Source organism: Scatophagus argus, chromosome 15 (genome assembly GCF_020382885.2).
Source record: "Scatophagus argus isolate fScaArg1 chromosome 15, fScaArg1.pri, whole genome shotgun sequence".
NCBI lineage: Eukaryota > Metazoa > Chordata > Actinopteri > Scatophagidae > Scatophagus > Scatophagus argus.
The window spans coordinates 3,388,298-3,528,783 of NC_058507.1; the positions used below are offsets into that span (position 1 = coordinate 3,388,298).

Below are 140,486 nucleotides of genomic sequence, written 5' to 3' on the forward strand. Positions count from 1 at the left end.
TGCCTGGGCAGGCTTAATTCCCATGAGGACCTTCTCCCAGTGTTTTTATAAAGTCAGGATTTGTAAAGCTGCTCTCGTTGACCCCCTGCAGGTCGTGAGGGCAGAAGAGCAGCGTGACCCTCATCAGGACTGAGTACGAGTGTGTGTGTGTGTGTGAGTGTGTGTGTGTGTGTGATAAACGCCTGCAGAAAGAGGACGATTGTTGGAAACTCTTCACACACAAGGGAAACCAAAAGCAATTTAAGGAACAGTCTGTGAGGTTTTCCAGAATAAAAACACAAACTCATGAATAAAACACAAACTCATGCTGAAGTCACGGACAGCAACAGCAGGAAGACGGAGGAGGACGAGTAGTCACTGTAGCTCAACAGGCAAAGCTTAGAGCGCCACCTACAGAACCTTTAACTCCTAAGAAAAACCCTGCCATTTAAATAGAAGAGCGGAGAGTTCAGAGAGAACAAACATGTCATTCGCGTAGTTTCCCAGCTGGAATCAAACTGGGGACACTGCAGGTACATGGGATTCATTTCAACCAAAAATCCACTGATCCTGAACCAGCTGAGCAGTATCATATTGTCTGAAGCTGCTTGGGTTGTTGTCCCTGAAACACACCCAGAGAAGCAGACAGATCAGGGGAGCTGCTTCCTTGGTCTCAGATCACACCCGGGGCCCTCGAATCATTCCAAGCCTCCCCATCCACCTCTATGAAAGTTAAACAAAGCAGGACAAGCTGTCAGCCTACCACAAATCCCTGCGTGTTTGTTGCTTCCGAGCGACAAACCCTGGGCCTGAGCACCACCATGATCCGTCGAGGCAGGCCCGTCTGCCTCTGTCCCGTCCCCTCTGCTCCGAGGACACCCAGACGTGCCCGACGGTTCACGGCGGTTCTTAACTGTCACGGTCAACTCCCGCCTGCAGGAGAAAGGGGAGGTCGGGATTATGAGGAGCTGTTTGCTCTCCGAGGCCCTCGCTAACCTTCAACCTGCCCTCCAAAGTGACACACTGACCGCTGCTATTGACGCAGCCGCGAGAACAACAGCACTCAGAGCAATGTCAGACCTCCCTCTTTCCATTCACTGTGGGAGAGTTATGATCTCCCTCGTTCATCGCTGCAGAGGAGAGAAGTTCATTGGTAACATTAGCATCAGCAAACAGCAGCATTTGGTCGAATTAATCCTCATCAGCTGCCCGTTTTGTTGTGTTGTGTTTGCAGACACACGTGGCGTAAAATTCATGACACGCATCTGATGTTCGCATGTACTTCATGAATGTAACGGAGCAATCAAAATGACCTAATCTATGTTGTGATTTCTAAAAGGGATAACAGAGTTTAAACTGCTCTTTCCTGTAATGAATCTGGTTTTTGTTTTATCTCCTGAATTGATGATTTATTGTTTTTGCAGTGCATTTTTATTAAAAGGGAAGATAGCATCAAAGATATCAAAGACAAGCAATACGGACTCATAACATGCTATAGTAATCCACACAGTATCATACGACACAATCCTGCTGATTCATACTTCATGAAGGACCTGAGAAGCTCCAAAATTAACTTACTTTCCATTTGTATTTTCATATCAAAGAGTCTGTCTGTGTAGCTGCAAATCAATATGAATTTATAGCTGCCAAAAATCATCCTCCAGTGGTTTAGTCATCCGTTAAGAGCTTCTTCACTGTCATTGTCTGATTAATTCAAACTGATTCCAGATGATTTGTAATTCCTGGCCTGTAGAGAGTCAGTCTCTGTATAGCTGCACCTGTAGCTCATTATGTGATTACAGGTGCGCGTTTAAGACATGAAAACACTCATGCACGATAAAGTGTAATCCTCCCAACATTTATTTTCTAAGTGAGATTATTTTCTTTATGCCAAGCACACTTACGACATTAGAAAACATACAAATGTATCAAGTGCTTTTGTGCGAAAATGTGAATTGTTGACAAAGTGAAAGCAACCCGTAAGCTTACAAGGACGTAATTGGCCATGCAGGAGCCCGTCAGGAGTTTAATGCAGCTGAAATGAAGACAGAAATGATGTGCGATGACTGAGCAGACATAAACAGCACTAATCTGCTGGGGAGATGGACTCTAATCTGAATTTCAGCAGTGGCCAGTGTCAAAGCCAAAGGCGTTTGTCCGTGTGCATTCATTGACAGGATCTCGGAGGTTATTTGTCAACACGACTCATATAGCTTTGGTAATCTTCAATCCTCGCCTATAGACTGATTGATAATTGATCCCTGTTCAAACAGGCTCTCTGTGGGCCACAGTTGCCTTTGAATGCCAAACGAGTCATTCTGCCTCGTCCTCTCGCAGCAGCCTAATCCCGTAAACGAATGGGAATGAGTGTCGTCCTCTGCTGATGTCAACCGTTCACTCTGCCATTTATCTCACGTTGTTTACTGATGAGGCCTTCAAAGTGGACAGGGTCACTCACGGGAGCTGCTTTTGTCAAGGAAAGTCTCATTTAAAAGCACAAACTCAGCTGATAGCTAAGAAATGTTACTGTTGCACACTCACAATACAAAGAAGTGATTCATGAACGACACTGAGGGTTACAAGCTTTTTTAACCACTTTTCCACAAGTCCTGCAGACTCAATACTCATGTTGGTCAAACACTTTGATTCAGGCTGAAAAATCTCAACTACTGTTTGGTGGATTGTTGTAAAATTTTTTCACAGACTTTCATGTTGTCCAGAGGATGAACTCCGCTGACTTTGATGATTTTCTTTTCCCTCTTGCACAACCATGAAGTTCATATTTATGGATTTGAGTGAAACATTTCAACAGCTGTCACACATTTTCAAACATCATTATGTTCATTTCCCTCTCAGGACAAATCGTTTTAACTTCGGTCAACCCTTAACTTTAATGCCACCATCAGGTCAATATTTCAAATTTACTAAACTAACACTAATGTTCCTAATATATGACCTGTTCAGACTGAGGTGTTGGAGACAGTCGACACATCTGCTGTGGTAATTCAATGTTATATTGTTCAACAATACAAAATGCTTTGCAAATATTATGCCAACAATGTCGGGATTTCCCGCTTGTAAATGTCAACTGTAACGCCCCTTGAAATCGGAGTTGGGGCTCAGAAACTTAGAAGATTCTCACCAACGTCAACATCAAAATCCAAGATGGCTGCTTCACTTGTCAATCGTAGGGAAAGCTGTAGAATACAGTAGCCCTTCTGTTTCGTTAGTCTCTCAATAAACCACAGTACTCTCCCGCCTCTATCTGTGGATGTTGCTATATCTGCAAAATCCTACATAATACATTATTATTAACTGGTCTTGATGATAAAGTATTACGCCGAAGCCATCCATCTTGGTTTTCTGACTTGTTGTACTTTAAGCTAGTGGAACGCAGCACTACAGGCTAAACTGGGTTATGTCTTTGTTAAAAAGCTTCCCATTCTAAATTCTTTGAGTATTACCAACTGTGAAACACATATTTCTCCATGTGTAAGGGTAAACAGAACAAAGCTGTACGCAAAGGATTGGCAGGTACATTTAATGTGTAATTTTCCCGCCAAAACTGAAACTGCTAGCAGTTATGCTCCAGCTGCTAGCTAGCTGCTACAGTGAATTCCTGTTAGCTGCTTAACAAGCTAAGACACTCGCTAACAAATTCAGTGGAACCAAAAAGCTGCCTGAATGACAGAAAAATATTTAACAGCTTCTCTTGCTTAAATCGCAGCAGGAGAAGGAATAAGAAATACACAGGAAAATGTTGTTTGTGTCATACTTAGGCATTGCAGAGGATTTATGTTCATGTTTTCTGGTCCAACCTGCCGTCGCCCTGCTCGCAGTGTTGGATTTCTCCTCTACCTTCACAGTGAAGAGGATAGGTCAGTCAGTGATCAGCCCAGGCCCAGAGCAACACAATTTTATTTGTAAGGCACGACAAGGGGAATGACATTTAACTTGTTATTATTTCCCAGAGAAGATTAATGATAAATTGTCCATTATTTTTCCTTAAAAGTGAAAGATAAGACCACAGTCATTTGCCCCAAAGCCAGAGTGCCACCACTATGCAAAATGACAGCCAATTATCGGGGCCTAGTTTGGGATAATGACTTTACAATGAATCTTTTGATTGAAATGTAACTCTGCTGGCCCTGGGCAAAGTGCAAAGAGAAAAAAATGAATAGAAAAGTTACAGAAACAATAAGCACTATATGACTGTGTTCATCTCTTCCTCTGGGTCTCTCAGCCTCTCTCTCTCTCTCTCTCTCTTTCCACTCCTCTTTAGAAATAGCTATAGGAGAAAGCCAGAGATATGCATATATTGATGGAAAAATTATTAAGTCGCAGAGGGCTTGCAGCAAACATAAATTAGCATATTCAGGGTAAATATGCAGACTATTTACGATAATAAGACCGGATTATTCAATTCAATGAATGTTAAATAGATGAGGAAATGGTATGTGTCTTATCTAGTCAAAGCTTCTATTCATTTTAATCGCTTCCCAATTGAACTCTTCATTTTATTCTCTCTCAGTTATTGTCCCCATTCCAGCCCGCGATGGCACCTATGGGTCCTGGGAGATTTCCACCGGTCACGTGGTTTAAGTGGCATTCACCTTATTCTCAGCGGAAATGGAGAAAGTCGACGTCACCCCGAGGCCAACATCACGATAAGCCCCTTTTCATTATGCACAGGGGCCGATGGAGAACAAGATTAGCGGGGCCTTGTGTGCATAAAGGCAGGAACATACAAGTCATCTAGATTAAATAAAAACAGCTCTCTTTTTCTTCCCAGAGCACAAGTCCATAAACAAAACGCATTTGGTTTGTGTGCATTAAAACTTTAATCAGTTTCACTGTGTATGTGTGTGCATTGATATGTCACAGTCTTTCTGACATGCGTGCGCTGCTGCAGGCTTCTCTTCTCTTCACCGGTTTTGTGAGACACCATGAAAGACACATTTGAACTAATTACCAACGTGCCCACACGTGGAACTGATTGGATAAAAGCCCTTTCAGGTCTTGGAGGGATTTCGTAAAGTCCTTTTGTGCCAAAATGAAGTGTAATTTGGTTGTTGTTGTTTTGCACTCACTGCACAAACAAGTGATTTTTTTGAACATGGACTCCTGAGAAGGCCAGATGAGATATGGACAACAAATCCCACGAAAGACCAAAACCAGCATTGTGTTCTTTAAAACAAAGTGACCTAAAATGTAAAGTCTAATTTTTTAAATTTTTTTTTGAAGAGGGGTTCAGTAATTTCCTATAACAGCTGATGGTTTAAGGCAAAGATACTCAAACTGGAGTAAATAGTGGATTTTTGGAGGGACTATTTTCAGCTGCGGATTAATACAAATTTGGTTCACTTTTGTGCATTTTAGCAGCAGGATGCATGTCAAAGTAGATGAATAAATGACAGAAGTTGTCAGTGTGGCTCACTGACGTGTGTTTAATAGTTTCCAGACAACAAAGGAGCTTAGCTGCTGAGGAAGAAGATATTCAAGACTTTGGATCAGTCGAGCTTTTAGGTTTCTGAACGAGTGCCAACTGATTTCCATTTATATGACAACAGCACGGACCATGCAGAGACATGCGGAGTCACATTATTGTCAGGTACTAAAGCAAGTGTAAGCGATGTTGAAGGTGCAGATCAATCAACGTTAATAATTGATATTTAAATAACCGACATCCCACGACATTCAAATGTTTATGATTCTATATTATATCAACGCTTTATTTTCAACTGAATAGCAACAGCAAATTCATTCAAAAATGAATCATTGAATGTTCCAAGCTGCAAAAATGCAGTAAAATATTTTTCTGCACTTTGGATGCCCACCATAAATGTGGTCAAACAAACATTTTTCTCTTAACGTAATCCAAGCTGCGATTATGTTGACTTGATGAACATATTTACGTTTTCAGATTACTTGTTTACTGACATCATATCTAGCAGACACGATGCTGTGATGGATTATATATTAGGTCTTTCCTTCGTACAGAAACACCTGACAACATATGAACAACAGCACGTTTGTCCAGGGAGGAGAGACTCGTTTCTTTCACTTTTCTGTTTCAGGCTAAAACAAAACAAAACAAAAAAATAAAAATAGAAGTCATTTATCTTTTTGTAGATGAAGTTCAAGCCTGCACCCGCTGAAGGCAGAGGATGTGATGACTTTCACTGTCCATTATTTTTTTTCATTGTAATAATTAACAGCCTGCCTTGATGTTCTTACGCCAGTAAATGAATAAATAAATGTTAGGATCATCAGCCTGTTTGGAATCAAATCAGCCATAACAGTTAAACTGGTCTGTACGTTGTTTTTTGCTGCTTTTAGTTTCTCTGACTGGAGTAAATCCTCTCACTGTGGCATCTATTTCATACAAGGCAGAGAGATAAAGTCAAACACAACCCGGCAAAAGATTTTTCCTGACTCAGGTTGATGAGACAACTCGTGTGTCAGAGTCTCCATCTAGTGGCCGAGAGGCCAAATGACCTCAGGATTTTTTACACAAACGGTCACCTGCTGCCATCTACTGTTGGTGTCATGGAGACGGAAGGAAAAGCCATTTTCTTTAAATATTAAATGTGTTACACATTAAAAGATGGTGAAGTGCAATTACCCCCATCTTTTGTGGTAAATGATTATTCTAATGTTTATATAATGCAAATATTCAGAGAAAATGCCTTATCGAAGATGATTACCAACATAAATATTTTAAGAGAAGAAGAAGAAGAATCAACTTTATTGGCAGTATATATATTTTTACATACATGCAACACCTGGCAAATTACATGCAGTGAAACACACACAGGAGCAGTGGGCAGCATCAAGCTTTATTTCCCCATCATCTACTGCATGTTAGCAGCTCGCGGTTCCAAGATACATTCCTAATATACCAAATATTTGCAGTTGCTTCCTCTGTCACATGGTGGCGCTCTTCTCTCATAATTTTAGAAATGAAGCCCAGACAATATTACAGTATATTAACTGCAGACTGTCGGGATTCACAGCCTTTCAATCCTTTCATTCTGAAATAGTCAACAGCCTAAAGCTCTCTGATGTTATTCTCTGGCTTTTATTTTGGAAATCAAATTTTGCTTCCAGTCAGTGTTGTAAAAAGTATCTCCATGTCATACTAGAGTAAAAATATATTGTGGTAAACTATAACTTCAGTAATAGTCACCAATGTGAATAGTACTTGAGTAGCAATCTTAAAGTATCTGTTATTAAATGTACTTAAAAGTAAATTATAAATACATTCACATGTACTCTAAAGTAAAGGTACAATATTTGCCTCCAAAATTTGGAGGAGTTGATGAAAATGGAAATACCCAAGTGAAGTACAAGTACCTAAAAGCAGTACTTAAGTACAGTACTTGAGTAAATGTACTCAAAGTAGGTACATTCCATCACTGCTTCCAAGAGTATTTGAACTGCTTCCTTCAAGGTGTTATGCTATCACTGCACCTTCATTCTGTAATGTACAATTACTGCATTCGGATTTTATCTACTTTGGTAAAAGTACAGAAGTATTATCAACAAAAGTATGCTAAAGATCAAAGGTAAAAGTAGTCAGTGTGCAGTTTACCGTCCATAAACGTTACATGTGATCAGTGGTTGAATGCAGCGAAGCACAAATTTGAGGTTCTTGTACTTTGAACAGTACTTGTACTTAACATGAGTATTTTCTTCTCATGTCACTTTATACCTCTAAACTTCTCAGTTAATTTACAAATTCACAAACAATATGAAAATGTACAAGCAGAGCTGAAACGATTCATCAGTTAATACACTGACAGAAAATATCAGCAACTTTTCTCATATTCACTTAAATCACTTGTCGTGTAAAATTTCACTTTCTCAACTGTGAAGATTTTCTTTTTTTTTTCATCTTAATAATTTTACATTATTTTTAAAATTATTTTTAAGGTTTGGACTGTTGGGGTGGACAAAACAAGCATTATGAAGGCAAACCTGCTTTTACATACGCAATAATAATCTAAAGCTACAATACATCACAGCATAATGGCCACGCATGACTGTTTATTTTAATACTTTTAAGCACTTTAAATGCATTTTCCTGATTAATATTTTCAATGCCAGACTTTGGCTTGTAACAGAGTATATTTTTGACAGCGTTGTATTAGTAGCACATTTAAGTAAAGGATCTGAATATAATAAACTGTCAGTGTCATGACAGCAGACAGCAGGAAGGCACAGCAGGCAGCTGCACACAGGTGACATTCATCTGCATAAAGACAGGAAGAAAGAAAAACATGAATCATTAAAAAGCAGGCGATGGGAGTAATATTCACTAAGCCCATCATACACACACACACACACACACACACACACACACACACACACACACACACGTACCTGCTAATATCGTGTTTAAAGTTGTGTATATGTCTTTGGTTTTCATACATTTAAGATTAAAGAAGAAAAAAGATAAAGCTTATGTCTCCATCCGCTGCCCCTCCCATACGCACCACAAAAACAACCCCTGACATTAATTATTTGCTATTTTGCAGGCGGGAGTCTGCCCTTTTGCTAAAGGGAGTCATTTATCCCTTTGCATGATGCCTGAAACAAATGAACGCAGAACAAGATAATGATCGTCATGACCTCCTGCCACACATCACACATCTTAAGCAGCTTTTATTCACACGAGCGGCGGAATTAAAACAGTTTCAGAGGGGAAATCGATCTGCCGTCTGAAGCACGAAGGCTCTGCGAGTCAAGTGGTTTCCGTCCACAGGTTGTCGTAGTAACCGTCAGTCCTGCCACCTGTAGGAGCAACTCGACGTCAGTGTCCAACAGCCTCCATCTTGAGCTCCGTTTGATGGCGGGGGGAGCGACTTGAAAGCAGTTGTGTAAAGCAGGGCCGCAACATCAACAACAAATCGCTAATCTCTCCTCCACTTCTGAGCACTAACATCAATAAGATGAGGCTCCGATAACAACTCGGTTTATGAGAGCGGTTACCTCAGCGGACCCTTTGATCTCTCTGAATGACGTTAATGACAAAAACCTGCATTTGTTTTCTTTGATACTGTAAAAGCTTTTCTGCATCAAGGCACTTGGGACAAAAATGTATCATGGCAAGGTCTGCTTTTTATGCTAGACATCCCTGTGGTGGAAAAAGTACTTCATCTTTGTTCCTACTCTGGACCGTCTCCAAAGGGAACATTACAGGAGTTCATTTAGACTCTTACGAGCTCTGGGTTTTTGTTCATGTTCTCCCCCCCTTCTCTCTGTCATTTTCTTTGACTGTTATTTTGTCCTTGTCTGACTAAAAGCCTTGAGGGAATGTGAGGGATCCAGCTCTCACACAATACTGATTCAGTCTAGGTTTGAGAGGAGGACACAGAGACAAATAAAAGAAAAAAGAAAAACAGTCACAGACATTTGCTCTCGTATCTCAGCTGGTCTGGTTTGCTTCTCAAGAAAAAGACCCGCAATTACAGTCTGAGTACCAGACGCCACACGAAGGCCCACGTACGATTAAACAATAAGCCTTTCAACCTTGTAAGAACCCGCTGAGAAACTGTCGCACATTAGAAAATGACAGCACATTAATGCACCTTTTAAAGGATAATAGCAACCATGACTGACAGGCGGATAACACCAAGAGTCCACAGCCATGCTAACAGCTCTGTGAAGCTGGATTTGCACAGCACTACTTTGAGCTGAATGCTAGCATGTGATGCTAACACTCCAGGTCTGGAGTTTTCCATGCTCACAGTCTCAGTTTAACATGTTAGAGAATGTCATTGGCTTGCTAAGGAGGGACAAAATGGAGGACCAACAGTGCAGACACTGAAGCAAGGGAGAATTTGCACAAAAGAAACTAGAATTAATAAGCTAAAGTAGCACACGACAGGCAGCTGGGAATCCAGGTGAAAAGACTCCAAACAAAGAAGAATCCAAAAGGCAAAGCAAATGCAGAACAAACACAGACAAACTGACAACACAAACAAGGAGAGCACAGGTGTATAAAGACAAAGTGGACTAGACAGGTGAAAACAATCAGGGAAAAGGAAGGGAAAACAGACAAAGATGGGAAATGAAAAGTTGAACAGGAGGACACAAGAGGAGGAAAAACTACAAAATAAAACAGGAAGCTAACTAAACAGAAACTTCAAACCTTGACAGAGTTAATGCAGTTCATCCTGAACAGGACATGATGTAATCACTTTATGTGTCAAATATCACAGTTATACAGATGATATACTATTTTACTATGCTACTATATTTAAATTCTTATTTGCTTTAAAACATACACTGGATACCACTTACCGGTACTACGTTAATTTCAAAATAACATAAAAAACATAGCCTAGCATCTTGGTTCATCAATTCATTGATTAGTTTTTTGTTTGTTTGTTTATTCATTTATTGCTTTTTTGTTAGCGTGCTAATAAGCTAAAATAAAAGCATGAACATTATCTACATTTTACCTGGTTAACTGCCTATTATTTTCACAATTGTTTTTGTCTGAATTGCCTTGTTAAGTGATGTGGCTATTGATGTGCATTGGGGTATTTATTATTTGTATTTTCATTATTAATCCTACGCTCATGAAAATACGTCACAGGTCCGGTCATGTGGGGAAAATGTAAGAGCATCTCTGTGTGGACAGATGCAGATTTGAGTGTTTCATTCATGTTACACTGATATTTTTTCCAGAAGAAAAGTCCGTGGGAGCTGAAACCTACTCGTATTCTTAGCCCGGCACACTCCATAACATATCAATTATCCCTGATTAATGCACACCACGGAGGCAGCACTCCTGCTTGTGCCATTAGATCACCCTTCTAAATAACATCAGAGCCTTGTTTGTCTCCTCTACAATCACACTATGCGTCGATTCATTCATTAGATCTGAAGCTCCTGCGCTTCTTGCTCTCCATCCACATCTCACACTACTTGACGATGCCTCACATCTTCCTAACCCCATACTGTGACGGTGGCTCCGGTCTCCTAGCAACCAGCCCTCTTATAGGAGGTGACAGCATTTGAGTGGGCACCCTCATCTCTCCACATACGACCCCCCACCAACACCACCACCACCACCACCACCTCCCACACCCTCACCTTCACCCTCCCCTCCATCATCCGGATGCTCTTCAAGTCAAGTAAACACACCTCACCGTGTTGTGCAGTCTGCTTTGTGCACTTATGCATTGGGGTCACCACATCAGACCGATAATGAACCCGAGTTGTCATTTTGCTTCACTTCATTCCGAGTCTGCGAACAGTAAAACATGTGAATCCACTAACAGCAAACTGCTATGTCAGATTTTAGTGCCCCAACAATCCTATTACTTCAAATGAGGATTAATCCAATGAGGTACGTGCAGTGAGACAAATCTGGGAAAAAGAGAGAACTGATATCAGATCTGTTTCAGGAGCTACTCTTAAGTTTCTCATTTTGCATATTGGGAGGGAATTTATTGCATTAAGTTTGGTGATAACACAGTTATAAATGCTTGGATTCATCTGACAAATGCTTCACTATGAGGGTTTTAAAAATCAACGAAATACATCCTCTGGTAACATAAAAACATCGTAATCTTAAAACCCCATTAAAATGTCTTTTGCGTTGACATTAAAGGGACAGAAACACCAAATTTGATCCTCAGTAGACAAAAGTTTAGCAAACATGTTTATTCTTCTCGGTTTGAACTAAGATGCACGGTTATTAATGAGTTAGTTTACAAAGGATGTTTCTGCTCGTTTGCAAAGTTACTGGAATTTAGGACAATCTGTGTTTTGTGTGGGGAGTGTGCGTACATTAAGACGAGCTTAAAGCATTTGAAAACATATTGATTGGTCGTTAATCCCCGTCGTGCTTGTCTTTCACCCAACATATGATATGATTAGTCTGATAAGATCACACTTCACCTGGCTGCACAGTGAAAGTCCCAACTCTCACGTTTGACTTAGAAATCCAAAGAGCTGACGAACGGACATCCAGAAGATAATGTGCGACATGTTTCTGCCACGCCACGCCACGCCAGCCCTGATCCCTCTGAGGTTTTTAAATGTAAATCACATCACGCTGCGCTCACATGTGGGCTGCCTGCAGCCCGGAGCCACACTGACGACATGACGTGAGTGCTTGACGATGCTAAATGGCAGCACTTGAAATAGCCTACCTGCCAGCCTGCTCACCCACTTGCTGATGCGATCACGACCCCGTTCAGAGCGTTTCAGCACCGCGTCGCGCCGGTCAGCTCCTCCGCCTTGTGGTTATTGATTTCCCCTCCAGGACGTTCAATCTGCGGAGAAAAGCGGAAGTCGGCGCACAAGAAAACAACTTCACTTTGAGGAGCTCGAACTTGAAAGTCACAGGGGAAGAGATGGATACCGATCGACCGACAAATGTCTCCTTTTTCGATTTTGTCGGAGGAGTTCAACTTCTCCAGCGGGATGAGACCAGGACCGCCATGCCTGTCATCCTGATCGGGATCTGCGTGTCCGGAGCGGTCGGGAATTTGCTCGTTTTGCTGATTTTCATCCGTGACTTTAGAAACGGGAAGGGCTCTGAGGTGAAAGCGCTCCTCGCCTCTCTGGCCTCCACGGACTTGGTGATCCTGCTGCTGTGCGCCCCCGTGCGCGCCGTCACCTACTACAAGCAGACCTGGACCCTGGGGAGTTTTGTCTGCAGCACCACGGACTGGTTCCAGCACTCGTGTGTGGTAGCAAAAACTTTAATTCTTGCAGTCACCACCAGAGCCAAACACACGTTGGTTCCCAGCACCGCCACGGGGCCCCTCTACAGCCCGACGTGGATTCACGGGGCCCTGGCGTTCATTTGGATTGTGTCCATGATGTTTCCGATTCCCCAGATGCTTTTTGCCTCTTTGATGCAGCAGGGCCCCGACACCATTTGCGTCTCTCAGATGCCAGCGTGCGCGTCTGACTTCATGAGTTTGTTCTACAAGATTTATCCAACTGCAACCTTCGTGGCGCCGGTCATCTTCACACTTGGCTACTACACGAAAACGCTGCACTCTGCGGTGAATCACGCGCCCAGCCCGCAGCACCAGAGCAAAGTTACCCTGGTTTTACTGTGTCTGAGCGGCGCCCTCGGGCTCATGCTGCTGCCAGAGTGGGGCACATTCACCTGGGTCAGGCTCGGGTACAACAAACCTCCTGTGGGTTTCACCATCTTCGCGCAGGTGCTCCTTTACGCGTGCAGCTCGCTCTCTCCGGTGATCCTGATGACCATGTACGACGACGTGCGCCAGGGGTTGATCACCATCTGGTTCATCGCGACCTGCAGAGGCTCGAAGCAGCTCCCCAGCAACAAGTGTCCGAAAACGGAGGGAAACGGAGCAGAAGTCGGAGCCAACGCCGTGGCCAACGCGGTCTCACCGGAGAAGGAGAAGACCTTCCCGGACGTGGAGCACTTTTGGACAGGGCGCAGGAATACGCACGTCGAGGAAGAGCAGGATCCGGTTCCGTGGGAGAGAGAGGAGAAAATGTTGTAGTGAATCAGATGTTTTTGTTTTGTTTTGGGTTTGTTTTTTAGCAGAAGCTTTCAACGTGTTCTCAGCTGGTTTCTAGCTTGTTTGACCCACAGTGCAGACCCTCGTTGAACGGCTGTAGCGGCCTGTTTGCTGTCGTGAGCTTGAGTAGACGTAAAACCAACTTGTACACTATCACGTTTCGATGTTACAACATGTTTCTACTGTATATTTTGAATATTTAGTTCTCGTCCGCAGTTTTGCTGCGCTGTCATGTAGGACGACACGTCCATCACAGGAGGTTTGTACAAATCTGTGGCCAATGTAAATATCCAGGACGCTGGAGCTTCAGACAGGTTTGTTGTGATTGTGTACACGTGGATAATAAAACATTCTCAGATATGGACTGTGTGTGTGTGTGTGTGTGTGTGTGTGTGTTCCCAGTCCACCTTAATCACGGATAAAATACAATTCGACCATCAAATCTCTCCATTTAATTCAGCCACAGATCATTTCTCCATATTAAATTCACAACTAATCCAGCTGCATGTTTCGGGTCATGTCAGGTCAGTCATGATGCTTCAGTGAAAGCTGCACTTTTGGCAGTGTGAGCCAGAAGAAGTGCAGCATGATGAGCACCAGGAACAGCCCGGTTCAGTAAGTGGACTTTATGGAGCAGGAGGTGGTTTGACTTTCAAACACATGACACAAGTCACAGAGTTCCTGCTAGCTTTTTAATATTTACCCCTGCAGTATTCAAGACGCTTTCAGGGTATTTCTACACTGTGGAGGTACAACTAAGAGATGTAAGAGGAAGTACAAAAGCAATAGCATCAAAATCTACTTCACTCACACTGAATGTTCCATTTCAGAGCAACATTTGAATGAAATCAGTGATGCTTTGACATCAACGTACTTAAATCTTGCAGCTGGTTAATCTGACGTGCTGCTGGGTTTTGTGTCATCTTTCCTGAAGGGATCAATAAAATCTTAATAATAAAACATCCTAATTCACTGTGCTTATTATGCTTAGTGTGATTAAACTTTAACACACAAAGAAACTATAAGTGCAGTTTTTAAATAAAATGTTGTGGAGTACAAAGCACAACGTTTGACTGTGAAAGGTAAGGGGGACCTCAGCACCGTACTGAAGTGCAGTACTTGAGTACATGTACTCAGTTACTGTCCACCGCCTGTGTCAGCAGACATGGGGTCTTTTTAGGTGCTTATTGATGAAGCTGCCAGCAGTTTCAACAGCTGGACGCTCCGTAAACAGATGATTAAATTATAACTAAATAACAAAAACATAATGTGCTTTAAACGATTTATTATAGGTTTTATATGCTGCTGAAGCTTTAGATGCTCATGTTAAAGGCAAATAAAAGTCAATAAAAGTTCAAGCAGAGCAACATAAATGTCATCATATAAATATCATCAAGGCACCGTGAAAACTTAAATGCACAACATGGGTTTGTTGTGTGAGCTAATTTTGATTTCTGGCACAGTAAAAACACTTAAATCACATTTTGTGTGATTAAAATGAGAAATCAAGACTTGTTAGATGCGTCCTCCCCTTCCTCCTCCCCTTCCTCCTCCTCCTCCTCCTCCTCACACGACCTGCGTTAACAGTCTAACCTTTCAGCAGCCGTTGAAAGAAACCTGCTTTTAGTCGTCTGTGTGTTTACCAGTAAAGCAGCGGCCGCCTGTGGCTCCGACGCCCCAGCAGATTTGACATTTTAGTCTGCCTGAGTGAAAAGAAAGGTTACAGGTTGAAGGGGGGAAAAACAAGCCTCTAAAGCTCTTCAGCGTGATTGTGCTCCTGCACATAATTTATTCATTGACAATAGACTGTGTCTCCAAATGTCTGCCCTTGGGTCACTTGGTTTTTCATTTCATGAGTCACAGTATTTTTAGAGTTCTCCATCACCAGAGGATGCTGTACCGCATAAGACACATCATTCCCCCCCCCCCCCCCCCCCCCCGCCCCGGCCAGACAATCAAGGAGTCCATTCAGTGGGCAAATCTGCCAAATTAATTCCCCCCACATTTCTGTCCCGTATTTTTTTTTCTCTCCTACATCAATTAAACATTAAGACAATGTCCTGCTGACATCAATCCCCTCATAACCTTTCAGGGAATAAGAAATGTTGAATGTAAAAGTCAAGTCAATTTTAAGCATGGACTCGATATCACAAATGAGCCTCCAGGAACTTCTGCACAACTTACAACAGCCTCCGCACTGAACTGATGGAGATAGATGGATAGATAGATGGACAGATAGATAGATAGATAGATAGATAGATAGATACTTGATCCATAGGGAAATTCAAGCATCCAGTAGCACAATACTGCAGTGTAGGTTAGTCAAAAAGTAAACAAACAAGGCGTAACTGTTAGTAGGAGAGATTTAGATGATAAAGCTATACTAATCATAAATAGACTAAACATATACTAAATAAACTAACATATGCTACATAGTAAAGTGCAAAGAAAGCAGGTCGACCAGACTGACTGTGTGTAATTAAAACAAGAGACTAAAAACCACAGTGTAAACAGGCACCCAAAACATGAGTTATAAAGTGTGGTTGATTGTGCAAAACATATAAGATAAGGTGCAAAGTGGAATAAATGTCCTCAGGTTTTACACCTGATGTGACTCGGGCACAGACCGTCGCTGGGATCACGACCCCTTAATGGCCAGGGGGACAAACGAGTTCCTGAGTCTGTATGTGGAGCAGGTCAGAGACAGCAGCCTGGTGCTGAACACACTCCTCTGGACAGGATCTTATCCAGGGTGTGAGTCCAGCTCTGTGCCCACCACAGATCCTGCCCTCCGCACCAGTCTGTCCAGCCATGTTGCGTCCCTCTTCTTGATGCTGCCTCCCCAGCTCACCACAGCATACAAGAGGACACTGGCCTTCACAGTCTGCTAGAACATCAGCAGCAGTTTTTTGCAGATGTTAAAGGACTCCAGCTTCCTCAGGAAATACAGACGACTCTGTGTTTTCCTGTGGATGGTGTCCGTGTTCACTGACCAGTCCAGTCTGTCGTCCAGCTGCAGACCCAGGTACTTGTAGGTCTTGACCAAGTCAACCACCGTCTCCTTGGTTTTGGAATTAAATGCAATGTAGAGCAGCCAGTTAGCAGCCACCTAATGTGCATTTTGGGATTGTGGGAGGAAGCCGGAGAAACCGGAGAAAACTCATGCAGACACAGAATAAAAATAAATAAATAAATTTATAATAATAATGATAATGATAATAAATAAACAAATTTTTAAAAAATTCGTCCAGCGGACCCAGGCCGGGACCCTGCCCGCTGCTCCGATGTGCTCTTGATTTAAATTAAGACTCAGTGAAAATATGCTGCCGTGTGTGTGACTGAAACGCATTTATCTTTGCTTTCTCCACTGCTGCTTGTGTCCTGCCTGTAACCCCCGATGGTGTCGTATATGCCTGAACGATCCAGGACCTGGATCAGAGGCGCTTACAGTTCAGGCAGACATAACCTTCATGCACTTAGCAGAGGATCGGGGGTGGGGGGGGTCGGGACACTTTGTCATGACCCAGAAGTGGCTCCTGGCTGACTCGTCATCCCTCGGTGTTTGAATGAAAAGAAAGCAGCCGCCACACCCCCTCCACTATCTCTGTTAAAGGAACAGTCTGCAGTGATAATGTTCTCAGACATACAGAATGGGGGTAAAATCCATCATCTCGGTGTCACAGTAGTGAAGCCTGTTATGCAATGTTGCCTAATGCAGTCACAATTCTCTGTCACTTTAATGTAACGCTGGCATAAAAGAACTCAAACTGCCTTCAGGGGGATTTAGTCCCATTTGTAGCGCTGAGTCCATGGTTACGGCCTTGACGTACCCATGGTGAACAGGGTTGGGTTCTCAGAGTTAAACTTTCTCAGCTACACCAAACTATAATGGTGGACTGCAACTACTGTAAGTACATTTACTCAAGTACTGGACTGAAGTATGAATTTGTGGTACTTCACTTGAGTATTTTCTTTTCCAACGGCTCTCTAAGTCACCACACTTATTTTGACAGCTTTAGTTTCCTTGCAGTTTGAATTTTTTTGCAGACAAAACATCTGGAGAGCTCATAAACTATGATCACAGAGGACATTTTACTGGGCAGGACTTTTACTCGACGCACAGTGAGTATTAGTACTTCTGCTTAGGAGCTGAATATTTCCACCAAATTGAAGCTGAAACATTTGTGTTGCCCTACATGAGATTGTTGCTTGTCGGTGGGCTGTGGATTTAACGCTAAAGGCTTCTGAAAAGAGTGCAGTCCCGCTCTTTTATTGAGATGTACATGGTGTTTCTCCTCGTCACTCAGCCGTGATGGATGCTTCCTGCCGCCTCAGGCTCTCGCTGTGACTTCATTTGTATCCTGCTTCCTACTAAGGAGGCTTTGCCCTGCGAGATATGGAGGGTTTGAAGCAGACTCGAGTCAGTCAGGACCCACTATTAGATTTAGCAGTTGTTCTGAGCTGCGTGGAGGGTGACAGGGTTGGGATCTGGTTTGGTGTGTGGTTCATCCGCTGTGCTCACTGTGTCGCTGTAAAAGCCCGGCCCCATCTGCTGTTTTATCAGGCCAAATCCAATCATTTAAGGTTTCTACTCGGCGTCAGGTGTGGATTAGTGTGTCAGGTGATTCGGCAGCCTTTTTAGGTGTTTTTAATCACAGACAGGTTTCCTGCTCCACGCAGCCGACTCAGCACAATAGAGATTCAGCTTGTATGCAGTTTGCTTTTCTAAACTGGCCTCCATTTGCTACATTTGCCTCCCGGGAAAAGTCCTGTTGCAGTGGCATGCTTTATATTTCGAGTTCAGTTGAGCAGTAATGGCCTGAACAGAATAGGACAAGAGCGCCACCTACATGCAGAAACAACGAAATAAAGATGACACAAACTGGTTCAACCCACGAGGTCTGACTGACACTCTGGGACATCACCTGAAATTATTTGGAGATGTGAAGTTGAAAACAAAGACATCGTACTCCAATAATTTAGTTGTTAAAAGTTAAAAGAACGATTTACCTGACAAAACTGGCGCATCAGACTCAAAAGCCTCTCAGTCCAGCATCTTTTTGTTTGACCCTCCCTGCCTGCTAAACACAGAAACTCAAAACTTCAAATCCCCGTTTTGTAATGCAGTGGACACAAAACAAAGAGAGTAATTTCTCCAGACTGGACAAGTCTGCTGCAGGTGGGACACTCAACAGTTATGTTGAGTTAAAATAATCTGATTCATGAAAAAACAATAACCAAAAAGAGTGTTTCCCATTGGTCACTTTGGCCCCAAACTGTTCAAACAGTCAAACAGCAGCTGGCAGCATTTGAACTCATCAGCTGACGAGTTTTAATTCCCTCTTTCGATCATAAATCCATGAGAAACGTGGTTTTACTTGAGGCAGTGCATTTAATAATGTAATCAAATATTAAGCGATTACAGACATGTTTACAGGATAAACCGCATATAATCAGACAATATCTTTACATTCAAACAGTGCAGTCAAACATCTTTAATCCCCGTTTACTGAAATATAATGAACCAGCATCCCGCCTGATGCCATTAACCTTCCCATAATCCCCCAGATAATGTTGTTAACTTACATCACCGGATGCATGCTCATTTCATTTTCAGTGTTTTGTTCTGTTATTTTTAAATGCGTGCCGTGTACGGCCGCACAGTCACGTCCAGTCGACTCCCTCTGAGTGAGTGAGTGAGTGGCGCCCCCTTCTGGTCTGACTTGACTCAGTCCTCCTCTGCTGCTGTCAAATTCTGTGACACCCATAATTTAAAGTCATGTAACTGTTGTGTTCTTATTACTCAGCTACAGCTAATGACCTGTTGTGCTATGCTTTTATACATCTTCCCTTGTTACTATTGGAAGGTCTTCAAAAATACGTCAGTAACTGGGCTCATACTGGGACCGGGGAAACTAATTTCGTTCCACTCATGTTTTACGTGTGTGAAATGACAATAAAGCTCCTTGAATCCTTGAATCCTTAATAATGGTCAAGCAAAACAAAATAACATTTAGAGAAACAAAACAAGCGATTCAGAGATCTGGAATAAGGTTGGTAATTTAGCAGACTTCAGCACCATGCAATCTAATCCAGTACAACAATGAACCGCAAACAGGGGCAGGAAACATTATCATTCAGTCAAGGCTGGATTATCAGGCCTTCAAAGCAGGCTACTGAGGGCCACTTAGTTTGTTTAATGTGATTTACTACAAATTTGTTTGCACCCTTACAGGTGAATACACTGAAAGTAGGTCATCCATTTTTACTGAGTCTTGAGTCTCTGTCTTCTGCAGCTCAGGGCCCTGTGTCGAAACATCCCTGTAAAAACCTTTTGTCAGTTTATACTGTGCCTGCTGTGGGAGGTGAGTACACCTGGAACACCACAGTGACACAGCTCCATGTCTTAAACTTCCCGAGGCTTGTGCTGAAGGACTATTACATTGGATTGCAGAATAATTCACAAGAGTTGATGCTGTTGTGTGGCAGTTTTCACGGCTTAAAAAGGCAGCTCTGGCGGGTTGTGTGCAGATGGAAGTATGGATTAAGGATGAGGTTAAGTATAAACTTAAAGAAAAATATCACAGCTGCAGTTGCTTATAGTTGTTGCACACAGATTAGCGATGATTAAATGCAGATTAGTATGTTTGAAATCTGTGCTGCTTTCTAAAATACACAATATACAGCCTATAAACAGGGCATTAAATATATTTACTAAAGCACCGTACATAAGTAAAAGTCTGAGATACTTGTACTTGAGTATTTTGTTGTCATGCTACTTTATACAGCTGCTCCACTACATTTCTCCAGTTACTAGTTGTAATTTTAGCTCATCAGTTTATAAAATTTGATAGATTCTCAACCACCCAAAAAAGTAATCAGAGTAAAGGCCTCTGAGAGCGTTTTCCCTGACTGCTGGATAACATTGAACTATTAGTGCTGATGTGTCAGTGTGTAAACAGCATTTTACTCATACAGTGGGTCAGCGGGGAGCTATTTTTTTTACTGCTTTGTATACTGTAAGGTATTTTTAATACATAAAAATGAAGTGACATGAAAATGACATTTTGTATATAAAAGTGTTAAATTTGTACAGTAGACTGCTTGAGTAATTATAGGCCTACTTGTTTATTTCACGCATAAAGAGTACAGTTAGTCCCCTCCCCTCTCTGTCTCTGTCCATGTGAAGGGATTAGGATCAGGGATTAGAGACAGATGTAAACCAGAAGTCGAGATCCAATCCAATTCCGTTGCCATCACAGCAGAGGAAATGTCACGGTGAGGGTCAAGATTAAGAATGTCCCGCCTTCTTTAAGAGCCTAGGATCGTTCCTATTGGTTCTCTGTTTGAATGACGGCGCTGCCGTCCAATGGGAACAGAGAACGGGGACCTCCGAGGGCACAGCTGCGCAGATGTGTGTGAAGAAGATAGCGCAGGTTTTAGTGAGAGCAGGAGTAGCGTTTCAGAGGGAGGCACGAACTGCTGAGGCACCAAATCACGAAAGGTGAGCCCTGCGTTAAGTGACCGGACGTTAAACAAACCTAAAATATCTGTACACAGAATTGGTGTTTCATCGAATAGTTTAGTCTCCGGTAGCCTGTCAACTTCGGAAACAGCGGTGACATTAGCTTGTCGTTTACAGAGTGCCGCTAACACAACTTTTACCTGCTAATTTCCGTCCGTTGAGCTAATGGGATTATTTTCACGGCATATTTCAGTAATTTACAGGCGGGTGTCAGCCTCCTTAATCAGCTGTTTTACTCACAAAAAGACATTAAATTCAATAAATCGTAGGCAGGTATCATTATTTATCCTTGTTTTTGCTTGTATGTACGATATGTATTTCAATATCGCACAGGTTTCCGTTGGTACTTTTTGCATATGAGCAGCTTTTGTCAATTAATTCCAACCTTATTAGTCAGCAGTTTTTTCTTTTAAATGGCACATGATAAAGTATTTCCTCATGCCTGCGTGTAAGTCTGTCTACCTGTACTCTCTCTTGTTGTCAGCGCTTACAAACTTGTCATTGCCAAGTCTTAGTTGTGAGACTTGCTGTGCTTGAAATCCTGGACGGTCAAGGAGACCGGCGAGAAAAGGACAGTCACGACCTGGCGGTTTAGAGGTCATTCATTTGGCTCACTTCTGCATAATCCAACCTTGACTCAAGGTCCTTTATTCCTCTCTCTCACACCACCTTCCTTGTCTTGTTAATCTGCGATCTGTCGTCACTTTACACTTACATGCATGCTTGAAAATCATAAACACAAACTTCCTTTATTCCTATTAAGGCCTGAACACGACGCTTTATGTCTTCCTGACACTGTGTGTGTGTGTGTGTGTGTGTGTGAGGTAAACCATGGCCCCCGATTGCTGATCATACAAGGAGGAAGACTTTGCTCTTTGGTTGCTGCCTGACATTTAATCCACCGTCAGACGTTTACACTGAACTTTAACGTGCTGCTCCATTTGACGTCAGGTTATCTTGTTTAAATGTCCCACCTGACTGAACCTGACAACAGATTACTCCAGCTGACTGTTTAGGTACAAACAAAGTGAAGGTTTTAAGGTGTATAAAAATAAATAAATGTGCTCATGTTTTCTGTTTGACCCTGAAAAGCCGCAGGAGTGCGTGGGTGTGTTTTTGGTGTAGGACGTCTGAGGTTTTCATGCTGCACATTTCACAGGTTCAGATATTAACCCGGAGTCTGGAGGCGATTAATCAGTGACCAGTCGGTGCCTTTCAACTCTCTTCGTGCTCCAAACAGCTGAAACCGTGAAATGTTGGAACGTCGTCCTCCTCCTTGAAAAAGGAAAGAGCAGTTAGGGAGTTTCACAGAGCTGCAGGCAGTTCGAGCTTCACTTTCACTTTCAGTTTCATTGAACAAAAAGCCCCAAAACGTGTTTCCGATAACTGCAGACAGCAAAGATCAGATTTCTTGATTGTGCTTTCGGGTACTTTCACATTTCACATGTAGTGAAAGGAAGGCGTTAGAAGTTGGTAATGTGACCAGAGAATCTTGCCAACCAACTACTGAAGGCTGTGAAATTACGCAGAACAAATCTGGCATGGATATCAAGAGTAAAAAATATTGCATTTTGGACTTACTGTGCATATCTCTGTCTTATCATCTGAATCTTATCAGCATGTCAGTAATGTGGACATAACCCAACAAAAACATTTAAAGATTGGATTGACAGGATTTTGCCTGTTGAGAAATGAATGACTGTACCTCTGTGCGGAATGTTTAATATTTATTAAAGTGCACTTTTTGTTAAAGGTGCACAGGATTTGCTCGTGTTTTATTTATGTAAGATACTTTATTATTTCTTTTGGTGTTCCAATTCCAGTGTCTAAATATTAAGAGTAAAAGGTTTATCGCTGTTAGAAAGCTTGTTCTTCTGTTGTTACGCTGCTATGTTACCAGCTCAGTGGCATAAAATGGTAATAATATCGCTCAGCTGTGTCTCCTGGAGAATATTTCGCCTCGTCTTTACTTTTGTCCACTTTCTCGCTTCACAGATGTCGTTTGCCAGTGACAAACTGTACAAAGAGTACTTGCTCCGCAAAATGCCGACCATAGTGTCCAAGGTGAAAGTGAGAGAGATTGTGCCCCACCTGCCGTGCTTGACGGATCACGACAGGGTAGGTTTCTATAGGTACAAGGATCCTGAACTGGGGTGGAGGATTGTTTGATTAGTGATGGAGTCATATAATGTGTTGGCTTCAAAGTTTTGGTACAGATACCACAACATAAACTTTGCCTGACACTTTTCTGACCTTAAACAAAAGCTCTCAAATATTAAATTGTCTCAAACTGGATGTTCATTCATTGAAATCATCTGATGAAAGAATAACTAAATAAGATAACCGATCTGACTGAACATCTTTCAGTGACAGTTTTAAATACTTTCACAAAAATTGTTTTGATACCCAGTCCTAATGAAAACCTTAAGTTACTTGATTACTCATTGCTCTGTTTTGATCCAGTTTGGGTTTTTGAGGCCAGTGTGTATATTAACAACTGGGAGTTTTATTATTTCTGTTTTTTTAGAAGACATAACATCAGATCATGAACATTTCTGGATGAGGATTCTCATATTTAATCATAGGTTGGCAGGATATTGACAGTTGAGTCACTAAAAATGATCACTTTATGCTAACAATAAATTAATGTATGTGTTTTTTTCCCCTGTGCTTTCTTTTTTAAAATCAATCCTAACTGTAGGAAAACATAGAGGCAAAAAGAGAGACTTACGGGAACTACGACAGCATGGTGCTTCTCCTGGACTGTCTAAAGAGAAGAGAAAACTGGCCGGAGCAGTTCATCGATGCGCTTGAGGCGTGTGATCATGTGACTATAGCAGCTGAAGTCAGAGAAAAATACAACACTCTGAGAGGCACCAACAGTAAGTCAGCAGGTACCTGCTGTGGTGTATTACAGAGTAGAACTCAACTCATTTTGCCTTTTAAAAAATTTAGTGTATGCAAAAAGACCAGAAAATATTTAGCACTGCACTGCTAATTCATATTTGTCGGGTTTGCCCGTGATCCGAGTAGTGTGTTGTGAGACATTCATGAAATATTTTACCCTTAAATGAAATCAAGTCTTATCTAAGTTTGTGTAATTAACCAGGTTACTTTAACAGACGTAGATGGTTAGTGCAGTGTCTGTGCCAGGTTTCAGGTTAGCCTTCTGCCAAAGAAGTGTTGAACAGGACCACACTGATGCGGCCAACCCCCCCAAAAATATCAATATGATTTCATGAACAGCCTTTAAAATGTCAAGTGTGGATCTAAAAGTTTAATATTATCATTATTATCTCATATGCTGTGCTTTATAATTGACCGTGTGATCACTTGAGTTCTGTTTTTTTGACCCAGCAGTCATTTGGAAACAAAATCTTTGCATAAAGTTGATGGAAGAAATGTTATGTTTTTAGTTTATTTTTTGGTCCCAACGTGATTGCTGACAGTTCAGTCATCTCTGTTCGTACATGCACGAAGTGTTCACTGGCGAGCGAGTGTGTACTGTGTCTCCGTACTGTCTGACCTTCAGAGACATCTCAGGACTCTGCACTGAGTTGTGAGATATCTCTGAAGGCGTGTGGGAGAATCATCGTCCTTTTGGCTTCAGTAGCTGAGGACGAGGCTCCAAATTCCAAAATCATCAACATATACATTTTCAGGCTATGATGCACTGTTAAGCCTTGACAGCAAAGAGTGAATAAGATCATTTACATTCTGAAAGGCCTTACTCTTTATATTGAGTTTATGTTTCTGTTGCATATTTGGCTCCCCTTTAATGTTTGATTTTTCTGTTCTCTGAATATTCACTAATGTGTATCATTATAAACTATTTTATTATAATCTTAAATCCACCTGGAGGTTTTGTGGTGTATTTCCCCAAAATGCTGCGGGGAATAACTTTATGTTTTTAAGGTCCAGTAGATATAAGTGCTGTTTTGTCTGGTAATAACAGCTCCGGTCAATGGGTAAATGATAAATGATTTACTGTGTAGTTTCAGGGTCGGTCAGTCCTTCTGGAGCTTTGGTCATATGCATTCAAAACATCGTTTGCTTTGTCCTAGATTCCAACCCCAGCTCCCCTCCAACGACTGTCATCCAGGCACACATCCATCCAGCACCATCTGCCGGTCGTCTGTCCGTCCCAGAGAGTGCTGGGAACAGTCATGCTGGTGTTGCTCCGCCAGCTGACGCATCAGCTCCTCTGGAGCCAGCTGCCCAGGCCTCGGCCCCTCTGGAAATCCCTGTGCAGCCACAAGCCTCCCCGAGCTCAGCAGCCCAAGTTTCTGAGGCGGTTTCCCCACCTGAGCCTGTCGCTGAGCCTCCACAATCAGCTCGGATTAAAGTGGCACCTGCTCCATCAACACCACCTCCTTCCCCCGAAACCACACACATTCAGGCGGCTACAACAACCCCACCGCCTCAGAGGGAGATTCTTTCTCACCAGGAGCCTGAGGAAAACTCTGAATCAGACGTCCAGGATCTATCGGGTGATAATGCTGTGATCCCCGATCAGCTGGACACAGGAAATGGCAATGTATCCATCAGCGGTGTGAACACTCCTCAGCCGTCCGGTCTTGTTGAACAGCGTGAAACAGATACTCCAGCCCACCCAGATCCTCTCCAAAAAACAACCACCTCAGACCCCGAGGTCAGGCCACCGCGGAGTCACTCTCCAGCTCAGGTGAACTCTGATGTGATGTCTTTCCGCATCATGACCCCAGAGAAGCCTCCAGTCCAGGACACCACCCCTCCGGTTTACGTAAATCCTACTCCTGTCCTGCAGCCAGAAGAGACTTCTGAACCTCCTGCCACGCAGGTGAATACCAAAATATTTTCTAATTTAAAACTATTTATTAAAGACTGATTAATGAGACGTGTTTTGAGCCTCATCAGGTGCTATGATTGGTTTGTGTTTATCTTCTGAAATTGACTTACAAGCCTCCCTTTAGCTAAAGAAGATACACAACTAAGCGACAAACCACAAGTTGGAGATCTTTTAATATCAGATTAGTCACTTTTTCATATCCTCAGTTAAAGGTGTCCTGTCCTGCTCTGTTTACATTCAGTGTCTGACAAAACTGTTTGTATCCCTGAGTTCAACTCATGCATTCAGTGGATTTCATTCCTCGTAAAACCTCAACAAAACTGACTTTTAAAGATTATTTCGATTTTAAATATTAAAAATAGCTAATATTTAAAATACAAATGGTGCACTGTTTGATGGCTTTCAGACTCCTGCTTTCTTACCTTTTGCTGGCATGTTACAGCCGCCAGCTGTCGATTGCTGGATTAGTGTGAAACCTTCACACGTTCATTACGTAGTCACATGAACTTGTACATCGCACCAGCGTTTGGCTGCCACTACACAGGGTGCCTTCAGTGAAACCTTTTACATGTATTCAGGTGTAAAACCTGAATCGTAGAACAGTTTTGACAGCTGTCTTCAACCCAACGGCACAACATTTCTGAGCTGAAACTTGTAGTGTTCTTTGCATTGCATTTACAGGTCAAGTCACATTCACACACATGACAGGTAGTCAGGATCTACACCAGCTTACCTGACTTGTATTATCACCTGCAGGTTGTTGAAAGCAGCCCACAGACAGAAGCTGCAGCCTCCCCACTGCCAGATGCTGCCACAGTGTTTCTCAGCAAGCCTGGACAACTCATGAGCACCCAACCCCAAAATCATGACAGCCCTATTGTCCCTGCACCCCACCTGCCTGTGGAGCCCTACTCGGGTAACAGCGAGCGGCTGGAAATAAGCGAAGCTGCCGTGACCTCAGCCCACATTCCCGCATGCTCTGCTGTCAGCTCCACCACCATGAATACTGTTACTGCACTGCCGTGCCAGGAGAACGGCATTGCTGTTAACCACAACGAACCGGAGGAAAACCACTACGAGTCTCCTTGTCAGAGTTTGGAAACGCAGGATGTGCGGGTCAACGTGGTGCAAATTTCCGAGGAGCCGTCTATCCTCAATCTGGAGGGTCAGAGCTCAACACCACAAGGTCAAATCGTCAACGGCGAAGCAGCCAAAGAGATCACCTCTGCACCACCACCACCACCACCACCATGCACCACCAACGCTGCTGATACTGTATTGAGTGTAAAGATCCCCGCCGTTGAGAACTACCACCCCTCTCAGCCTGCACCACCTGATTTTAACCCAGAGCTGAAAACGCTGCAGGGTTCAGAGGACCACACTTCCTCTCGCACCACGCCAATTAATACAAAGTACATTCTGACCGCTGCGGGAGTGGGCGCCTGTGCGCTGCTGATGGCGTGGAAGTTTAAGAATTAAGGGGCTTTAATACCTTTTAAAGGAAGAGAAGATTAGGCTTTAAGGCTTTGGAAAGAGGATCTTCAGGGTATGGTGCCTTATTGTAGTCACTTGCTTGCCGTGGCTTGAGGCAGCTGATCAATAATTACCTAGAGAAATAACATCTGATTTGCCAGACCTTTGATCATGCCATTAATTACAAGTCAGTTATTGAGTTGCACTGAGTTTTATCATTTTCACATCGAATCTAGGTGAAAAAAAAACAAATCTACCCTTCTTATTCTGCTTGTGGACCTTGGTTAAGATCTCAGGTTATTTATGCACTTGCTGCAAATCTGTGGTGTGTGGGTGAAGGTAAACTGATGCTGTTTATTAAGCATGGAAATGTTTGTATGTTCACCTGTCTGATAAGCACTTTCTAGATAAGACTGTTGGCTGCCGTCCCTTAAGGACTGGTCTGCTGAGAACCTGACTTTTTCTGGATGTGAACTGTGAGAAAATGATGATGGCGCTGTAAACGATGGCTAGTGCACTCTCTGTATTTATTTGTACATTTATATGTAGATTATATGTAATATAAAGGTATAAAATTTGATATTTTAAGAAACACCAAGGTGTCAGAAACATTCCCAAGCAGTTATGATGTCTCAGCACCGTTTAATCAAGTGGACGGTTTGTTTCTTTCTGAGCTGCAAAGCAGCAGGAAGGAGCTGCCAGCACATCAGCTGCACACTCAATTGGATTTTTTAACGGTCATTTTGGCTAATTTCTTCCTCTTTGATGTTTGAAGAGATGTAGTAAATGTTGTCTGTTTTAATGCCTAAAAGTGTACAATCAGAATTGTAAATGAGCAGATCTTGCTGTGCTCTGGCAGCCGCTGGTCCAGACAAGCGATGATGTTCTTTCTGACTGTTAGCAGCTTAAAATGTTGAGGCCACATTTTATTTTTTCATGTTTCTCCTTCTCCTTCTCTTTTAACGTTTTGACTGTTATGTTCTTTGAGATAAGATTTTATTGTAAATAGTACTGTCAATACATGAAATATCACATTAAAAAAAATAAAAAAAATTTAGAAGGTTTTGCACAATTTAGGTGGATTTTTGAGCTTCAGGGATGCTTTTTCGATGAAATGTGTCATTATTATGATGCACATGTAATTTGTAATCTTAGTTTAATTTTTAGCCCAGTTCTCATGCACGCGTCTCTCTGGCTGTGCACTTGGAAATAACATCAATAAACCTGAAATCATAGGAAAAAGTGTTGCGTGTGAATGTTGAATTTCCTTCAGTGAAACCACACATTTGTCAACTCAGAACACAGAACAGTGCTGACAGAAAACTTAATCAAGTCTAAACTGAAAAAGACAAATGAACGACACCTTTTGCACTTCAATTACCTCACTAATTTATGAACTGAGTACATTTTTATGACGAGCAGAACAATAAAACTTCTTCTATGTTGTTGGAGCTGGTCGGGTGCATGATGTCGGGTTTTGCACATGTACTCTTCATGATTTGTTTGGGGTTAAAAAATACTGCGTGTTTCACCTTTACATTTATGCATACATGATGTACTTTTAGTGTGACCTATAGAAAAATGTAACATCATCTTCCTTTTAAAATTCTTCTCGGGGCTGACGTATTCGCAATCTGATTGGTTCTCGAGTCCGTCAATCAGCTACTGGCCCCGCCCACCTCACTCTGACAGCGAACATGAAAAGGACATGTAGCCGGGCGCTGTAACGACACGGCTACTGAGCTAGCCAATTAGCTAGCTTCTAAAGCTTTGGGCTTCTTAGTCCACAGAAATCATTGACGTGTGGTGGTTTAATCTATCATAAACTACAAGCTTATGTGTAGCTAATTTGTCATTTCAATGGCGTTCAATGGCCACCAACGCGACGATGAAAGTATCGACGAAGACGAAACGCCCACGAAGCATCCGCGGTCCAACAAGGAGATGCCCGGTTATTTCAGCAACGAGCCCAACAATGAGGCAGCCGCGTCCGCACCAAGAGCCACATCCGACCGGACGTCCAACCCGACGGCGAGGCAGAGGGTCGACTCGGTGAAGAAAACAAGGCCGCGTAGGTGTTAATGTTGCTATCGTGGGCTCTGTGTATTTACTGGCAAAGGCACCGTTGCATGTTTACAAAAATCAGAGGCGTTCCCCGCAAAAGACAGTCAGTGAAAATGCACATTTGGAAAGAAAATTGTCCAATTGGCCCCATGTATACTTCACAATAAATCAAAAATTGCTGCATAATGTGTTGTGATAACGCTATAGCTGAGAAAATCGTTTTGGCATTGGTGTTACAATGTAATATCGCTGAGGTGTAGTGGCAGCAAATAGCCAGGATCTGTTTTGCAACAAGATGGCGTTCACGGTACACACTGTACTGCTGCTTCAGTGGATGAAGCTGCTTGTCATTATGTCGGCCAGCAATGAGACATCAGCTCTGTCTGTCCTCAGTGTCTCTGATCATTTAAACATTAAACGATACCATATGATATTGTCATTCAGTGCAAAAGAGAAAGCAAAACGTTGGTTGCTGAACATTTTTTTTTTTTTGCTTATATGTTATCTCACATATTGCAGCCTTCCCCTGGTTTGGGATGGACATTGGAGGCACTCTGGTCAAGCTGGTGTACTTTGAGCCCAAAGACATCACAGCAGAGGAGGAGCAGGAAGAGGTGGAGAACCTCAAGAGCATCCGGCGCTACCTGACCTCCAACACCGCTTATGGTAAAACGGGCATCAGGGACGTGCATCTGGAGCTGCAGGACCTGACGCTGTGCGGCAGGACAGGCAACTTGCACTTCATCCGCTTCCCCACGCATGACCTGCCGGTCTTTCTGCAGATGGGCCGCAACAAGCACTTCTCCAGCCTCCACACCACCCTCTGCGCCACAGGAGGTGGGGCGTACAAGTTTGAGTCTGATTTCCGCACGGTGGGTCTGCAGTTGCTCTGTTTTGGTTGGTTTTACAGGCTGGAAAATACGGAGAGAATTATTAAGTCATAACATATTTATGGCTTGTGTGTGTTTGAAATTCGTGTAATCATAGCAGAACTGCCGTTGATGGCGAGCACCTGAAATCCACGTTCGCTGAATACCACGACAGAAAAGGCAACTTATGGTTTCCTGATTGTAAAGGTCTTGGCAAGAAATTAAAGTACATTTTCTGACACGTCTTCAAATTTTGTATTTTGGAGCACAAGAAAGCATGAATTATTTAAACAGCTGTCACAAAGAGATAAATCATGACTGTTGCTTTGTTGGTCCCTTCAGAAGCAAAGATTTTTATGATACTGTGGGATGTACAGTTGCACATGTTACCTACTAATTTAAGCAAGAAAGAATGTGTGTTAGTGGGTGTAAACTTATGTCACAAAAGCAATTTGTTAACTTTTCTTGGTGAGATGTATTCCAGTTGAATTCTAATAAAGTTCCTGTTTTCTTACCCCCTGCCTTCCCTCCTAACCCAGTTTCCTGCCTGCGTGTCCTGACCACATCCCCTTACTGATGCAATCCGTGTTCTCTTTCCTCTCACCAAAAACAAAAAGATGGCGGACCTGCAGCTTCACAAGCTGGATGAGCTGGACTGTTTGATTCGGGGTGTGTTGTACATCGACTCTGTGGTGTCCAGCGGGCCCTCCGAGTGCTACTACTTTGAAAACCCCACGGACCCAGATCATTGTGTCCAGAAGCCCTACGCTTTGGAGAACCCCTACCCTCTGCTGCTGGTCAACATAGGGTCTGGGGTCAGCATCTTGGCCGTCTACTCTGAGAGCAGCTACAAACGAGTTACAGGGACCAGGTAATTATCAGTGGTGGAGATTTGGACTTTGATTTTTAGTCATTGGCTGCTGTCTTCTGATGTTGTATGAACCAAACAATAAATAGATGAATTGAGAAGACAAGCAGCAATGTTAGTAGTTGGTAAAGAAACTGATGATAAACATCATTTGCCATAAATTTGCAAATTGTTCATTTAAATCTTAGCAAAGAAGGTAAACAGTGTGCAGCCTCATTTGGGTTGCGGTGCAGGCAAGCAGGAGGTCGTCTGCACACTGAAACTTTCAAGTCCCCAATAGATGTATTGATGCAAAAGGTCTTTATTGAGCCATTTTTTGTTATTATATATTTAACCTGCTTATTGTTGGCATGGATGCTTGCCTGTTTTCTTTGCTTCAAAATCCGACCATCTAACGTCTGTATTGATGATCTGGGGATAGACTGTGGAGGGCAGCATTACACATGTAAAGACATATTGGTTTGGATCGGATTGGTGTGCTTTGCTTTGCTTGTCACTGACCCCGATTGTAAACAGGAAACCATAACAGACCAGAAAGAGAAAACCTGAAACGTGACACCTGTAAACCGCACAGAAGCTGATAGCAGGAGGGTGCACTCCAGTCAAGTGGGTGGCCTGTTTGCTGATGTCTGCCCTCCGTGTCTCCCTCACGCCTTGGTGTGAAACATGGCAGCATATTTTTTTAGTTGCTGGTTACCAAACCACTTCCTTTACCAACTGTTTGGTCGTGAGCTGAGGCAACGTGGTTCTTTGTTCGTCTGCTTGGAGTTTAGTTTGAAAGTTTTCCCTCCTCCTGCTGTCCCCACTGGTTTATTTTTACGTGTGGTTTCTCTGTCTGGTGGATCTGAAAAGGACTCATGAATGCGTAGTTCTTCTACAACATAATGGCCATTTGTGCTCAGAAGGAGACAGCAGATTGGTGTATTTGAAGTGGGAGTCTGTAATGGCAGAGACGTTCCTTTTTGTCCTCAAGTTTAGACTCCAGTTAAAGATGTCGCAATCCCCACTCAGCCAGACGGTTAGATTATAACGCAGACTGTTGTATTTTGGGTTCTTAGGATATTAAGAGTTAATGTATCATCTCTGTTGATCCGTGTGTGTCTGCAGCCTCGGTGGTGGGACCTTCCTGGGCCTTTGTTGCCTGCTGACTGGCTGCTCTACTTTCGAGGAGGCTCTAGAAATGGCTTCTCAAGGGGAAAGCACCCGCGTGGACAAACTGGTTCGGGACATCTATGGAGGAGACTACGAGAGGTTTGGGCTGCCAGGCTGGGCTGTAGCCTCAAGGTGCGGCTTTACACCAGCTTTTTCTTTTTTTTACTGTAGATCATGAGCCTGGGCCCTGTATTTTTATACAGGAAAAAGTGAAACATAATTCTGTCCCAGGGAGACGTCTTGCTCTAAAGTCTAGCGAGAGATGAGTTGTCGCAGTTTGTTTCTTTATCTGATTGTTGAAATCAGTGAAATGTTCAGCTATGACCTTGGAAATAAATTCTTGCTGACATTTCCTCTTGGTAAGCTGTGACTCGCATGTCCACCGTCGTCTTCCTGCAACAGCTCACCTCTCATGAGATTTCTGAGCGAGACTCGTGTTTGTGGTTAAACAAAAATGATTTCAGTGTTGAACTAAAGGGTCTCACTCTGTAGGGATCCTTCTGCACAGTTCTCAGACACACAGTGATAATCTCAGCCTGTAAGTGGTTGAACAAAAGCACTTAAGCACCAGTAATGCATAACATTTCTGAGTCTTTGCTCGTCTGATTTGTCTCGTGTTTTGATTTGGTAGTTTTGGCAACATGATGTCCAAAGAGAAGAGGGAGTCTGTGTCCAAAGAGGACCTGGCCAGGGCAACCCTGGTCACCATTACCAATAACATCGGCTCCATCACCAGGATGTGTGCTCTCAATGAGGTCAGTGACAAGGGAGAGAGTGTTTTATTGTCTGTTTTATTGGCCAAACGAGTCCAAGATGGATGGATGTCAGGGGACTGTGCAAAGCGTGTAAGAGGTGATCATTTCTTTTGTTTGCCGAGGGTTTGGATCGTAGCCCGATTTTTGGGATGATCGAAATGACTTGCTTTAGATCGACCAGTCTGTGGAAAAGTCTGTTCGTCGGCGGTGTTCCTGCCGACCGTTTCCTCTTTGCGTTCAGCCTCTTTACGGTGCTGCCTTGTGGCGTCTTGATCAAGCAGCATTGTACAGGGCTATGAGTGCATAGAGGAGCACGTCTTTTGACAGCCCGAAGCAGGCAGCGTCTGACGCAAAAACCAATTAAAGCTACGAGGAGCCAACAGTAATAAATGAGATGTGTTTTCTAATTTAGCAAAGGACCAATCTCTCAAACACACAGCCAGAACAATGAATGTTCAGCGGTTGTTTACAGATAAGTTAGAAAGCAACAACATAAATCAGTTTTTTTCCTGCTTTATTTGAGTAAAACGCTGATGTGTCCAAGTATGTCTCAACTTCATTTTTATGCCTTCTACTATTGTTATTTCCTCTGCAGTAAGTAATGTCATATGCCAATAAATAAATGCTATCTTCACTGCGTTTGCAGGTTACACAGATGTGAAAAGGACAGTTTGACACATGGATAACATTTGTCAGTTGTGTGTTTGTACTGTTGTGAGGTGAGCTCACGTGTCACCCTATTTATTTTATGGCTGTTCTCTTTCATTACTCAGAACATAGAGAGAGTGGTGTTTGTGGGCAACTTCCTCAGAGTGAACACCCTCTCCATGAAGCTGCTGGCCTACGCCATGGACTACTGGTCTAAAGGACAGCTCAAGGCGCTCTTCCTACGGCATGAGGTAAGTAACTCTGCCACTTACTGACCTTAGTGTAGTTTCGTGGTTTGATGGGCTCAACTCAAAAAGTTCTTTTCTGCTCGTTTTTAGGGTTACTTCGGAGCGGTTGGAGCCCTCTTAGAGCTTCTGCATCCGTCCTAAACCGTCCAAACTACATCCAAAGAGCAACTTGTCAATCTGCTGCAGAGACCATGAGCACTTTAAACTGTTCAGAAGTAATTCCACAGTGGGATGTTCTGCCAGCCACCGGCCAGTTACTGGACAGTTTCGGGTGTGGCAGGCAAACTCTCACGCATTTAGAGGGCCTGTTACGTTGTCAGAAATCAAGCTGTGTTGTCTAATGTTGATTCATATCTGCTGTTGTGGTCAGCGGATAAACGTTCTGACCAAAGTCACCGTCTGCAGAACCTTTCACAAACAAGCCAAGTTCACTCTGAAACATCTCAAGGAAATTTCACCGCGGCTGCCTGAAATACTGCTAGTCAAAAAGGTCTCCTCGTCACGTTGTCCTGTTTGTGGACTGAACTCCCCCTCGGGGGGTGTCAAGTCCCGGGCCAAATATTTACAAGTAGTTTTTGTGGTTTATTTTACTCTACTGAGGTACCAGGTGGATGGGAGTTTGTTTAATTGGACTGTGCTGTATGAGGTTATAAAATACAGTACATAAAAACAATCAACTCAAATCAAAACAAAAATGAACGATTTTAACTGCAGAATATGTTGTTGATTGGTCTCTAAACAACACAGTCTGAACACAGATGTTAGATTTACTCTCATAAAAGACAATTTTTTATTTGAGAAGTTGGAAGCAGCAATTTTTATTTCATTTTATCTTATTTTATTTTTGACATTTTTTGTGATTATGTTGCAGATTATCTGTCTCGATATCCACTGACCCTTTCATCTCCACATACCTGCAGCTCTGAATGAAGTCAAACAACACTTCTCCATGTTGGAAAAGTCATGGATGATCTCTCTAGAGCAGACGCGATTAAACTGTAATACTGTGAAGTATTCACTACCTGTTCAGTGTACTAGAGCTCGGCTCAGCTGAGATGTTGCTGTAGTGCTTCTGTGTAGGGCTGCAACTAATGATTGTCTTCATTGTCAATTAATCTGCCAATATTTTCATGATTATTTGATTAATCTTTCAGTCTAAAAAATGTCAAAAAAAAGAGGATAAAAAAGAAAAATGCCCAATTTCTGAAGTGAAATCTTCAAAGTGTTTCTTTTTGTGCAGCCAACATGCAAACCTTTCATTCGCAGTCATAAATGACAAAGAAAAGGAGCAAATCCTCACATTTAAAGAGGTGGAACCACCGAATGTTTGACATTTTTAGCTTGAAAATGACTGAGGACTGAGACGATTAATCGATTAGGAAAATTGTGTGTCTAATTGATCGTTTTTGGCTATTTGTTGCAGCTCTACTCCGATCCATCTGGTACTCTTCATAAGCTGAAAGAAAACACTGTGAGTCATTCACAACCATTTATTGACTCGCATTTAACACTCATTTGACACCAGAATTAAGATATCAGCAGTTCATAAGTCGTATTCTTTAATGGAGGTACTCACGATAGAATGTAGATTCATTCTGACACTATAGATGTTAAAGGTTTACTATAAACGCTTCTTAGCTTGCCTCAGGAGATCTAGATGATCTGTCAGTGTTGGCGTTAGTTGGATTTTACTGTAAAGTGTGAGTGATTTAAGTCCCTTCCTGACCCCAAACGTCTGCCCTGCTGAAGTGCCCTTGAGCCACTGCGTCCCCTTCCTCATGAAGCGACATCAGCGCAAGTGGAAACATACTGATAAGTATGAAACTAGAAAATGGAGGTTAAAGTTACAGCGTTATATCAGTGGTTTACTCCCATGTTCAAGAATTTAAAAAAAGGGGGACTTTTAATCCAGAAACTTGCTGCAGGCCTCCAGTGGAGGGTTTCAGAGCCCAAAGCATTTCTGTCTGCTTGAACAGGCTCAGTATGCACTTAAATGTTAATGTATGGATTCTGTTGTTCATCTTGGTCAGTGTCCCTGAGGCTTTTGTTCTTCCAGAGCAATTAAGCAAGGTGGACATTTTTTTTAACCTTGTACCTCTGATGTTTGTGTGTTTATCAGAGTCGCTGTTTGTCCCATCATTACATTTAATGCTTTTTCTGTCCCATTTTAATGTCATCTGTTTGGTAATCAGTCCATTGATTGATTACAGGGACCATAATGAACCCTTAGCTACCTATAAGAGATTTGACCCCAAACCAGTTGGAAGTGAAGTGGGCTGTTACAGCTTGTATATACACTGTGAGTTAAGTGCCTGTGATTTAAAATGAGAAGAGCTGATGTGTGATTCTCAGGTTATCCTTCTGTCGTTTGCTTCCACATTTTAAAGGAAACTTACTTTGTTGTAACGGAGTGATCACAAATTTCTTATCACATTGTCCCTATAAAATACTTTTTTTTCATATCTCTGACTGTTCTGTGTGTTTTTGTGGGATAATTTTAAGATAAACATCTGACATTTTTTTGAAATAAGTTTATTTCTGTACTGCTGCTTATGCAATGTTTGCTCACGAGGAAGCGGGCGATAATTCGACGCGACGATCGAAATAAGTCGCAGGCGATGTCGTGCGATGTGTTCGTTCGACGCAGACGAACATGGGAAACCTTCCCAAAAAACACACTAATTATTCAATCAGAATCAGAATCAGAATTCCTTTATTAATCCCTGGAGGGAAATTCTTGTTTCTACAGACAATTGCACATGCAGTATTCCCGACCAAGAAAGGAGAAAAGTGCAGAGTATAAAAATAGGATAAACCAAAGGTTCATTTAAAAGGCATACTATCTTTTCTGAGGCCACAGTTTGCTTTTTAATTTCTAAAGATAAGAGTTAAATGTCAAATCACCGCTTCAGCTTCCTATGGAGAAGTTTAGGACTGCAGGTTTTAATATTTTACTGACTTTACAGTCAAGACATTTTTACAAGAGTTTTATTTGCAGGGGTTTTTTCCCTTCCGTCGGACACGTTGCGCCTCGTCGGGCACGTAGCCTGCGTGTGAAAATAAGTGAAATTCCCGGGGTTTTTTGGCAGCAGGAGAAGACGGGCTGTTACGGAACAATCCATGAAAGAGTTAGTGTCCTTCCAGGGAATAAATCCAGCCCACTTCGGCCTCGCAGCCTCCTCCTCTTCCTCCCCCGCTCAGTGAGGGCTGCACAGCTGGCAATTTACAGACAATAACGCCGTAAGGAGTAATTGGCTGCTGGGTGCACCGCTGCCCCGCAAACTGGACCCGCGTTTGATTGATGGGGGAGATGAATTAGAAGAAGAACTGGGATATTAATTAAGGATTTGGGGTTTGTTTTTTTGGAGCTGGTGGGGAGTTTAGTTTATGAACCTCTGAGATCACCAGCACTGAAGACCCAGCTGCCTTCTCTCCACTGGAGCCGTTATAACCTCCTCATACCGGGAACGTAAGGTAACATTTGTAACATTTGTGAACAGTCCTCAGTGGTTTAACTGCGAGAATCAGATTATTCCGCACTTTCACCCGAACAACAAACTAAATGTAACACTTCCAGGCTGTTATATTTCGTCACTGCTTTAATAACCGCGAGGCAGCACAAAGTCGCCTCACGCAACGTCAAGTCCAGCCTGCAGCAGCCAGCAGCACATCTGGTCATAATATCTACGCCAGTAAAACAAAACCCTTCACTTGTAGGAGATGAAGACAAACTGAAGAAAGCTTCAAGGGGAAATCTCTCTCCAGAACCAAACTTGGTAAACCAGTCTGAGGTGTATTCACAGAGATCCCTGCTGCCAAACATCATCTCTGAGCTGCGGCTGTGTGTGTTAGTGCTTTATAGGTCAGTTATACACAATACAACAGCATTCTTTGTGCTCACAAGGTGTTAATCAGCCATCAAACCTGCCTGTTCATCAATTGATTCTGGTCCAAATGTTCTGCAGCTGACCCTCTGTGGGAGTTTTCTGGTTTCTTAAAGAGCTCATGTGTCACGCTGGAGGAGGACAAACAGCAGCTAAATGTGTTCTTATGCACAGCTCTCTTATCAAAAAGTGGTTCAATTCCTCTGTTGAGTTTGGAAAAGGTTTCATCCGTGCGTTTGCATCTGGACTCATTTTACCAAACAGTTAGGTGGAGAAAGCCAACAAAACCCTAATTGCACTTTCTGAGAACTTCTAGGAAACGCTTGACCACCACGTGTTTCTATTTTGAGCTGCTGCACTTATCTTTCTTTCCTCCTATATATTTGCTTCTATGTTTGAAACACGTCTCACCCCTCGGTGTTCAGTTTGTTTCATCACTGTTGCTATCCCTTTGATGCAGTTTTAAGTAGAACATCTCACAAAGTTCCTCTGAGGTCAACAACATGCTGCAGCGCGACAGGAAAATCGTGTGTGTGTGTGTGTGTTTTGGTGGGTTAAGTGTGCACTGCAGTGTCTCAGGATAAGACTTTGTGATGACCAAAGTGTTTGGTATGTCGACGCAAAGAGCCGTGCTGATCCGGAGAGCAGCTGCCTTTCACGAGACCTGATCCATGAGCACATTGGTATGGAGGGTGCCTGCTGGAAAAGGAGAGTCGGGCTTGGTTTGAATCAGGACTGGACTGACAGAGAAGCGTTGGCCTTTTTATTTAAACTCTGCTGCGTGATGTGATGGATCTTACATTTGTAAATAATGAAATAATCTTTTATAATCATGTTTTTTAATTAACGATCCAGTCGTTATTTCTGTTAAATAGTTCTTTGAAGGCCCAAGCTGTTCCAGGCTCCATTTCCTCTGAATGGCTGCAGTAGGTCAGCCTCCCTCACAAGATCTTCTTTTTTTGCCATCATCTCTATCAGTTTTCTGATAGAGATGATCAAAGTAACTGATCAGAAACATGGTGCCTTTGCTGTAATGAAGCCACACAAGAGCTGAGTTTGAGATTGTCTTGGCACTTGATTTGGCAGCAGGAAAGCTGCATGTGAATGACATGGTGAGCAGCTACTGTATCAGTAAACTGTGTGGATGGATGTTTACATCGACCTTCGTTGATTTCTCAGAGTTTCATCGAGTTGCATAGATATCTATATATAGATATCTGTCAGAAATGCTCCAACATTATGGGAACTACACCTTGTTGCTCTCCTATCAGGAGAATTAAGAGATCTAGTGTAAATCACTTTCATCTGTGTGTTTAGTAGAAATCTGGACAGGATGTGTTTAGCCTAGCTTAGCACAAATTGGCAGCAGGCCATTTTTTCATATAACTCCAGGTGAATAAGTAACCGATAGTATTCCTGTGTATCTGTGGTGCATAGTGTGGGTAGCTTCAGCAACATGATGAAGAATTTTCTTTAAGATCCAGAGTGTGTGCACAAAATGTGGCACCACGTGTCTTTAGTTCGGACGGTGGCTACGCCTGCTGACCAAAGGTTAGCGTGTTCGTACACTTTGTGAAATCGGACTCAGACGTCGCAGTCAGTCTCAGACATGTTTTGGAAAGCGCAACTTAAGGTTGCGGTTTCTGTACAAACACATCACACTACTGTATTTGTGTCTCTGGAGGAACAACCCCCCCACACTCGCTAAAAGCTAAGAGGGAGTGTAGCTGCCAAGTTATCAATAGCAGGCTTGTGTTAGCATTCAGTACCCACCAGAGCCTTACAGGAGGGTTTAAGAGAGCCAAGTGGACATTTGTAGGGAAAAGGTGGCTTGTTGTACCCAGTGGAAAATGAATGTTCTGGATAATAATGATGCCTGCTCAATTAAAGCTGAACAGCAAGACACCAACATGGACAGAAAATCTTGTGATAAACAGGCTGTAAAAGTGCAGCTGTTCATTTCATAAACGTTCATATCACTGAGGCTCACACATTTTCGAATGTCCAGTGTTATTCTTCCTCTTGTCAGTGTCCAGATGCTTTGAGTCAAACTGCTGGAGCAACTTGACCCTTTAACACCAATCATACTTCCACATGCTGCACATATTTCCAGCTCTTCTGTGTGAGCCCTCTTGATGTTTTTTTTAGTATGTTGTGAATCATACACTCCTGCTGTGGTTGGTGAGAATCCATTTCCACAAGGGCCTTTTGGTTACTAATTCCAACCCATAAAATATGTATTTTTCTGATCAAAAAGAAAAGTAATATTATAAATGATATTGTAATATACAGTAGTGCATTCCCTGTGTGTATACAAGGGTGTGTCTGAATCGTTGTGAAGGAGTAACTTTATATTTTGGGAAATATTATATTTCTGCTCTCTTTCCAAGAGTTAGCTGAGCACATCAATGTCACACTAATATCTGTATGCATACAAAGCTGGGCCCAGAAGCTGTTTAGCTTAGCCTAGCATAAAGGTTGGAAACAGCTAGCCTGGCATTGTCTCCTGCCAATACCCTTAAAGCTCATCAGCTCACTATGTACTGATTTATGATTCCGTACAAAAACAGATGTATTAAAACAATATGTTGTGTATTTCTGCAAATATCACACTAGTTCATTCTGTTTTCTGTAAGTGTCTGGTGCACAGCTCATATAAGAAACAATTGGGTGTGCACATAAGTTATTATCATTTAGTTTTTTGATAATCTACAGTAGAATCAGGTCTGTTGCCATTCTGAAGAATTAGAAAGCCTTAACGAGGTTTTGGTTTGTCTTTTCATTTTCTTCACCTGCAGACAAAATAATGGAGAAGTCATTAAAGCAGCAGCTAGCTTTCGGCCTTCTGTTTGGGTTGTGGTTCCCTTGTTGTTTGGGCCAGACCACGCGGTCGAACACAGCTACACCAGCAGCTACACCAGCAGCCACGCCATCGCCGTCGCCCCAGTCCCAGACCGAACGGCTAAGAGTCAGACTGGCTGGATACCCACGAAAACACAACGAGGGTCGGATAGAGCTCTTCTACAAGGGAGAATGGGGAACCATCTGTGATGACGACTTCTCCATAGCTAACGCCAACGTCCTCTGTCGCCAACTGGGCTTTGTCTCAGCCACCGGATGGACCCACAGTGCCAAATATGGAAAGGGCCAAGGTAAGAGTGACCTCAGCCCCTTCCTGAGATTCAGTTTAATGTGTAACGATTTTCTGAAATAAATTGTCAACCACAGGATTTTGTGTATCAAAGTAAAATTTAAACTTTCTAAACCTTTGCAGTTGTATGTGGCAAACACCATTGATCGTGTAATCCAAGTTAAAACATATTCTTATGTGAATATTCTCGGCTATGCTAGCAGCATTGCTCCAAGGATGACAATGTCAGTCTTTCGGTTAGTTTGTTACTTTGGTTCAGACTGAGAGTTATCAGCATATAGGCCTATTGTATGGACTGGCACCCAAAAAAATAAACTGAATCTGGATAACTTTCCTCTAGTGCCACCAGCAGGTTTGGAGAGAAATGACTCGACAGCTATCAAATGGATTTCAAAGAAATTTGGTACAGACATTCATTGTAACGAATGATTATTTAGGTTACCATCAGGTCTAAATGTTGCTAATCCATTAGCTTGGACTGTGACAAAGTACCTGCAAAGAAAAGGACTTTCCCATCAGCTTCAGCTGTACCTTTTTAGCTTTGTGGGCTGGTTAGCAACTCTTAGCATGTTAAGTTGGTGGTTGGTGAACATGGTAAACATTATACCAGCTAAACATTAACATGCTGATTTAAGGTCCGAGAGCACCAATGGTAGAAAAAAGGCAAGTGTCACTTCCAGGCCTGGATCGATTACTTTCTGTAGGCCTGGGAGTGTCCTGGAGCCACACTGACAGTCTGCTGCCTGTCCAGGGAAAATCTGGCTGGACAACGTGCTGTGTAACGGAGGTGAGAAGAGCATTGAATCCTGCAAGTCTCGCGGCTGGGGCAGCAGCGACTGTACTCACGATGAGGATGCTGGAGTTGTGTGCAAAGACGAGAGGATCCCTGGCTTTGTGGACTCGAATGTTATTGACGTAAGTTGCCAAATTCCTTTTAAGAGATTGTGTAATTTTGTCGCCTTAGAAATGATGTTCAGCATTCATTAAAAAAAGCTGTTAAACCTTTATGTTAACTGCTCCACAGCCTATAGACTGTATGGTTTAATCCACATGGAAGGCATTCAGCACCTCAGTGTGACGCCACCTGTAGCTGCCACACACACATGGTGTCGATTAGCTCTGTTCTGCACCACGTGTCTGAATCTGTTGAAAACAGCAGCTTCACCAAGCGTATTGTCCTGAGGTGATGCACGGCGTGGAGAGCTTTCTCAGCAAGCCTGACAGATTTTCCCTTTGAGACTGCAGGATCAGGGGTTGAGGAGAAGAGCAGGGTCATGACCTCAGGGTCGCTGGCATTTCAGATGTGAAATTCTGCTGTTGTAATCTTGTCCCCTCCTTTGACAGCAGCTCTCAGGATTTAGGAGTCTGACTTTTGGAATAAGGCTCGCCCCTGTTTTGCAATGGCACCGTGACTGCGTCCTGGGCCTTAGCATGGCCCAGTTAGTTAGCTCAGACAGAATGAGTGTCTGATGCAGTCAGATCTTTCTCCAGCTCCGACACAATGATGTGGTCTGGCTATGCAAGACTGGGGTTTAGTGATACGAACAAATCGTAATGGATTAACTCACCCTAAGCTAATAAACAAGCGTGTGTTTCTTCCCAAAGTGTTTTATATCCGTCCTAATCTTTCCTGAGATGTTTCCCTTTTAACAGCTGTCTAGAGAGCTGTAGACTAGAGAGTCCAGTTTTCTGACACTGTTCAGTTCAGTTCAAGAGTTTTGTGTTTGATTAGTAAACATTGCCATTGCCTTTGTGTGCTAAAATGCTCAGTTGGAATCATATGTACGAAGCTCTAATACTCCAAGACAATCTGGATGGTCTTGGTAACTGATCACTGATCGCTTTATATTGAATTGCACTGAGGTGTGAATGGAGGAATACAACACTTCAGCTGGGATCAGACTACAGTACCTGATATCAGCCCAACGGTGGCCCAACCTAACAGATACGGGCTTTAATGGGGCTTTGATGTGCATAGTCGCAAATAGTAGAATAATAGAAACACTTTGACACAAGTCAGGTGGAAATGATGGCTGAATGAATGTGAAGCAGAGAGTTTCTAAAGAAAAAAAAGGTCACTCAGCAGACCCTCCCTGGAGAAATAAAGATTTAATCTGTTTCCAGCTGATCATCAGTTTCCATTTGTGTTCTTAGATGTCCGTTTGTATACGTGACTGGTCTGAGGTGAACAAGGTTAGACCGGCAACTCGCCTCCACAGGCCACTGGAAACAGCTTGAATGACTGAATGAGGTGTCTCTGTTACATAGTAGGATCTTCTGAAAAACCTTTCAGAAGAGTTTAGTGGGCAAACTTTCACATGCACAGCTGCTCTCCCGGCCAGATGTGGCGTCCAGACTTCAGTGGTCACAGGCAGTTTTTTTCTTTTCCAAATAAACCACAGCAGAATTGAGTCATAATGAAAGGCAGTCACGTTTACCTCTTCTGAGCTGTTAGTGAGAAGATTAGACCTAAATTACTCTTCGTCATAGCTGTGACTCACTGTTTAGTCTGTATGCATCCAATATCAGTGTGTTAGATGATGAAATGATCTGTAGAAAGATTTTAAAGGAGTCAAAATAAAGGCAGATGATGACACATTTTCTCTATGTAATCAATTCATTCTTCACAGATTCTGCATTTGCATTTTATTGTCAGATATTCAGAAATTTTTATTTATTGTCTTCCGGTGCAGGCTCACGTCGATGAGAACAAAATAGAGGAGGTGCGACTCCGACCGGTGTTGGCCATAGCCAAAAAGAGGCTGCCCATCACGGAGGGTGTAGTGGAGGTGAAATACAAAGACGGCTGGGCGCAGATCTGCGACCTGGGATGGACAATCAAAAACACACGCGTGGTCTGCGGCATGCTGGGATTCCCGCATGAGAAGAAAGTCAACAAGAACTTCTACAAGTAAGTGAACTGCTCGACTTCAGCCAATACGATGCGATTCTGGTGTTCATGAGGTTTGTACTCAGAACTCAAAATCTGACCTGTAGGACAGCTGCTGAGCTGCTGCTAATGGGATGTTTGCTGCAGATTGTTTGACATTCCCGTGGCTTTAGTCTGAATGGCAAAGTGGCGACACCTTGACAAAACCGCCAGCAGGATCTTCGTCTTTGTCCGGTAACGATTGGACATTGTAGTTACTGCTGTGTGCTGTGGATATGAGAGTCTGTCGACTTTGTCTTCCATCTGCCACAACTGCAGCTTGACAACAAAGCACACGAGCTGCTGATTGTTCTGTTCCGGTTCTCATTTCTTCTCTCGGAGGATGTTTTTGTTTTTGCTTCGGATGGACAGAAAAGCCCTCACTTTCTGTGTGTGTGTGTGTGTGTGAGACACAGTAGGGTCACATATTTCTGTCTCTGTTCATTACTTTGCAGAGGAAGCTGAAGAGTGATTATTATAGCTGCCTGCAGAGATGGAAGTGTGGAAGAGTATGAACCCGTGTGTGTTTTGTCTCATATGTTTTCACATCTGCAGGGCTCTGTAGTAATGCAGTGATATCAAAAAGAGAAAATCACCAAATCATCACAGTTGACAAGCTTTAACAAGAAATTGCTCCCAGTGACATTTTTGCTTCATACATGTCATGATAAACGATTAGATTTTTCATAATCGTGGTTGGTTATGTCTCTGTTGATCAAGTAACTGGAAAAAAATGTTTCAGTCCTGAATAAGGATAATTGGTAGTTAGCTGTCCTAAAAACAGGACAGGACAGAATCAAAAGACTAATGGCCCCATTATGACACTTAAGACCTAATCCCACTGTTTTCCTCACAAATTAAATACATCTGAGCTCTAGACTGAACAGAGTCTTCTGTGGGACAAGAGGACAGTGACTGTGCAGTCTCTGACTGTTTTTGTGGACTCTGAAAATTTCCCAGTTTGCTCCTCCAGTATGACTGCATGCATTCCTGGCTTCTCTCCAGCTGAAGGCGTCTTAGTCGTCCCCTGCAGATGGTTCACAGTAGTCCGAGGGGAAATGTGTGTTTTCTCTCAGGCTCGTGTGAAGGCTGAGGTTCAGGGGATTCGTCAGGGAGGTTGGCTGGTCACATAATACACAGACAATAAGGACTGGACTGGAAACAACCTGCATAGAGTCAAATTGTTCTGTGTTGTGAGCCCCTTTGTCCTTTTTTTAGTCTTTTCACTAATATTGTGTGAGTGAAGAAGGAGAAGTATGGACAAGCATGAGTTTGAGAGTCATAAGAGCAGATACATACAAATAGGTCCGTACTGACACTATTTGCCAATAGTTGAATTTGTGACAATAGAAGTCATTGTCTTCAATTTTCATCATTTTCATGCAACAATGTGTGTGTCTGTTAGGGTGGAACAGCTTTTAAAACTATTACGGAACACAGAAACCCTGGCCTGTGACATAAATATGTTACCAGCTGTTATTACAGGCAGAATTTTTTTTTATTATCTGCGTTCAAAAGAGTTCTCCACCAGCTAACACCATCTCAACATGGACAATTAACTTGGCGATCGTTGCTTAATCTAGTTACTTATCTTTCCTCTCTGAACCTGGCTCCTACATTACCCACAATGCAACTTAACTACTAACAGATGTGTCCGAGATTCGGGAGTTTTATGCAAGTCGTGGCTAATGTAGCATCAAGTCTCTAGCTTATAGAGCTTATACTGTCATGCATGCTGATTTTCATGTATCAGACTAAAATGAAGAATTAAAATAATTTGGGGTTGGGGACATTCATGTTTTGGACACTGAGTGTGTGCTTTTATCAATTCAAGTCTATGATGACATGAAAACACTGAACAAGCTTCAGGGAGATTTCTAAGGTAAAAATAAGGTTATTTGAGATCAGCTTTAAAGAGAACTTCTATGATATCACCAGCTAACGACAGGTAGATGCTATGATGTTTCAGCGGCTAAATGAGACTCAAATGGCCACCATAGCGCTGAGTTCTGAATACTCGGAATACTTCTGTGATTGTGATCGTACATCGGTGACCTGAAGTCTGTATCATAATGTACTGGAGACTTGTGGAATCTCAAAAATGTTATTCACCACTGACCCTGAAGTATTTTACCTTAATGACGTGTGTGTGTGTGTGTGTGTGTGTGTGCAGCCCAGAGACAGTGAGTGTGTTGCATATATCAGCAGCCTGTGCGTGAGTGTGTTTGCATGAAGTCTCTCTCCTGTATGTGATGGAATTTGGATGTCTCACTGTTACAGACGTCTGAGAAAGCGAGCGGCTGAGAAGGTCCCCAGGCCAAAGGTTAATGTTTCAGTCGGCGGAAGGTACACTGTCGCTGGGAAAACCCACCGTCCACCTCCGTCTGAACGTACTGTAGTTTTGACAGTGGGTTTCCTGTCAGAGTAGACAATAACAATTCAGCTCCTGTTTCCAGCTCGTCGACCGCTTTCTTTCAATCTGATATTATATTGTTATGATGTGCGGCATGTGAATGGGTTGCGGATTTTAATTTTGTTCCGTTAAGACTCACGATTGCCTTGTGTGGAGGTTTAGTCCTCTTCTCCTTTCTGTTTTGTCTTGCTTTAACATTTTTACTGACATGGCAGAGATTGTAAAAACTGACCTAATCAAGGGAGTGTTTCAACATCTGGTGCACAAATAATTCCTGTTGATAAGTACGGTAAATGTATATGCATGAAGTACATGAACTTAATCATTTAGACCTTTTTGAAGCCCCTTTTGATGGGACAGTTGTCATCAGTCTGTGCTGTGTCAGTGATGGGGGCTTAATATTTTCACGGATTAGTCCTTTTTAATCCAATACAACAGCTGGAATTCCCATTCCTCACTATGATTGCTATGCTTTTTTTTAGGAGGCCAGTAACTTTTCATCCTGGGTTCTTCAACTGAAACCATATTAGTCCACATGACCAAAACACATCTGTGTTTGCAAATAATTTACAGCATTTGTTTTAATCTTACATTTAATATTATTCAACAGGAGCACAGCTTTGCTCCTGATTTGTTAAAACATGATAACAATCACTTTCAGATTTTACATGACTTGGGTGTGGACCAGAATAACAAAATGAATAACGAAATAACAAAATGAAATTACATTTATTTTAAACCCAGTACTAAAAAAGTTGAAGAACCCACTAACATGGACTATGTGGTTTATGTAACATCATGTTTTATTGATTCACTGACCTCTGTAATTTAAAAGCATTGCCATACATCAAACAAAATCAATGTGGTAACTTGAGGTTCACATTGCCTACAGTCACAATAACATAGTTTGTACTAACAAACATGTCAGTGATCATGTTTTTCATATTGTACACCATGTAGCCAGAGGTATATGGACACCCAGAGAGCACACCTGTTTATTCCACCTCCAGTTCATCTTGAAGTTGTCAGATTGGGTCGATGGCCTGCTCGGTGCACGCCAGTCACGTTCTTCGACATTGAACATCATATCGTTATGAGCCTGGCTTTCGTGCTTAGAGGCATTTCTTGTTTAAACAAGAAAGAGCTTTCCACAAACTAATGCATACATTAGTTATGGCATAACAGTAAGATTTCCCTTAATGTGAACTGTGATTCTTTGCTGAAACTACCAAAAGTAGGCAAGCGTGCAGAAAAGAGTTTGTCCACATACTTTTGGCTATGCAGTGTATATCAGCCTGTGCTGATGAAACGTGTCAAAATAATTGTAAACCAAATTTTGTGTGATTTAATTCTCTGTTGCATTTCTGTTTGTGTAAAAGAATGTGTCACTTTCAACAAATCTTTGAAAATAAAAGTATACTGGGAATTTGACGTGTGAAAACTGTGTTTTAACAGCTTTGTTGAAGGAGACACATCCTTTTGAATAATCTGACAGCAGTTTTTAACATGATTGTGTGTCATGTCTTTGTTACTTTGATGTTTCACTTTGTCACCTCATGTTCTTCTCCTAACTGTGCGGTCTAACCACGTGTTTACCTTGCAGGCCGACATCCAAAGCTAAAGCTAACTCTAAGTCTAAACAGAGCAGCCCTGGCAAAAGGTAATCTGAGGATAAACATTTCAGTGGGTAAATTTAAGACCCACACTCATGCTGCTTCCACAAGCCTTAACAAATGACAACTTCAGGGGCGGATTTGACAAAAAACGTTGGATGTTCTCAAGAATAGAAATAAAATTGCTGTGGAAAAGTTAAAGGAAATTTTGGTAAATATGCTTGTTCACTTTCTTGACATAAGTTGAAGGAGGAGGAGGAGGACTGACACCACCGTCGTGTCTGTAGGCTAAATGGTTGGTTAGCTTTGCTCAGCATGAAGACTGGAAACACAAAGCCTGTCTAAAGCATCAAACTTTGCCCACCAGTAGTTCAATACTAAGATTAGTTTAATACCAGAATTGATAAAACTAATGAAATATAGGACGTTAATTGTGCAGGTTTTATGACTTTCGTAGAGAGCCCGGCTAGCTAATTCTTCCTGTTTCCGGTCATAGCTAGCTTGCGACTCCCTGTAAAACACTAACTTTATATTTCTCTGTGGATTAAATAAAGATATGTGTGTTAATTAGTATGCTTTTGAGATGTTGTGAGACATTTGTCAACTCTGGCAGAACCCCAGGATAGCCCCCTGGCCCGTTCTGGTCTTTATGCTAATTTAAACTAAATAGCTGCTGACTACAGCTAGATGTTGAGGTGAGAAAATGGTTTCAATCTTCTCCTCTAACTCTTGGCAAGAAGGTAATTTGGCATATTAACTGAAATGTCAAACAATACCCCTAATTTTTAGGTTTGCAAATTAAATTTATACAGTAAATCTAATTTAATGTTCTGTTTTACTAAACACAAATTAACTGTTGGTACAGCTATGAATATTTCCTTTCTGTCCAACATGTTTTTACATTTTTTTTTTACATATAATTTAAGATAATATTTGTGCCAGTTTGTGTGAGCCTGAAATGATTTTATTTTGACTGTAGTGTAACATGAATTGATGTATGTGCATGTTGTAATGACCTGCAGCAAACCCACAGCACTTTAAAGAAGAGTTATGAAGCCCCACATGTAGTCATTTATGCATTTCTGTGCTCATTCATTTAATACTTTTAATTCTCAGCATACTGTCAAATGTCTCTCATCTAATCTGAGCACAAATGATGTATTCATTCATTCATTTAAATGAGTGTGAGCACTAAGATAACATGGAAAACTAAATATGGTTTGATTGTGCTGTCAAAGTAAACGGAAGAACCAGAAATATTTCTAATAAATTTTAGGTTCTTGTCAAATTGCTCTGCTGTCGCTGTTCCCTCCAGGTTGTATTTGGAGCGTCAGAAGAACTACTTCCACATTCACTCCGTGGCGTGTACGGGCACCGAGGTCCACCTGGCAGCCTGCCCCCTGGAGTTCAGGAAGCCAAACGCGACATTCTCCTGCGAGGGCGGCACGGCGGCTGTGGTCAGCTGCATGCCGGGGCCCATGTTCATGCAGAACACTGGCCTGAAAAAGAAACTTAAAGTTTCGGTAAAGTGGTCTTTAACTTAACGGCAGCTCAACAGGCCCTTTTTATATTTTGACTTAGTGGGTAAAGCACAGTTTTTAAGAATGGCTCTGTTCTATTTAAGTGTGCCAGTAAGCTGTGACACTGGGTCAGTGATTTTGCACAGAAACAGAAGGAGATAAATGGAACTCAGCCATCATTTATTTTATTACTTACACGTTTGCTTTTGCTCTTGTGACATGTCAAAATGTGCTTTGTGATAAAGGCCTGTCGAAGGACAACCAAAAGTTTTTGCGTTTTGTGTGTGTCTGCTTGATCTTTAGAGCAACGTGAGGCTGAAGGGAGGCGCAAGGCTGGGCGAGGGCCGGGTGGAGGTGCTGAAAGACAACGAGTGGGGAACGGTGTGCGATGATCGCTGGAACCTGCAGTCAGCCAGCGTCGTCTGCAGGGAGCTCGGCTTCGGCAGCGCCAAGGAGGCTCTCACCGGAGCCCGCATGGGACAAGGTGATGAAAGTTGTGTCAGCTCGGAGAGAGTTTGGTCATTAAAATGATAAATTACAAGACAATAAGAGATTAAAGAGCATTACAAAGACCAAATTTACATGCTGATCTGGATTTAAATTTTTGATATCTGAGTTCTCGTCTGAGAAATTTGTTAATAAGGTTTTTAATTTCTGTGGTTTAAGGCAGGAAGCTAACACTGATCCAGCACGCCTGATTGGTCGGCTGATTTGACAATCTAAGTGTACGTTTGGTGCATTTGGAATGGAGGAAAAGAATCAGAAAGTAAAAGTGAAGTGGAATAGCCATCCCCCCAGTAGGAGGCCAAAAAACTGTTACGCCCCCTGCAGAGGCAGCACTCATGTTCAAGGGTCTAAATGTTCATCCTGCAATCAAGTTATCAGTTTAGCACATCTGTCAAAACACACACAGATCCCACTCACACAGCTTGCTTAGAAATATTTCTCGAAGTAAAATACAAAGTCTATGAGCCCTAATGAGATGTTATACACCTTAATACAAACAAAAAAGGGATGTTTTCATAAGTGTCCGGACTTCAGTCGTCAGTTGTCTATCTGCAGCCTGTCTTATCTCTGAGGTCATCGCTTCACCCACAATCTGCCCTCAGCGAGTCCACATTCCCACATATTTCCCATTTAGAGCTTATTATAATCTCTGAAAGAATGCTGTGCATGAAGAAAGAAGGAACAAAACATGAAACATGAAAAAAGCACATCACTGTCTCACACACACACACAAAGTCATGTTTCCATCACTTTTTGGACATTACATAGACTTACCGTACATTCATTTCCTGGAGACATACCATAACCGTAACCACCACTTGCCCAGCCATAACCACAACCCTAAACTTAAGACAAATCTTCTATCTTAAAAATGAATGATTTATGTTATGGGGACTTGTGTTCAGTTACCACATGGAAGGCGACTCCCCTCAGTGTGACTAAGTTAAACAGATTTCCTCCTCCTGTTGACCGGAAGCCAAATCCGACTCGAAATCCCTCAGCCCTGAAGCTGAATGAATTAGTGAAGGAAGTGTTGTGCCAGAGCTGTCCTGTCGCTCAGAATAAAAGCACCAGCTAAATGTTATAATATTTATGTAAGAGTGTGTGTGTGTGTGTGTGTGTTCCTCATTAGAGATTCTCCTGGACAACATGGAGTTGGGTGTAGTTTTGAGGTAAATTGTCCTGAGATTCCTCCAAAAGAAGAAACAAGCAGGCTTTTGAAAGGAACATATTCAGAAATGCAGGGTGGGGATGTCTACAGCGGTGTGTGTGTGTGTGTGTGTGTGTGTGTGTGTACATTATGATTTCTACCACAGAGGAAGTCAGCGAAGGAGACTCTTCACAAAATCCCTTTGAGGCAGCAGCATACCTGCTCTGTGCTCAGATGGATGTCAGACCGCTACCCGGCTGAATCGGTCCAAGAAACATTCCTCGGCGTCAGTGAAGTCGGAAAGGAGCGCCCCTGAAGGAATTCCTTTCACTCAGATTTCGTAATGCAGTCGCCTCATGCTGCTGTGACTCAAAGTGATGGAGTGAGTGGAGTTTAGATGGTGAATGTAAAGCAACACGCACGCTCAGCAAACGGGCTTCAGGTTAAAAAGTGAGCTGCGCCTCAGCTTCTGTATCCATCCATCCATTTCTATACCGCTTATCCGTCAGGGTCGCGGGGGAGAGGCGGGGTTCATCCTGGACTGGTCGCCAGTCAATCGCAGGGCCAACACACAAAGACAAACAACCACACACTCTCACCTAGGTATTGTGGGAGAACATGCAAACTCCACACAGAAGGGCCCAGACCAGGATTCAAACCTGGGACCCTCTTGCTATGAGGCAACAGTGCTAACCACTGCACCACCGAGCCACCCCCAGCTTCTGTATGTGCCTTTGATATCGTCCCGTCTGCTGATTCACTGACTGTCTCGCTTCTTTTGTTTTGAGTCCCTGTGGTGTGACTCCACCTGCGTCCAGTTCGTCAAAGTGTTTATACCTTTTTTCCAGGGTTTCCAGGGCTTTAGTGCAACAGGAGGCAAAGTGTGATCAGTCAAGGCTACTGTGGCTCTTAATAACTAATGACAAAGAAAAAAGTTGCTCAACAGAAAAAGGCTTCACTGTTGAGCTGAGCTGGATTGTTCTAATCTGATCTGAGAACAGCATTACAGGGATTCAAGCTCATTAACTGTTGCAGTGGTTGCATATAAAGACCCCGTGACCCATTAAAAATGAAAATGTGTAATTGCTGATATCCAGACGTGGTAGAAGTACTCAGATGTCCTCTCAAGTGAAAGTAGACATACCACAGTGTAGAAATACTTTGCTATAAGTCGAAATGTTACAAAATGTAGTAATAGTACCAAAGCATTAATGTGTACATCACTTTTATGTCTCAGCTGAGCTTCATGTACTGCTGAGTAGCTGGTGACTGCCCCTCACCGACCAATAAAGTCTGAACACATAATAATATATCAGAATTTATTAGTTTACATCATGTATTATTAGTCTCAGTCTACAACAAGCAACCTCAAAATTGTACTTAAGCACAGTATAAGGCGTATACAAGCGCAGCGGGAAGACAAAACTGCGGCTGGTATTAAATATAGACTGTCTGGCAACTGATCCTCACACTTTTAACTGATAATTCCTATCACATTATTCATAAAGGTCATGTAAAGTTCACCACCAGCTTGAACATTTAGGTGTCTCAAACTGCAATCCCCCTTCACAAGCCCAGCAGAAGAAACACTCACACAACACAACGAAGTCTAGACTTCATTTCCATGGCAAAGTAAGGTTTGGTAAATGACTGCTTATACTTGGTTTTTCTGTCCTACTTAAGATCAAACCTAAGAAATGAGGCCCCTGGTTGGGCTTTAACCCATCACTTTGCCCTCATCGGGTTCTCAGGACACTCAGTTAAAGCAGAATTTAAAACTGCTCCACAAACCAGTCTTTAAAGCTGCTGTCTGTCTGTCTGTCTGTCTGTCTGTCTGTCTGTCTGTCTATCTGTCTGTCCAGGAATGGGTCCGATCTACATGAACGAGGTGAAGTGCCTCGGTCAGGAGAGGTCCATCTGGAACTGCCCCTTTAAAAACATCACATCAGAGGACTGCCAGCACATGGAGGACGCCGGCGTCCGCTGCAACATACCCTACATGGGCTTCGAGAACTCGGTCAGAGCTGAACCTCCTTAAAAAAAAGTTTCATCTCCAGTCGTATTTTATTACTGTAAAGGCAGAACAGGAAATTATGTAGATTACTTGTGAACACTGGGCTGCATTGAATTTTTCTTTACTTTCTTCTGATTTGATTTATGTAGAATCGAAAAGAATCTGATGAATCTGTGCTTATTGTATTATCATTCATTTTGTTCTCTGCTGCTCTGGAGGTGAGATTGACATTTGCAGAAATCTCACATTTTCACTCTCAATTAATACCTCTTCACTGATGTCACAAAAATCCCTAACATCAACGTCCAATTTGTCTTTTCCTGACTTTGAAGTTTCATGTTTCGATGGACTGAATTAGCTTGAAACCAGCTCAATTAATTTTAGGAAGAAAGTGTCAGAAAACATTTTTGCAGAGACGTTTTGTGACAACAGTGACTTCCTTCTAACACAGAGGATGTCTGGAGTGTCTTCTCCCATATTCCTCCACGTTTCCTGTAGATGCACAAAGAGGCTGGACTAAGTGGGATAAAAACCAGTTTTCAGCTTGAGTCGCATACATGCAAACCACTAGTAAAGTAAATCCTACAATGTTAACCTTTTAAGATTTGAGACCACAAGTGTCAGAACTTCTAACAGATAAAATTTTTATCCAGTCCAGCCCTTGTGCATCTCTGCTCTTCTTTGTGGTCTATAACCCCTTCGGCCCCTCACAGATCCGACTCACCGGAGGACGGACCCGTTATGAGGGCCGTGTTGAGGTGTCGAGCTTGGACTCTAACGGGACGCAGAGCTGGGGTCTGATCTGTGGCGAGACCTGGAGCACCAAGGAGGCCATGGTGGCCTGCAGGCAGCTGGGCTTGGGCTACGCTAACCAGGGCCTGCAAGTAGGTCATTAACAGCACTCACAGAGTCCAACTTTCTGCAGCCGAGCGGAGCTGCTGTGGTCGCCTTTTAGTATGTTTGACATATGCAAATATAATGTACTGTCATCATTTTCTTACAACAAATACAGTTAATTCTATGCATATATGTTCAAATATATTCAATATTTTGGTAGAGTCACATATTATCTAATATGTGCAGGCCGCTAATACTAGTTAGCACAAATATGTTCCTAAAACTATCTAAATATTTTTTGATATACTTGAACATGTATGCATGTGTTCATGTATGACAGTACATCATAAGTTCCATATGGAGTAGATGTTTCTGTTCCTACATGGAAAAAACGGTTCTGTTTTGGTCTTTTCTGTGTGGGTGGAAATAAACTCACACGAAGTTTCTAATCAAACTGAAAAGCCACTCACCACTAAAGCCAAGTGGTGACCTCATCTTGAAACCATGCTGACATTCTCCACTCCGGCTGAAACCCTAACCAAACTGCTGCTTCAACAACACGCTCTCTCTCCACCGCCGGAGGACTGTGTGTGAGCAACGTTAGCCTCAGCGTTAGCCTCAGCCCAGACAGCTCAGAGACAGGACAGGAAGTGTGTCCCTTCACTGACTCCCAGCAGGACATTTCTGCAGATCCGGATAGTGGGCGGCCGGAGCAGTTATGAGGGCCGGGTGGAGGTTCAGGTTGGGTCCAAGTGGGGCACAGTGTGCAGCTCAGGCTGGACCACAAAGGAAGCCATGGTGGTGTGCAGGCAGCTAGGGCTCGGCTACGCCATGCATGCCGTCAATGTAAGTAGGACCAGTAGCTTGAATGAACACATTTGCTCCACAGTGAGAACAGAATTAGTGTGTGGAGGATAAATCTCTGGAGATGAACAAAACACACACAAAGAAATGAAAACAAGCAACCTGATGGAATCATTGAATCATGACATTAAATTAGAATTACAAAAGTAAATGTTAGGAACGGGAGCAGCTTGAAAAACAGTAAAACTGCTCCAAATTACCTTGGTAGAAAAAATACTGACAAGAAGGAATACATTAATCAAAGAACCTATTCAGAGAGACTTAAGTTCAAACTTATCACAATGATGTCAGTCAGCATTTCAGAATTAGCTGCTGTTAATGTATTTTAAAGGTAAAAAAGTTCAGATGTGCAGAAAATGTGACACAAAGAATTCTGCTTCTTGTCAGAGCAGAAATTCACACAAAAACTCTGAAAATGAAGGTATTGTTGATGGTCCTTTAATTATGGACACATTTGTTTTGCATTTTGATATAAAAAGGTACAGCACCAAATAGCTCCTCTGCATCCCACAGTTTAATCATATTTCAAGTTAACACTTGGCTGCAAACTGTGTTGAGTTTCATTTTGAGTCACATTTTGGGTGTAAACGTGTATTTGGACATCAGCAGTGAGTTGATGCTGTCAGTTCTCTTGTTCACTTACAGGACAAAACATACCACAGCTGCACACCAAGACTGAATTTGTTATTCTAGTGTGAATAGTGAATGTTTGGGTGAAGTAGGAGTAAATCGGTTATAGTTATAGTATGCAATCAATGTTTTTATATTGATTACACACAACTTCTAAGCTGAAGCAACATGATAGAAAATACTTAACTTAACTGGAACATAACTGAGAGTCCGTCCGCTACGTTATATGATTAATGAACCAATCAGCACAAGTTTTTTGGTCCTCCAGGGATCATAAAGTCAACATCACGTAGTGTCCTGAGCGAGCAGGCAGAAATCTGTTTTTCAGAACATCGCACTGAAGTCTCCGCGGCTCCGTTTGTGAACGAGTGTTTCCCGTGTTTGTCTGTGTGCTATGGTCTGAACCCTGACTCTAAGGAAACCTGGTACTGGGACAGCAGCAACGTGACGGACATGGTGATGAGCGGCGTGAAGTGCACGGGCACCGAGATGTCTCTGAGTCAGTGCCAGCATCACAAAACTGTCAGCTGCCAGAAGTCGACGGCGAGGTTTGCGGCGGGAGTCATCTGCTCTGACAGTGAGTGACGGTGACATACGGAAATGTTTAAACAAACTGATCTGCAGAGACATATTTTATGGGGTCAACCTCGAAGGGGCTAAAGAAGATGTAGAATCCTGTAGTCATGGGTTCATAGAGGAAATTTCGCTCTTTAAATTTCTTCTCCTGAGCTTTCTGACATTTTTGTTGAAGTTTTCTCGTGGTTTGTCTTTTTGGAGGGGTTGCTCATTAGCTGTTGTGTCTGTGCAAAGCCAATGTTGGTCACTTGTAATCCTGCTAAAGTAATGTAACTATTTGAATTACTTCATCAAAGTAAAGTAACTTACGGCATTTGATTATTTTTCTAATAAATGTTTGAAACTGGCCCATAGACAGAACATAAATACACGGCCTACTGATGGGCACTGATAATACACATCACTTAATTATGTCTTGAACACATAATATATCAGTCACATCAACCAATCAAATCTATGCCAGCGATGCACATTGATTTAGTTTAACATCTGAGCACATACTTTACAATTAATAGAGCCTGTCTAGACATCACCACCACCTTGTGTCCCAGTGACTTTTCTGATCCATAAATGTGAATAAAGATCCGAAGCAGTAAAACAAAGTTATATTCTATATAAGCTGAAAATAATTTATACAGATGTGAAGCTTCTGTAATCACATAATTTTTTCCTCCGTAACTAACTGACAGTTGACGTGGCAGACACTTTCCTGTCCAGTTTAATCTGTCTTTCTTTTCGTTTTGTGGTCCTCTGGGGGCCTGGTTGCTGCAGGTGCACAGGAACAAAATGCTCACTTGCTTGTGAAGTGATTCTGGTCTTCTGGTCTTGATTTTGTTATAAGGATCATAACTGCAGTCTAATCCTGCTACTGCCTCTGTGCCCAGCGTCCTCTGACCTCGTCCTGAACGCCCCTCTGGTCCAGCAGACGGTTTACATCGAGGATCGCCCTCTGCACATGCTCTACTGCGCTGCCGAGGAGGACTGCCTGTCCAAATCTGCAGCCAAGGCCAACTGGCCTTACGGACACCGACGCCTCCTCCGCTTCTCCTCCCAGATCCACAACATCGGACGGGCTGACTTCAAGCCAAAGGCTGGGCGCCACTCGTGGGTCTGGCACGCCTGTCATGGGTAACGTTGCTTTTTTTTTCTAATTAATGTAGTTTCTGGCGGACAGCTGAGATGAACTGTTTCCTCATAACAGCAGAGAGGAGTTTGAGTGCACAGAGATAAGGGAGGACACTGCCATCGTCCGCACATGGAAAAATGATCAAAGATATGGAATAAAAAGTGCTCTAACTTACATTTTCTGCCATTAGCAACAACATTTTGTCTGTGTTATGCAGCCACTACCACAGCATGGATGTTTTCACCCACTATGACCTGCTGAATGCCAACGGTACCAAAGTGGCAGAGGGACACAAAGCGAGTTTCTGCCTGGAGGACTCAGATTGTCAAGAGGGTGAGTGTGACGTCTGACGCGAAATCGGCCATAATCTGTGCTCACGTTTGCTTCACGCTCATTGGACCGAATAGACTCGACACCCGTGGCTGGTCTCCTCAAGGGACGAGGCAGTGGAGAAAACCACGTGACGCAGATACAGGAAGTGACTCCTGTGTTGGTGACCATTGTAATTCACTATGAGCATGTTATTATGCATTTCCTCTGAATTCTGGAGTAGAAGTACACAGTGCCATAAAAAGAAAACACGCAGGTATTGTACAAGTACCTCAGGTCTGTACTGCAAGAAAATACTGAAAAACACTGACTTCCATTCAACACACACTGAAGATCGCTGAACGCTTTCAGGTGTTTCTAAGCGATACGAGTGTGCCAACTTTGGCGACCAGGGCATCACCGTGGGCTGCTGGGATTTGTACCGTCACGACATCGACTGCCAGTGGATCGACATCACAGACGTCAAACCCGGGAACTACATTTTCCAGGTGAGCGTTGATGACATAACAGAGCAAATGTACTTATTAACAGTGTACACTGAGACGGGCAAGTCCTCAGCTTCTACAGCAACCCCGTGGACAAATAGACACGATATCACGTCAGCATTCGTTCCTGGCCTCTCTTGTCTTATTCCTCCCGTCTTCCCGTCTCATTGTGTTTACAGTTTTTTGGATCACAGTACAATTTAGAGAGGAAGATATGAATGACGATGAATGATGAATGATTCTCCTGTCTGTGTGGAACCAAAATTAACACCATAGAGATCGCTAGAACACCACAGGAACCCTGTTTCCAGACCTGGAATTCAGATAGCACAGGAACTGAAGGATGCTGTCAGTCAAACCCATAAAAAGAATAAAATAATAAAAACACTGAAGTCATTTCTGCTGTGAAGCCTGACAGCAAAGCCCGAAAGCTCCTGCTGTACATCAATAAGCATTTCAGTTCAGTTTCCCGATCCTGTCTGTTTCTGTTCTTTACTCACCCCTCTTCTGTACATCCTTCGTTCCTTTCCTCGCCTCCTTTCCTCATGTCTTAGTCCCTCCCACCTGAGATGTCACATCATAGAAACGTCACGTCATAGAATTGTTCCCTTTTCGTTTCTCCTGCTCTTCAGGTTGTGATCAATCCGAATCAGGAGGTGGCTGAGAGCGACTTCACCAACAACGCCATGAAGTGCAACTGCAAATATGACGGACATCGAATCTGGCTCCATAACTGCCACATTGGTAAAAACGCTAAAACTACGGCGTGTTAACATCAAGTTTGTCTCTCTGTTTGAATAAACTGCTTTATTGGTTGTGTTTTAAACCCCTACAGGTGATGCGTTCAGTGAGGAGGCAGAGCGGAGGTTTGAGAAATACCCCGGGCAGCTGAATAACCAGGTTTCTTAATCAGCAATAATTTTAAAAACAACATGAGAGTTAAAGTGGGGGTTTAATGAGTAAAAACGCACTTCACTAGCTCAAAAAGAAAGACAGAAACCCTCTCAAAGGATTCCCCCACGTTTCAGATTAGTTGGAGTCATGGAAGAAGACGACCATATTTCTCCTCCAGTGAATGTGTTGTACATCTGAATTATTATACTTGAATATTCAAGTGCTTATGTTTTTTGTTTGTTTGTTTGTTTTTTTGGAGTTTCTTTTCTCGGTCTAATGTGAGATAATGCTATAATTTTTAATCACAAAAGAGGATTTTATCAAGTCGTAGAGTCTGTGTGCGACAAATGTGCAGCCTCCAACTGAATGTTCTTATTCCGAGTTATGAACGAGGTGCTATTTTTTATTTTTATTATGAATATTTTATAGATATATAATTTGTTTTACTTGGAGCAGGCTGGTTCAAAACTACCTGAGGTGTAAGCATTGGCTGCTACATATTTAAAGAGCAAAAACTGAGGCAGGGACAGGAACAAATGCAGCTGAAATTCCTACTGGCCTTGAATGCGACTTCGTACTGAGACCGATGAGACAGACCGTTCACTCTGGATTGGAGCCAGAGAAAAGAAGTTTTTTAACGTCACTTCCTGTTCAGTTTTATGCCGTTTTCTGATCACAGAAACAGTTTAATTCAAATCATAACATGCCTGCCTCCACAGCTGCAGTGTTTTGTGGATCTACTTTCACGTGCAATTCCAAAAAAAGCTGGGATGCACTGAAAAACGTAAATGAAAACAGAGTGCAACCATTTGCAAACAAACTATTAAAAAGTGTTTCTGAGCACACGGAGTAGTAGTGTTGAACGTCCGTCCATCCTTGCTTGTCCTCGTGATACTCTCCCACGTTTCCAGTGAACCTGTTTACCTGTGGGATGTTCCGAACAGGTGATTTCCGGTCGGTCGCAGCTTTCCCAGTCTTCTGTTGCTGCTGTCTCAACTGGTTTGAAAAGTGCTGTTCAAGCTCAGATTAAGCTGAAAATCGATGAAGGCGATGAGGTAAAACATTAAATATGTTGTCTTTGTGCTAGTCATGACATCCTGTCTTATTTACACAGCGTTGTATTGCTAATATCAAGGCGCTCAAGAACAAGGCGTTTTCATTGGCTTTGTTGTCACTTTAGTTCTAGTCTGTATGTATTATGAATAGTCATTTAGAGTCAGAGCGTAGATTTTATTGGGCAAAAACTAAAAACTACAGTTAGCTTTGAGAATTGCTGCACACGTGCTGATGTATTCACCTCTGCTGCACCAAATTAAAAGGAGAGGAATAATAACTGTGCCGTATTTGAGAGCCTTATTTGAGTCACGTTGTTGAATGTCTGCGGCCCTGATTTCAGTCTTTTGACTTGTCGGATGTCCACCGCTCGCGACATGTCCAAACCAAACCACCTCTTGTTTTCTGTCCTTGTTTTGTGTTGAAGCCTGACAGCTAAAATCACCCACTGCTTCACTACACAAATATGCTGAGTTTTGCAGCTTTAACACCATGACGAGAAGCCAGATTTAACTTTTCCTCGTTCTTGTTTCTAAAACTGTGCCACCAGCAGACTTTGCATGTGCTGCATTGACCTTCATTATAGTGTGTATTTGCTTGTACACGACTCAGTGCAGTCGTTTGGAAACAAAACCTTTGGATCACAGTGGGTGACCTCTTTGGAAAGGCTTCTGGCACGTTTGAAGCTGTGAAAGGAGGTTTGGTTTGAATGTGACTGAGGTGGGATTGTGAAAGATAAACTGAAGTTTCTGCTGACACTGCAGTGAGTAGATACTGACTAGATTTTAATTTGTTTTTGCACTTCTATTTATTACATAGTTAAGGGACTATTAATGAATCTGCAGAAGTGGCCTGATGTACTGACTGTGATTAGTGGCTGACAGCAGCTGCTAACCCGAGAGTTCATCACAATCTACTCTGTCGCGTTACCTCCTTCTTTAGATTAGATTTACTCCCAGCCCTTTGCTGCCGTGGTTGAACAATCCCGTTAACCTCAGTTAACTAATCATATTAACCATGTGCACCGCATTACAACTCGCATCCCGCGCACGTTTGACACTTAAATAATAACATACTGCTATTCTGTAAAACGTGCTGGGAATTTTACTTATCATATACTTTTTAAACTGCACTCTGAGTAGGTTTAGTCCAGTTTAACATCTTCAAACGACTTATATATCCAAAAGAAGAAAATCGTCACATTAGAGAAGCTGGAACCAGAGATAATTTCTAATTTCTGATTAAAAACTTAAAAATTTAATCCATTATAAACAGAGAGGCAAACGACCATCCCAGCTCAACACCAAACTCCTGTTAAAATTCAATATATTTTTGAAGACATGACAAAGACGAAGGATTTGAAATTGGCTGGAAGGTTACTGAGGCGCATTAAAGGTTTGTCTGATGTTTGGTGTCGTTATGTGCACTTCCAGACAGCGGGAACACTGTGGAGGTAACAGCTGAACTCATTTCTAAATGAGAAGCTGAGTTATGTATTCAAGTTAAGTAAGCCCAGTATTTCAGACTGTGCGTTTGTTCCTCTTCACACTAAAGCCGCTGCAGAGTCTTCACCTCTGATCGTCATCCACCTGCAGGCCTGACTTGACAGGAGATGATTACACTAATTCAGCAGCACGTTGTCACACGAGTGGCTTAAAACTGGTGGTTAACGCCATCAACAGTGAGGAGAGCAGCACACAGCGCCACCTACAGGGCAGCATCCCTAAGTGCAGGATGTCACTGAGAAGAGCGAAAGTTATTTTCAGTCTCAGATTGTTTTAAATGAGGGTCAGTTTCCAACTTATTCACTTTTGCCAGCTGAGTAAGTGCATTTAGCAACTTCTTCCCATTTTCATCCCGTACCGTTAAAAAAGATTTAGACTAATTTAGCGGAAACTCAAAAAATTTATTACATACGTATAATAAAAAGGTGGTAATGATCAGGAGAACATGTGGGGATGAACTCAAACATGAAATATAAAAGGCAGCAGGTGCCTCACGGTTGAACTGTTCTCATCTCATATCCAGGTACAGATGGAAATACTGAACTCAAGATCAGACTTTTCTGATGACATGAGAAGTTATCTGCTAATGAAAAAGCCTCACGTTTGAACAAAATCCGGGCTGAATGTTCATCTGTCTTTGTTTGTCTTCTGAGACGGACACATGCGGGTTGGGGGGTCCAGTGTTTCACTGCAGCATTGTCTGTTTAACAACCCTCCCATCTTTGTCGATGGCAAAGTTGTAGTTCTTTGGATTGTCCAGAGCCTCTTCTATACGCTGATCCAGGTTCTCCAAAGTGATGAAGTTCTTTGCATCCTCCTGTTAGAGATTGAAAGTCAAAGTCAGCCACAGATCAAATTTGTAAGATCACTATTTAAGAATATGACCAGGAATTTATTTGGATCCCTTCCTCTTTGACTTGCAGAAGAATATCTTTTGAAGAGCAGACTACAAAAGTGCATCAAAGTAGCTTGTAGATTGATTTTAAACATACAATTTCCAGTGTGGTTTGGAGGGAGAAAACAGAAAGAGGACAAACAAAAATTGAAAATCTTACCTGCAACTGCAAAATTTCCCTCTCTTTTTCTTCAATGAATTGCTGCTGTTTTTGTTCATGCTGGATGACAGCTTCCACCTGCTTACGCTCAGCTTCCTCCTTTTCCTTCTGGATCCTCTCTATCCTGAAAGACCCAGAGGAACAGAGGAGCTGTTACTTCTAGGAAATCTTTTTTTATTTTAAACCACAGAGAGAAGGAAGCCTTTATTCTTCATTCTGTCACATTGAGTTTCTTCTCACCTGAGTTTGAGCAAGCGGAGGTTCTCTTGGTTGTTCCAGGCCATGAGGGCGCGATGCTCCTCCACCTCCTGCCTCACCCTCTCCTCCGCCATGGAGCCCGCCTCCTCCTCGTACTTCTTTCGAAGCACCTCCTCCTTAAACTCCAGGCTGACAAAAACACAGAGGAAAGTACCAGGTTAATGATCTCATTATTTAACTCTTCAGTCATATCAGATGCATGAATCGTTCTGTCTTCACATTAGACCCGAAAATGTCAATTACTTACCCACAAATATAAGTGTTTGTCGGATACCTTTAGTTAGATATAATGCAATGCCATGCAATGCAACATCAGAGGCAAGTCACGTTGCTGCTGTTTTTTGGGGTTTTTTTTTTTTTTTTTTAGGAAAACAAAAACTTTGCAGATTCGTGTTTTCCAATTATTTGTTAAATGTTTGGTCTAAAACAGCAGATGAAATTCCCAGAGCCCAAGTTGAAATATCTTCATTTGTCAGGCCAATAATCCAAAAGACAACAATATTTAGTTTAATATCTTAAAGTATTACTACACTGTGCTGAGGTTGCAAATTAAATTTTTTATCAAATTTCTCAAAGGGAACATGAACACAACTACGAGGAAACAGCCAAGCCAGTAATTTAACGTACCGAAGCGCCCTTATGATCAGCTGGTACTCCGAGAATCTCTCCTTGAGGACGACCATCTCCACCGGATCGACCGGGGGAGGCACTTTGATTCGCCCTTCTTTGGACTTGGCTACCGGGTCGGTGCGGGACTTTCTTCCCCGCACAGCCTCCACGAGCACGGCGCTCCTGGGTGCAAGGAGCCGAGCCGCCTGGACGCTCCTCCCGCCGATTACCTGGAACATGTCGGCGTCGAAAGGTGGCAACAGGTGCGCGTTCTTAGTCGCTTAATTTAAGAGTTAACAACAGCATTTGGGTTTGAAAGCTACGCTATAATTTAACATTGAGACGTGAATGTTACAGCTGCGAGGCAGCGGCCATGTTGGTGTCCTCTGACCGGAGGAAGTAATTACCTAAGCTGCTAAAACGTTGTTCAGACTGTACTGCCATCTGCAGGTGACAGAAAAGATGATTTCTAGTAGTCTCTGTCCCTCGTGGATGTATTAAAAGAGAGTTTTTATTGCCCGTGAATGCTCTGCATCAGTGTTGTTGTAATACAACGCCCTGGTGCTAAGTTATCTATAGCTAACATGCTAGCGAGTTAGCTAAACAAGCTAGCGAGTAAGCTAAACAAGCTAGTTCAATTAGCATAACAACTGAGCATTCAACTGAGCAGGTTGTCAGACATTTTTCGACTAACATACCCTGTGTTGTGCCTAATATCCTGGCTATAGCCCCAGGTTACGCTTGTCGTGCGTTGACATAAATTTGTGTAATGATTGATAATAACATACGAGGGTTAAACTACCGTTACAGTCATTGACTCCGAGTCATTTTACTGTGTGAAAGTCGTTAGAAGGCATTTTGCAGCAAGTTTGAAGGAGAACTAAGTAAACCAATATGCAGAAGGTTTAAGAAGGACACACAATCCCGTGAGAATGTTTATTTTCGTTTGAGCAGCAAAATGTAATACCTGATGAAATCACTATACTAATCAAGCATCAATAAAGTATCTATCTATTATGACCATAAAATAGTCCTGTTCTGTCATCAAAGTATGTTCACCAGAGATATCCTGTTTGTCAGAGCAGGTAAGGTGCAGGTGGAAGTAATAACCCTAACAATAGCAGAATCTCATTAGTCCCTAGCTGCTCAGGGACTGGCAGAACTGAATGGGATGCAGCCATTAAGTATGATAGAAATTGGTTCTGTGTTTAAAGGTCAAAATGTTTGCCATGAAGAAGGTCAATCTGACATCCTGATGGCGAACATTTCAACTGGCCCTACAAGCCATACTTGAAATTCAAGGACCCTTTTATATGTTTTCGCTGTTTTTGTTTTGTTTTTTTTCTTTTTGCACAGGTGGAAAACTGGTAAAACAGGTGACAAGTGTGCCTTAACAGCATTAGTATACAGTAGTTCACCGTTTAATCCCTGGCACAAGAATTTACTTGACTGAAAATGGATTCACTCTTTCTTTAATTTATTCAATTTAATTCATTCTTTAATTTACCTAATAAACCAGTATAGCACAAAAAATATACTGCAAACAAATGTATACCAAAGAGTGCTTTAGAGAGTTATTTAAAGTTCATTGAGAATAACAGATGTTGTGTTTGATGTCCTTTAAAATGAGATTAAAATAAGAAAATATTTCATGTAATGTATGCTGAACTGTTGTTTTACACTCACAATGTGCTTTAGTGATACGTGTGAAAACTGTTTTTCGTCTGTTCCTTCAGGGTTCACTGGTGTGTGTGTCAGCCTGGTGACTGCTGATCCTGCTGAGGGAAGGCACTAACACATTACAGCTACAGTCAGCTCGCCAGGAACATGGAATGATGGGAAATGGTGCCGCTGCGTGTAGCTCCTGTGACACCGAGTGCTGTAAGTGAGGAGAAATTTAAGCTGCTGTGAAATGAAGAGACGCCTGTTTTGCTAATGTCATACAGTATGTTGGAGAGAAAATGTTTAGAGCAGCCTTGAAACTCAGACACGTCACAAATCAAAAATCACCCGTAAAACATATTCAAAATGACTGAGTGAGTGAGTGAATGAGTTTTACAATCAAACGTTTTCAAAATACACAGATCACCTAACTGTATGATCACCTGTCTGGAAATATTGATATTTGTCTGAATTACCACTTTAAAATGCATTTTTGGTGATAGAAAGGTCTCAGCAGCTCTTCTTAAAACACACTATTAATGGACGTCGGTGCTAAAATGAGGCTGCTGTTGACATCTGTGACTTCTCTTAAAAAATATCTTGTGGGGTTGTGCTGTGCGTATGGATACGTCTGAATGCTTTTTACGTTTACACCCTTTCACACCTTGATTAAATATGGAATTAGCCATTTGCCAAACTCGACACCACATGGGAAAATGGCTGTTGTACGTGAACGCTACAGTGGAGACACAGCACTGAAATGAGGTCAAAGGAAAACACGAGATGCTAACTGATTTGCAGGTCAGTTATATGTTTATTCAGCTTGTTGCCGGCTGTTACAGGCTGTTACACCAAGCGTAATGGTGCAGACTGTGTATTCGTTTCACAGATGTAAAGCACCGTTTAGATCTAACACCAGCAGACAAACAACAAGGAGCTCCTGCAGGTATCTTTCAGTTTCATCGTTTAGCTTTGAATGAACTCACAGAACAGAAACAAAATCTAATGCAAATAGGCTGTGAAACACACTGCATGAATATAAGGTGAAACCAGTAACAGTTAGTCTTCCACAGCATTTACATGTCCAGAGGGTTATGCAAGGAAAGACAGGTTTATTAGAAATTAGAAATTTAAACAACTGGCCAAACAGGAAGAAGACCCAAACTAGTCTGGTTTTTAAATCTAAACTTGTAGAATTTGTTCAGATGTAAATGCAAAGGAAGAGTAACTAAAAAGGACAAAATGAACCTTTAATATATTCAAAAGAAATTTTTAAGGTTACTGGTTCACTGACTACTACTAGTACTACTACTACAGAACCAGGGGTGCAGGACAGTGCATAATTGATTGGTAGAGTTCCCAGTCAATAATGCTGCGACCTTCCTGCATCAGTTTAAGCACACATAAAGTCCAAGCATCAAGAGATAAAACAAATTTTGTCCTCCTTCACAAACAATTGGTCAAATGTTTGCACAATGAGGCTTCAGAAGAGTCAAATAGTAATTCTGCTGCTTGGACCTTAACATGCGTGGCAGAAAGGAACTCAGCCAAAACAATATTGCCGTCCGATATAGCTATGTAACTAATGCAGTGCAGCCACTCTGCATTTTACAGTTTGCCATCTTTGTGGTGTGTGGTGTCAGACTGTGTGTAGAAGAAGGGGGACTTCTGGTGGACCTCTTGTTTAGCACAAGGGCATCTGTCTTGAGAATGATGAGCTTTGGTTTGCGATTTGGGGAGGAGTAAATGAAAGGGTATTTTATTGGAGGGGGGGGGGGGGTGACAGAGGGGAGAACTTAGGAGAAATGGGGGAGGGAGAGGGGTGATGTTCAGGTCAGGGCAGGAAAAATATGAGGCATGAAGAATTCAGGTTTATGCCAGGCTGGTGCCATTTAAGGTTTAGCTTAGGGCAGGAAGGGAAGGGTAAGCAAGGCGAATCTCTTCCCCCTCCAGAAGTTTTCTGAAAGGAAACAGGAAACAGGAAACAGATTATTCTATTTATACAACTAAAAGTGTGGAAAAACATCATTTCTTTAGTTCATTTGAGATCTAAAGAGAGTTTTAAAACATGCTACTCCGTAGTAAGTCATAAAATCATGTTTGTTAAGGATCGAGTATTGGTGCTGAGCAGAAAAGAACCAGTTCTCACCTGTATGCAGCTATCTCAATGTCAAGAGCCATCTTCACATTGAGCAGGTCTTGGTACTCCCTCAGGTAGCGCGCCATCTCCTGCTTGGCGTCAGTGATATCCTGCTCCAGCTCACTTATCCTCATCTATGAAGGCAAAAAAAAAACCCAAAAAAAAACAGCAGCTGTTATCACAACCGGTGAAGCTCGACATAAGAAGATAAAAACATGTAGGCCTTAAACAAATTCATGACAGATATTTATTTTTAGGTTACTTATGCTTGAAGAAATTGGCTTCTAAATGACTGGAAATTTGTAACATGAACAGCCTTTAGAAACCCTGATAATTTTTTGCGTGTCTCTGTGGTGCCATCTCAGTTTTATTCAGACAGTAACCTTGCGGATTTTCACCTCTGCTGTGAGCCTGTCATCATTTCCTGCTGAGCCTCAGAGTCGGGAGGGTGTAGCTGCTGCAGAGAATATATTTACATCTTGTGGCAAAAAGAAGCATGGCTTCTTGGTGTTGTTTCTCTACTTTCTGCACCTATTTTCTTTTATTCTGAGTGATGTCTGTTATCATTATGCCAGCTCATCCAACCCTGAGGCCTGTTAAAGCAGAGATGCTCCAATCTTTCTGATCCAAGAGCTGAAAAATCCCCAAGTCATATCAGAGGACAAATGGGTAGAAAATCAGAGCAGACACAAAATATTAGTTCACATTCCCCTACTGGCTGAATGTTCATGCAGCTCAGGATCCCTCATTCACCTGGTACTTTGCCACCTCTTTGGCCTGCGTCTCCTCCAGATCCTCCAGTTGCTTATTTAGGGAGTCGATGACATTCCGGAGAGCTTCGATTTCCGAGGAGCGGGACTGAAGCAGCCTCCGGTACTCCATGGTCTCCTCCCGGATGGCGTGCACAGCCTCGTTGTTTTTGCTGGCCATCTCCGCCACACTCGCAAACTTGCTCTTGTACCAGTCCTCAGCGGCCTGCATGTTCTTGTTTGCCAGCCGCTCGTACTGTGCCCGGATGTCTCGCAGGGCGGTGGAGAGGTCGGGCCGGGACACCTCCACATCCACGCTGATGTTAGCCACCTGCAGCTGGGCCTGCAGCTCTGCTTGCTCCTCTGCAAACACTTTCTTCAGGAACGCCATCTCGTCACACAAAGAGGCCACGCTGGCCTCGGCATCACAGTTAGAGAGCGCGGCCCTGCTAGCCTCCTCCCTGGCCCTCTGCAGGGTCTCCTCAGCATCCATACGCCGCCTCAACTCCTCCTCATAGCGCTCCTTCATCTGCTCATACACATCATGCAGGTAGTCTCTCTCCGCCTCCATCCGCATCTTCTCCCCATTCTCCGAATCTATCATGGCCCTCAAACTGCGTGCCTGGCCCTCATAGAGCATCTGCAGACGGGACGGGTCATTCTGCCGCCTCCTCAATGCCTCCAGCTCGGTCAGCAGGGCTCGGTTCTGCAGCTCCAGGTGCCTCACCTTCTCGATGTAGGTGGCGAAGCGGTCGTTCAGGTCCACTAGCTGCTCCCTCTCCTGGGAGCGCAGGCCCAGCAGCTCTGAGTTTAGGGAACTGGCTTGAGCCAGGTCCATCCGCTCAGACCCGTCCGGCAGGGAAGAGGAGGCCAGCCTCAGGATCCTCTTCCCATACGGGGGCCCTCGAGGAGAAGAGAAGAGGGAGGAAGACATGGAGGATTTGGTGGTGGCTTGGGAGCTTCTGTAGCTGTCCCACGGGCGGCGGTAGGAGATGTAGGAATCGTAGCTCATGATGAATTTTTTGTTGTGGATTTTTTTTTGTTTAAGAAAAGGATATGGATGTTTTCAGTTTCAGAAGGTTTTTTTATGTCCCCCTTGTTCTGCACACCATCGGTGAGGATGAGCGAGCGTTTTTGCACTGCACCAGCTCAGTGATGCTGCAGATCCCTGGCTTTTATAGAGTGAGTCTGCCCCCCCTCCCCTCCACCACAGAGAAACATCGGTGCTGTCAGCATCCACCAGGCCAATAGCAGACTGCTGCAGTGAGAAGGGAGGAGGTTGGTTTTCAGATTCACTCTCAGGCTGAATGGGCACAGCTGATGTGGTAGAGCAGAATTTCTTTTGCTCTGCCTTTAAAAATGGCATTGCAACCAATTACTCTCATTACTCTGTGCACCTCTGGAGGCGTAATTTATTCTGCTTTATGTCCTCATTGCAGGCTCAGATCCATCTGTCAAGCAATTAACAAATCTACATTAATAAGGTGAAAAAACTGGGTCAAACCTTGTTAAAATGACTTGAAATAGCCCAGTCAGAGGGATCAATACATGTACATTCAGAGCCAGGCACTTAAAGGTTTTAATGCCATAAAGACAATACATTAATTGCCATATAAGAGATTGCTTGGTACTTGAATAGATCGATGTGGTTGATGTGGTCTGTCCACGCTTTATCTGAACAAAATGAATAATGACTGAATGACTATACACACACTGACACAATGACACACTATACACACATATCAAAATCCTTTGCTGCTAATTGAACAGATGGCTGGTGCTTTATGTTATTAGTTTATACTTAGTACTTTAAAACATAATATTTCCCCCTTATGCACTTTTCTTTTTGATTATCTTCCTCTCCTTTGTTTTCTGTATTGGTCTGAATGTCCTTTAGTTGAAAGATACCCATTTGGGATGCCCTATATACTGCTGTTGCTGTCTGCAGAGTATCTTTAGACGCATCTATTTGATGTATTTAGACTGCAAATTGATGAGTCACTGATGTTATTGAGCTAACAGTGTGTGGGAGACACCACTGAGCAAGGAAGTGCTATCTGTATGTGCTGACACAGAGAAACACTCCTGCTGTTTAACATCCAGACATGAGTCAGAGGGTACCTGGAAATCATCCATAGTGTTTGCTGAAAACAAAGCATCGAACAATGTTTTTTATACAGGAAGTGTTCCTACTCAAGGACACGCTTTTTGTGACGGACGCTGTCAGGCTGGCAACAGTTGTAGGACAGTATCTGACTCTCATCTGTCTCTGCAGATACATTAAAAATGAACCTAGTTAAAGGTTCAGGGTGTAGGGTCTTGTGGAGGATGGAAACAGTGGCCGTGAAAAACATCATATCCCATTGATGCTAATATGTTCCCCCTAAACCTGGACCTTTTGAAAGTAAAATAATTAAGACTACATGATGAATACTGCTGATTCAACCAGTCCTACCAGTTTCTGAAAGTCTTTTCTAAATTGCACACACAAATACAGCAAAATTAGGGAATAAAGCACCATGTTTTGTTTGTTTCAGTAGAATACAGCTCGATATGTTGGAGGAGAGTCTTAAGGAAGTATTGGCATCCTGCCACACAACATCATCACCCTTTAATTAACTTTTAGTTGTGACAAAATTCTTTCATACTGTGTTTTTGCTTCTTGTACTTAGGTAAAAGACCTGAATACTGCACTGTTTACTGGGACACTTGATCAGAGCAGAGCCCTCATTAACAGTCTTATTAGTAGCACCTCTGCTTTTCCAAGTCAAAATGTCTGCTGTGTAGAAGGCCGTGTGAGTGTGCGGGTGCAGGCCGAGGGCAGGTGGGGGTTCTGGGGAGCTGAAACACACTGTTAATACTTCTCGGCATTTCAGCACAATATAAGGGTTGGGGTTGGGGGGTGGGGAGAGATGTCCACCCTCCTGCACTATTGTAAGACGGGTAAATGGACAATTCAGGAAATGTTTCTAAAACCAGTGTTGTTGCTAACTAGCGGGTATTGATAAGTGTAGACTGTAGATTAAAATTAGCAGAGAGCCAGTGCTAAGGTCTTTATGTTGTTGCAGTTTTTAGCAGTTGCCAGTAGAGGTCAACGAAACTGATCGATGGCTGAACATTTAAAGGGACGGCTCGCCCAAAAGGGACAATCAAATCTTTTCCCAGTCTTTTAGCTAGCGTGTGATCCAAGAGTGTTTTTGGTGTGATTTACTTGAGCTATCAGCCGTAGTTCACTCAAAGACAGAGAGTGAACAATATGAATCAAAAAAAGGTGACATTTAAAAAACTCTCAGCAGCTCAGCAGTGCTTATATGACATGACATGAATACTCACAGGTGTATTCATGTCATGTCGTATAAGCACAACATGAATACTCACAGGAGTCCACAAATCTCATCTTGAGAAGTTTCATCAAGAACAGTTATTACAAGCCCAAACCAAATACACCCACCAGCTGCCTTCCTCTGCACATAAAGAATAAACTTTCCCCAGTAGGATTTGTGACTGATGATATGTAGTATGCATAATATTTGAAATATCAGTCTTTCTTCGTGGACCATCCTTCCATACTAAAATTTGATGATGATATTCAGTGCCTTTGAATTCTGGAGTTGACCAGGAAGGATTTTCACAAGTTGTCTGACCCGGATAGCTGAGGTTACTCACATGTGCTAAATGGTTTCAAATCTGAGCCAATTATAATGCACCTTCTTACACTTGGACCAATCAAGAGAGACCAATCCATTATAAATCATAAAAACTACTGTCTTGGAGTCATTGTAACAGATCATCTTTTATAAACAAACCAATGCTTATATGTACGAGTCCAGTGTGGATCTTTACGGCAGGGGATGCTGTCGTTTCATATTTTGAACACTAGGTGGCATATTTATATCACATGAGTTGAGACGTTTTCAGCTGAAAAAACAGTTGTGAAAGTGCTTATTGAGTTATATGTGACGAGATAATCTTAACTCATTCACATGTTCACTCATGTTATCTGCAGCAAATCATGAAGTGAAGGATTCACGGCCCTTTAAAATCAGTTGTACTCTCATGTAGTCGAAGGAAAATGCAAATTACGTGTTTATTCAGAGGTCATTTACAGTGAATATATTTCCCAATGATACATAAGGTAAAAATAAGTACATAAAACATTTCTATTGACAGATAAAGACTTTGGAATGTCAGGCTTTTCTTTGCTAAAACTGTTCATCCCTTTAATATTTACAAGAATTGCAGGAATGCATCTCCACACGGGAAAAGAAAAAGTCAATTCAGCATCTGTGTTTTTGAACTTGTGACTGTAAACTGAAACAATAAAGCTTGGAGCTACTTATTTAGGCAAACTGCATGTCAAATCTACCTTCCACTGGTTTACATTCAGTTGAAATCTGCAAAATACTATCCACATAAAATCACATGAAGAAAATAGGACATCCAACATATAAACAACACAGAGCTAAGTTTCAATACAAAAGTGTATTCCTTTGGTAGAAAACATTTATCTCAGGAAAAACATGTGCTCGATATAAAGAAGTATATCTTGCATCTTGCATGGCCTGTCAGACTTCTTACATCCATGCGCCAATGAACTACGGGACTAAACATTCATCTCATATCAGGAGTGCTGCATATCCATTTACGTTGGCATCTCACATGCACAGGGCTGTTGGCACTGGCTGTTGCTTCTTGAAACACAGCAACTTCTGATTACAACATGAAGGTGGTCATTCACAGGTCGATCTATACAGTACTTTGGTTCATTTCTGATCACCAAGTCCTTAAGAGTGCTGCGGGGGGTGGATATTGCGCGCCATGCGTCCAAGTGTAAACTATGTGCCGATAGAGTTACAAGATATAGACGAAAACATTACAAATGAAGCAGTGACACGAACAAAAAAAGTCAATAAAATTCTCATTTTCTTAAAATCTTTCTCTCCAGACTTGTCTTGTGCATGAAATGGGGCAAAATTACTGCCATACACACTAGTAATTTACAGTGCAACTAAAACTTCCTTCATCTCCTCTTCTTAGAAGATTTTCAGCCTTTTGCCAATCGCCCTGCCTCCCTTCGCCACTCTCTGGCTCGCCTGGTCTTTGGAAAGCGGGCAGTACTTGATGGTGTGCGCATTGTCGCCGTTGGCACTGCAGAGGGGGCAAGTGTATGCTCGGAGGATGGGGCACAGGACTCTGCCGTCCGCTGTCTTCAAGATATGGGTGCCGTAAACTTCCTCCGGTGCGCCGTTATTCCGACAAAAGACGCACACCTTCGGCTCCGGCTTGCACCTCTGAGTCTGTTTGCGCCGTCTGTCCATGGAGAGCAGGTCGAGGCCGGCGAAGCTTCCTCTATAGGAGGGTGAATCTCTGTCTCCCAGCGGGGAATCGCCGGCAAGGTGTTCGTATGGCCTGAGAAGGGAGATGCGCTCCTTGAGATCATAGATGGAGATCGGCGGGGAGCCCGGGGCCGCGCAGCAGCACTCCAAAGGTCCGTCGCTGTCCCTTCCGTGCCCAATTACGCAGGAGCAAACCGGGGAATCGTCCTCCAAGCCAAGGGTCGCTTTAAGAGACTCGGTTATAGAGTTGGGGCTGCAGGATGGGCTGTTGATTTTATTTTTGGCGACAAGCGTCGACAGGCCGAGGTAGTCGTTCCAAAAATTAAAGGTGTAATCATACGGAGACCGCGCTTCCAGGTAACCGCGGTCTAAAAAATCCATCCTGTCAGAGCTGCAGAGTTTAATGTCCACAGAAGCGAATAGGCGTTTCGGCTGGTGTGTCTGTCAGCATGAGTGGTCTGTGGAGGTGATCTGCTCTCCTTTCCTGCTGGGGTCTAGTATGCAGCGCACTCAACATGTAGGCGCTGATAAATTCCCCAGAATGAAACAGGGGGGCGTGGTTTGGTTCAACTTGATTATCTCTCTGGCCCCTAAGGAGGGTCCACAGAGCAGAGCTGGGAGTTACTGAGCTGGGGAAATCAGTTTCCCTCCCACAATATGACTATTACCACGGAAAGAGTATCTCTTTGTGTTACAGGAGAATTATTTACCCTGTCGGTTGACAGAGACTGACATGTTTTTCCTTCTAATGATTATATATCGGGTTGTTTTGGCCCAAAGTAGAGGGCTTAGAGAGAAATAGGCCGAAATGTCTATTATGCCTTGCCAGCCCTCATCTTGTCTTGGCTGGTTTCCTTCTCATGTGTACTCGATAAAGCACAACTATGTTGGTGCCATATTGACACAATTTGGGCCGGTTTTGTCCCAGTGATTTTCATTGTGTACGCAGGTTTTTAATTCACAGACTTAGAAGTGGTGCTTTGTTTGCTTCCAGTGGCAGCAACAGCAGTTTACTTAAAGGGGCAGCCACCACTGGTTTTGTATTACACTCCCTGGAAGTTAGAGCACCTGCGAGAGACGGGTTTGAAAAGGAAAAGGTAAAACTCATGCACCACAGAAAAAGACACCTTGACCTTTATCCCTTGCCTAAACAACAAAGACAAGTTTGTCTTGTTTTTTTTTTCTGGTGGAAAACTGTTTACTTACTGCTTGTCAGCATCGTACTGAAAATCTGTGAAAATTAGCGTGTCATGTTTCCATTGCTGCCAAAAGGAGTATAATAGCCGTGAGTATAGCAGAGCGATTTGACCTGGGAATGAATCCCGATTGTACTCTTTCCCACCAAAGACAAAAGCCAGATGTTAGTGGGGTTTTTTCGTCTTCCGTGAAATCGAAACATGGCCATTAAACCGAGCTTTGTAAATATCTTTTAATAACTTGGCACAATACAGATGAAATTTGCTGGAATTTTTAACTGCAGTCTGCTTCTCAGTTGATGACATTATAGACAATAAAGAAGAATATTCCGACATATTGAGAATGGGAACATTGCTATCGTTTCTGTTTATTATTTGAAAAAAGTAACTTCCCCTTCATTTCTCAGCAGTGTAATATAATATGTAGAGTTTCTTCTGATATTTGCTTTATTTCTTGTGAATTATTGGATCATTTCACTGCTTTAGAACAATCTGAGACTGAAGAGTCACAAATCACAACTCACAGATGATCTGGCACAATGATCTGAAGGGCAGGGGACAGGGAAGAACTGTTTTAATGTACATATGGATATGTGAGTACTGTTGTTGAGTACAAGACATACCTGAAAAATTGTGAATCTATCTTATAAACTGATGTTCTTTACATCCAAAAGTCCTAATCAAAGCAAGTTTGCATAAAAAAATGGGGAGTTAGAATAAGTAGCATCAGCAACCACAAAAAAATGTATGGAAAATAGTTTTGTGCAGGTCTTTGTGTTTGGCATGCAGAAGATTTCTGGGACACAAAGTGTGGCAACAAAGACAATGAGATGAAGACAAAAAAGAAAGAGGATGGTGCATCAGACCACATTAAGAGATCACTTCCTGCACTGATTAGCCTATAGTGAGTCGTTTCCATGTGAAGCTGCAGTGTCCTCCCTGCACCTGTTCTGCTTCCCCTGAGTCCACGGCTTTGTGCTCACAACCAGCCCTCCTCTCCTCCATTGTCTCCTCTGTACAGAGGGCCGTTTAACTTCATTAATATGCATTAAAACAGAATGTGCCCTGTGTGTGTGTTGTGTGTGTGTGTGTGTGTGTATGTGTGTGTCAGTCAAAGCTCAGTAGGACAGGCTCACAAAAAAGAGACAATGACCGTGTTACTATTTTTGTCAGACACCCAAGTGAAATATTAAGGGCAGTCAAAGTTGAGACAAAAGTCATTTGCACGTCTTGTATTTTAAGCTTGGAGCCAAAATCCAGTTTGCTATCATTTTGTGGGTTTAAATTAAATTACGGACTTAAAGTGAGTCTCTGAAAATGATCCTGTGATTTAGTGTTCTAGGGATATTTAGATAAAAACTTAACCCATATTTTTTTGGGGATTCAGTGTTGTTTTTAAGCCGATTTTATCGTAACTTCATAAGCATGTTTTTAAGAATGTTTCTACGTTTGTGTATGTTGGCAATCCTTATAATCATAATCCACAATCCACATAATCCACATAAATGCTGAAGTAAGACACCTGTATCTGCCTTTTAAAGGGGTTCAAATTTGACGTTAAATCACGCTCAACTGAGCAAACGAAAATATGCGTTTGTCCAAAATTTGCATGGCCCTGAAATCCTGAAACAGATTCTATAAAAGGAGAATACGCCGACTGCTGCGCTAAAAGTTTCCAGCGAGTGTAGATGGCACAAAGCATGAAGAAAATCATGTCAGTGAGACAGTTTCTTGCATGTTAGAATAAATTATCATCAGAATACACCACACGGCCCGTTTTCAAGGTCACCTCTGGCTCTGTGTGCACAAAGGAAATCATGAGAGAGCATTTAAAAGATGAATGGATGCCAAATCACAATAGATAAATTGCATCGTGGGGAGGGGGGGTGCATAACATGTGGCTCTGCTGCTTCAGGGTACCTATATTACCCTGAATGCAAAATGTGTTTGGCAGTAACAAAGAAAGTATTGATAATGAATGAGTACCATCAATTTAAAAAAGGGAGCAGTTGATCTTACAGAAAGGTTTCTAGCATAAAAACAGAAGTCAAGGCAAGTTCATTTGTAGAGGACAGTTCAAAGACTGCAATACATGGAAACACAGTAAAATCAAACAGTACAGTTCAGTGTCAGTGTATTTGGGGTCTCAGATTTTAATAAAATAAACTGAAGTGCATTAGAGGAAATTACACATTCAAAGACACAAAGAAACAGACCAGTTTTAGTTTTGAATTTAAGGAGTCACTTTAAAGACAATGAGGAATTTGGTTCCATCTGTGTGCAGACTTAAAACTAAACACAGCTTCAGCTTGCTGGGGTTTATACACTCAGTGGCCAGTTTATAAGGTACACTAAGTTAAAAAACAGCCCTGAAATAAAGGCTGTGACATCCTATTTAAAGGGACAGCTTGTAAAATATAGTAATAAATTGTAGGGGGGTTGTTGTAATCAGACTATCACCTCTGAAGGTGCAAAAAGGTATTACGAGACAGGATTAAGTGATTTAAATCAAGCAGCAGCTTTTTGAAGCTCTGGTGATGTCCTATCCAATTTCCTTCATTTCCTTCCATAAAACCAAGAAGGAGTAAAAGGCTTCCTGTACATTTCAGGCATTTCGAGGCACTTAAAAAGAATGCATTATAAGCTTAAACTGGTAACTGGCTGAGACAACAATAAGGACTCTGAGAGTTATTTCCATTGTAGCCAAGCAGCAGCAACAAATCTTGCTTTGTGCACACAATATGTGGCCATTGTTCAGCTCTGTTTGCGTCTCAGTCCTGTCTGGCCTCCGCACAGGCTGGTACGGGTTCAGTTAATGCAGCGATTCCGACTTCTAAAGGGTTAAAAATCTTCATGTGTGAATACTGTTTCAGAGTGTGATGATCGCACCCAGAGGCCTCCTAGGCAGCTCTGTCTGCCGAGCAGCCGAGGCTGAGATGGGCAGGCACTGCTCCCCCATTCATCACTGTCAAGTTGAATGGAAAATTAACAAATCCCTTAATTAAAAGACCTCTCCAGACTCTGCTCTGTGTGTGTGTGTGTGTGTGTGTGTGTGTATTTGAGGGGGGGGGGGGGCACGTGCCAGCTGCACTGCTACATTGTTCAAGCCTGGCATAAGAGATTCACGCACACACACACACACACACACACACACACACACACACACACACACACACACACACACACACACCACTCCCTTCCATGCAAACATACACAGTCACAGATACAAACAACCCACCACTTCCATTCACCCCTGCCAGCCCCGTCTCTGCATTAATTGCACAAACTGCATAATGCGGCCGGCCGGAGGAGCGCTTCATTTTGGATCTCTGTATGTCCCCAGACACAGAGCCAGGAGGGGAGTCAGTTGGGGCTTTGATCCCTGACCTCTGTCTCCTCTCTTGGGAATTTAGGACTGCATCCCTAACGGTCCGTCCATCTGCACACATGCACTTGTGCACCCTCTGCTGCCTCCCCCAGACCCCAGCTCCTGTCGCAGACCCAACCCCAGACACGTGTCACTGTCACCAGCAGCAATGGGGAATGCTAAACAAGCCGAGGTCAACCTGAAATTAGGGGGTGTCTGTCGGCCCGTCAAGTGCTTTGTCACGACCACCAGCTCTCTGAATGTGTCCTGCTATTACTTCCACCTCCTCCTACTCCTCCTCTCAGCAGCTAGGCATTCATGTATTCACACACACATAAACACAATATCCTCTTGACATGGTGGAAGTGGTAGGACTGAAAGGAATGTGGATTGGTGTCCAGATAGATAGAGACCAGAGAAAATCTGAATATACACTTTCATATTAATGTGTGAAATGTTGAATAAATATTTTGACATTTTTAACTCTTGATTTCCATGTTGGATACCATTCAAAACTATTTTAGTAGCTGTTTATAGTTTAAATAAGTTCTCTTGCACAAATACCAAACATTCCCTGGTCCTGGCCTCTCCCAGGTTTCTCTGCTGCTCCCTGTTTTATATCAGTATATAAACTGGATGTCTTCAGGTTTGTTGAACAAAAAAAATAATCTCAAGACTTCACAATTTTATTTCTCCTTGGCAAAAGACACGCTCTTGTTTCATTTAATATTTAAGTTACCTAATTTGTTCTGAATGTCAGAACAATCATACAGGAGAGCAGTGATTACGTATCAATAACACCTTTGATCATGTGTTTGGTCCATAGAATGTCATGAGATAGAGAAAAATCATTAATTATAAAATTACTGTTGCTGACTGATAGTCTATCAATCAGATCTTTGCTCTAGATGAAACTATTTTCAGTTTGGAAATTAGTCACTGATGCAATAGTGTGTTAATTTTATCCAGCGCCAATGCAGAGAAAACCTTCTGACGCAAGGTTGTTTGCTTCCAGTGACCCAACAGTAATGTATAAATAACACACAAAAAATAATAACACTTGGTCAAAACACCCCACTGGTCCTGAGTTTAGTTGTGTCTGTGCTGTGCTGATTTTCAACAAAATACTGTTTTTAAAAGGTCTTCATGAATTCCATCTATTTATTAGAGTTAAATGAAAAAGCTCTGCTGAGTCCAGTGGCTGTAACTGAACTTGTCACCACAACAAGGGGAGGAGGAGGAGGAGGACGACGACGACGATGAGGAGGGAAGTTGTGGGCCCAAGGATCAGAAACTTGTTTAACTCACCCAAATCTGCAGAGATTAGAGCGGGAAGTGGTCAAAGGGTTTAGAGTGTATCGGTACAATGGGGCCGAGAGGATTAGAGGTGGATTCGCTGAGCCCCTGTGATGCCCTTCATCTCTGGGGGTCCGCAGCCAGAGCACCTTTGTTGGGTTAACTAACGGCACTTCCCATGAACGCAGTGAACAGACCAATCCTTTTTTAATGATGCAGGGAAAATTCCATTGGCCCTGATCACCGCAGTGCTTTCGAGGGCCGCTATTGTCCCACACACCATGTCGAGCTTTTAAACTGTGCAGCCAGGCGAGTGGACTACGAGGCGTTTGAAGTCTGTAGTGTTTTCACCCGGTGGAAATAACCTTTACTAAGACAATGCTGATACATGCATCTACTTTATGGTGGGACCATAGTGCTAACACTAGCACTGCCATGGCTTTAATTGCCACTGTGGCCACCCATGTCTAAAATATACGCAGTAGTACAGAGCTTAATGGGTTGTAACATAGTGCTATCAAGTGGTAAATGTCTATATGAAAGGTAGATGGTAGTAACCATCCAAATGGTCTTATACTGTCCCCTTGTGAGGTTCCACTGTCTTAGTGCTGTACATCAAGCTGCAGACTGAATGATAAGTGAAACATTTTCTCATTTGCAGAGCTGATCTGCAGAGAAATAATCTTAATGGCTGACCAGCACCACAATGGGTGGAGCCAAAGAGTCATGTCTAACCAGTATGAATAGAATGGATGGAAGACATGCTAACTACAGTTTTCAATCATTTCTAAATTTCGAGTGCAGTAAACTAACTAGCTTCATGGTAGTAGAATTATTTCCAATAACTCACAGTGAAACAAATGAGGCTGCACTTACACAAATCAGTGCTTTGAGTTAAATGCTACAGACACGATGCTAATATGTTCTTGTTTAGCTGGTAATGTACATTATGTTCAAGATCTTAGCTTAGCATATGAGCATATTAGCACCAAGTGCAGTGAGGCTGATGGGAATGTCAGAGCTAACAGGTCATTAACCAAAGTATCATACAAATAAAACTGTGGACTCAATGCTGGTGTCTGATGAAAGATTAACAGATCACAAAAATTATTATAGCTGGATGGGTGGCAGTCCATTCAGCGGTTCACGCTACAAATGTCAGCCTCATGGTAGTGTACATTGTCTGTAAAACGCAGAAGTGTGTACAAAGTTTTGTGCCAATACATCAAGCGATTCTTTTTCATCGGAAAAGTGAAATCTTTGACCCTCTTGTGGTGCTAGAGGAGACATCAAGCATCAACAGAGTCATGAGGCTTCGTCTTCTGGCCACTATGAATGTCTGTGTTAAATTTTATGGCAGTTCATCCAGCTTTTTCCAAGCTGTTGGATCAACACACTGGGAGACGTGTCTGAAATATTGCCATCTATGGAGCTACAGTTTAAGTTGAAATTTGCTGTCCAATGATGTCTTCCTGTCTGTGAATGCTACCTTGCTACAGTATTTTCTGATTAAACTAATGACTCTGATTTATCATAAATATAATACCGTTTGCTTTTTGATAAAATCCTGTCCTCACTGTGTACAGTCCTGTTTGTGCTCCGATGCTAATATGCAGTAAACTGTATGCACTTCAACCTCACGGACCATTAGATCTCAGAGGCAGATGTGTCATCTCATATTAGCTTATGCTTGGCTGTCTCTTATGATCTTTCAGCTATGCAGCTGCTGTCATGTCTGCATTCTCTCATCTCCCATTCTGTTTCCCAAAACTGAATTACAAGGAAACTGTGCACTTATGAGCCATAGATACAACAGAACAGGAGGTAAGATGCTTACATGGCTGGATAGCAATCCCATTCTCAGTCTGTACAGTTGTTCTACGTTATATTCACCTTGTAATCCGAGGCTTTATGTTTGGTGTCAGTGTTTGATTTAGAGGTTTAGGAGCTGATATTGTTGCCAAGGTGTCGTTGAATTGAGGACAAGAGAGACCCAGGGATATTTATCATATTAGTGTATTATTGCTTTTTGTTAATGTAGCCCAGTGAAGTAAGCTTCCAGTCACATATGTTTTGTGTTAAAACTCAGATGTCGTCATTTTATTCTGCACCCAAACAAACATTCACTGGGGGAAAGTGCACTGCCAACGTCAGTTTACCGGCCAGATAGCTAACTGGCTGTTTGGCTGCAGCACAATAAACAGCATGTGAACATACCTGCAAATGTCACCTCAATCTGTTTAAATGCAGGTGTGGTCCTTACTCTTTAATGCCGCTAACAACACGCTGTCGTCCCCTGACATTAAGCTCAACACAGCACAAGTTTGTTTACCTTGTCTCTTGTTCCCTACGGTGTAACAGCTACAATCAGTCTGCCAGCTGCTGTCAGTCAAACACACCCCACCCACCCAACCGAAATGAAAAGGAACTTTTATGATATTTCCCCCAAACCATTTTTTCCATGTTTTTGATAATAAAAATCCTATTAACAGTACATTAAAAAAATGTTGATATTGTTTTTGATTACAAGAGGGATGACAGGTGATTTCAGTTATTATTATTATTATTTCTATATTTTTATAGGAATTTACTTTCTTATTAACTGAATGTATACAAGTTGCAGTTTCACAGTATACAGTTTCTGTCTATAGGGGTCTCTCAGTCAAAACAACAAACAACAGATGTAGTAGTATAGTAGTATATTGAAGTAGCGTGGGATCATGGAAGTTGTTGTCTGTCTTCATTGTTAAACAAACGTCATCAGCGATAAAAATCTGTGTCACATGATGATGATTAGGGATTGTTTTTATGTTATTTTTAGACACGTTTGAGGATTTCCTTGCTCATTGCTGAGATATGCTGAAGTACACAACTCAACAAAATATATTCCTAAGGTAGAGTCATTTTCAGACATTTGAATGCAGAAATGGTACATATTATATTTTTAATTCCCAATTAATTCAGTGTGCTCTTCTGAGCTGGATTCATTTGACTTGAGTTGGACTTAACATAAGACAAATTTGACTTAATCATTCAACCGAGCTCACATTTTCAACACAGCAGGGGAACCAGTTTAAAATTTACAGCATGTGGAATTTAACAATATTTCCATTGCTTATTGCTTTCCTGTTTTCTGACATCAGACTGCTTACCTGCCAATATCTGACTGAAACACCACGCTGCTGTAAATCCCACCCATCTGTACACCTCAGGCGGGTTAAAACAATCACCAAGAGTGATTTGCTACTATTAGTTGACCCACGATCCCATCTGCAGAACACACGCAGACCAGTGGACCCATGTGCAGATCGGGACAGGCCTGGCAGGGTAACGGTTGATACCACACAGGACCACAGATGGGTCCCCGCACAGTGGAGCCGGTGGCTGGCGCCGTGGCCTGGGCACTGGCCAGATGGGCCACCCTAAGAGAGGCTCAGCCTGTCAGGCCCAAACAGGCTGATCTTATTACTGTGGGCCAAGACTGGAGTCTGGTTCCACACACACACACACACACACACACACACATCACCAGGGGAATCCACATTATTATGCCTGACTGTCGCAGGCAGGATTCACCCTGTTGTGTGTGTGTGTGTGTGTGTTTCACCTGTGTGCTTTGTCAGATGTTAGAAAAAAAAAAAAGAAAATCTGCTTCTATTTGGGCTTCCCATTTAGATAACAAAGAAAAAAAAAAGAATTATTATCGCAAGAACGTGGTGCCACAAATACAACCACATGTGGTGAGAATATAGATACTCAAATGTAAATGAACAAGCCCTAAAAAGAGATTCTCATATTGTGCCTGTGGTCTGACAATTTGAGATTTCCAAATATGCTGCTGAATGTGAGGCAGAGTGTTATCGAGAACACGCTCTGTATGCTCTGAAAAACAGTTCCCAGAATAAATAAGAGTTTGAAAAGCTGCATTTTTTAAGATCAAAGGTTTGACAGCAGTGTTACATTCCTGTTTAAGTGGAGTATCAGGTTGACAGGAATGAGGTTGTCCATATGGAGTCCTATCTGCTTTCACCTAATGACTGAACTCCACATGCAGGTCATGTGTAGTTATTTTCTGTTTTCTGTGTCATCTGCTGTGGTGTTTAAACACAGTCAGGAAAAGAGATTCAAACTTACGCTTGTGGGGCATAAAAAGAACAAATTAATACAATAACCGAATGAAGTGCAGCAACTGAAAATGGCAAAGTAAATAAGACAAAAGTACTTTACACCACTCTGTATGGCTCTGTGGATGACAGTGTTGTGGGTTGGTTGGTGGGTCATTCCACCATGTTGGTCCAGGCAGAAATATCTCAACAACAACTGGATGGATTTCCTGCAAATATTTGTACAGACATTCATGGTCATCTGAGGATAAATCTTATTGACTTTTCCTCTAGTGCTACCATGAGGTTAACGTTTGTAGTTTTGAGTAAAATATCTCCACAACTAGTACAATTAGTGTTTGGATCCCTTTATTTTTCACCAGGCGCCATCACTGGGTCAACAGCATTAGGTGTTTGATCAAATACCAGCAAAACTTTAGTGCCTCTTAACAAATGTCCACATACTAACTAGACTAAGCCAACATGGTGAAATTGTACCTGCTTAGCATCAACATGTTAGCATTGTAATTGTCAGCATGAGACTTTAATATTGGTCTGTTCAAAAGTTAAAAACAATCAAATGAAGAGACTTTTAAAACAGAAGCTCGTGATGCAGAAAAGGACAAATGCGTAAAATAAACTGACAAGAGCAATAACAAAAAGTGCCAAGAAAACAAATTAAAAGCATTTTTTTTCCTCCATGTATTGTCAGTTGTCATCTAAAGAAAATAACTGCATTAGAATGACAAGACTTTAAAATATCGTTTAATCTGTTCAATTAAATGACTCAGTTATGACTTAACTTGTAATCACAGTGTGCGGGAAGCTTGACTGGCCAATTTATGGTAAAATATCATTACCGCTATATTTTACAAATGCCAAATCAGCTGTGTTGAGTTGTCATTCACTGCAGCCCTGAATTTTACAGCCACAAATAATGTTTCTACATTAATAATGATAGACTCATATCTGAGGAGCGGGGCTTAATGTTGCCTGCTGCCAAAAAGAAATGGATTTCCATTGCTTTAGTGTCATCCACAGTAATATAACCCATCCTGGTTTACGATACTCAAACTGACAGCTGCTGAAACAGGATGAACGAGAGCCATCTCCGAAGGTCAAGGTCACGCTGTGGACTGATTTAGGCTCAGAGGCCCGTCTCATTGTCAGAGAGCGTCTTCATTTGAAATTCACACAACATAACGTCAGATTTGACTGGCAGCACGAGGAGGGCACGTGGGGGTTGTGATATTCACAGGAGCGGAGCAAGATGGATGGGTAGGTTTTCTTACTGCACGTTGATTTCCACATTTGGGTGATTAGGTTTATTATTTGGCCCGCGGCTACATTAGCATGTGATTATCCTGGGTATCCTACTGAGGGAGGAATATTTAACTTTTGAGAACAAAAGAGGATCCCCGGTGGTCACCTGAATCTCTTTAAGGACACAGGAAGAAAAACAACATGGAAGCGTTCGGCCTGGTTGCTCTGGCCTGGGATTGTGTTTAGCTCTGCGGTCCTTTTCTGTCTACCTCCTCCCCTCTTTTCTCTGTTTCCCCCTTTTCTTTCCATCCCCTAGCAAACATTTCTCCCCGACTCTTTTGTTTGCCAAGATCCAGGTTACCATGGCTACCAACTGGCGCTTTATGAGCACCTCATCCCTCATCTAAATATTCCTAGTTATCTATGGTAATGAAATGCACACACCATTATCTGGCTTAATGAAATACACTCTATTGTCTATGATTAGAAGGAGAAAGCTTTATTTCTCTGTAGTCTTGTGTTGCAGTGTTTGCTGGCTGCGATAACAACTGCACCACATTGGAGCTGTGGGCTCTTTCAGACTCTTGTCGGTTGTGAGCCTTGGACAATAAAGAAACAATGTCCAGTTGCTGTGAGCAGCCCTGCTATGCAGCTTATGAGCTACAGTGGCTGTTTGATTGCCCTAATTGGCCTGTCTGCACTCTCTTTGCCTCGTGATGGACTCGCTGCTGCTGCGAGCTCTGCTTCCAAGCTAATGCAGCCCATTAAAAAAAAGACAGATTATGACAATAAAATCTTCACATATTCCCCAGTTCAACACAACCACAACAGGCTGCAGAGGAGCCACATTTATAAAAGCAAGCACAAGCAGAAATAGAACATCATTATCTAACAGTATGTGAATTCAAAATAATTGTCTCTTTTGTGGTGTCGGGAAGAAAAAGCCTGATCAACTCCTACTTCCATGGTCTTTGAAATCCTTTTGAAATATCAACAGCATCATAAAACAGACACACCGTAAAAATGTGCATCTGATATCACTTGTTCCCCCTCTCAGTGATAAAAAAGAAAAAGTGCAAATAACAGCGAGTGTGTACTTCTGTAAGAGTGCATCTGTGTGAGCGCGCTGCTGTCTATTTCCAATTCAGGCTTGGATAATATCTGCAGATTGGGTGGTTAAGTCACTCTGCATTTCATGAGCCAGCCCTGTCACTAACAGTTATCTCCTCACTGCCCTCTGAGGAGTTGTCTAGGTGAAATGATTCTCTGAAGCTCTGAATAATGCATGAAATTACGTAATGCAAATGGAGATTTTATTTCCCCTGCCTCTCGCAGACGCCAGGGCCGTGGCTGCTGTATTAGAACAGCAAGGCAGAAACAGTGGGAGTCCCCAGAGTAAAGGAACTACAGCAGAGAGTGAAAAGGTCAACGATAAAACCTGGGGCTCTCCCTTTCTCCCTCTCTCTCTCTCTCTCTCTCTCTCTCTCCCTCTCTCTCTCCCTCTCACATGCAGCTTTATCAAGTATGAGTTGGAGTTATTGCTCGCTGCACGGCAGAATTGCAGAGCGGGACGTTATTCACAAGGCTATCATGGGAGGCTTATTGTGTGGAGGCAGTGAAATATTCATTAGCAACAGCCTGGCTGCTTTCCACGCTGCCTGCCTGTAAACAGAAGCTCAATCAAATATAAATAATAACAGGGAGAGGAGTTGAATTTTATCAGATAAGAAATGGCACTTGCCTTATATGCACCAAATTAGGCTACACTAAACTGTTGTCAAATCCCCTCTTCAACAAGTAGATGAGCCTTCCCACCATCTTTTTCCCTCCCTCCCTCTCTCTCTGTAGTGGGTAGACCTGAATGGCATTAATTGCCCCCTAAGATGACGGGCAGATGAAAGTGAGGTGGTGGTTTGCTGTGGGACATGGGGGCTGGTTACAAAGAGAGGCTGAGGACGGCTGGCAGGTCTCGCAGACTTCAAAAGCAGATAAAGGGCCTTTTTACACAAAGGATCCTCATTTTTTGTGCTTAATCTTCAGATTCAGGGGGTTTATTTGTGCCAGCCTCTTCGCCTTTGTCCACTTTGTGTCAGGTTTTAACGCCAGAGGATTAAATTGCTGTTGCGGAAATCATTGTTTGTGTTTTCTTCCAACCCGCTGCCTTCCATTGTCCCGTGACATAATCGACCGCTCTCTAACAATATGAGAGGTTCATCTCTTTCCTTTGTTGAGAAATGAACAGCGGATGGATCTGGTCACCTTGTTTGTCTGAGGACACAGCAGCACAATATGTTGCTTTGTTTAGGCAGAGTGCTCTTAACTCTTTAAGTAGCTTTTTAAAAAATGAGGACAAGGAGGTCTTACTTGGAGGAGCCCCAGAGCAGCGAGAGAAAACACTGAGCTGCTATTGAAAATAACAAATGTGAGACTGTTTTTCTTTTCTCTGCAAACAAAGGAGGTCTAACCGGAAAACATCGTAGCGAGGAGCAGAGGAATATATCAAACACATTCTGAACTGGGCTAAAAAGGTGCTCTTACACACAAGGAAAAGCAAGTTTTCCCTTCTCTGTCAGGTTCTCTAATGTCTGCATGGTCTGCCCGCCCGGACCTTCACCTACAGCCCAGATTCCTGTCATTCTCCAGTGAAGGTATTGGTCTCCAGCCACACAGCCAGCCCTCCATCTGCCCATGAATAGGACCAGTCACATTTCTGATAGCATTTAATGAAAAATCCACCCGGGCTTTAGAGGGGGGTGGTGGTGAAGGGTGAATATGGAGGGAGGGTTGGGGGGGGGGGGGCTGCTCAACAAAGAGTGCCTTTCACTGGAGTGGAAAGCCTAGATTGCTCCCTCTCCCTCCCCACTCCCTCCTCGCTCTCTCATTTTGTCTTTTTTGATTCAACATCAAAAATGTGCCAAATGACTGGGCAGAAACCCCCAGAGGTTTTCAGTGTGTGTGTGTGTGTGTGTGTGTGTGGAAAGTGTCACACAAAGGGACAGGTGTCTTGCGGTTTAAGGTGGCAGCGGTGAGGAGGACACAAAGGTAAAAGCAAACAATCGGTGAGGCCTCATTCAGAGAGATGTGCTTCTTAACTTCCTCCCCCTCTAATGTTAGAGCAAGAAATCAGTGCAAGAATCTGGAGCTTGTTTTTGCATGATGTAATCATCATTCAAATATTATACTTTCTTATCGTACCTAAAACTCCAAAGGATAAGGCTTGTGTTCTTTATTTTTTAAATGTCCAGTGAATTCCATGAAAAGACCAAAAACAACAATATGTTAGTCCATCTCTGACTTCCCTTTCCTGTCTGTGGCACTCAGCCCTGGTGCTGGTACTCACCGAGGGCATAAATCTTTAAAAACAGGTCACAAATAGGTAAGTTAAATGATTTCCTAAAACAGATGGGCGCTGTACTTTTAGCAAACCATAAAGTAAACACTGCGTTTGCCTGTGACTGTTTTTCACTGCAGATTAATACACACTTGGTGCACCAGTGAGTATTTACTCCCTTTGTTCACTTCCCTGATAAATGGCAGTTTAAAGGTTAAATCTCTGGATCGCTTGAAGGGGTTTTCATGAGATTTGCAGAGACTCTTAAAACCGCTGAACGCTCCTTTCTATTTTTACGTTATTACATTTTGAGCCCAGACCGGTTCTTTGTCAGAGACAGAGGTATATCACCTCCGTGTGTCCAAATCTGGGCTTGAAACATTTTTTTCTAATTCAGCAAATGAGTTGAGACTCTGTTGGTCTGTCCTCACTCAGGGTCCGCCTCATTATGCGCCATCCCAAACCAGTTACCCCAAGTTGTGTTTGCCATGGAAGGCAAACCATACAAATGTAATTCCTGTGTAACTATCTGTACAAATGTAAACTGCTCAAACTAAAATAAACATTTATACAGATGTTAACAACTTTACAGTTTTGCTCTATGTGCGATCAAATCCTTTTCTAGCTGAGAAGACGTGTTTATTTGATTGTAAAGTGCTGTATATGTACATGCACCGTTGGAAAACCCAAGCAGCTTACAAAAAACAAAGACATGTCACTTCTGAAAGATGCTGATATGAAACCATGATTACAAAAAGGTACAACAGTTCCTGTTTCCACTGGAGAGAGGGAAGTTCGTTTGAAAGCATTTAGCTTTGAGTTTGGAGGCTCCAGTCTGAGTAAGGCCCAACACTGTTGTGTGTTCTCTCAGAGCATAATTCATAGATGTGTGAGTGTTCAGCACACTGACTTGTTGACATTAGAAGTCTGGTGACTCAAATCAGACTTGGTTCCTGGTTCACAGAAATTTCCTGAGGAGAAAAAGAAAGCGCAGCTCTTGTTTTTCTGTGCATGGATGAGTGAGTCTGCAGCCATGGATGACGACACTGTCAGGACATCATCCAGCTTCTTCTTCCTTTGTACACAATACACAACCAAACAGGTGCCAAACAAACCTGAGAAAAGAAAAGCTTTTGCTCTTCCTCTGACCTCAGCTAACAGACCACTGCCCTCGCTTTTTTCTCATTTCCGCCCAGCGGGAACCAAATGTCGTCAGCATTCTTTGCCATCATTATGATCTCTGCTTTTTGTTTTTTTTATCACCCAAAGCAAACATCAGCGTGGTCTTGTTTGAGTTGCCTTTGTTCTCCTTGAAGGAGGTCAACCTGACTAAAAGTATCTCATTTGCTGCTGCAGGCTTTAAGTGCCGAGTTTATCTCCATTCAAATTACAAACAACAAACCTCTAAGGGCTCGTTTTGCTAATAGAAGAGCACACAATGTTTCTCTTCTTTGCTCATATTTAAAATGTTAATCAGTACCCCGAGAGCTTGTGCAACAGCGAGCTGATCAATTGTCTTCGCAGTTTCTCTGGATGCTTGTGTTATTGTAATCTGCTGAATGGATGACTGACTGGGTGTTCTTTTGGGAAAACACGCTGCCGAAGTTTTTTGTTGTAAAAACATTTCTAAAAAATGACACCTTCTCCTCCAAGATGACTCATATCAGAAATGAAAAGGAACACAGTAGGATGTGTTTTAAAGATAAAGTTTGCTTCAAAAGGAAAAGTCCCACATAAGAAACTAAAGATACCCATAAACAACAAAATCTACTTTATATAAAAAGATTTATGCATTAAACCACCATGTTGCATCGATATTCAACTGTCAAAATGAGAGTTGTGACCCTTAACACATTCTGGTAAATTTCCTCCCACTGTAGGTGCACAAATTGATCTTTGTCTCTGATTATATTATCAGTGAAGAATGCAGCATTACGAGTGTGAAAGGCATTCTGGGAAATATTTGTATAACCGCTAACTACAGCAGATAGTTTGATATAAAATAGTACATCAAAAATAAAATGACATGATCATATACATTGATGACATAATGATGTCATTTTTCATAGAAATTTTTCATAATATTTTGGATATATTAAAAAAAACAACACATGATAAGAGTAATGCTTTATTATTCTCAGAATAGAAATCCTCCTTTCCATGGAATTACATAATAGCACAGTTCGGGCTCTTATTATACTTTCTACTAAGTCACCCAGGAACAAAGCTTGTGCTGTTTTCTGCTTTACTGGGATTTGAAGATTAAGGAAAGTGCAAAGAGTAATTGTTCACATTCATTATAATGCTTTGGCCAATTGATGTCTGAAGATAGTGAGAAATTCCGGTTGACACATTTGAATTGCTCATTTGGCTGGACTGACAATTGAAAACCCAGAGATTCAAAGATTAAGATGAGAAAATATTCATACATCTGTGCTATCAGATCTGTTACACTGAGCTAAATGCTGAAAACAGCATGCTAACATGTTGTACTGTGTATAATGTACCAGTGTAATGTCTGACATCTTAATTTAATGTGTTGGCATGCTAACATTTGCTAATCAGCACTAAAGCTAAAGTACAGCTGAGGCTGATTGGACTGACATTAGTTTTGCAGGTGTTAGATCATAAATCAAAGTATCTGGACAAAATTAAAATGATCATGATGAGATGATGGTGCTGGATGAAAAGTCAAGAATATAAAATACCATGACAATCCATTCAGTTGTTGAGACTTTCAATAGAAAGCCACACGACCACCGCGAGTACGTCAGCAGTTCATCAGATATCACGATGCTGAGTGGCCAGTCAGCTAAAGGAGTGATGTATTTATTCATTTGGCCCTAAATGTAAATATTTCAACTATCACAGCTCTCCGTGTTTTTCAGTGATAGCCTTGGTGATGAAGTTATCCATCTCCATGTGTCCCTCTGCCACAGGAACATACAGATGGTCTCTTTCTGCTAGTTGCTCCTGAAAATCGTCCGTCTAGTAATCTGTCCATTAATCACAATCATAAACGGCAGGTGAACAGTAGGCTCCAGTAACTGTGCACCACTGACAGCTGGATAGTGTAAATGTTTTTTTGGGGGGGGGTGTTTACTTGTTTGTGTAGGGGATGGTGCTGCACAACTGGAGCCAAACCTTACTGGACACAATTACCAAAACTCTTGTGGTTCGCTTACCGGGACAAAAAATGAAATTTAAAAAAGGGCAGAAATGAAGTACAACTGGGATGCAGAGTTACAGTTGGAGGGGCGGTAAACAACAGTTGTAAGGGGGTAGATTTGCCCCCGCATGGAAACCACTGAGGAGCCCGCAGTCCATGTGCATGTCTGAATGATGATTAACTGTAATTACCAAAGCAGTACCTGGCCTGCATGCCAGGAGGCAGCCCAAGATTAATGGGGCTCTGCTGAAAACGGAACAAAAGCTCACATTTCCAAGGTAATGAATCGCTCTGGTACTAAGGCGTCTTCACATGGTGCGCCCAGGCCCCCAGGGAGGTTCATTACAACGGGAGGAATAGATGGATCCTCTGCAGCATTTCCAAACAGGGACAGCAAACGGGCGAACAGGAGGAAGTCTTAAATCGTCCCAGACATCCTGGTTGCTACACAGCCTCTATAACCAGAAGAGAGATAAACAGCCTCCTTAGTGCTTCTTAAATGGGTGGTAAACATTACGCAGCAAACCACCTTGTTTGCCTTGTCTCACTCTTACACAAGGCGCTTAAACAATAAAGCTTGGCGCGGTGCAAACTGGTTAAGTCGTAAATTTGACTAGATTGATGGCTTCAAGCAATGAATGGTATAAGCAGGCAGTGGACTGTATTGCCTTACCCATTCATAAACACCGGTCCTTTTTAATAAAAGACTTTAAGCGAGCTGACAGTCCACTCAGCATTATCTGTATTAAAGGAAGCAGGTTTCATTTGTACAGGAAGCATGCATTTTGGTAAAGCCTGCAGGGCAAAGTTTTATTACAAGTGTCTCCTGTTATAAATCACTGTCCGAGGGATAACCCACAGATTAATGGTGACATTATTTTGTTCGGTGTTGTACAGGTTAATCTATGGTTTTTGAAAAGTGTATGGGTCCAAACGGAAGACAGCCACTGGACAACGTGTGAACAAGAGGTGAGATTTAGGATGAAGTGTTCTGTAGGAATGAGGAAAGGTGTTGCATGGAAATGCACATCAATTATTGGAAGTCAAACTCCTCGAGGCAACAATGAGAGGATTTACAGGCCGTGACATTTTTCATGCCCTTGAACATGTTACCTCCAGATATGTAGGTCGATAGCAAGATGAAATACAACCTGACGGGAGGTTTTAATGATTCCAATGCACACAGGCCACATTTTTCTTGCTCCATTAAGTCACGTAAATACTTGAAGGAAGAACAAGTTGAGGCACGTCTAGCTTTTACATCACGGCGTGTGCAGAGGTCCCTTGAAGTCGCTTTTTGTTTACAAGCTTCTAATCATGTTAATGACACTGTGCTCCCTTAGAGACCATTTCTCAATCGATCACAGAGACCAAGATAAAGTGACAACACTGAGAATTTGTGTCTGTGCACATCTGACGGAGATGAAAGAGATGTGAGATTCAACCTTTAAACCGCCATTTGTCAGGGAAGACAACGAAGGGAGTCGATGCCGTTATCCTTGCCATCACCCTACAGTCTCGGCGCGTGAACGTGTGCACATTAAAACCTGCTCTGTGGAATAATCTGTTCAGATGTGCAGAAGCAAGATGCAGTCAGACTGTTTTACTAAACATACCAGTGATATGACTTGAGACAGTTTATCAGATTTCATGCTGCTCCTCCTGGAGCCTCTAACAGTTTTATGCAACTTTTTTTCACATATGCAAGTGGTTCCCAGATCGTTTTCTCTTAATGTGATCCCACAGCCCTCTCAGATGAACTAAAGTACCCCTTTACCCCTTCCAAATGAACGGTGGTGTTTTTCATACAGCTGAACTGTAAGCGTTTGGTTCAGTTTGTTTTGCTACCACTTGGAAAAAGTATGTGCACAAACTGGACATTTCAGCCATTCATCCAGTACTAACTACTTCAGCTGTTATTAATCATTTAAGACAATCTGTTTTAGTTGTTTATCAGTAACTGTAGCTAGCTTTCAGGCATGCCTCGATTACATTCAGCTATAACATATATCCACTGCTTTAGCTTGATCATAATTTCTCATAGTTAACTTTTTAATTCAAGCATTTATCTATTAAGTTTAACTACAATTTGGTCCACTGCTTTTAACATTTTCATTATTTAATACTTGCGTGTGTGGTGTAACAAATTACTTTTAGCTATTTGCCCATTTAAGCATTGCCATTAAACGTTATGGATAAATGAATGAAAGGCAGTAAGTCGATAATTAGCTACCATTTAGTTATGCCTTTTCGTTAACCATTCAGACATTTTTCAGATACATGTCATCTCCAGACCTCTGCTTGCTTGTTAGCCATGTAGTGTTCATTTGTTATGGCTGCAGTGGGTATACTGCATGCACACAAATTGCCCCTGGTTGTGAATCACAGGCATAAGCATTAATACTTTCATTAACTGTAAAAAGTTCAATCAGTTCAGTTGCCCGTAAAAATTAAAATAGCTGGTTTGACTTTGTCCCACTGAAAATAGTCCCTCCCACAAATGCACTTTTCACTTCCATTTCACTTTCTGAACCATTTAGGGCTCAGCTGGTTTAGAAAATTACTGAGCTTTTTCTGAAAGAAAGTTTAATATAAAAGAAGATCTTCATATTTTTGTAGGATCCAGTGAGTCTGGGGCTCAGTGTGACAGTCTGAGTAGAGAAGTAGAAAAAGAACTGGACGACTAATGCTATGTTGCTTTTGACCTTTTCATGGCATTTGATGACGAAGAGAAAAATGTGTCCTTTAACTGAAGCAGAGTTTTTTAATCATAGTGAAATGAATGGAAACCAATAAACATGATAATCACGTTCAAAATCTGTAACGAGTCTTTAAATACACTATATGGACAAAAGTATTGGGACAACCATTATGCCAACAGTGTTCATTCTAAACACACAGACAGCTCTGCAGCTCTGACAGCTTCCACTCTTCTGTGAAGGCTTTCCACAACATGTTGGAGTGTTTCTGTGGGAATTTGTGCCCATTCATGCAGTAGAGCATTTGTGAGGTCACACACTGATGTTGGACCAAAAGGCCTGACTCACAATCTCCGTTCCAGTTCATCCCAAAGGTGTTGGATGGGGTTGAGGTCAGGGCTCTGTGTGGGCCAGTCAAGTTCTTCCACACCAAACTCATCCAACCATGTCTTTATGGAGCTTTGCTTTGTGCACTGGGGCACAGTCATGCTGGAATAGAAAAGGGCCTTCAACAAACTATTGCCACAAAGTTGGAAGCATAGCATTGTTCAAAATGTCTTGGTGTGTTGAAGCATTAAGATTTCCCTTCTCTGGAAGTCAGGGGCCGAACCCAAACCCTGAGAAACAGCCCCATACCAATACTTTGTCTGTATAGGATTTGGCTGACAATAATGTATGCCAGTGCTGACCTATGCATAACCACTGATATCTTGGGATTAGATCAGTTATCCACACTAGTCTTCGCCATCTTCATCCTCATCTGATGCAGCTTCCCTGTCTGTAGTCACCAGTCTGTGGTCTCATTCTGTATCCCACCCACAATGTGATTTGTCACATGCCAAAAGTAACAGTCGATCTACAAATTAACCAGTGGCTAAAGTTTTCAAATACCTATATGTAGTGGAATAAAAAGTACAATGAAATGTAGTGGAGCAGAAGTATAAAGTAACAGCAGAAGTAAAGTAAGTAAAATGGAGATACTCGAGGTGAGTGCAAGTATCTCAATATTGTACTTAAGTACAGCACTTGAGTAAATTATACTTTTCCATCACTGTTTATTCTGCATTTTTACTGCAAATGTGTATCTGTTTCAATTATCAGTTACTGGTCTCCTTGGTAATTAATAATCAGTATCAGCCATGAAAAGACCACATTGTCATTACTACTGATACTGCCCTTTTAAAGATAGTTCAAATGATCTCATTAATATAAAAATGTGTGTATTTGTCCAGCAGTCTGAAAGAAGATTGTTTGAGCTCCTGTAGGCTGCTTTCTTTCTGTAGGTGTTCAACAGCAGATTATCGCAGATGAGTTTGTCAAGGGCAGACAAAAGACTTTTCTCCTGTTCAATTCTTAGCAATAGATCCTCCATAAACAGGAATGACAGCGTGGACAAAAGACTAGACATTAATTTGTCTTCCCTATATGACCCTGATGCAAATGAGGAAAATGAAAGCAAGCAATCAATTCCCTAATTGGGTTTGCGCTATTTTAACTTGTTAAGGGGGCCTCTGTCTCGATTAAAGAGAAGGTCAATTTCTCATTGTGACAATTAACTGTATTCATTTCACACTGTAACAAAGGAATCCAGCAACGGTCGGGAAAGAGACAGCAGTGAACCAGATGCCTCCCCACTGTGCCAGCCAACCATCAGAACATCTTGTTGATCTCACTCAGCACGCTCATTACAATCTACAGACCCAAAATTACACGTCCACATCTCAAGATAAAGAATAGTTTGGGGAAGGCCGTCTTGCGATTTTAATAAGGGCTTTTTGATGGAAATTCCATTAGCAACAGAACAAAGTCTTGATTTTGAGATAAAATGTTATCTTCATCTCTGCTGAAGAAAAGGCAAAACTGTCTTTTCATTCATGTTAAAAACCTCATGACTCCAAACATAAACAAGACTTAAAGCCCCTGAAAATGTGGTTTCATCTTGATTCTTCCTCTGTAACTGTAAATATTCCTTACAAAACAAACTCAGATTTGAGCAGTCCAAATTCCAGCTAATCCTCAGCACAGACAAAACAGTAAATGCAGAGATTTCTCCTGTGAAATGACCATAACTGTTCTGACTTTGGCAGAAAATTGTGTGCTCACGCAGGACCACATCACTCATAGTGAGAAGATCATTGAGGACACAAGTTTTCTGAACCTTTTAAACCGCTAAGACAATATCCCTGCAAGAATTTGCTGGAAATAAAAACAAAAAATGGCCGTTGTTTTGTGTTGCTCCAAAACACACACACATTGAATGTTTGAAGTGCCATTCCTTTAAAGAGGACAAGCAAACAGCAGCCCTGCTGGGAAGGTTATGAAGTTCGAGCAGAGGCCTGTAAGCCGAGCGGCTGCAAAGCTGCAGTGGGACATTTATTTTGGCTTCCTGAGAAACAAATCAGACTGTTGATATACATCGTGAGTCAGCTACTCCCTCATGTCACATCAATAGTTTATTTACCCACGTAGGGAAACCACTGAATTAGAATAAAAATTAGATCATGTATCCCTGCACTAAAAGCAATACATTCAATTACTCCAACTCAAAACTTCTCTCGAGGCGGAGGGAGGAGGATTGTTGCTGCATAACCATATATCAAAAAAGCAAAAGAGTGGGAGAGCAACATGTCATGTCTGCTGGTTAATGTCTGTTACTGTTCTTGTTCCCTTCTCATCCTGTTGGGAGGGAGAGAACAAGGGAGAAATCTGTTAAAAGCTCTACACACCAAGCAGCCTTTTAACAAGATGCACTTAATCTTCCTGGTGTTTGCTTTAGTTAAGTGAGGGATTGGCTTAGTCCAGGCCCAGAGTGGTGGGATGTTGATTCCAGCCAGTGCACGGACCCTAACCTCTTATCAGTCTTTATCTGCGTTTGAACAGGTTTTCTTTTAGCAGGGCAAAGCCAAGCGGACCAATAAGATTAAATATAGACCCATTTTGGTAATGTATCAACTGCATGTCCCAGCGCTGCCTATGGGTTCAACCAGAGTTCATGTTATTAGTATTACAGGCCTTTCATGCTCTCAAATCTCACTCAGATCAAAAGGGCTTTGTGAGGTATGCCACCATCAGCCAATTAATGCCCACAAGTACAGCTGCTCTGTCTGTAAGGTCAACACTAAGCATTTTCACAGCCTCAACTTCTTTTTCCACCCATCCAGCTTCATTTTTATGTAATTATTCAGCTCTTTGGGAAGGTTCAGTAATTCACACCCCACACATTGCGTAACAGGAGTCACAAAAGTGACCTTGAACTCCTCGAGTCAAATAACAAACCTGACGGGCTTTAGCGAAGAGGGATCTACACAAATCCCCCCCACCCACATTAACACAGTCAGGAGGATTGAAGGGAAGTATTTTAGGCTTAGAAGAGCCTCGCTGTAGATAAAATCTCTGGGACAATGGTTACTTTTCAGGTCTTTTAACTGGAACTCTGCCCTAACTCAGGCGACTGCAGAGGGCTTGTCACTCAAGGACACTGCAACAGGATGCACAGCTGCTGCCAGGATTTAAGTGGTGATAGTTTGGTGGTGGGACAGCAACAAACCACTGAGCTTCTCATCCTCAAGTCACAGCTTCCTTCGATATCCGACGTTACCCTGAGCTACATGCCAAGGCTTGAATAATCCGTCTCACAAATCATGCTTCAGCCTTATTATCACAAGGCTGACTTTATTATTAGTTGTAGTGATTCATATCTATATACTGCTCCACCTACAAGTCTTTGGTCTCATATTAATATGTATGGCACAACACTGACACTCAGAGTTGAGGCTTTAATTCCTTCTGGGTTGACCCATGATGAACCGCAGCCACAGTGCTACTGAAAGGCACTTGTTGTCCAAACATCATTACACTTAAACAGATTCTCCATCAGACTTCTCATTACAAAATGTATACATAATGTGCATAACTACTGAAGTGAACCATTATTAACGAGCACATTAATAAAACCCAACCTAATTTCAGACTACAGTTTCATAATTAAACATGGCACAACAAATGTGCCAGGAGTATGACTACACATCAGTCACAGCCTTTAAAATTAAAGCAGAATAGTTTGTAGCCCCAAAGTTAAGGGATAAAGGTGATGGTGCCACCTAGTGGTCACCAACAAAAATAAAATAAAACAAAATAAAATCAACAGAAAAATCTGTTGAAAAAAAAAAAAACAAAACAAAATTCAAACAATGTGACAGAGTAAAAATCAAGTGTTTAAACACAATCTTTAAACAGATTAGGTAGTCACAAGTAAACCCTGACAAAATCAACAAAGGAACAGCAGAAGTTTGATGCACATGAATTGTTACTATAGTACAGTAAAAGAACAAAGTTTGATGTGTCCTTTGTATTTGTACAACAATGGTGGGCCATCATGGTGCAAACATTTCTAAAAATCGAAAGGAACATGACCAATCCAAACTCTTATTTTTCTGCAGCCAAAACATCACAAGAACCAAACACAAAGACAAAATGAGGTGACTGAATGGAGCCCATTGTGGCATCACCTCTGCATCATCTCAAAAGGAAATGATGCATGCTTGTGATTTTTGATTTCCTATGTGTGAAGATAGCCTAGTCTACTGGTGAATTTGTCCTTGTCAATGTTCTTGTGGTTTGGGTCATGTTTGAAAGTGCAGTCTGGCCTCGTGCAGCCCGTGGTCCTCCAGAAAAAGCATTCCTTCTTGTATGGGCTACAGCAAAGAGGGGAAAAAAACAAGAAAAAGATAACATTATAAAATACACCTGATAATAACAGATTTCTTACCTAATTTCCATGTTTTTAATCATTTTACAGTTGAAGACAAATGAAGTCTAAACTTGTAACCAAAGTCGATGCGACAATATCAGGGTCTTACCCCGGACGTGGTGCATAGGGGTCAGTTGAGGCCGATTTGGACATACTGAGTCCATTTTGGAATCTGTTGGGATATCGCACTGACAGGGGAGCCCCCTCTACCACCATTCCCTGAAGAGGAAACAAACATGTCCACATAAACAGCAGTTGAAATCAGTCATTCAAAATCTGCTTCAGTAAGCTAACTGTAGTATCTTGCTCGAAAGGTTTATTTTCCCTATAATAACTGATCAATCATTTGGTCTCTAAATTGGTGAACAATATCAATCACAGTATCCCAGACACCAAGGAGAATACATTAAATTTGTCCAAATTGTGTCCAAAGTTTAAAATATTCATTTCATTATCACACAAGACTGTGTGAAATACTGACATTTGCAGCCAGAACTCATTTTTGGCATTTGACCTTTTACTCTTGTGGCTTGACAATTATTAATATTGCATTGGTTTACATAGCAGGGCACAAAGGCAGACAGTCACAGCTGAAAAATAAGTGTAAAAGCAATGGCTAAATTACAAGGAAAGCTTGCCTTTTGTTAACTTTCACATAATTGTTAGCATACTGTATACAGTACTGTTGAAAAATTAATGCATTAAATGACAGTTAACTGTATTGGAGATTGGAGTATTGGAGTATTGTCACACTGCTTAGAACAGAAAGAAACAGAAACAACTGATAAGATTTAGAGCGGGAGTCAGAGTTGCTTTGTATGATGTGAAAATAATGCTGCAGTTTTAGGGAAGCAGACAGACTTTGAAGAATGAATAATAACAGAGTGAAATAGCCATAGTCGTCAGTCACTGCTTCAGTAACACAATCAAAATAAGTTCTCCCCTAAACGTCCTGCCTCATTTGGAACCTGCCAAGTTCTGAATATAAACAACCCAAAAATATTTACTGATTTACTCTGTTGTAAGTGGATCAAACTGATACCTACATCAATACACTGGATGGCTCTATCACAGTCTTCCTTTCTGGTGTAGTTCACAAAAGCACACTGCTGTTCCAGCAACATCTTGATGCTGTAGACCATCCCCGCTCTGACAGAGAAGAGGGAGACAGCAGGTAAACATGTGAGCTGAAATCTTAAATATCCCTGCAGGGAAATTTGCTTCGTGGTCAGCATCAATATGTCAGTGTATGAATATTGTTATTTTCACTTTATTATTTTATTCCACATACTTAAAACTGCCTCTGAAACGTCCTGCGTCTACCGTCAAACTGTAAACTCGGATAACATCTAATTCTGACAAAGTACTGAACAACATCCTCAAAAGTATCAGACAGAGGTGCTTCACCTGCTGAAGAGCTCGTGGAGCGTTGCGTAGGTGACAGCAGGAGCCAAGGATCCAACCCAAACGGAGTAAAGCTCCCTTTAAACCAAAGAGAAGAGATAAATGTTACACGCTAAGAACAATTCAGCAAATTATTCCCAACTTGAAAAAGCAGGTCCCCACCTTTAACACAACTTATTTCAAATTTTAATCTGAGAGACATATGTGACTTGTGCCAGTGATCACGAGCCAAAAAGGCTGTGGAGCCTTGTATTAGGTAACATTTTTCCTTTTAGAATGAAACAGAATCGTCCATGTAAAAATACATATTGATGATACACAGTCAGCTTACGGTTTCGCTGAATTTCTTGAACGTGGAGTAGGTGACCGAGATATCGATCTGCACTGGCCCAAGTCAGACCCTTGGATCTGCTGCATTCTGGGACGGCTTGTTTGTCGGACGATCCACTCTCCCTCATCGCAGTCTTGGTCCTGCACCACTGGTTGTTCTGCAAGATCTCTACTGGCAGCGGCATCTGGAAACAGCCAAAACCAATGAGAGTTTCATATACCAGGACATCTCTGAAATGGCATGTCATCTTTCCAACTTTGAGGAATTCTTTGAGACATTTACCTGCAGGACCTGAATTACTGTCGACAAACAGAGATTCAACAGCTTCCTCTAATGTAGCGTGTGTTTTCAAGGCCTCCGAGCTCTGCGCCCAAGTGAATCCCATTTCCTACAATGAAAGTCCAAAAACAACATCTAAGCTGACATAATACCAGCACACAGACATTAAAATTGCAAATACTTTTTTTATTGGCATCTAAAACTAAACTAAAATAAAAAAGCATTTAATCTCATATAAACCAGTTATCAGGGAATTACAAGTGTGGTCTGAGGAAGCCAAGACTTCCGAACATGTAAACTGTTGTAGGTGAGCTTCTCCTACCATGAGGTGCAACGTCTGCGCTCGCTTCAGCTCTTGCTTGGCTTCAGCGCTAGAACTTTCCAGCTGCAGCACCTCCATATAGATCAGTGAGGCATCATAGTATCTCTAGAGAAGAAGAACAGGAAAGATCAAGGGCAATAAGTAAGGATTTAAAAATCATTAAATAAGAAGCACATTATCTTTTAATTAAGCATAGAAAATGAGGGTTTATTTGGCAGTACTAATGACTTCTTGTCTTGCAGACAGCTTGCGACACAAGGACAGCTGGATACAGAAGTGGTGATTTACCTTGAGTCCACAGAGCGCCTTCCCCTTCCTAAATAAACCTTTTATCCATTTGGGCTCCATGCAGAGTGCCAAGTCCGCATCCCCGAGAGCGTTTTCGTACTGCTGCATTCTTTCATAACAGAGGGACCGATTTCCAAACAACCTGAAAGACACAGTGCACGTAATTCAAGGTCATTAATGGTGGCTGCTTCCGGGTGCTTCAGTGAATCCTCAAGTCAAGTTAAGTCCATGTTCTTACTTGAATTCCTTTGGGTTGTATTTAATGGCATCAGTAAAGTATTTCACTGCTGTCTCATACTGTCCAGAGGCAGCCAAATGATTTCCAATACCTGGAATGAAGAGCAATGAAGGTTGTGCTCATTTCAGTACCTTCACATGATCGTTTTGTAAAAGTCTCAATGAAAGAAAAACAAACAAAAGAGCATGAACGAAAACATAACTTACCAGCAAGTTCTCGGCTTCTTTTTATAAATTCTTCTCCCATGAGATCTGTTGTGTTCTGTTAAAGTTCGAGGTAGCCCATTAGTCTAAATTTGCATGCAGCTTTCTGCAGTGACACCAAATTATGATGATTTTGAACCACACCTAGCTATTGTTTGACCACATAAAATAAGGTACATCCACTAATACAAGCAGAGTCAGACTTTTAAAATATTGTTGTATTATCCTTTAAAAGGTGTTACTGATAAAACATCGGAAAACAAATAACTGTTAAAGCAGATGTCATCAAATCAAATGAATTTCAGTTGCTTATTTGCATAAGATCAAGCCCTAAAGAAATGCAAATACTGTCTTTTCAGTGTTCCCACCTCTTTATTAGGTTCATGTTTCTCTTCCTTCTTTTCAACTTGTGGCTCTTCCACAGCTTTTGATTTTTCCTCCTTGGATTGTTTAACTTCCAGTAATTTAGTTTTTTCCTTTTTTTTTGCTTTTGTGGGCCGCTGGTCGCACATCTCCTCAGGGATCGATTTAGCCGGAGAAGATTGTGAATTACTTAAATCCAAATCCTGTTGAGGATTATGACACACAAGGTGATGGTTTCATTATAATCAGCCACAATTCTAGATGGACTGATCTTAGACAGCAAAAATTTTTAAAGACAGGCAAGGAATGTTAGAACTTCACAGAAAAATTGAGTTTTCACAAAGACAGACTTTTAACTTAGATCAATGTAAGATTCAGACTTAAGATAACCATTTTTAGATGTCTAAATTCAAGACTAAGACTAATTTGCTATGGGTACTTTAATTTTGGGTAAATTAAAATCATTTTTAAAAACTACACATTGAAAAAAATCTCAGCTCTTTACTCAAGCAGAAAATGTCTTCCTGGTGAAAGAGCGGTTTCTTAGAAAATTGTTTAAATGCTTTTATAAGAATATTTCTGTCAAGGTTTTGATCTTCTTGAGGTGTACTTGCACCTTGCATATGATGATTATGTCCACACTAGCCTATAATAACTGTAGAGTTCACAAGTAAATTCAAGATAACAGAGTAATGTGACAAATACAAATGTAAAACATATCCACAAACCTTTTGCTCCTCATCTTTTGTCTTAGTCATCGTCACAAGATTTTCTTCTTCTTCTTCTTTATTATCATTATTATAACTATTTTTACCACTGTCCTCATCACATCCAACTGCCACAGCTTCATTTTGTGTTTCACCAGATTCAGGAGATTCATTTTCTTCCGTATTAATTTCAATAACAGGATTTTCTTCCTTAAATTCTGAAGGGTCCAACTTCTCTGGTTCTTCTTCCTGAGATACCAAAAAAATTCATTACAATTAATCCGTGTGGCTTTGAAAAGGCTTTGCTGTCTGAATTAGGCTTCCAGTCAAGACTACTACTCTTATGTACGGTCCTTAAAATACTCAGCAATACATGTAAAACAAGACTTACAGGTAAAAAGGTTTTAACTGCATTTTCCTTTTCTAATCGTTTCTTTTCTTTTTTACGCTATAACAGAAAGGAGAAATGTGTCGTGAGTCACCGTCAAAGCAAAAAGCAACACCAACATTCACAATGAGGCTAAATCGGAATAATTATGCTAATACTGACCATTTTCTTACGCTTGTTTCTCTCTGTTTTTTCCTTACGCCGTTCTTCTTCTTCTATCAATTCCTTTGCATGTTTATCTGCCTCCTGAAAATACAAATTTGCCAATGTTCAAGAACTTCACAAAAGAAATTAAAAACACAGAGAACAAAACCAAAGGTAACATTTCTGTTCTGAGGATAAGTATACTAATCCTCTCCACCACAATCAGAGGGTAATCTCATGATACAAACCAGGTATACATAATAAAGTGAACTTTTTTATTTCACTTTTCGAAAAGCAAAACAGAACTCTAATACCTCGTCAGTCAGCTGCCTTATTCGTGGATGTGGTTGCAAAGGCCTGTGAGCAACACTGTGTGGATAGAAATTATCATCATCGTCGCTGTCATCAGAATATATGATGTCATCATCCAGGTCTCCGTCAATGTTCCTTAAAAAATCTAAACCTGAGAGATACAGACACACACATAGGGTGCCATTCGTTTAGTCCAGTGAGCATGTGCATCACCTGCCCCCCCAAAGACATTTAATTGAGAACAGAAGAAGTGACCTAATCAATCTGCTGCAGCTATGACAACAAACACAGACACAGGGACTAATGAAGTAAATCTGAGCTGCTTGCCACCAGTTTGTGTAACTTCTGGCATCTTTATGAAGTAAATCACTTAGTGTAATTGTGCAATTTAAAATGAGTAACACTGTTTTGAAACCCAATAGTACTGAGTGGTGTCTGATCTCCAGTTCTCTTCTTCATCATCAATTTGAAATATCCGGCATGCCTTACCGAAAAAGCCAGAAGTGAAGACATCCAGGAAAGAGCTTCGAGGCTGACGTCCACTCATGAAATCCACCACAGTTTCCTGTGGACAAATGATCAGTTTATTGTGTGTGACGTTATTTATTGACTGTTATCTGCAGCAGGTACCAGAGGAACTGAGAGTTAACACTGCTGTGAAACTGGATGTGGCCTACTAGTTTATTTTCCGTATGTTGCAATACAGTTTTCCTTCTGTATTACTTTCACCTGACAGGTGCGAAATATGAGCTGCCAGTGCCATGCGAGTGGCAGCTCGCATAGGTTACAAGCTGTTTATTATTATAGCCAAGGCAGCACTGGTCGCACTATTCAAACTGGAAAGACTTGTTATGCCACAGTGACAACAACACGATATAAGAAAATTCACAGTGACGTTGACTCACGTGTGTACGCATAAGTCTGGAATTTTCTCGAATTCTGGCGACAGGAGCTCCTCCTGAAAGGTAGAAACAAGTGATGTCTAAATACATACAAGTCATACATTTATGAAACATATGGCTTTAGCATGCTACAGTCTAAGCCGGGGGTTAAGGTGGTACAATTACATTAACTCACCAAGCGCCGCAACGTTAGCTAGCTAGCTAATAAGCTAACTAGCCATACGTTTGACGATTATTTCCAAGTTGTCAGTAAATGAAACTTAGCGAGTAAGCTATCAAATCACCAAATGAAAATAACTGATTTGTTCTTACCTTTAACAATGTCTTTCTTTCTTGGCATGATGTTAACTTGTTCCTTTGAACAGTTTGCCCGTGGCGATGTTTGTGTATGTATGTGTCAGTTCTGTTAAAGACAGCTTTACTGCGAAGTGTGGTCTCGTTTCCGCGTTTGAACTTGTGGATGTTTTATAGCCCTGATGTTTCCCTTTCAGGATGTTGTCCGCCTCATGATCAAATTGAGATTGTTTTTTTAAGGCTGTAATTGGATGTAAGGTCTGCCAATCACAGTAAAGTAGGCGGGATCTGAATGCAGCGTGCTTGCCTGAATGTCTGACTGAGGGCAAAAGAAATCATAACGTCATGATATATCATCATAATCATAACATCATGACTGTTTAAAAATGCTCTTTAGCTACATATGGGCCAACAATACGTTTGTAACGGTTAGAAATGGTCAGAAATTATGTCAAGTCCTGTACAAAATGTTTGTAAATCTAATTCATGGATCAGTATATCCGCTATACATATAAAAATATTCATGTATTTCTATCAGTTCTATCACTAAACCTGACTGGACTCAGCTGGGTTCCAGCTCCTTTTATTTAATAAGCAGGTGAAGCATTTTGTGAGACACAAACATGTGCTTTTATCATTGTCTTATCTTTATTATACCATTATCCTGTGACAACAGTAAAGTATGTAATCAGTAGACCCATCTGCGGATACGTGTAGACGTGCAACCTCAACTTCAACTTCAAACTTTATTTTGTCAGTATATTTTTACACACACCGAATTTTTTCTCTGCATTTAACCCATCACTGATTGAACACACACATGCAACATGCAGTGAAACACACACAGGAGCAGTGAGCTGCCATTGCCAGGCGCCCGGGGAGCAAATTGGGGAGGTTAATCACTGCACCACACCCAAATGCAAAAGTAATTGCTTGTGTAATAGATTAACGTGTCGTGATAAGAAACTACGTGCCAGAGAGTGTAATATGCATAGATGCATAGTGATGAAAAACATCACTCCTCCAGAAGGCAGGTGAGTTCAGGTTCTGTGCATGCACACAGGTAGCACCTTAAACTCCCAAACCGCAAGAATGTCGACTCTGTATCTCCCTGTCGTTGTTTTTCTCACGTACAGCCGGCGTGGGTTAAAGTTAACTTTTAACTGACGTTACGCTGGTCAAGCAGAGGTCAGCTGAAACAGCGAGCTGTGAACAGGGATCGGCTATAATAGTTAAAAAATAAAAGTCAGCAGTCATAGCTAACGTTTCATGTGGCAAACGATGGCAGAGAGAAACAGATTCAGCTGCACTTCTGGAGTCTCAAGTGAACTTTGTTTTTCAGATAAGGTTCTTGGCATTGTTCAATCTACTACATATAAAGAGAGTCATAAAAGTTTTATGAACCATCGGAAATTATTAGGAAATTATCAATCCGTCCCCAGATCATCTGAGGCGACATTCCCTTCATGGAAACTGCTTTATCATCATACCATAGTTCTCCTTGATTCACGTCACATATTCAACACAACATTACATTATGTGATGTATTATACATCACATAATGCTGATGGGACGAACAACACTGGTGCGTCAGCGCTGTGCCGAGTGCACAAGTGTGAAACCCCGTATTGGTGCGTGTATCGCTTTAACAAAAAAGTCATGTGACCGATACAGGAAGTGTGTCGTTTGGATGTGCAGCGCCAAATTGTGTTTATAAGGAAACAAACTGTATCGACGTGTTGCGTGTTTGTTGGATGGAGATTAAACTGTTTGCTGTGCTGTTGGATTTTTTGTTTTGCTTCCAGTTCTCGAAAATTTTCACAAGTCTGGAATAATTTTGATCTTTTGACGCCAAATAAGGTAAATCTTTTCCTCCTTTGGGCATTGTTTACTGTTAGTTTTTAATTCAATGGTTCTACTCTTTTCTAGTGAGAGGTTTGATTTGTTTTCAGATAAATTAACTTTTTGTTTTATTGTAGGTGAAGTGTCGGCTCTGCTCAACTGAATTGTCTTCAATCAATACACATCAATCACATCAATAAGAGCACGTCATCAATGCTGAGGCATTATAGAGCTCGGCATGGCAGTGAAGCGTTGGCAGACACTCCTGCTGTGAGTACCCCAGGTATGGTGACATTCTCACAAACTTTGAATTTTCAAAAATACTTTATTACACACAAAAGGCTTTGTGTGACTATGTAATGTTATTTGTAAAATTACAGTCCTTTAACAAGCTTTAAACAAAATATTTCTTTTTGGCTTGCAGTTCCTAACAAGCAAGCATTGGATGAGGCTGTGATCAACATGATCATCAAAGACTGTCAGCCGCTCACCCTTGTAGAAAATGAGGGATTCAGGGCGCTCATGCAGCTTGTTGCACCCTCATATGTTCTACCAAGCAGGAAGGTATGTGTAAGAAATGCATGGTTGAATTAATTAATGAATACTGTCGATAGATAGATAGACAGACAGACATGTATGTATTCATAAGGTATTACAATATCTGTATGGTTATTTTTAGACGGTCAAGGACTTGGTGGGCCAGAAATATGAGGAAGAAAAGGAGAAAACAAAAAAGGACCTCCAGAGCGCCGTTGCTGTTACTTTAACAGCTGACACGTGGACCTCGATTAATATGGAGGCATATCTTGCTGTTACTTGCCACTATGTGGACAAAGACAGCCATGAAAAACGATTTGTATTGCCCATTCCATCAATTTAATTGTAACAAAATCATGTGATCAAATTACAACACTAACAGAAATCCGCAACAAAACACAGCAAATTGTCACATACTTTCGATCAAGCACCACGGCCAAAGAAAAGCTCACTCAAATGCAGCAACAGCTGGGAACACCATTCCATAAATTAATAAATGAGGTGCCAACACGATGGAACAGCACCTACCACAGAATTTGAAGTCATTGAAGAGATGCTCAGGGTGCTCTCTCCTTTTGACCAAGCCACAAGAGAACTCTGAGGAAAAAAAGAGTCTCGGGGTCAAAGGTTATTCCATTGATGAGAATGATCCACATTGAGCTTCAACATCAAGCCTCAACATTAACAAAACCAGCTGCTCAAGAACTGGCTGAAAATCTGAGAAAGCGGCTAACTGAGTCCATCTGCAACGTGGAATCACTCAGTGTGATGACACTGGCAACACTGTTGGACCCCGGGTTTAAAACAGTTGGCTTCTTTAGTCCACTAAAAGCAACAGAAGCTGTTAAGAGACTGAAGTCGGAGTGTGCTGCTGAAATGAGCCATGAGCCTGACCCAGCAGAAGAACAGAGCTCTTCACATGGATCAGAACCCAGTTCAGGTATGAAAACACATTTTTTGTGTGTTTATATGTATGTTTCTGTGGTTTATCGCTAGTGTATTGTCGCATGACAGAATTTTTTCAAAAATATTTGTTGATTGTTGCACAATCTTTGGAAACCTCTAGATATGGAAGTTGAGGAGAACAGGATGACCTCGAATACTACAGCAGATTCCACAGTTGACGTCCATCGCTACTTGGCTGAAAGCAACACACCCAAAACACAAGACCCGTTACAATATTGGAAAAATAACCAGAAAACGTATCCACACCTTTATCAACTGGCACTTAAATATTTATGCACACCATCTTCATCTGTTTCCTGTGAATGAGTATTTTCTAAGGCAGGGGAACTGGTGTCCAAGAGGAGAAATCGCCTTGGAGCAAAGACACTTCAAAAACTTTTGTTCCTCAATAAAAATGTATGAATGAATCCATTTTTAGTGTGTTATTTCGTATGTTTGAACACTTCGGTTAACAAAATCCCATACATAAGTAAAACATTTTAATTCTCAATTTTATTTCAGACAAATTTGCTATATTTTACATGCCAACTCATTTGAGCATTTACACAAATAAGCAAATTTTGAACCATTCTAATAAACAACTTCACTCGGCAAACAAATATTATTTTACAGGCTGATGTTGGGTTAACAGCATGCAAGTTTTTCCATCTTTTCATTTTGTTTGCCTGCAATGATTTTAGATCTACAGCAGGGGTCACTAATGAGTGACCAATACCGTGTCAACACAGTTTGTGTGATGTGTCAATACACTCCTTGAGGCATCATCAACCCATCCCTAGAGGTGTGTTATAATATAGCATATATCGGCATTAAATTACACATGGACGACAGAAAGTTGAAGGGGCATTATTTTTGAACCGGAGGATGTTCGGTCTGTTTAACGCAACTGAGCAGCACCGCCATCTAAAACAATTCCTCAATTCAAATCAAACCCTTCCCGCGCCCTTTGGCCACCCGCGCGGGTTTCCGGGTTTCCCCCCCACATTTCCTAGCAACGCTGCTTGGATACAAGCTGGAGGAAGTGCAGTCACTGTGGCGGACTGACAACAACATCAACATGGAACCTCCTGAGGTAATTTTTGTGAAAAGTATGTCATGCAGTACATTGGCGTCGTCCCTCGGTAAGCTTTGACTTAGCCCTCGTCTGGGGAAATCTGACCAAAGCCTACCCAACGTCAGTCGTTGTCAATAGCTAGCTAAAGGCTAACCGCTTTGCTAGGTTGTTAGTTGGCTAACTAATGTTTAACGTAACCTTGCTTTTCTTTTTAAACGTAATGCCATTGTCAGACAAAATATTGCGCGTTCGTCGTTAGTAATGATAATAGCATGGATGCTTGGCGGTTGCAAGTTAACGTTAGCAGTTTGTGTGCTGATTATACACAACGTGGTCATGTGTCTTACAAAGCTAACATTAAGTAACCTGTTGCCACTAGCTAACTTTTTGCTATCCCAACAGTAAACTCATTGAGATGTACAGTATAATGTAGTCTAATGAAAATACTGCTAATTTGCTGTTAACCCTAAAGTGGCTCGTTGGTACATCTCCGTTTGTATATCAGTCGGGGCTAAAGCCATTTCCCCCAAGTGTTTTGTCCGTCATAACAATGAGATTAGTCACAGGAATGCCTAGGTAAATAAGTCAGCTTTATGTTATAGCCCAGTATCGCGAATGTCAAATTTGCATGTAAAGGGGACTTTACATTCTGTCCAGCCTGTGATATCTTCTACCCATAGATCCTCGAGTTTAATTAGGTTAAACGTCCCTAAAACCACTTTAACAGGAACAACAAATGGACAGAACTCATGGACACAGACATACAAAATAGACAGAATGATAAAATTATCACTAGATTGTAAAAATGTGAAGAACATGTGTGTAGGTAGATGAATAGAGTTTTTATTTGTTATAATATGTTGCATAAATCACCAAAACAAATGATGTAGGTGGGAACTATAGAAGAAAATAGAATAAAAACACTGAACATTGAATGATCTTTAACATTGACTATATACTGTGTAAATTTCATTAATAATGCAAGTCCAGTAGATAAAGATATGCTACAAGGTGCAGGGTTGTCCTTGGATATTATTGAAATTAGCTGTACATTGAATACTATATATGTAAAAATAAAAAGAGTTTTGAGGTTGCATAACACACAAGAAGGACATTGTGATTGCATGTAATAAATTAAGTCAGCATCTTGTCCATGCTATGAACCTGAGGCTTCTGTGATGGGAAGCACAGAGAGGCAGGATTGACTTCCTGTGAGGTTGGTTGTCACACAAGAGCTGTATAAGTTTCTTGCTGTAGGTGCTCTGACGTTTGACCAGCAGACTGTGGAAGGAGAGACTGATATTTTACAGAATGTGCAGCATGCTTTTCTTCTCTATGAACTGCAGAGGCTGCCGACTTGTTACCAGCTTCTGTTGTTTTAAGTCTCCAAAAAAAACTGTTGAGTGTTCTCATGCCTTATGTTACACAGTAGTGTTAAGTGGTAGAAGAACACAATGACGGTGAGTTGTTTGATGATATGCTCTACAGAGGGTGGCAGCATCTCCACTGTTGCCGGCAGATGTAGATCTGAGCCAGTCTGTTGGACAAACATCCATAAGCCAACCGGGAGCTCAAAGTTATAGCTATGCCAGTCAGGACCAGAGGGAGCCCAGACTGGAAACAGATGGCCGGGAGCTTCAACAGCTGTGGGGGCAATCATTGCCGCCAGGTATGTAATTTGAATAAAACAATGAATTTTGCTTTCAGTTGTGCTTATGCTTTTGTCATACTGCTGAATGGGAGGTCATTTTGAATAAAATTTGTTGGTATAGTGTGCATTTGGAATATATAATTGTGTCATGATTTTGTGATATCTGTGTGTGTATGAAAAATCACATATCAAGTTTTGTCGTTGCTAACTCATCATATTGGGTCTTAGGATAATGAAACATTGAAGGCGGTGATGGTTTATATGCATTAAGTTTGTTGGATCTATACTTCATTTGTGAGTTGTAAACTTGTTTATGGAGGCTGTGATTAACTCGGTATTTTCTGTGTCATCAGAATTTCAGGACAGTAACCTTTCTCCAGCACTTCCCTTGTTGCCTGCACACTCTGGAGTGGAACATGTGTCCTCTGAATATTCTTTACTCCAACAAAGTGCCAATGAGTTTGCACCTTTAAGGTAAAACGATTGAGAAACAATTATTGCCTCTGTGGGTATAATTTTCTAGTGTATGTTATGTTCAAAAGTTTCTCTTTTATTTATTTATTTTCCTTTTAAAGGGCGTGCCCCGACATTTCTATGGCATCAGAGAAGTTTCACTTTCCACCACAGGATCGGACTACTCAGGGCTTTGAGCTTGACTCACTGTCCCAGCACCCTTTGGCCCAGGAAACAATCCTGTCTGGAGAAGAAGAAAACAGCAGTGGCTCCCCGTCCCAGCACAGTTTGTCACCAGGCGATGAAGGCAGGCAAATGGAAACTGTTCGCTCCCCACTGATTGCCACCACTGATGGACAGGGAGTACAATCCAAAGATACAGGCAGCAGGGGGAACAAATCAGAGACTGTAACTGACCCTCCAGACAAGACAGTAGTAGAGAACAGTGAAGATGAAACATTCTTTTTGAGTAAGGAAATTCCTGCCCAGCATCTTCTGGAGCTCCTTCAGAAAGATATTGGCATGCCAAGCGGTAGTAGTAGTGCTCTTTCCTCTGCCTCTGAGACCTCCATGAAGATTGCCTCATCTTTTTCCAAAGAGTCTAAAAGCAGTCAAGATTCCAAACCAGGCACTTACCAAAGCACAGTTAGAAGAGAAGGTCCTCCAGGTGAAGCTTCTCATCCCCAGCAGCAAACACAACAACCTAATAGAGATTTATACCCTGACCGGTCACCAACATTGTCATCTGAAGTCTGTAACATCAACATTGGGCACCGCAGCACTCAACCGGATGACAGTAGTGAGGTGTTACACAGAGAGCTGCTGTCTGAGGTAGAGAGGCTCTCCAGTTGTGAAGCTGAATCTAATAACCAACGGCTGAAAAGCCCAGCACTGCCTGGTCATTCTCTCACACCACATTACACAGAGACATCTGAAGGCAAACAAGGAGCCCCCAGAACAAATCTGGGTGGCATGCCCTGGGTGGAGCCGTTTTCTGCAGGTGTCGAACGAGGTCTTGGAGAGCAAGACCTCTGGTCCTCAGGAAACCAAACAGGGATTGATGGATCCTACCTGGGTTTCATTCCACAGTCTCAGTCTACTCCGGGTGTTTTTAAGGCCCCTCCCAAATCAAGTGTCAAGGCTAAATTACAGCAACTTTCTGCCATAGAATCCAGTAAAGGGAACTCGTATCAATCAGACACAGGGATTCCCTCACAGCCAGCTGTTCCCGTGGCTGATGTCCATTGCCCAGATGCAGAACAGTGCCAAGAGGAAGCTGTCGCTACAAGAGTCCAGTCTCTCCCAAGTCTCAGCTATATGCAGAAAGTAGATGCTTGGAGGGCAAACCAGACCTCAGGCAAGACGTCACTGTTTGATAGCTTGGCCCTGCAAGGATTTTCTGGCATCTCTCCTAAAAAGAAAGCTTATGATGCAGTATCTGACACTCTGAATCGCATCTTGAGTCAGCAGGCGAGGAGTTTACAACAACCTCCTGCTTTAGGTGCTCCCAATCAGAATGTTATACAGAGTTCCTCCACAGCTCCCCATGGCTCTTCTTTTTCAGGAAGAGGGGAGGCAGTTGGCAGTGCTCCCAATGACAAGGATAACACTGGGTCTACAACCAGAACCTCTGCTTCACCCTTTGGCAGGTCACAGTCCCACTCCTCTCTTAGCACAGTGGTCATGTCAGTCAAGAAAGATCAACAGACACAGAGACATGCAGAAAAAGAGAAGAGTCAGACTCAGGATGATGTCCATCATCAGCCAAGTGCCACAGCTCAGCCCTCACCTCTCGTGAGCCTTGGCCAGTTCAGTGACGTCTCACCTGATCGAGATTTGACATTCTTAAGTTCCCAAGATAGTCACAACAGTGGAATTAAATTGGGAACTTCCATTGGAGCATCTTCTGTTGCCAGCCTGGAGGTCGATAACTATGCTCCGTACTGGACTTCAAAACCATCAACGCCACCACCTCAGCTCAAGCCTGAAGAGCTCAACATTGAAGAACGTATTCCGGTATTTGAAAGCCTGACAAATATATATAAACAAACAGAATATTTTTTAAAAAATATTGAAATATGGACTGGAAAATGTTTTATATTTTAGTACAGATTCAAATTCAGGAGATGACAATCTTAAAAAACTGAAAAGTTAATTTGATTTTAGCATGCGCACTGTAGATGAAATAAGAAAACTACCTGTAGACTTTTATTCCTGATTCTGATATGTTCTGCTTTTGTTTATCTTGCAGTTGTATCTCCATAACCTGGGTATTGACCAGTCTCTCTCAACAATCTTAACACCATTTGCACCCAGAGGACCAATCAGAGAACCTGAATTCTCTCCCACTGATATCTCCACAATCAAAGGATCTATTGGAACCCCGACCAAAAGCTGTCAGCCCTCTGAAGGTACCTCAAAACTGACGTTACTTCACTGAATTTTCAGTTATCTGTAAAAGTCTGCTCTGGACCTATTGAAAACCATCATTTTAACCACCTGACAAACCAGCTGGGTCTAAAAACGTGTTTATGTATTTTTTTGTAGTACACATTTTATCACAATTTAAGTCTTCTCCACTTGAAAGACGAATGGTTGATTTTCTCATCTTCTTATTGGCTCACTGAAAGAATATTCCAATATTGTATTTTCAGGTGGCAGTCCCGATAAAGGAGAGGTTTCTAGGTCCAGCGTTCTGTCAGTGGACTCCAGTGTATCTATACCATTTAGCCTGGACAGCCTTGGTCCAGCTGTATCTATTCCAGAGAACGCCAGATGGGCCTCTTCTTCATCAGATACAGAAGCTGGACAGAGTGAACAAAAACTGGCACCCTCCTCTCAGCATGATGAAGACTCTTATCCTTCCACACTGCAGACCACCCTGCAACTGCAGAGGGACAGCAGCTTAACCAGCAGCCAGAACACCATCCAGCCAGGAGACAGGTTTGACTCTGACCTCTCTTCACCTTCAGAGGCTAAGTCTGGAGAAAAAGACTTGGTGTCACACTTGCGGACGAGCCGTAGTATGGAGGAAAGTGCAGAAACTTCTTTTGTTAGCTCCAAGGCCTTAATGGAGATCCGTAAACTGCTTTCTCAGGCGGAGAACGTGGTGTCTGCTGGGTCTTCTGTGGCTTCCTCGACCTCCCCCGCGGCTCCCCGTCTGCTTTCTGATGAGGACGTATACCTCTCACTGAAGAAGACAACCAACAGAGTCCAGGACTCCTCATTCTCCTCCCTCTCTGCTACAGGAGATTTTAGAGCTCGATCCTCTCTGCTGTCGACCAGGTCCTCTTCCGACTCAATGCTGACCTCGCAGAAGCAAAGAAAAAGCTCTATTGGTCGAGAGAGTGTGACTTCATCAGTGCAACCTACTTATCCTTCTACACAGCCTCTCATCATTGCATCGTCCGCAAATACATGCAAAAGGCTACAAGATAGCACTGTTATTAGAAGCGCAGGGCCGTCCTTTGTCCTCTCTCAGTCAGCTCGTCGGGCTGAGCCTGAGGGCTGCAGTGCTGCCCCTCCTGACAACACAGTCCCACCACAGCCACCAGTCATCAACCCTTCATCAGTTTTGAGCACACAACCGCTCACCTCGACTCCTACAGACACAGTGAGTGTGTCAGAGGAGGAAAAACAGACTGCTCTGGAAGCTGTTCTACAGAGTAGCTCCTCCTCACCCGTCCTCGAGGACAATGATCAGGGAGTGATGAGCGACGGGAGCAGCGAGAGCTCCCTGGCAGTCAGAGTGGCCATGCTACTGCAGAGTGAATCACCAGCCACCATGGTGTCCAGTACACCCAGCATCACTGACCAAGAGGAGAGCAAAGCCAGAGGTAAGAGTTTGTTGTTCAGATTTTAAACCCTAATGTAGAGTCATTTTTGATTTCATGTTGGGGAAAAAACGGATTAAAGCATCCAAACAAACTTTCCAGGCAACTCCTGCAGCATAATGCATTTCTGTGTGGTTCATCTTGATGCTTACCCAGTTCCAAACAGTCATGTCTTGAACAAAGAAAGTATCATCAACGTAAGCATGAATATTTTCATGTTGCAGAGTGGATTAAGCTGAAGATATCAGGACAGCAATGTGAGCCTCTGGAGTTGGACAAAGAAGATAGAAGGCGGATTGAAGAAATTAAGAGAGAGCTGCTGTTAAAAAACCCTATAAAGGTAAATCATCAACAAAGAGCTCTTAAATATTACACATAACATTTACTTAAATTTCTTACATTTATAAAATATTCCTAATTCAAAATAACAAGTGTTCATTCACTTCCCTTTTTATATCATGTAAATCATGCAAATGTAAAAAAAATCTCATGAATAAATTTTTTGTTGTCATTTTGATGCCTGCCTCCGATCTTTGGACAGTACAGGTCTCATTCTTGAGGTAACTGGTGTGTTGCAGGCATGGTGTGTCGACAAATACATGTAAAATTTTAATTTTAACTTCTCCCAGTCATGTTTCCAGTGCACTTTTGCTGTGCAAAATACTTTTGATGAATCTCTGTTGTGGATGAGTTCACGGAGTAATTTTGTCTGGTATCACAGTGTGACACAGCCCTTTTGTTTTATTATGTTTTCCTTTCAGAGTCAGGGGAGCACAGACACAGAGAGCAGTGCAGCGTCCAGTGTTAGAGACCTGAGGGGGCAGGATCCGGCTCAGCAAGCGGAGGCATTCGCTGCCCTCGGTGAAGCTGACAAGCAGCCATCTCTGGTGCTGCAGGGCCCCAACGTGCAGCTTCAAAACCCTCCTCATGCAGATCTAGAGGCTCAGATACGTGAGATCGCTGCCAGAGAAGGGGTAGCCCTCCCTAGGGCAAACCCTCAGACCCTTACATCTATCACCATTGCTACCCGGAGGCGCTCCACCTCCCCCTCTCCCTCCACGTCGCCTGCGCCTCCTCTGAGTCCAGCACCAGAGCTGCTGCACCTGACTGAGCTTTCCACAGGGGCAGTTGAACACCTTAAAGCTAAGAGGCAACTTTCCCCTGCCACTGATGAAGAACGTCAGACAACCACAGAACTAGCATATGTGTCTGAGCCAAGCCTGACTTCTCAGTCAGCAACAGGAAATCAAAGGAGGCAAGACGCTATAGGATGCCAGTTTGAAGAAGCTCCTCCACCCTCTCGGACTTTAGGTATGGAGGATCTGAACACTAACAACAGCACAAAGTTCTTCAGGCGAGAGGATTTATTAGCCATCCAGGACGGTCCTGTTTCTGGTGTCGGTCATGGAGCTGGACAGGCCACGGGTTCAGCCACACCTGAATCTCCAACTACAACAGGTCACGTCTCACATGTCCATCTCACCCTGTCCCCAAAAGCCACCGATCACAGCTTGGCCACTGCTGTCCACGCCAGTCATACTGATGCTGGTAAAGAATTTGTCCCCCTCAGACACTCATCTTCTGCTGCTAGCAGTCCAGATGAAGGTGTTGGGCTGTCCAGTCCACCAGAGTGGTATGACAACAGAGAACCAATACGACAGCAGAGGCCTGAAAGAGACAACACCTCCACCCTGTTCAAAACCAGTGTGCCTCAAGGAAGGATGACCTCCACGTCCTTACAGTCCTTTACACCACGTCACAGAGTTGTGGTGTCACCAAGTACATTAACCAGTCAGTCACCAGGTAGACTTTATATGAAATGTCCTTAGAAAATTGGATCATTAAAAATGAATGTTAGCAGGGCTTTATTTTAAATTGTCTGTGTTCCTTCTCGCCTCTCTTCTTGCAGCAGTGCCTGTTCTGTTACCTTATAAACCCAGAGGCAGTGAGGAGCTTTTTTATATCCCCCAGACAGAAGCTGACTTCTCCTCTACTGACCCGTCTGACACCACCATGGAGAGCACCCACACAGGTACGTTCGTCTCAGATGCCATTTTAGTGAGCAACTTTCTTAATGGCATTTCAACATTGCATGCACTCCATTATTTCCTCTATGTTACAGTTTGTAGGGAAGCAACCTAAAAGGTGGGGATTCGAGTCATCAGTCGAGAGCCAATTTACACTTTTTGTACACAAAAGGGGCACAGGAGCAGACAGTAAATTGCAAGATGTAAACAACACGAGGCGACTGAATGTCTGTTGTTTTGGTGCCAGTTTTCATTAAGATCAGTGAATTGTGCAGGTTCCCTTTGAAAAATGTATGTAAAATTAGTCTTGGTTCAGTAAGTGGACAACTCTTGCAAGAGCAAACATAATTAGTCAAATTAAAAATTAAGGAATTTATCAAATCCAGAGAGTTGAATTGTTAGTTGAATCTGAGATGGATGAGGAGACTCTGCTCTCATTTCCCTTGAGCCTGTGTGGGTAGCAGCTGGTCTTTTGTAACATAAACCAGGCAGTGCATTAATTATTCATGTTCAGGGGCAGAGTGAGACAAAGGCAGAGCTGGGGCCCCAGCAGAGACACAGAGAGGGGACTGTAGACTCAGTGTCTTGAACGTCTTCTGTTCATTATGGCTTAAAAGGATTTCAGGAATTTTCTATTGCAATGCGGTTCATATGTTATCTCACAAGTGACTGCAATGGTAGTTTTAACTTTGTCTGTGTAGCACTCGTCCTGAGGTAACGAGCCACTTCTGAATTCTGGACAGGTTCAGACGACGCTGTGCCACCACGCTTCAGCAGCGAGGTCCTCGGACACAGAGACCCCGGGTTGGACCGCGGAGTCACCATCAGACACACAGAGGGAATCTACAGCAAGAGGCTGAAAACAGCCACCTTCAAGATGCACGAGGCGGGAGACAGAGGTGAGCTGAGGATACACACTGACAGTATGCCTGAATTTCTTCTGTTGTGACATTAGATGTCGAGAAACCAGCATCATCTGACCATAATGACTAAATAAAGTGTCATTGGTTGATTTGAACATGTGTCACTGTTTAAATTAAACCAATATAACAGAAACATTCAATATGTACACACCAAATTTACTGAGGTGAAAGGGATGCTATGCTGTGCTTGGCAATCCACAAAAATTTTATATGAAAGAAGAACACAATTTAATTATTCATTTCATTTAGAGTTTTGTTTATGCTCTGGGGAAAAAAAAATAAACTGGATATGTTTGAAAATGTTTGGGAACCTTTTGTTGAGTGTATGGAGGAGGAGTTAAGGCTCCTTCGTGTAAGCCTTGCAACATGTTTCATGCAAGAAGAAATATATGGTTATTTTATCGTTAATTTAGAAATATTTTATCTGTAATTGTATGAAAAAGTGTGTATGAAGCAACTTCTTCTTCTTGGTGTTTCGTGTTGTTTTTTTAAATATCTTTTGTGTCCACAGCTTTGCTTTGTGTTTCTGTTCATTTGTGTGTACATGAGGCAATGGACAAGAAGAAGATGTCTGAATTGTCTCTCTCTCTCTCTCTCTCTCTCTCTCTCTCTCTCTCTCTCTCTCTCTCTCTCTCTCTCTCTCTCTCTCTCTCTCTCTCTCTCTCTCTCTCTCTCTCTCTCTCTCTCTCTCTCTCTCTCTCTCTCTCTCGCTCTCTCTCTCGCTCTCTCTCTCTCTCTCTCTCTCTCTCTCTCTCTCGCTCTCTCTCTCGCTCTCTCTCTCTCTCTCTTGTCACAGGTGCCCCTGCATCACCAGAAAGACGATCCCAATCATGTGTGTCTCAGACTCCAAAGATGACTTCCCAGGTGTCAGTTGCCTTCACCAGAGTGCCTTCATCGAGCAACCAAGAAGCCTCCAAGAGAGACCAGGGGACGAGTCCAGTGCATTTCCTCAGTTATGATCGACCAGAGTCGAGCCGAGAGAGATTTCGGACAGTTCACATGGCTGAAATGTCTTGTCCTCAAGTAGGACGGGAGCGCGACCAGGAGAGGCCGGACTCTGACCTCCCTCCCCCTACTGCTCAGCAGAGCGGCTCTCTGGACCAGCTGTGGCAGAAGTTCTGTAGTCGGTGGACCCTGGAGGAGTCTCAACCGACCAGTGACAGAGAGGCTTCGCTGCTGGAGCGACTAGAGCGCCTGTCCCGTCTTATTCATAACACAAGGGGCACTAACACGCCAGAGGCATATCGTGATCCAGAAGAGAAGCTAGGAAGGAGGGGAGAGGAATCTACAGCGAAAGAAAGAAAGAAGCACAGTGGGGAGGTGAAGAGGAGCACAGGCGGTGAGGCCCGAGAAATGGAGTGGAGAGTCAGAGGAGGTAGAAAGGCTGAAGGTGAACCTCCCGCCCCTCGTCAGGCCTGGATGCAGAGGCTTCAGGCACAGGAAACTTCTAAACCTGCAGATGAGGACTCCTTCACTTCCAGCTTCTCTCACGACTCCTCACAGAGTCATCCCCTCTGTCCTGCTGACAGAGACGAGTCAGAGACCTTGTCCTCCGTGTCCGGGTCCTTGTCCACCGTTGACACGGCTCGGCTGATACGAGCCTTTGGCGCCCACAGAGTCCAGCACCTGAAAAAGAGCTCCAGCCTCAGCAAATTGTACAGCACCATCGAGAAGCAGAAAGAAGGGAGGGAGCAGAGGAAGGGAAGACACAAAGAGCCGCCCGGCATCGTGACACTGTCAGAGACCACCGGCACTGATGGATCCTCAGTCAGTACATCTGCATATTATTGTCCTAAAAGCTCATTTATAAGGATGAGCATATTTATGTACCAAGTGTCATAAACAAAACTCTGTCTGGCATTCACCACCTTTCAGAACTTGTGGAATTGAAAAATAAAATAAGGCTTTAAAGCTGAAACTTGAAGTCAAATAGAGAACCTTGGAAGTCACTCTTGCTTCAGATATAGCAATAAAATGCATCAGTACCCCTTTTTCCATAGCATCTGCACTGTTTGAGAAAAAAACTTGAGCATCAATTTAAAAGCATTTGACAAGCTCAGTGGAAAATAAATATAGTCTTTATGGTTTTATCAGAATGATGTCTTGACCCAAAATGTGAGCAAAAGTTCACCAAAAAATTTAGAAGTATTTTAATTTCATGTCTGACTTCAATTCTAAAAAAACAAACAAAAAAAAATCCACAAAAATCTGTGTAGGTGTATCAGCTTCTTCATAGCAGACAAAGCATGTTGGTCATAGTAAGATGAGCACAGGTGTTAATAATGATATCAGCAACGGTTTTGTTCTATTCAAGTGTCCCAGTAAACCCAGTGAGGCAGCAGGCACAGCACCGACCTGCTGAAACTGAAGCAGCTGAGTGGAATTCAGCCGACATTGATTTATTCTTTCTTGTGACATGTAGGACATTCATGTAGGAGCCCAGAAGTGACACACAAATATTGCAGTTTTTTAGCCGCTCTGACGTTTCTATGTTTTCATTGGTCTTCAGGTTGCTGCTGATTCTGCCTCATCCACCAGCACCTACACCCTCCCATCTCACCACAGCCCCTCCAGGAAGGCTGTTAGACTGGTCAACAAAGGCATCCAGGCAGGTCAGTGTCTCCTGAAGTCATTTCTCTCTTTGGTGCTGGAAACCTACAAGGACTTTCGATACACAACGCAGAGTATTTCCTGAACCGTCAACATGATAAGTTACTGTTGTGTTTCCTGAGTCAACAATAGGCAACATCAGAATAAATTTAGATGAAAATGTCAGATATTTGTATTGTCATGAATATGAGACAATCCCAAAGTTTTCCACCACCTTATTTTGTAAAGAGTGAGAAAAGGAGGAAGAATTTGAAGATCCAAAAATACTCTCAGAAAAATGTTGTTAAGAAAATATCCTCAAGAACAGAGTTGTCCTCCTCGAAGCTCGTCTTGTTAAAATGAGATTTGTGTATTGCCAAACTCCACGCTTGTGTAGGTCGTCCAGGCCTGGTTTAACTGTTTCTTCAAACTGTTCATTGTTTTCATCATACTCACTCTTTTTCATACGCATTTTCGCCTCAAAAACTATCATCTTACATTTCGCGAATTATGGATTTGATTTGTTCTACATTTTCTACAAATCTAAAACATCAACCATTTGTGAGATTCATTCAGATTTTACTTGTTTCTTCACTGTTCTTCATGAGCAGATTGAAAAGTGTTTATTTGCTATTATTTGTTCCTCCTTGCTAAGATGAAGAAGAATAAGGCAAATTACTTGTTTATATGATTCAAAACACAATAATCATCCGTGACTGAAAGCTCAAAGGCTAATTTGTACCTGAAATCCCAAAACAACTAAAAATTTAACGAATTGCTCACGCTGTCCTGTCCTCAGGCGACCTGGAGCTTGTCTGTAATGGGACTCGACGCCACACCAGAGATGTTGGAACCACATTTCCTTCACCTGGTGAAGCCAGAACTTCCAGGCAGGACTCATCTTCCTCATCCAGCTTAGAGAGAGGAAGAGGAGGGTGGAGGAGCCCCGCTAAGACTCAGGGGTTACCAAAACAGAGAAAGATCAAGCAAACCCGGTCAAAGATCTATCCTGAAGGTACAGCAGACTACAAATTAGGTGTCTGCGCTCTTTGGTGGTGTTATGTTTTACAGTAAATCGAAATCCCTGTATTGATTTGGCTGGTTTCAATTTTCCGGTTCCTCTCCAGGTGTGTCCTGGTTCATCTCTGCTGACGAGCTGAGGTCGGAGGCGAGGAAGGAGAACCGGCCAGATGAAGAGGAGACGGCGTGGAGGCCGAGCACTGCTTGGTTTGAACCGTACAGCAGAACCAAACCGTGGAGAGAGCCGCTCAGACAGAGACAAGTCCATGAAGACAGAAACAAACAGCCCAGTTTTACACATCACTCTGAACCCGAATTAGAACCAAGAGCCAAAACCATGTCCTCTGCTCTGGCACATATGTCTCTCCAGGTTGGTTTGTATTTGTCTTCACTCAGCATCACTGCAGCTGAGGACAGAGTTAAGTTAGAAAGACTCTAGTTAGCGCAGAGAAAAAATATACAGAATAACTTCACTGACTAACTTTTCAGATCTGAGATGTGACGTTTAGTATTAAAAGACTTTTCAAAGAGAACAGTGAATTGTGCCCCTTTTAATTGACTCCAACTGTTGTCCTTTTTATGTCATTTAAAAATATTACTGCTCCCCTTCGATTCTTCAGGAAGCTCTGCAGACACGTCGTCCGGCGTTCATCTCTCAGTCCAGGCAGAGGGTGAAGCGCCTGGCCATGCAGGCGCAGGAGAGGAAGCTACAGGAAGTCTTCAGCAGAGAGAGAGAGGAACTGTTCAGCCGGCCCGGAGGACCGGGGAGGCTGCCAAAGCCTGCAGGTAGTCAGCAAGGAGCGCCAGGAGGGGAGAGTGTGGAGTCCCTTAACTGACGTGTTGCTCATGTTCTGACAGACAGACCTCACCTTCACGCTGTGTGTGCACACACTGTGAGGAGGAGTCATGGTTTTAAAAACAGTCCATGTTGGTGACATTTATAGGAGTCATTTTGTGATGATTATTTATTATTATTTTTCTGTTGTTTCTCTGGTCAGGCACTGCTGTGCTCAGGAGGGCTGTTCCCAGGAAGGAGATGATACTGAGGTCCAAACAGTAAGACGCCACTTCCTCTGTTTTCAGTATCATTTTTAATAAATGAAAGGGGTTGTTATTCCAATGGCTAAAACCGCTTTTGTCAGATGGTTTTTACAGTTTGTACCGCAAACTTGACAAAATGTCAGAACAGGTAAGGTAAATGGTGCAGTCAGGCTGCTTGTTTGGACTTTAAACATTGACATTAGCGTTATGGTTAAACGCAATTAAAGAACTATGTAAGATCATTTTACAGTTGTTGTAACATCAGACTTCAGCGCTTGCATTGCAAAGGACTGTCTGAAACAGGTTGAACAAAAACTAATTTTATTTATTTGTGGCAGCTGGAAGGTTAGCCGACACGATGGTCGAGCGAGGAGAGAAGCTCAAATATTAGAGCTTTACTTATTGCAAGTCACGTCATTATCGCAATATTGAATGTTACCGCAGATTTCCTCCTATGGTGCAGGCTTCCATGATATTATAATAAATGTTTAGGGAACAAATAACATCCTGACAATTTAAAGCAGGTGTATTAAATGATTGTGATCAGTGGTACAGGTGAAAGTAAGACTGCTGCTCCAGGTGTGGCAGAGAGATTTCAGCTTCTGTGTAACAATATGAGCTGTGGCTTTTGTTAACCTTTTGTCTCCTCCACAGGATTTATGAGACTCTGCCGGAGGTGCAGAGGAGGAGGGAGGAGGAAAGAAGAAAAGCGGAGTATCGATCTTACCGCCTCAACGCCCAACTCTACAACAAGGTGCAACACTAACAGCTTTTAACACATTCACAAAGTGCTCTGATATGAAACCTGCTCCTGAACCGCCTCGCTGGCTCGAGCTCATTTCCTGAGCTGCTCTCAAACATTACGTGACTTTGTTTTCTGTCTTTCAGAGAATCACCAGTCGTGTCCTGGGCAGGCGGACGGCCTGGCAGTGAACAGACTGAGCAGCCAAACTTTTACTGCAGATGAAATCACTGATGTGAGAATATTTTTTACAATTTTATCAATGTTGAGAACAAAACTACCTAATTTAACTAAAATGAACAGTTTTTATTTATTTGTAACCAATTTATCTTAGTTTAATATGAAGTATTATGTAGAAATGTTTTATTGGGGCTGCAACTAAATATTGTTTTAATAATTGATTAATTTTCAGTTTCAATAATTTCAATTTCAATTTTCGATTATTTTCACAATTAATCGTTTTAGTCTATAAAATGTCAAAAAAAAATCTAAAAGATTGCTCATCAAAACCAAAAAACTCTTTATTTACTGTCATTAATGACAAAGAAGAGCAGCACATTTAAGAAGCTGAAAGCAGCAAATGTTTGATGCTTTTGCTTGTCAAATTATTGAAAAGATTAATCAATTATCAAGATAGTTGGCAAGCAATTTAGTGTTTGACTAATCGTTGCAGCCCTATTTTTTTAAATTATTTTTTTACTTTTTCCCACTCGCAGACCAGTGAAATGTTTTAATTGGTTTAAACTTGAAAATGTCAAATAAAGCAGATTTCTGCAGATTCTTTAACAGTTTTTCAACATTCCTTGTTTTGATTGAAGACAGTGAAGGCTGACAAAGACGCTCTGGCTTTTAATTTCTTTATTGATCAGTAATCGGTTGTGCGAGAGCAGGAAGCCACACGAGGAGTAAGACGAGTTAGACAAGCTGCAGTACATCAGCTGCTCACTGAGACAACAAGTAAATAACAGAGTGAATAAATAACAAACACCTGCATCTCCCCTCTTGAACTACAGTTATGTAGATGCAATATGCCCCTCAATTAAATTAATCATAAATTAAAACTTCAAGTCATGACAATATGTAAACAATAAACTCAAACAAATTATTCACTAAAATAATTAGCATGGATTAATAAACTCAAAGCCTCTTAAAGTCAGCCGTGGCAAACGTGGTGAAGAGAAACAAAGATTCTTTGGCAAAGATGTAGTTTTGCTTTAAACGAGGTTTGGTCTAAACAAATCAAAGATAAGGCAGGAGTTTGCTCTTTTGCACGAGGCTCTCTGCAGGTTTAAGGCTCGGACAAAGTCTGAAACAGCAACGGGAATCTCAGCAGAACAAAAGGACAAACAGTCACTTCTGGGGTTTTGTAATTCAGTACTTTTACCAATACAGCTGGCGCGTTATTCATACCAAGCATGTACAAGCTTACAGGAAGTTACAGCACAAGTGTAATAAATACTCAACAATTTAAACTGTTTTACACAGTTTTACACAGTAAACCTTTCGAGGTTCATCGTCTTTTCTTGTTCTGTGCAGTCCACAAGGGTTTTAATTTAAACCACAGAGCAAAATACAAAATCCTCAGCACATTCTTTAGTTTTTGCTTTCATGTAACTTGACCCTTCAGGACATTTTGTCATCAGCATCTCTGCAGTAACAAAGTTTGCACCCTGTGAATGTGCAGGATTTTGTTCTCTGTGGTTCCTCCTGTCACTCAGACTTGTTAAATGTGCAAAAAGTCTCACTGATCAAACCACAGGAAACTGAAGTTTTCACTACTTTAAATGGACTAAATCTGATTTTTTTCAGTGTAACTTCCAAATCATATTATCCTTCTTTCCCTTTAGACATTTAAGTTATTAAAATGGAGCACAAAACAGTGACACCTGGTTGAAATTTACAGCACACAGTCGTGATCCTTACCCTGTGCGGCGCCAGTGACGTAACATAGCAACGAAAAGCGACATCCAGTGTTGTGGCCTGATGTACAGCACGGTGCAGGTTCCACACCAGGGCCAAAGGGTTGGATAAATAACTACAGGGAATCTGGGCAGCATGCAGCAGTGCAAAATGTCTCTACTCATTTTTCTGGCCTTGAAACAAAATGTAGGTTATAAGGAGTCGTGATCGTCTCACCCAGTCTGTGATTAACAGCATGCAGGCCTGTAGTCAAAGAGCACAGCAGTCTCATCCAAGTCTCTTTGGAAACCAAGCAGACTGAGCTTTGCTATTGATTTCTGATCAATAACGTGACACATCAGGAAGGAGGAGATATTTGGTAGTGATAGTGTAAGTCTTAAATTAAGTGTTACACACCAAAGAAACGTGGTTTAAGTCACTTTGCTTTAGAAATGTCTGTCGTTAGGCCTACAAATTATTATTTTGTTGATAAAATGCTAAAAAACTGAGAAATATCCATAAAAATTTCCCAAAATCTTAATTTGCATCTTTAGATTTCTTGTTTTGTTCAACTAAAAGTCCAAAAATATTCAGTACTGTCACGTGTGACAAATAAAAACTCATTTGAGAAGCAGCAGCCAGTGAATGACTGCTCGACAAATGACTGAAACAATTAATTATTTATCAAAATTGTTTCCAGTTAATTTTCTGTAGACTGACTGACTGATTAGACCTCATCCTAAATGGCTGAAACCAAGACAAGGGAGAGCGGACACATGTCCAGACAGACCAAAACGAGTCCCACATGTCTAAAATCCAAAGTGATCTTGAGATCAGACTGGTCTCAAACTATCACCCTGACTGTCACAGAGATCAGTTCCCGCAGGTTGTGGTTTCACCACCAGTGATTTGAACTTTGTGGTTTGGCCCTGGAGTGGAAACCAGGCTGCCAAGCTGATGACGGCGGGGTTGTGCTGCTGCATCGGTGCAGCGGGCAGGATCGCAGGGCAGGAGAGGTTTAGGTCCGCAGCAGACTGTGAACTCTCTGCAGCTGACTCTGGGACAGGACAAGGCGGTGGAGCTGCTCCTGACCGCGGGGACACGGCACCATGACCCGACCCACCAGCACCGAGTCGCCCTGCTTCTCCTCCTTCACCTAAAGACAGGAAAGGGTTTGATGTTAGTTCTGCTGAGTCGTGGTTGGAGTGCGGTGAGTTCCCCCCCCCCACACACACACTTAGCTCTGTAGAATGTTGGCAGAGGAGCAGGTCCACACACGTGTCGACTTTAAGGTGTGAAAACAGTCACTGAAACACTTAGAACCACTGCTGTTTGAGGCTGAAGACTGGACTTCAAAATAAATGTCATACTTTAAACTGGAGCCTTAGCATAATAAGTAAACGTGGTTTAACAATTACTGACTGAATAATTATAGTTTATTTTTTAACTTAAATTTTATAGCTGTTACTTGTAGGGAAAATTTGAATTTCGTGTAATGAATAAATGAGAACCATATTTTGATGCACGAAATCTTTGCAAAATTCCCTGAAATTGAACTGAATCATAGTTTGGGTCAAGAGCTGCACCTTTATGTATGAAAACAATTCGGCGTAACCTTCCTGAACTCTGCTGAGGACAAAAAGGAGGAAAGAAGAACGCTGAGATTGGACTTGTGGTGAGTCTGCAGCTGCGCTCTCACCTTAACAAACGAAGTCGAAGGGAACGTCGCGAAATCAGACGAGACTCGAGCTCCAGGTTGCTGGTTAACGACGTGTTCTGCCACTTCATCCTGCCAAGAGAAGAAACGTGGAGGCATTAGCCTGTAAGGTGAGTATAACAAAGGTGAGCTGTCTTTTATACTGTGTGAACGAACATTTTACATAATGTTTGTAGAGTTTCAGTTTTAAAGCCTTGATTAGCAGTTACCTTCAGTCTGCCCAGAGTGTCGCTCAGGGACTGCAACCGGGCCGTCTGTTCCAGGAGCTGAGCACTGGGTGTCACTGCAGGACAAACAAAAAACATTCATATGGGAGTGTAACCACTTGACCTCTTCATCCAGACAAAATAATATAGAAAATAATGAAATTCATTTACAAAAAATTATATTGTCCAAACGAAGAAGACGTTATAATAAAATCGGTCTTGATGCATAAGTCAGTTTCATATGTCACAAGTCACTACCATATGTATAAAAATTGTAGCTATTTTAATTAAAGTTATTTTAAATATGCACCAACCCTGAAAATAGTTTCATTTTACATTTACATCAGTACTTTCACCTCTAACCATAAACTTCTTTCCTAGCAGTTAATCAAATAACTTTAAAGGTTCTACATAAGAGATCTTGAACGTTACAGCAGCAGTACATAACTGTCTGCTATGTGAACATATACTGTATAAAACTCCACCACCCTCAACTGTAGGTAAGACGTTATCAGTCTTTCTTTATAGTCTCCTCACTCACATACCTGGAGATTTCCCTGTGATGTCCACCACCTTGACGTTGGCACTCATTTGCAGCAGAGTCTCCAGGAGCTGGTCAGTCTTGCGGTAGAGGGCGCTGGAGAGCACTTCAGGTCGCCCTCCATCTCTGGAGGGAAGTTTGGTCACATGAAGAGGAGGCAAAGAGGCGAGCTGAGCGCGCATCTTCTCGGCCTGAGAGGGAAAAGATGTTAACAGCACTAAAATTCATCACTGGTGGACTAAATGTGATTGGGACAAGACTGAAGCTGCATTCCAGACTGATTTAACTTGTACATTTTAAGACCTTGAGGATACAAATCTTCAGGACTGACATTCAAAAAAGAGCTAATTACAAATCCTGAGACCATGTGGTGATAAACGTGTCATTACATTTTAGCTCGTCTTAGCTTTGAATATGTGTACTATTTGTACATCTTTATCATCATGAAGTGAGGTTTTCAAACCTGTACGGGTGTCAGAAAATGATTCGTACCTTCAGTCTGTTGTTCTCGTTCTTCAGCTGTTTGATGCAGAGTCTCTGGGCTTCAATCTGCTGAGTCAGCAGAGGAGAGTCGATCACCTGGACGCCCGATGCTGAACCGACACCAGACATCATGTTGGCTGTGGGAGGGAGCGAGAGCAGGTACACGTTACACACACCTTACACACACCTGACTGGAGCCAAACCTTTGCACATCCACATGAGAATACCAGTCCTGCCATTTAAACTGAGAATATCTCAGATTAAATTAAAAACAGTCCAACTGTTCACATCCAAACAAACAATTTGTTCTCAGCTGCCAGGTTTAAATTTTTTAGCATGCACAGTTAGTACAGACGTGCAATATAACGTAAGTAAGTAAGTAATGTATCTCCTTTTGTTACTTTTGGAGTTGGACTTTTTTTTCCTGTGATTTTTCTTGAGAGAACTTAGTTCAGTGCTTTGTAAGACTTCAGATACCCTGAACACAACATGCATGTAGTATTTAACTGCAGCGAAATCGTGCGCATGTACGTCATTTCATTTTCAAGGTCCTTTTTTCTAGCATGCAGGGTTAACATGACAACACAAGTGGGTAAGATACCTTTTTGTTCCTCTGAAGAAGATTAAGTAAGAGATTTAAAAGAGAAAGACAAAGAGGAGGTTTTAGGGGTGTTAGGATGATAAAGATCCAAACAAGGGTCAAGGTGTTTGAAAATACTTCTCATGACTGTTTTATGCAATGAAGTGAACTGGTAAAAGGCGGCAGTGATTTAAGATAAGAAAGCGCAGTAAAGTGGCTTCTCCAGCGAGTGCAGCTTGTGATCGTGTGGTTTTCCTGACACTCACCTCCTGCTATTCCTGTGACGATGGAAGCGATTCCTGACGGGCTGGTTCCTCTCAGTCCGTCGATGGTCATCTTTGATTGGCTGTTGATTCGCTGCTTCAGCTCGGCCTTCTCCGACTCCAGCTGGTCGATGTCGGCCTGCAGGGCGTCCATCGTCTCCTCAAACTCCCTGCAGAGACGGGGGACAGCGTGGCACAGCTGTAGACTTCTGTGACAGAACACCACGTTAACGCCTGAATCTACGCTCGGACGTCGTTCTTACTTCTCCTTCTTCTTCAGCAGCGTCTGAGCCTCGTCCAGTCGGGTCTGAATCTTTTCCACACGCTCGTCTGCGTCTTTGGATGAACTGTCCAGCTTCTTCTCCAGCAGACTGAGGCGGACGTTCGCCTCGCTCAGCTCCTCGCCCTGAAAACGCACAAACACGTGCCGACTGTGACTCAGCAGTTCTGCGTTCGGTGTGTTTTCATTCTGAGTTTCAGAAGGCAGGTGTGTTTGCCTACCTTGATCTTCAGAGACTTCTTCAGCTCTTTGATGACCGTCTCCCTGTCCTCCAGCTTCAAGCCGAGACCTTCAGCGTCGGTGATTTCAGCCCGGAGAGCCGCCGCTCGCACATCCACAGGTGGAGGGTTCTGGTAGGCGACAACAGCATCACGTCAAAACTGAAACAATTCTGCAGCTGAAAAGAAACTGCATCAAAGCAAGAACTTGCTGAATCACCTTGTTCTGAGGCTTCTCGGCATCGTATTCTCCCTCCTGCATGGCGGTGGCCATCTTGTTCATGGTTGCGATGACGATGCTACAGGACTGGCGCAGACACTCATAGAGGTTGGCGCCCTGCGATCCATAAATCTGAAAACAGTCAGATTATTTGTGTTGGTCTCTTGTGTCTCTGTTGCAGTAAGAAGTCATCTTTGCTTCAACGTTCATTTCATTTTAGTTGCTACACAACAACCGCCACTCATTTCTTATGCAAGACGACTTTTTACCCAAAGCGTTTCCACCACCACAACACATACTGCTCTTGTTTTGCAAGGAAATACCTGCTTATTTAGATTTTATTTAGAGGTAGCCAAGCAGCCTCTTGCAAAAATTCAGATCTTATCTCTTTAGTTTTGATTTGTCTTTGATGACCACAGTTAGCTGATTTGGGTTCAGATGAGCTGCAGTGGTCTTGCTTATACCTGCTCTGCTGCCTTGAAGGCCACATCCTCCAGTTTGACGGCCGACAGCCCCTCCTGTTCACCGAGAGGCGACATCATCTGAGCTCCAGCAGCTGCCACTTCCTGCAGCACGGCCACCACCCAAGTCAGGTGTTTCCTACAGTCTGAGAGGGTGTCTGACACCTGAGGGCACAATATCAACATGACTCAAGTTATCACAGCTGGATGCAGACAGAAGATTTCCTTGTAAATAATTTTTGGCAATCCTGACTTCTGCAATAATGAAGTAAACTTAACAGAAATGTAAGCCCTCACTTGAACCAACAAGCTGTCTAAATCAGCAGGTAACCAGACTAATTTTGAGATGTGGTTGCCATGGTTACCTGTTGTCCAAAGCTGAGCGCCGCCGGGATGCCTGGTGCGTCCGTTCCTGGCATCCTGCGGCGAATCTTCTTGCAGAACTGTCGGATGTCGCTGCAGGACGTCTCCAGGTCCTTCAGCAGGACGGCGAGGTCGGCCTTCTCCTGACCCGTGTGCAGGAAGGCCCGCAGGCGACCGACCTCCACCGCCATGCAGTCCAAGGCACTCTGGGTAAACTGCACATGGACACAACAGGTTTCAAAATTCAGCAGATGAAGAAAAGCTGCCTAAATACACAAAGTCCATAAGACTTTTAACACACAAGCTGTAATTCTGACAAAACTGTAGACGTATTTCTTTACTTTAACTGATGAAGACGGTTCAACTTTCTCTTACTTATTACAGATTGTTGTGACCTGCTGGTGATGCCGGGACTCACCCTGATGTGATCAGCCAGCTGCATGGTGCAGTCCTCGTTCTGATCCACCAGGTGGATACTGTACAGGTGCTGAGAACAGAGTCAGTTTGTGGAGAGTTATGAACCCACACACAGGCTGAACACGCAGCAGCATCTTGTTGGACAGTTTCGCAGAATCATTTCTGTCTGTGTTTTATAAACTTCTAGAGCTCATTACTAAAAAGTTACCACAAAACAGGGTCAGAAACGTCACGGGGGAGCTTTAAGCGTAAAACTGTTGATTACTGATTTCCTGTCAGTCGACAAATGGACGGACTTTCGGCTCTGACTGCACGTCTGCACACACAACACGTGGGGATGAGGACCACATGCATACATCCTCTTCATGTAAAATAGCTGCTACATTGTCTTTAACTGAAATAATAATCTATAACTCTGTGTGTGTGTGTGTGTGTGTACCTGATAGTATTTAATGGCCTTAGTGAGCGGCTCCACGTTGACGGTCTCATCCAGCTGGTCTTTGTGCAGCAGGTCGATGAGGAAATCCAGAGAACGTTCATGGACGCTCATCTCCGGGTACAGAGAGCCGATCTTCTTGTAGACGTCCACACCGCACTGAGCCAGGGCCCTGAACGCGCACACACACACACACACACATTATTAATTTCCTGCACCTGTTCCTCCAGTTCCTCGTTTCTGATGCTTAATTTTAAGCTGTGTTGCTATGATGAATAAAGCATTCGGCCCATGTTGTGCACTTCGAAACACTAAAATATTAAAGCGTGTAGGCTGATAATCCTGCTGGTCCTGTCTCAGCGCTCAGACTCAGTCCTGCTGCAGATCTCTGATTTTCGGGGCCGTGGTGAAACGTACTGCTCGTATTTGTGCAGCGTGGCCTGCAGCAGACTGAGCGAGTAGACCAGACCGCCAGCGAAGCTCAGCTGCTCCCCGGCGGCTCCCTTCAGCCCCGCTCGCTCCACACAGTTCTCGTTCAGGTCGAACTTCTCCTGGGCCTGTTTGCTGATCAGCTCGGCCTGCGGGAACACGGAGGGTTTCGACGTCACGCACAAATACTCCACCCCACCCCCCTCTTCATCTGCTGGATGAACTGTGCTTTCAGAAGGAAACTGTTTACCTTGCAGATGAGCCTGGGGATGAGCAGCAGCACCAGGATGCAGTCGTGGTCTCCGCCGTGACGAAGGAAGGACTCGGGCATGAAGGAGGTCAGCAGAGAAACGTGTCTGTTGGCCTGCCCCACCTCCATCTTCCTCAGCTCCATCTCAATGGCCTGGACAGACACACACACACAAGATAAAACCAAACTTAGAACACTTGACTGTTTAAAGAGTTTACAGACATCAAAGATAATAAACAGAACATACCCTGAGATAAAGTTTAGCTGAGGTTCAAGCTTAAAAGTTTCAAAGTTTTAACTTTACAACCTCTAAAACCAAAGAAAGCAAAAAGAGAGGAGAAAAAAAAGGACATTCAGGCTGATGCCGAATCACACTTAATGTTATCGCACTGCAGAGGGCTCCTCATTATTCAGAAAGTTCTTGTTGTTTCTGACCTTGGCATACGCCTTCGTCTCTGCAAACTTAATCTTGAAATCGAACATCTCTGCCGGCGGCTGCTGCTGCAGCTCTGCTGAAGCTTCCTGCTGACTGGTCAGCTCTCTGTTCACCTCCTGCAGCAAACACAGAGGAAGAATCAGGACGGATCATCAGACGTGTGCGATCAAACAACGCACATTGTGCTCCAAATGCTACAACCGAAAACTGACGGTGTGTACCTGCAGGTGAGCTGTGAGCTCGCGGTATTTCTTGATGGTCTGCTGGTAGTCGGCTACAGTCTCCTGTGCAGCTTCAACACGTTTCTCGGCCTCTCGGACCCTCGCGGCGCCCAGATCCAACATCTCCCTCAGCTCCAACTCCGTCTCTCTGGCGTTCTCCTGTAGCTCGTCGTTCATCTCATTTATAGCTTCCTGAAAGAGAAGACACAACAGCCAACACGAAGTGTCAGTCTTTAACTGGAATCCTTTTATCACTACCCAAATGTCTAATGATTATTCTTTTCTTTCACTAAGTTGATGCGTTAGCGAGGCATGTTGAGCCTGAAGCCAGAGTTTGGGTCATTATTTTCTGTTTGGTCCCGATTTTCTGTCACAGATAATCACAGATAGCCTTCAACCAATATAATTAAGTTTCATCCTTCATCGTGGGACAATATCAGACATTCTCAATAACGTAACGAAAACGACAGAAACATTAGCAACAGTGTTGCTGGTTTTTATGAGTTTTGTCCCATTTTTCTTGTTCAGTCTAATTAAAAGAGTAACTCAACAACGACTGCAGTGAAACAAACAAACACCAGAGGGAGCAGCTCATACATATTAATGAGCGCGGCACATATCAGTAATGAAATGAGTCAGCAAACTGGCACTTTTGTCTGACCTCAGTCCTATAAATACACAGCGAGGGGCCGAGCGGGAAACGAGTCTCGACTCTTCAGTCTTTAAATGAACAAAGTGGATCAGTTTCGTTAGCCACGTCTTTGTCCCTGCAGCTAACGACACTGACGACTTCCACCCACCAGGTCAGTGACGGTCTCTCTCAGCTCCCTGACTTTCTCCTCCAGGTCCAGGTTCCTCTCTGTCAGCATCTCCACCATCTCCTCCGCCCCCAAGGCTGCATCCACCTGGCACAAAGCACATCCCCATCAGAAACGGAAGCTGGCATTTGAACCATTTATCACCAGTCTGAAACACTGACCTGCTCTTTCAGCTCGTCGATGGTCTTCTCTGCCGCCGTCATCTCTTCCTGCAGTTTTTCTTTCTGACTCCTCAGAGTGTCCAGCTCCACGTTCTTCTTCTCCATCTGCTTCTGCAACTTCACGTGTTCCTGCTTCTCTGACGCCGACAGGTCACGCATCCTGACACACGGGAAAAATGATACTCAAGCTCTGAATGAAGAATTCAGAGGAATTTCTTTCCCTTCTCTCTTCTTATTTCCATTTATTTTCAACTTTGCTGAAGCAAAAGGACTTTTGCTTGTGTTCATGCAGGATGAAGAGTCCATTTAAGGTCAAGTCAACACACACCTGACAAGCGCTTCCTTCAGTCTGCCATTCTGCTCCTCCAGCTGTTTGACGTGGTAACTGGAAGCAGCACCATCTGAACCTGTGAGAAAAACCCCCAAACAGATCTGAGCCCTACAGGATCCAGTGGGTGAACCATACTTCCTTTTATTGTCCGGGCCTTGAAAAATAACAACTTTTAATTTATGTCGCTAAATGATACTTTGAGAGAACTGATGGCGCTGCAGGTTGTTTCAGACAACAGCAAGTTTCAATTAAACAAAGTGTGCTCTTCCTTTGAGTTGGCTCTGTTAGCTGCACTTGCTGGAAGAACAGGATGGATAAATGAGCCACCAGCAGACTGCACTCAGAGGTCCCTGATGACCTGAAGTCTAATCACGTTGTAGACCAACAAACTTCTGCTCCTGTGCTATTTGACAGTAACTGAACTGCTCTTATTTTATGTAATCTTGATGTTAAAAATATCAGAGTTACTGAGTGCAGCTCAGACAGAAACTATGTCATTTTACTAACTTCTGTACAGAGAACTTCAAGCTTTTTGCAAGTCGACAAATGAGACCATTTGGATATTTTTTTTAAACAGCCTACAAGTTTATTTCTGACGTTGTGTTGTTCATTAAAGCTGGAATTGTTAGCTTAATAAAATGTCAGCACTTGGCAGTACCTTTCTCCTCAATCTCATGCTTGAGGATCTCCAGGTCCATGGTGAGCTCGTCCACCTTCTCCTTGAGGGAGTCGACCTCCAGCTGCAGAGACTCGGCCCTCTCCTCCGCCATCTCCTTATCCAGCGTGGCCATCTCGATGGCGTCCGCTGTGTCCGACATCTCCTCCACGTAATGCTCCTTCGCCTCCAGGGCCTCTTTCGCCTCCTTCACACAGAAAAATATTCAGTTATGGACGGATGTGCAGGTGATCTTCATACAGCCTTTAAAACCCCTTTCTCTTGATACATTTTCAGTTATTTACTTGTTTTAAGTTATTCTTCATTTAAAGGCAGCTTTGTGTTTTTATCCTACTGCTATTAATGTTTATTGTCTCAAATGTAAGACTGTTCCTCCTCCCTGACAAGAGTTTTGTTCTTGGATGAAAACACGACTACTCGTCCTTTGCTTACATTAAAACTTTAACAAACTGCACTGAAAATGATCAGATAGTAGCAGATATCTGCAGTACATTTAAGCCATCCATCAGCTTCACTTTGACTTCCTTTGACTTTCATCTGTAGCCAATTAGTGGATGCAATGATAATGTATACACATGCAGTCATCCACCCACCCGTTCCTCAGGTGGCCTCTACACCATCTACCCGTCTGTATGCTCATTTCATCCATTGCTTCTTACCCTCTTGGCCTCTTTGAGTTGTTTCTGCAGCTCGGCCTGCTGCTCCTGCATCTTGGTTTTCCACTCCTGCAGCTGCTCCAGCTGGATCTTGTGCTTCTCCAGCTCCTTCAGCTTGGCCTTGTCCTCCGTCCGTTTCATCTTCAGAGTCTCCAGCTTCTCCTCCAGGTCCTTCACCTGACCACGCAGCGCCTCCTCCTCCTGGATCGATGGCAAAGAGTAAAGAACGGATCAGAAAGGTTCCTCTTTAGAAATGGAGGATCGGCGATCGTTTCACTTTCGTGATTTCCCTTGTTTTTTTTCTCAGAGTACAATAAAAGCACTGGATCGGGTATAAAATGTCACTCTTAGGTGACAGCATCTGCTTTGTGTTAGGAAGCTTTAATTTCACTTGCCATGCAGTGACTCCACCTGTGGAGATGAGAAAGTTGGCGTCAAGACACACACAAGCCTCGTCAGTGAAGACGAACCCTCAGTAGGTGCTTATACACTGCATGAGGTATGTAGTATGCACACACACGCACGCACACACACACACACACACGGCACTTAACAGCTGGAGGCCTTAATTCAATCCAACACGTGCATTTCTTTTTGCAGAAATCCCGGCTGTGATCAGAGACAGTCACCTCCCTCACACGGCAATTAAAGATTAAAAGTCACACTTTTGGTGTCTTGTCAAAACGTTAGTGAGAGAAAAACAGCACGTCGATATCAAGTGCAAAAAAAAAAAAAAAAAAAAAAAATCACACCACATCACTGCACCTGTGTTTCCATGGTGACGTCCTCCTGAGGGGATAAAAATGTCAGACTGATTAGGTCCGACTTAAAATGGCAGCTGACTTACAAAATGCTAAAGAGAAAATCCCCAACCTTTAAATACAAATTAAAGCACATGTTGCTTCTCTCTATCAGCGGCTCAGATAACACAAGATTCAAGATTCAAGCTCCAGCTCACGATTAACAAAGAGTTCACAGACTATTAAAACACTTCAGCGGTTTGAATCGACTAACGTCTGGACACGGGCAGGATCTTCATCGCGCTTAATGCAGACACTTCCTCTTCTGCTGCACAAAACCCTCCAGCAGTCAATCTCTCAAATTATCACTTCACAGCAAAAGTAGGAGACAAAAGAGAAAACTTATATAGTTAAGATTGCTAATATAGACATTAGTTGTGTTGAGTTTGGTTTCCCTCAGGGCTCAGTCCTGGGCCCACTTCCCTTTCGCTGATATGCTTTAACATTTTGCAATGCGGATGAAACTGTACATCCCAAAGGAACTAAGGGGCTTTTCTGCCATTTTACAGCACTGACAGACAGCACTGACCCCCACATAGCTACACAACTAGCCGCTGTAGCTTGAAAGGTGCAGTTTAAATTTTAAATTAAACAAATAATTGCAACTTGCAACCTGTGCAGGATTTGCCTGCCTCATACCCAGTGCATGCTGGGATACAATCCAGCCACCTGTGACCATGAAAAGGATAAGCTGTTTAGAAAATTAATGGTCAGATGGATTATACAACATAAAATTAGTGTTTCATTATGAATTCTAACCACATATTTATTTTTTCCCCTTTTATTAAACTGGAATTCATGTTTATTTTACGCCGCCTCATGTATTGTATTGTACTGCGGCTCATTTCTGATGACTCCTGGATGACACCAATACAAGCCGACAGCTGAGTCAAATGTAGGAGCTGCAACAAAGAGAATCTCGCATCTGATTTAACTCCTGCACTCCTGCTCCTCCGGCTTAAGCACCGAGTCCTAACACGTCTTTGATCCTGTTGGCATGTTGAGCAATTGGGTTTTATGACACGATGTGAGCCAGCAGGATCAACGACGTGAGCCAACCATCCGTCTCATTCCTGAATACCAGACCCACAAGAAATCTGTGGCTGCAGGATTTCAACGACATCTCTGCAGATTTTTCATGTTTTAAGAGAATAGTGATGCCACTTTTAAGAGCTTAAACCACCTGGTGCAATATGTCAAAAATTAGATTTACTGCTGAAGAACTGAGGAGGCAACATTTCAACTGCATTTCAGCCGTCATCTGCGAGGAATCGGGTGAATAAATAAAAAAAATAATTCTGCATTAAGACTGTTACTCAGTGTTTACTCAGTATGTGGCGGATGCAACTCGTTCTGACTTCACTGGCTGTGAAACATCAGACCTGAGTTGTGACCGTGATGTCTAAGCTGACACTCACCTTGCTGGGGACGGGCGCCGGAGGGTTTCCAGGGGAGTGGAGGGTCGGGATGACCGGAGCGGCCAGAGGGGTCTGTGCCGGCGTGCTGGGCTCGCTGCTGCTCATCTCCCCAGCAGAGGCCGAGGCCGAGCCGGACGCCGCCCCCTTCCCGCCGCCGCCTGCAGGCCGGCTGGGCTGCTGAAGAGACCAAGTGAGTAATGAGAAAACGGTTTAGAAAAAACCGATGCCAGTGGGTAGAAATGGTCGTCTGATGATGGCCATAACGGAGGTCCCACACTGAGTATGTTTACATGCACATATAAATAATGAAATGGTTGTTTTAAATCCTAACCTAAAAACTAATGTGAACACACTCACTGGCTTGCAAACTAAGCTGCTGTCTCTCAACTACACGAAAACAACTTTGCCTTAACTACCAGACTGACCCTGAACGCATCACAACCAACTTGTTCAGCGATGTTTAATTTCCCTGTCATGCTGAGGAGTTCTTTGCTCTTTCTGGTGTGTACGTACTTCAGTGTACCTCCATGATGGCCACAGATGTGATGCAAGACTCAAATACAAAACGGCGACATAAAAACGCTCAAAGTTAAGTGATAAACCAGAATAAGAACTCAAACAAAGCAATTAATATGCTGAAACTGCTGTAGAATTAATTAAAATAACAACAACAAAAAAAGACAAAGGACATCCGCTACAACAGAGAGAAAGAAAAGTGAAAAGAAAAAAACAACTTGAACATATGAACGCTACAATCCTCACTTTGTGCTGTAGATATCAAGGAAAACATTAGTGCTATTAACCAAAACTCTAATGAAGACAAGATGAATTTCATGGCGTATTGTCACTACTGCCTCGGCAACACACACACTCACACACACTCACACACACACACCTGCATGAAGCGAAACAACAATCACACAAATAAATAATTTAAAATGACAGAAATGGGAAGCCCTGAAGACTTTGAAGACTGGGCTCACCTTGGGCCTTCTGGCCGTGGTCTGAGGAGCAGAGGGAGGAGCAGAGGAGGGGGAGAGGAAGGTCCAGCAGGAGGGGGGGAGGAGGAGGAGGAGGAGGAGAAAAGGGAAGGAAACAAACAGCCAGGATTAGTGAGTCAAGGCAAAGTTCATATTAAGGTGGAAATCACAGACAAAAAGACAAAATGGGTGGATGAATCTTTGATGACTCTTAAACTGAAAACTGGAACACTAATACTTGACTGACCCCTGAAAAGTCCCACAGTGAAGCCATTATCATGTTACATCCCTACAGGCCTCTACTCCACTGTTTTCCCTCTGGTCTCTCTGGTCCTAGCTGGTCTCCAGGGCCTCATCCCCTCCACCCACGCGACCAGAAACCTCAGCAACAACATGGACACTGTGACTGGTACGACCACTCTGACCTAAATGACTGCATTGTGTCTCGAGGGACGCAGCAGACGGACGCTCGATGCTGTCGTACTGCCGTTCATATTGTGTGCACACAAATATTCAGTCCCCACAGTGTGTTCCCAGTAGCTCAAAACCAGCACTTCACACAGCAATACTGCATGTTGTCTAGTAAAAATATGCATTGTTCTCCTCATAGTTAAAGACGCTCTGGTTTCTCTGCAGGCTGAGACGTTTTTACAACCTTTAGGCTTTCCAAACTCCACATTAACTTAATCATGCATCAGCGTAGGGCTGCCCACAGCATAATCCACTTTATCCATGTTATCACTGAATTTGCTCCTCATTAAGTTTGTTGTTGACTTTGGAAAAAGCAGCCGACAGAACAATCTCACCTCACGATCTGTTCAGCAGCTGCTCTGAAGCTTCGGATCAATGTGGATCTGATCAAGCTGCAATGATTAGTCTGTTAATCGATGAAACGTATTCATTTTACTCTTTAATTATCACACTTTATTAATTTTACTGAACAGCAGAAAACCCTCACATGTAAGAAGCAGGAATCTTGACTTATTACTGCAGCTCCAGAAAAAGGCTTTATTCATTACAAGTGAACCACTTTAACACCGTCTCTGTTTTACTTACAATTAGTGCCAAATAACTTTATACTTTTCCAGGAACCTACTGGGTCACCATCAGGAATTTGTAATGGATACTAAAAATCCTACCCAACAGACAGCCAGAACAGCCACTAAACAGACATGGAGGCGGGATGCTGTTGTTGCTCTGACGCTGAGTTTTTCCACGTCTTCACTACACGACGGTCGAACTAAACTGTTCTGAGTTATTAGAAACACATCTTAGCTCTGGTGTGTGCAGGCGCTTCCATCACTGACCTCAAGACCGACACTTTCTCGTCCACCCTTCACTTCACGTCCTCCTGTCCTCTGCACACTGACTCTCTCTCTCTCAGCTCAGCCACGGCCATCACTTTGGCTAGTTATCGTTCCTTATTGGATTAGAACTGGACCGTTGAGCAGAAATCAGCCCGAGCTAACAGCTGTACCAAATCAGAGCTGACAGCCCTCTGCAGCCACACTATCATGCTGCTGTACATACTAGAACAGGCTGTACTGAGAGCACATCAGCCTCATCGCCACATCTGCAACCGAGATTCTCCCCTGACCTCGCAAGACGATGTGGAAGGCATGACTGTGCAAGCTGAGACCAAATAAAAGGAAAGACGGAGAAATAGCACTTAAGTTAAAAATAAAAAAACAAAAAACTGCACACACATGTAAAAGGCATGAAATAATTCTGCAACCAAGGGCACTGAGAGCCAGCAAAAATCAAGACAAAGTGACAAAAAGGTCTAAAAAGAGCACGACCGAGCTGCAGGTACACTTCTGCTTCCACGCTGGGAATGTCGAGTTTAAAAAGGGCAATTCCCACCACACGACATGAGGAATGACGGAAAGTTTGAAGCGTGACCTTTAGAGCAGCTCTGCCAACAAAACAAACGGATGGTGACAACAACAAAAGCAACATCCCAACAGATAAGGA

The 140,486-nt window shown here is 42.5% G+C and overlaps 10 protein-coding genes and 2 long non-coding RNA genes across 33 annotated transcripts in view; 6 read left to right on the plus strand and 6 right to left on the minus strand.

Moving 5' to 3' along the window:
- Positions 1–290: 290 nt before the first annotated feature.
- On the minus strand, positions 291–4,071 carry LOC124072091. The gene is made up of 3 exons (XR_006845445.1): positions 3,755–4,071; positions 1,008–1,109; positions 291–912 (listed from the first exon to the last, which is right to left on the minus strand). It is a non-coding gene; the product is annotated as an uncharacterized LOC124072091 (long non-coding RNA).
- An 8,028-nt stretch (positions 4,072–12,099) lies between these two features.
- LOC124072175 (G-protein coupled receptor 151) lies at positions 12,100–13,878 on the plus strand. Its single transcript, XM_046413394.1, is given in 3 exon segments — positions 12,100–12,104; positions 12,157–12,193; positions 12,195–13,878. Coding segments are annotated over 3 exon segments (1,335 nt in total). The 3' UTR covers positions 13,488–13,878.
- Positions 13,879–20,895: 7,017 nt separating this feature from the next.
- mavs (mitochondrial antiviral signaling protein) lies at positions 20,896–28,573 on the plus strand. 2 transcript variants are annotated; one of them, XM_046412623.1, is made up of 5 exons: positions 20,896–21,009; positions 23,026–23,148; positions 23,732–23,924; positions 25,095–25,849; positions 26,615–28,573. In XM_046412623.1, the coding sequence occupies exons 2-5, from the start codon at positions 23,026–23,028 to the stop codon at positions 27,335–27,337; spliced, it is 1,794 nt and encodes a 597-aa protein (XP_046268579.1). In that variant the 5' UTR covers positions 20,896–21,009; the 3' UTR covers positions 27,338–28,573. The 2 variants fall into 2 exon arrangements, with proteins under 2 accessions (XP_046268579.1, XP_046268581.1); XM_046412625.1 differs by having other exon boundaries at positions 23,732–23,912.
- Positions 28,574–29,001: 428 nt separating this feature from the next.
- Positions 29,002–36,392, plus strand: pank2 (pantothenate kinase 2). The gene is made up of 7 exons (XM_046412626.1): positions 29,002–29,402; positions 29,915–30,267; positions 30,882–31,135; positions 32,240–32,416; positions 32,916–33,039; positions 33,813–33,938; positions 34,026–36,392. Exons 1-7 carry the CDS (start codon positions 29,192–29,194, stop codon positions 34,074–34,076), a joined length of 1,296 nt encoding a protein of 431 aa, XP_046268582.1. The 5' UTR covers positions 29,002–29,191; the 3' UTR covers positions 34,077–36,392.
- Positions 36,393–36,816: 424 nt separating this feature from the next.
- loxl3b (lysyl oxidase-like 3b) lies at positions 36,817–60,191 on the plus strand. Of its 5 annotated transcripts, none has more exons than XM_046412910.1 (16): positions 36,817–37,409; positions 40,618–40,971; positions 41,722–41,885; positions 43,664–43,881; positions 46,180–46,245; positions 47,916–47,972; positions 49,241–49,448; positions 49,749–49,929; positions 52,965–53,119; positions 54,644–54,799; positions 55,865–56,024; positions 56,908–57,151; positions 57,367–57,482; positions 57,831–57,967; positions 58,597–58,708; positions 58,800–60,191. In XM_046412910.1, exons 2-16 carry the CDS (start codon positions 40,626–40,628, stop codon positions 58,871–58,873), a joined length of 2,394 nt encoding a protein of 797 aa, XP_046268866.1. In that variant the 5' UTR covers positions 36,817–37,409; positions 40,618–40,625; the 3' UTR covers positions 58,874–60,191. The 5 variants fall into 5 exon arrangements, with proteins under 5 accessions (XP_046268866.1, XP_046268864.1, XP_046268865.1 ...); XM_046412908.1 differs by lacking the exon at positions 54,644–54,799 and adding an exon at positions 53,830–54,000 and having other exon boundaries at positions 36,819–37,409; XM_046412909.1 differs by lacking the exon at positions 54,644–54,799 and adding an exon at positions 53,830–54,000 and having other exon boundaries at positions 36,819–37,404.
- Positions 60,192–61,796: 1,605 nt separating this feature from the next.
- Positions 61,797–63,761, minus strand: mrps26 (mitochondrial ribosomal protein S26). Its single transcript, XM_046412914.1, has 4 exons — positions 63,357–63,761; positions 62,712–62,858; positions 62,472–62,595; positions 61,797–62,233 (listed from the first exon to the last, which is right to left on the minus strand). Exons 1-4 carry the CDS (start codon positions 63,575–63,577, stop codon positions 62,102–62,104), a joined length of 624 nt encoding a protein of 207 aa, XP_046268870.1. The 5' UTR covers positions 63,578–63,761; the 3' UTR covers positions 61,797–62,101.
- A 1,312-nt stretch (positions 63,762–65,073) lies between these two features.
- Positions 65,074–124,257, plus strand: alms1 (ALMS1 centrosome and basal body associated protein). Of its 4 annotated transcripts, XM_046412687.1 has the most exons (19): positions 65,074–65,219; positions 110,462–110,642; positions 110,978–111,098; positions 111,200–113,093; positions 113,329–113,488; positions 113,732–114,913; positions 115,135–115,250; positions 115,672–116,713; positions 116,820–116,942; positions 117,681–117,836; positions 118,657–119,627; positions 120,370–120,472; positions 121,249–121,464; positions 121,577–121,839; positions 122,090–122,255; positions 122,468–122,525; positions 123,165–123,264; positions 123,399–123,487; positions 124,122–124,257. In XM_046412687.1, the coding sequence occupies exons 1-18, from the start codon at positions 65,181–65,183 to the stop codon at positions 123,441–123,443; spliced, it is 6,936 nt and encodes a 2,311-aa protein (XP_046268643.1). In that variant the 5' UTR covers positions 65,074–65,180; the 3' UTR covers positions 123,444–123,487; positions 124,122–124,257. The 4 variants fall into 4 exon arrangements, with proteins under 4 accessions (XP_046268643.1, XP_046268642.1, XP_046268644.1 ...); XM_046412686.1 differs by lacking the exon at positions 124,122–124,257 and having other exon boundaries at positions 123,399–124,046; XM_046412688.1 differs by lacking the exon at positions 124,122–124,257 and having other exon boundaries at positions 116,823–116,942; positions 123,399–124,046.
- si:dkey-33c12.3 (uncharacterized protein LOC335380 homolog) lies at positions 66,768–69,026 on the minus strand. Its single transcript, XM_046412707.1, has 3 exons — positions 67,894–69,026; positions 67,150–67,274; positions 66,768–66,960 (listed from the first exon to the last, which is right to left on the minus strand). Exons 1-3 carry the CDS (start codon positions 68,899–68,901, stop codon positions 66,900–66,902), a joined length of 1,194 nt encoding a protein of 397 aa, XP_046268663.1. The 5' UTR covers positions 68,902–69,026; the 3' UTR covers positions 66,768–66,899.
- LOC124071790 (nanos homolog 1-like) lies at positions 71,330–73,781 on the minus strand. The gene has a single exon (XM_046412708.1). The coding sequence runs from the start codon at positions 73,604–73,606 to the stop codon at positions 72,923–72,925; it is 684 nt and encodes a 227-aa protein (XP_046268664.1). The 5' UTR covers positions 73,607–73,781; the 3' UTR covers positions 71,330–72,922.
- On the minus strand, positions 97,289–104,782 carry si:dkey-33c12.4 (uncharacterized protein LOC560112 homolog). Of its 2 annotated transcripts, XM_046412703.1 has the most exons (18): positions 104,593–104,782; positions 104,284–104,336; positions 103,868–103,943; positions 103,381–103,529; positions 103,085–103,168; positions 102,926–102,982; positions 102,556–102,783; positions 101,833–102,030; positions 101,468–101,522; positions 101,262–101,352; positions 101,024–101,165; positions 100,736–100,840; positions 100,417–100,522; positions 100,135–100,318; positions 99,807–99,881; positions 99,446–99,548; positions 98,509–98,618; positions 97,289–98,343 (listed from the first exon to the last, which is right to left on the minus strand). In XM_046412703.1, exons 1-18 carry the CDS (start codon positions 104,618–104,620, stop codon positions 98,208–98,210), a joined length of 1,980 nt encoding a protein of 659 aa, XP_046268659.1. In that variant the 5' UTR covers positions 104,621–104,782; the 3' UTR covers positions 97,289–98,207. The 2 variants fall into 2 exon arrangements, with proteins under 2 accessions (XP_046268659.1, XP_046268662.1); XM_046412706.1 differs by lacking the exon at positions 102,926–102,982 and having other exon boundaries at positions 104,593–104,781.
- Positions 105,674–108,326, plus strand: LOC124071792. 2 transcript variants are annotated; one of them, XR_006845398.1, is made up of 5 exons: positions 105,677–106,434; positions 106,554–106,699; positions 106,841–106,980; positions 107,096–107,893; positions 108,020–108,326. It is a non-coding gene; the product is annotated as an uncharacterized LOC124071792 (long non-coding RNA). The 2 variants fall into 2 exon arrangements; XR_006845397.1 differs by lacking the exon at positions 108,020–108,326 and having other exon boundaries at positions 105,674–106,434; positions 107,096–107,983.
- The window catches only part of dctn1b (dynactin 1b), a 31,708-nt gene continuing 15,315 nt past the window's right edge, over positions 124,094–140,486 (minus strand). For 4 of the 12 annotated variants that reach the window (XM_046412699.1, XM_046412698.1, XM_046412690.1 and 1 more), the window contains 26 exons: positions 138,516–138,536; positions 137,533–137,709; positions 136,080–136,103; positions 135,318–135,515; positions 134,641–134,845; positions 133,980–134,058; positions 133,652–133,811; positions 133,473–133,577; positions 132,673–132,864; positions 132,451–132,567; positions 132,016–132,168; positions 131,754–131,914; positions 131,340–131,508; positions 130,902–130,970; positions 130,486–130,698; positions 130,124–130,285; positions 129,660–129,791; positions 129,443–129,571; positions 129,205–129,347; positions 128,945–129,111; positions 128,700–128,711; positions 128,108–128,235; positions 127,620–127,806; positions 127,078–127,151; positions 126,851–126,940; positions 124,094–126,307 (listed from right to left, as the gene is read on the minus strand). In XM_046412699.1, coding sequence (XP_046268655.1) covers positions 126,170–126,307; positions 126,851–126,940; positions 127,078–127,151; positions 127,620–127,806; positions 128,108–128,235; positions 128,700–128,711; positions 128,945–129,111; positions 129,205–129,347; positions 129,443–129,571; positions 129,660–129,791; positions 130,124–130,285; positions 130,486–130,698; positions 130,902–130,970; positions 131,340–131,508; positions 131,754–131,914; positions 132,016–132,168; positions 132,451–132,567; positions 132,673–132,864; positions 133,473–133,577; positions 133,652–133,811; positions 133,980–134,058; positions 134,641–134,845; positions 135,318–135,515; positions 136,080–136,103; positions 137,533–137,709; positions 138,516–138,536 — 3,405 coding nt within the window. In that variant the 3' untranslated portion in view covers positions 124,094–126,169. The remainder of the gene's footprint in view (positions 126,308–126,850; positions 126,941–127,077; positions 127,152–127,619; positions 127,807–128,107; positions 128,236–128,699; positions 128,712–128,944; positions 129,112–129,204; positions 129,348–129,442; positions 129,572–129,659; positions 129,792–130,123; positions 130,286–130,485; positions 130,699–130,901; positions 130,971–131,339; positions 131,509–131,753; positions 131,915–132,015; positions 132,169–132,450; positions 132,568–132,672; positions 132,865–133,472; positions 133,578–133,651; positions 133,812–133,979; positions 134,059–134,640; positions 134,846–135,317; positions 135,516–136,079; positions 136,104–137,532; positions 137,710–138,515; positions 138,537–140,486) is intronic. The other 8 variants (XM_046412697.1, XM_046412691.1, XM_046412701.1 and 5 more) reach the window with 7 other exon arrangements.

Coding starts and splice junctions, on each gene's coding strand:
- mrps26 (XM_046412914.1), bottom strand. CDS start 63,577: ATGTTCCAGGTAATCGGCGGGAGGAGCGTCCAGGCGGCTCGGCTCCTT. Junction 62,859..63,356: donor CTGATCATAAGGGCGCTTCG/GTACGTTAAATT, acceptor TGTTTTTGTCAG/CCTGGAGTTTAAGGAGGAGG. Junction 62,596..62,711: donor CTCCGCTTGCTCAAACTCAG/GTGAGAAGAAAC, acceptor TGGGTCTTTCAG/GATAGAGAGGATCCAGAAGG.
- si:dkey-33c12.3 (XM_046412707.1), bottom strand. CDS start 68,901: ATGAGCTACGATTCCTACATCTCCTACCGCCGCCCGTGGGACAGCTAC. Junction 67,275..67,893: donor AAGAGGTGGCAAAGTACCAG/GTGAATGAGGGA, acceptor TTGCCTTCATAG/ATGAGGATAAGTGAGCTGGA. Junction 66,961..67,149: donor ATTGAGATAGCTGCATACAG/GTGAGAACTGGT, acceptor GTTTCCTTTCAG/AAAACTTCTGGAGGGGGAAG.
- mavs (XM_046412623.1), top strand. CDS start 23,026: ATGTCGTTTGCCAGTGACAAACTGTACAAAGAGTACTTGCTCCGCAAA. Junction 23,149..23,731: donor GCTTGACGGATCACGACAGG/GTAGGTTTCTAT, acceptor TCCTAACTGTAG/GAAAACATAGAGGCAAAAAG. Junction 23,925..25,094: donor CACCAACAGTAAGTCAGCAG/GTACCTGCTGTG, acceptor GCTTTGTCCTAG/ATTCCAACCCCAGCTCCCCT.
- si:dkey-33c12.4 (XM_046412703.1), bottom strand. CDS start 104,620: ATGCCAAGAAAGAAAGACATTGTTAAAG. Junction 103,530..103,867: donor CTTCACTTCTGGCTTTTTCG/GTAAGGCATGCC, acceptor TGTATCTCTCAG/GTTTAGATTTTTTAAGGAAC. Junction 100,319..100,416: donor CAGTAATTCAGGTCCTGCAG/GTAAATGTCTCA, acceptor GGCTGTTTCCAG/ATGCCGCTGCCAGTAGAGAT.
- loxl3b (XM_046412908.1), top strand. CDS start 40,626: ATGGAGAAGTCATTAAAGCAGCAGCTAGCTTTCGGCCTTCTGTTTGGG. Junction 40,972..41,721: donor CAAATATGGAAAGGGCCAAG/GTAAGAGTGACC, acceptor CTGCCTGTCCAG/GGAAAATCTGGCTGGACAAC. Junction 57,483..57,830: donor GGACTCAGATTGTCAAGAGG/GTGAGTGTGACG, acceptor GAACGCTTTCAG/GTGTTTCTAAGCGATACGAG.
- pank2 (XM_046412626.1), top strand. CDS start 29,192: ATGGCGTTCAATGGCCACCAACGCGACGATGAAAGTATCGACGAAGAC. Junction 31,136..32,239: donor AAACGAGTTACAGGGACCAG/GTAATTATCAGT, acceptor GTGTGTCTGCAG/CCTCGGTGGTGGGACCTTCC. Junction 33,939..34,025: donor CGCTCTTCCTACGGCATGAG/GTAAGTAACTCT, acceptor GCTCGTTTTTAG/GGTTACTTCGGAGCGGTTGG.
- LOC124071790 (XM_046412708.1), bottom strand. CDS start 73,606: ATGGATTTTTTAGACCGCGGTTACCTGGAAGCGCGGTCTCCGTATGAT.
- alms1 (XM_046412687.1), top strand. CDS start 65,181: ATGGTGCCGCTGCGTGTAGCTCCTGTGACACCGAGTGCT. Junction 121,465..121,576: donor GTCAAAGATCTATCCTGAAG/GTACAGCAGACT, acceptor GTTCCTCTCCAG/GTGTGTCCTGGTTCATCTCT. Junction 121,840..122,089: donor TGGCACATATGTCTCTCCAG/GTTGGTTTGTAT, acceptor TCGATTCTTCAG/GAAGCTCTGCAGACACGTCG.